Genomic DNA, 144,179 nt, shown 5'->3' on the forward strand with positions numbered 1-144,179 from the left:
TCTGGAAAGGATCTATAGAAGCACCCTTTCCTCTGGAAAGGATCTATAGAAGCACCCTTTCCTCTGGAAAGGATCTATAGAAGCACCCTTTCCTCTGGAAAGGATCTATAGAAGCACCCTTTCCTCTGGAAAGGATCTATAGAAGCACCCTTTCCTCTGGAAAGGATCTATAGAAGCACCCTTTCCTCTGGAAAGGATCTATAGAAGCACCCTTTCCTCTGGAAAGGATCTATAGAAGCACCCTTTCCTCTGGAAAGGGTATATAGAAGCACCCTTTCCTCTGGAAAGGGTATATAGAAGCACCCTTTCCTCTCCTTTCCTCTGGAAAGGGTTTATAGAAGCACCCTTTCCTCTGGAAAGGGTTTATAGAAGCACCCTTTCCTCTGGAAAGGGTTTATAGAAGCACCCTTTCCTCTGGAAAGGGTTTATAGAAGCACCCTTTCCTCTGGAAAGGGTTTATAGAAGCACCCTTTCCTCTGGAAAGGGTTTATAGAAGCACCCTTTCCTCTGGAAAGGGTTTATAGAAGCACCCTTTCCTCTGGAAAGGGTTTATAGAAGCACCCTTTCCTCTGGAATGGGTTTATAGAAGCACCCTTTCCTCTGGAAAGGGTTTATAGAAGCACCCTTTCCTCTGGAAAGGGTTTATAGAAGCACCCTTTCCTCTGGAAAGGGTTTATAGAAGCACCCTTTCCTCTGGAAAGGGTTTATAGAAGCACCCTTTCCTCTGGAAAGGGTTTATAGAAGCACCCTTTCCTCTGGAAAGGGTTTATAGAAGCACCCTTTCCTCTGAAGAGGGTTTATAGAAGCACCCTTTCCTCTGGAAAGGGTTTATAGAAGCACCCTTTCCTCTGGAAAGGGTTTATAGAAGCACCCTTTCCTCTGGAAAGGGTTTTATAGAAGCACCCTTTCCTCTGGAAAGGGTTTTATAGAAGCACCCTTTCCTCTGGAAAGGGTTTTATAGAAGCACCCTTTCCTCTGGAAAGGGTTTTATAGAAGCACCCTTTCCTCTGGAAAGGGTTTTATAGAAGCACCCCTTCCTCTGGAAAGGGTTTTATAGAAGCACCCTTTCCTCTGGAAAGGGTTTATAGAAGCACCCTTTCCTCTGGAAAGGGTTTATAGAAGCACCCTTTCCCCTGGAAAGGGTTTATAGAAGCACCCTTTCCTCTGGAAAGGGTTTTATAGAAGCACCCTTTCCTCTGGAAAGGGTCTATAGAAGCACCCTTTCTTCTGGAAAGGCTCTATAGAAGCATCCTTTATCTCTGGAAACGGTCTAAAGAAGCACCCTTTCCTCTGGAAATGGTCTATAGAAGCACCCTTTCCTCTGGAAATGGTCTATAGAAGCACCCTTTCCTCTGGAAATGGTCTATAGAAGCACCCTTTCCTCTGGAAATGGTCTATAGAAGCACCCTTTCCTCTGGAGAGGGTCTATAGAAGCACCCTTTCCTCTGGAGAGGGTCTATAGAAGCACCCTTTCCTCTCGAAATGGTCTATAGGAGCACCCTTTCTTCTTGAAAGGGTCTATAAAAGCACCCTTTCCTCTGGAAACGATCTATAGAAGAATCCTGTATCTGCGGAAACGGTCCAAAGAAGAACCCTTTCCTCTTGGAACGATCTATAGGATCACCATTTCCTCTGGAAAGGGTCTATAGAAGCACCCTTTCTTCTGGAAAGGGTCTATAGAAGCACCCTTTCTTCTGGAAAGGGTCTATAGAAGCACCCTTTCTTCTGGAAAGGGTCTATAGAAGCACCCTTTCCTCTGGAAAGGGTCTAATAAAGCACCTTTTGCTCTGGGAAGGGACTATAGAAGCACCCTTTCCTCTGGAATGGGTCTATGGAAGCACCTTTTGCTCTGGGAAGGGACTATAGAAGCACCCTTTCCTCGGGAAAGGTTCTATAGAAGCACCCATTCCTCTGGAAAGGGTCTAATAAGGCACCATTTCCTCTGGAAAGGGTCTATAGAAGCACCCTTTCTTCTGCAAAGTGTCTATACAAGCACCCTTTCTTTTGAAAGGGTCTATAGAAGCACCCTTTCTTCTGGAAAGGGTCTATAGAAGCACCCTTTATCTCTGGAAACGGTCTAAAGAAGCGTCATTTCCTCTGTAAAAGGGTCTAAAAAGGCGTCATTTCCTCTGTAAAAGGGTCTAAAGAAGCACCCTTTCCTCTGTAAAAGGGTCTATAGAAGCACCCTTTCCTCTCGAAATGGTCTATAGGAGCACCCTTTCCTCTTGAAAGGGTCTATAAAAGCACCCTTTCCTCTGGAAACGATCTATAGAAGAATCCTGTATCTGCGGAAACGGTCCAAAGAAGAACCCTTTCCTCTTGGAACGATCTATAGGATCACCATTTCCTCTGGAAAGGGTCTATAGAAGCAACCTTTCCTCTGGAAAGTCTATAGGAGCACGCTTTCCTCTGGAAAGGGTCTATAGAAGCACCCTTTCCTCTTGAAAGGGTCTATAAAAGCACCCTTTCCTCTGGAAACGATCTATAGAAGAATCCTGTATCTGCGGAAACGGTCCAAAGAAGAACCCTTTCCTCTTGGAACGATCTATAGGATCACCATTTCCTCTGGAAAGGGTCTATAGAAGCACCATTTCCTCTGGAAAGGGTCTATAAAAGCACCATTTCCTCTGGAAAGGGTCTATAGAAGCAACCTTTCCTCTGGAAAGGGTCTATAGAAGCACCCTTTCCTCTGGAAAGGCACCCTTTCCTCTCGAAACGATCTATAAAAGCATCCTTTCCTCTGGAAAGGGTCTAAAGAAGCAACAATTCCTCTGGAAAGGGTCTATACAAGCATCTTTCCTCTGGAGTGTTTGACAGGAACAATGGGGGTGGTTAGTTGAGAACTTTAATGAGATACTCTACACCTGGCACATCCAACTGTTTCAGCATTCCTATGGAGATTCCATCAAGGCCAAACAATTAGGATGACTTCACATTCCTGGTGACATTCGCCACATCATCCATTGTAAATTGTGGTGGTTCATCCTCGGTATGGAGAAATCTACTGCGACGTAGGACTCTTCTCGTTGCCCTCTCATTCAAATTGTCATTCCGTTTATGCTCACCGACCAACCTGTTAACTTCTAGTGTCAAATCCTCGAATGGGAGTTGGCTCGACGAAGCTCATCACACTCATTTGCTATTTCCGTTGCCTTAGCTGGGAAGTTTGGATATTCGCCCAGAAAGTAAATGGCGAGCGGCTAAAGCAGTATTGATGTCTCGAAACGTCCACTCCGCTACCCGAACATAAGAAGGGTTGGGCAGATATCTGAAGCGGCGATTAGTTAACTCACCGAAACTGGGTCAATTAGCTTTCCCTCTTTCCCATGATTGAAGAAAATGCGACATTCAGAGGTGATAAAATCGGACGGTCTGCTGATGGAGACTATTATGGAAAGAGAAACGACGAATTGCTGTGTGACGTCATTTGTTCGACCAGTTAACACGATGATTATGTCTGGCGAACTGTGACACTCTCCGCTAATTTTGGTAGGGGCGTCCTCATTGACCGTGCAAAACGTAGAGCAAACGTGGACCTATCGTGGCAATTTTTTGTGGACAACTTTTTTGGTCATTGAGAACCTCAAATGGCAAATTTCAGTTAATTTGATCAAAAAATGTAGCTAAAATACATTAAATGGGGAGGTACCGTTATACTGGGCCTATACAAAAACGTGGACCTATCCTGGCAATTTTTGTGGAGAAGTTTTTTGGTTATTGGGAACCTCAGATGTCAAATTTCAAGTAATTCGGTCAAAAAAATTAGCGAAAATAATTTAGATCGGGAGGTACCGTTATATGGGGCCTATAACAAAACGTGGACCTATCTTGGCAATTTTTAGTGGAGAAGTTTTTTTGGTTATTGAGAACTTCAAATGTCAAATGTCAGCTAATTTGTCCAAAAAATGTAACTAAAATACATTAAATCGGGAGGTAGAGTTATATGGGGCTTATATAAAACGCCGCCATTTTTGGTGCAAAAGTTTTTTGACCTTTTGTAATTCCAAGCGCCAAATTGGAGCCAATTTGGGTGGAACATGTAGTTAAAATCCTCAAAATATCTTAAAACGGGAAGTACCGTTATATGGGGACCATACCAAAACGTGGAACAATCTTCGAACCTGACCTGCCTATGGAAAAAAGACACTCGGGTGCAACATTTTAGCGTTCTACAGATGGACGGACATGACTAGATCGTCTTAGAATTTTATCCTGATCAAGAATATATGTGTACACTGAGGTGGCAGGCAGCAGCAGATAAGATTTCATGAAAATGGTATGTTCCATTCTTATGGAGACAATCTACACTTGATTTTTGGACATAATATTTTTGCTTTTCGGAGCGCATTGATTTGCGACGTTAGAGAAGGCAATTAAGAAGAAGCATCATAGCCAGAGAATGAATGATCAACGCGGCTCCATACGTTGTTGCTAATGTTCCTTATATTTCCCAGGATGCCTAAGCTACGAATCCATTAAAAATCATTTATTTTTATTCTTTATTTAATATTTATTTCGTTTTTCATTTCAACCAAAAACTCAGAATTTTACATCGCTAAAGGCTATAATTAAAACGTTATCTTCTTTCTCAATTCCTTGCTTAGGTAAGGAGTTTGTTTTTAGTTTTAGGTTCAGTTTATAATGAATAAGTCTTGTGAAATGCATTTCTTCTTTTTAAAAGCTAATAAGGATTTGACTTCGGTGACATCTTGTAGGCATGTGTATAGGTTTGTAGTGGGTATGTGTGTGTGTTTATATTTGAAACTCATTATTGTTGATTATAAGGAATTCTAAGTTATAAACTACATCATGTAACAGACTTTAATTTCAAAAAAATTGGAAATTTCGACATTAACCAGAATCGTTTAAAAACTGTAATAAAAATAATTAAATTAATTTCACAAAAACTAAACTACCAAAAGTTACAAAATAATTTAAAAAAATGTTTAAAATTAATAAGGAAACTTTTTAGAAAGGATTTGAAAATATTTTCATTCAAATGAAAATTAGAAAATTTTAATTTTTTAGAAATAAAGTTGTTCAAGGCTGTTGGGGCGTGGTTGTTTAATCCAAACCATCATCAACAAAATCGGGCTTCTTGGGAGCAGCCTTGGGCTCTTCGGCTGTTGGTGGTGTTGGTTGGGGAGTAGCATCCTCAGCTGCATCGTCAGCACCAGGGAAGCCACCAGTACCCGGGAAACCAGGAACACCACCAGGGAAGCTACCCTTAAAGGTTTCAATGAGTTTAGCAATTTTAGGATTCGATTTGTATTTTTCAATATTGGCTGGATTCTTGATGATATCCTGGAAGGCAGCCATTATTTCGGGATCATTCATGCCGGCCAACAAATCACCCATATTCATGCCGCCCATACCACCACCCATGCCAGGGAAACCACCACCGGCACCAGGGAAGCCACCTGGAAAACCACCTGGGAAACCACCCGGAAAACCTCCAGCTCCGCCTGCACCACTTTGTTGTTTCTGTTGTTCTTGCCTGGCTTTTTGACGTCTTGCCTCGGCAGCCTTACGCTCACGTTCCGCCTTCTTACGCTGCTGCTTCAAACGATGCTGTTCAATTTTCTTGGCATTTGGTGTTACCTCACGCAACCATTCATCTGCCTCCTCGTCGTAATCAAGTTTACAGGCTTGCCGCAAATCCTTGGCAGCATCTTCCCAATTGCCCAATAAACGATTTGCCCGTCCACGATATTTATAGGCAGCTGCTGAATCACAATTTATCTCCAGGGCTTTATTACAATCACGAATACAGGCATTGGGTTTCTTCAATTTCAAAAAGGCTTGACCACGTTTGGCGTGGAACAAGGCATTACCGGGATTAATTTCAATGGCTTGGGTATACAAATCGATGGCTTCTTGGAATTTTTGTTCACTATAAGCAGCAGCAGCTTGAGAACGTAGCTCACTGGATTTATCAATATCTTCTTCGGAGGGTGTTTTGGTGGAATCACCCATTGGCTGATCAACATCGTTGTCGGGTTCAATAACACCTGGAAAGATAGAAAAAAATGGGGGAGATTAGTAATTTCTTTGGAGTATTTAAAACCTATCTATGAACGTCCAATGAACGAACGGAATTTTGTTATTTCTATATAAAGAACGGTTGGAATAATAGCTTCTCAAATTTCACGGTGAACGAAGACGCTCCTACGAGGAAGAGAGGAGAGGAGGAGCTTCCCAGACATTATCGTCGCACCCGATCTGATGGCAACCCGTCATTTCTTTTGGTTCCAATCATCTTCCTGTCATCGTCTCAGTGAGAGACTCCCCGACTTTATAACCTCTTAACACTGAACTTTTCTGAACCATGGAAAACTGATAGGCAAGAATTCAGAGAATTCGCCAACCACCGCGCTTCAGATTGCTATCCATTTCCTCAGATCCTCGGGTAGTTGGCGGATTTGTGCAAACTTAGTTCATGTTCGAAGATTGGCCATATCAGCCCACTCCCTCCGGTACATCCCTCACAAAAGTTTAAACTTTTTGCTAAAATCGTGCGCACGATAACTCTCGATGGTAATTTTACTTTCAGACATAGATCGGGTTCGAATACGGACTATATCGGTCCACTCCTTCGGGTACATCCCACACAATTTCGGAAAAGTGATGTTTAAGAGCTCCCGGCTGATCTTTTGAAAATCTTTTCAGCAAATTGCCCTTGCGGCCCCTTTACGACGATACAATTTTTTTTTCGGGGGCAAGTTCGTACTTCCTGAGCACCAAGGAACCTTGACGGCACCAACTAAAATGGCAAATCCTCAAGATAACTCTAGCAGGGAATATCGACTACATCGGACCACTCTTTCGGGTACCTCTCACACAAATTTTAGAAAGAGTGCAGTTTATGGACTCGTTCAAAAATATTCTTTCCAAAATCCACGACCTTCAAAAATATAATTTAAAAAATCTACGACCTTCAAAAATATTTTTTTAAATATCCCCGACCTTCAAAAATATTTTTTAAAAAATCTACGACCTTCAAAAATATTTTTTAAAAAATCAACGACCTTCAAAAATATTTTTTAAAAAATCTACGACCTTCAAAAATATTTTTTTAAATATCCCCGACCTTCAAAAATATTTTTTAAAAAATCAACGACCTTCAAAAATATTTTTTAAAAAATCTACGACCTTCAAAAATATTTTTTTAAATATCCCCGACCTTCAAAAATATTTTTTAAAAAATCTACGACCTTCAAAAATATTTTTTTAAATATCCCCGACCTTCAAAAATATTTTTTAAAAAATCAACGACCTTCAAAAATATTTTTTAAAAAATCAACGACCTTCAAAAATATTTTTTAAAAAATCCACGACCTTCAAATATATTTTTTAAGCAATCCACGACCTTCAAAAATATTTTTTAAAAATCCACGACCTTCAAAAATATTTTTTAAAAAGTCCATGACCTTCAAAAATATTTTTTAAAAAATCCACGACCTTCAAAAATATTTTTTAAAACATCCATGACCTTCAGAAATATTTTTTAAAAAATCCACGACATTCAAAAATATTTTTTAAAAAATCCACGACCTTCAAAAATATTTTTTAACAAATCCACGACCTTCAAAACTATTTTTAAAAAAATCCACGACCTTCAAAAATATTTTTTAAAAAATCCCCGACCTTCAAAAATATTTTTTAAAAAATCCACTACCTTCAAAAATATTTTTTAAAAAATCCACGACATTCAAAAATATTTATTAAAAAATCCACGACCTTCATAAATATTTAAAAAAAAATCCACGACATTCAAAAATATTTTTTAAAAAATCCACGACCTTCAAAAATATTTTTTAAAAAATCCACGACATTCAAAAATATTTTTTAAAAAATCCACGACCTTCAAAACTATTTTTTTAAAAAATCCACGACCTTCAAAAATATTTTTTTACAAAATACACGACCTTCAAAGATATTTTTAAAAAAATCCACGACCTTCAAAATTATTTTTTACAAAATCCACGACCTTCAAAACTATTTTTTTTAAAAAATCCACGACCTTCAAAAATATTTTTTAAAAAATCCACGACCTTCAAAAATATTTTTTAAAAAGTCCACGACCTTCAAAAATATTTTTTAAAAAATACACGACCTTCAAAAATATTTTTTAAAAAGTCCATGACCTTCAAAAATATTTTTTAAAAAATCCATGACCTTCAAAAATATTTTTTAAAACATCCATGACCTACAGAAATATTTTTTAAAAAATCCACGACCTTCAAAACAATTTTTTACAAAATCCACGACCTTCAAAAATATATTTTAAAAAATCCACGACCTTCAAAAATTTTTTTTATAAAAGTCCACGACCTTCAAAAATATTTTTTAAAAAATACACGACCTTCAAAGATATTTTTTAAAAAATCCACGAACTTCAAAAATATTTTTTAAAAAATCCACGACCTTCAAAAATATTTTTTTAAAAAATCCACGACATTCAAAAATATTTTTTAAAAAATCCACGACCTTCAAAAATATTTTTTAAAAAATCCACGACCTTCAAAACTATTTTTTTAAAAAATCCACGACCTTCAAAAATATTTTTTAAAAAATCCACGACCTTCATAAATATTTAAAAAAAAAAATCCACAACCTTCAAAAATATTTTTTAAAAAATCCACGACCTTCAAAAATATTTTTTAAAAAATCCACGACATTCAAAAATATTTTTTAAAAAATCCACAACATTCAAAAGTATTTTTTAAAAAATCCACGACCTTCAAAACTATTTTTTCAAAAATATTTTTTAAAAAATCCCCGACCTTCAAAAATATTTTTTAAAAAATTCGCGACCTTCAAAAATATTTTTTAAAAAATCCGCGACATTCAAAAATATTTTTTAAAAAATCCACGACCTTCATAAATATTTAAAAAAAAAATCCACAACCTTCAAAAATATTTTTTAAAAAATCCACGACCTTCAAAAATATTTTTTAAAAAATCCACGACATTCAAAAATATTTTTTAAAAAATCCACAACATTCAAAAGTATTTTTTAAAAAATCCACGACCTTCAAAACTATTTTTTTAAAAAATCCACGACCTTCAAAAATATTTTTTAAAAAGTCCATGGCCCTCAAAAATAGGTTTTTAAAAAATACACGACCTTCAAAGATATTTTTTAAAAAATCCACGACCTTCAAAAGTATTTTTTACAAAATCCACGACCTTCAAAACTATTTTTTAAAAAATCCACGACCTTCAAAAATATTTTTTAAAAAATCCACGACCTACAAAAATATTTTTTAAAAAGTCCACGACCTTCAAAAATATTTTTTAAAAAATACACGACCTTCAAAAATATTTTTTTAAAAAATCCACGACCTTCAAAAATATTTTTTAAAAAATCCACGACATTCAAAAATATTTTTTAAAAAATCCACGACATTCAAAAATATTTTTTAAAAAATACACGACCTTCAAAGATATTTTTTAAAAAATCCACGACCTTCAAAAATATTTTTTAAAAAATCCACGACCTTCAAAACTATTTTTTTAAAAAATCCACGACCTTCAAAAATATTTTTTAAAAAGTCCATGACCTTCAAAAATAGTTTTTTAAAAAATACACGACCTTCAAAGATATTTTTAAAAAAATCCACGACCTTCAAAATTATTTTTTACAAAATCTACGACCTTCAAAGCTATTTTTTTTAAAAAATCCACGACCTTCAAAAATATTTTTTAAAAAATCCACGACATTCAAAAATATTTTTTAAAAAATCCACGACCTTCATAAATATTTAAAAAAAAAAATCCACAACCTTCAAAAATATTTTTTAAAAAATCCACGACCTTCAAAAATATTTTTTAAAAAATACACGACCTTCAAAAATATTTTTTAAAAAATCCACGACCTTCAAAAATATTTTTTAAAAAATCCACGACCTTCAAAACTATTTTTTTAAAAAATCCACGACCTTCAAAAATATTTTTTAAAAAGTCCATGACCTTCAAAAATAGTTTTTTAAAAAATACACGACCTTCAAAGATATTTTTAAAAAAATCCACGACCTTCAAAAGTATTTTTTACAAAATCCACGACCTTCAAAGCTATTTTTTTAAAAAATCCACGACCTTCAAAAATATTTTTTAAAAAATCCACGACATTCAAAAATATTTTTTAAAAAATCCACGACCTTCATAAATATTTAAAAAAAAAAAATCCACAACCTTCAAAAATATTTTTTAAAAAATCCACGACCTTCAAAAATATTTTTTAAAAAATCCACGACATTCAAAAATATTTTTTAAAAAATCCACGACCTTCAAAAATATTTTTTAAAAAATCCACGACCTTCAAAAATATTTTTTAAAAAATCCACGACCTTCAAAAATATTTTTTAAAAAATACACGACCTTCAAAAATATTTTTTAAAAAATCCAAGACATTCAAAAATATTTTTTAAAAAATCCACGACATTCAAAAATATTTTTTAAAAAATCCACGACCTTCAAAACTATTTTTTAAAAAGTCCATGACCTTCAAAAATAGTTTTTTAAAAAAATACACGACCTTCAAAGATATTTTTAAAAAAATCCACGACCTTCAAAATTATTTTTTACAAAATCCACGACCTTCAAAGCTATTTTTTTTAAAAAATCCACGACCTTCAAAAATATTTTTTTAAAAAGTCCATGACCTTCAAAACTATTTTTTTTAAAAAAATCCACGACCTTCAAAAATATTTTTTTTTAAAAAATCCACGACCTCCAAAAATATTTTTTTTAAAAAATCCACGACCTTCAAAACTATTTTTTAAAAAGTCCATGACCTTCAAAAATATTTTTTAAAAAATCCACGACATTCAAAAATATTTTTTAAAAAATCCACGACCTTCAAAACTATTTTTTAAAAAGTCCATGACCTTCAAAAATAGTTTTTTAAAAAAATACACGACCTTCAAAGATATTTTTAAAAAAATCCACGACCTTCAAAATTATTTTTTACAAAATCCACGACCTTCAAAGCTATTTTTTTTAAAAAATCCACGACCTTCAAAAATATTTTTTTAAAAAGTCCATGACCTTCAAAACTATTTTTTTTAAAAAAATCCACGACCTTCAAAAATATTTTTTTTTAAAAAATCCACGACCTCCAAAAATATTTTTTTTAAAAAATCCACGACCTTCAAAACTATTTTTTAAAAAGTCCATGACCTTCAAAAATATTTTTTAAAAAATCCACGACCTTCAAAAATATTTTTTAAAAAATCCACGACATTCAAAAATATTTTTTAAAAAATCCACGACCTTCAAAACTATTTTTTTAAAAAATCCACGACCTTCAAAAATATTTTTTAAAAAATCCACGACCTTCAAACATATTTTTTAAAAAATCCACGACCTTCAAACCTATTTTTTAAAAAATCCACGACCTTCAAACATATTTTTTAAATAATCCAAGACCTTCAAAAATATTTTTTAAAAAATCCACGACCTTCAAAACTATTTTTTTAAAAAATCCACGACCTTCAAAAATATTTTTTTAAAAAATACACGACCTTCAAAGATATTTTTTAAAAAATCCACGACCTTCAAAAGTATTTTTTACAAAATCCACGACCTTCAAAACTATTTTTTTAAAAAATCCACGACCTTCAAAAATATTTTTTAAAAAATCCACGGCCTTCAAAACTAGTATTTCAAAAATCCACGCCCCTCAAAAATAGTATTTTAAAAATCCATGGCTTTCAAAAATATTCTTTAAAAAATCTACGGCCTTTAAAAATATTCTTTAAAAATCCACAGCATTCAAAAATATTCTTTAAAAAAATCCACGGTCCTTAAAAATATTCTTTAAAAAATCTACGGTCTTTAAAAATATTCTTTAAAAATCCACAGCATTCAAAAATAATCTTTAAAAAATCCACGGCCCTTAAAAATATTTTATAAAAAATCCACGGCCCCCAAAAATATTCTTTAAAAAATGCATGGCCTTCAAAAATATTCTTTAAGAAATCCACGGCCTTCAAAAATATTATTTAAAAAAATCCAAGGCCTTCAAAAATATTCTTTTAAAAATTTAAGGCCTTAAAAAATATTCTTTAAAAAATCCGTGGCCTTCAAAAATATTCTTTAACAAATCAACGGCCTTCAAAAATATTCTTTAAAAATCCGCGTCCTTCAAAAATATTATTTAAAAAAATCCACGGCCTTCAAAAATATTCTTTAAAAAATCCACGGCCTTCAAAAATATTCCTTAAAAATCCACGGCCTTCAAAAATATTTTTTTAAAAATTCCACGGCCTTCAAAACTGGTGTATAAAAAATTCACGACCATCAAAAATATTCCTTAAAAAATCCACGGCCTTCAAAAATATTCTTTAAAAAATCCACGGCATTCAAATATATTCTTTAAAAAATCCATGGCCTTCAAAAATATTATTTAAAAAATCCACGGCTTTCAAATTAATAATTTAAAAATACACGGCCTTCAAAAATATTCTTTAAAAAATCCACGGCCTTCAAAAATATTCTTTAAAAAACCACGGCCCTGATTAAAACTTTACAATTTTTTCGGAATACCCCCGAGAAATTGGCCTGAGAAATTGGCCAAAAAATCAAAAAAACCCTATAGACATCCGAAATATTGTGTTTGCTTGTTTTCTTTAGTTCCAAAGCTGAGATATTTTCTTACTTCTTTACAAACTAATTTGCATCTGACCATAAGGCAGTTTCCCTCAAGACTCAGTTCCGATTAAAAACGCATTCCCGTTTTTCATATTTCAAAAATGTTTTTCTTTATTTCGCTTTTAGTTTAAACAAATGTAACAACTTAAAGTTTTCTAAATAATGCTGCGGCGGCTGCTGCTGTCGCCGTTGATGTTGTGGGTCCTGCTCTTCCTCCTCCTCCTCCATGTGCACTGTTACTTGCATGGCTATGTGATAAATTTTGAACCTCATATAAGTTGGGATTGAAATCATGACGCACCAAAGTTTGTGGTTGTTGACATAGCAGGCTTGAATCGATTAGCTGGGCATAACTTAGAGATGCTTGATTAAAGCTAAAAGAGGCTGGGTGTTGATGTGGAACAGCCAAAGAACCATCAGCCGGATGTTGTATTATTGCCACATTTGAAGAATCATCTGAGGAGGAGGGTGGAATGGTGAAAATTGGACGTATATTGGAGGTGTTAAATGTTGAAGATACATCAGGAGGATTCGCAACTGTTTGTAAAGATGTTGCTGCCCCTGCTGCTGTTGTGGAGGACGACGAGGTGTTCGTTGTTGGTGTGGCAGGTTTTGCATACTTTATAAAACTCTCTGCTGGATGATGTCTCGACAAATCCAGTATTTCCCCCTTGGGATCCAGCCACACACCACCCGGCTCATTGCCCGTATAATGTGAAACATTTGGATTTGATTTCATAAAACCACCACCCCGCCTTGGTTCCGGATTGCTTAGGAATGCCAAACGAAAATCTTCATGAAATGAACGATAATAGTAATGATTGGAACAATATTTCTTATTGAGGGCCATACACATCTCCTTGTATTCGTTGTACATACGCTTAATGTTCAGGGAATGGTGGAGATAGCGGGTTTTACTTTTCTTATTTGGCATCCATGCGGGATAGGAGCTAATGTGATCGGTAATGGTTTGTTTGCGTTCGGGACCAATTTTATTCGGTTTCCCGTTATGACCTCGGCGATCGGTCCCTGTATAAAAACCGGTGGTTTTATCGGCAAAATCAATGGCATTGGTGATGAATTGCCGATTGATGGCCAATGTGGCCATCATAAAATGTTTACACACCCTCTTATTTTCACCCTGTAGCCCAGTGGTTCGTAGAAAGAAACGTGTGTGATAGGCCCTTGGTGGACGATTCGATTTACGAAATTCTGGCGTCGTTGTGGTCTCAACATCTTTTGTCTCTATGCGGGCCAATACGAAATCTTTGCGCCGTTTATAGTCCATGGACCAAAAAACATCACAAATTTGTTTGCGCTCCTCTTCGGTAAATTTCGTGTGACATTTGTGTATACAACGTTCGGCACATTTAATGGGTTTGGGGAAATGTTCGGGTTCGGGGTCACCTGGTTTGCGGCGCGTTCGTTTCTTTTTGGGAGTCATGGCTAGCAGCTTCTTTTTCTCCTCCTTGGGGTCGATGGTTATTAAATCTCCCGTTTCGGGATCTAAATATGTTTCTACTGCATCTTCTTTTCCCTTGGCCTTATTCTGCTTATTTTCTGCCACTCCACCATCTACCGTGTTTGTTGTTGTTGCTACGGGTGGTTTCATTTCTGTTTCCATTTCAGGTTCATAACCCTCCAAGGCCTTTTTAATCTTGTAATTTGTAATACACAGCGTGGATTCGAAATATTTCCGACATACTCTAATAAAATTGGGTTCTTTACCCTCCTCATTGGCCTCATTCAGATAGTAACAACAATTGTTGCCACGACTTTTGGCATTTTTCCTCTTTAGGCGGGTAAAACGTTTGGTTTTGGTCCTTTGCCTTATAAATTGTTTCTTCTCTTCGGAACTGAGTGACCAAAACAATTCACACATGGCCTGCCTTTGTTCCTGGCTAAACTTTTGGGTACATTTTTGTTTGCAAATGTCACGACATTGCTCCATGCGTGGTATTTTAGAGGATGTGGAGAAGCTATCTTCTTTGTGATATTTGCGAGGCCTTCCCTTTTTGCGTGTCAACATTATCAATGGTTCATCGTCCTCATCATCATCGACGTTGTCATCGTCTTCATCATCCTCCAGGCAATCTTCATTGGAATCAACATAATCCTCATCAATATCAAAGTCTTTGTCTTCTTCATTATCGTCCTCCTCCTCTTCCTCTTCTTCATATGTGTCATGCAGTTCAACTTCTTCTTCTGGTGGTTCATATTTTGTTTCAATGCCACAACGCAATTCAAAATCATCTTCAATTGTTAACTTATCATCCGTTTTCTCAACTTCCTGCTTCATGAGGTCTTCTTCTGGGACCATATCTTCAGTTTCCATTTTGATTTCTTTATCTACTGCTTCTGCTGCGTTTGTACACAAAGGATCATCTGGTACTTCATCGCCTCCACCCCTCTGCTGGGCTGTTTCAATTGCCTTAGTTTCGACTTTTATCCGAACTTTAGGATTTTTTCTTTCTTTTTTGGATTTCTTCAACCTTTTTGGTGGTGGTGGTTTCTTTTTCCTGTTGGCTTGCTTTCTTGCCGCCACAACCTTCTTTGGCTTAACAATTTTCGGTGGCTTTTCATCGAGATACAAAACATTTGGTTCTAATAATTGCACGTTGTCGGTTTCTGCAAACATATGGCAAGCAAAAAGAGGCACTTATCAAAATTTCGCTGGTATTGATGGTTTCTTAGAGAGACAAAGAGAGTTGTAGACAGAGAGCTATAATTTTATAATGTTGTGTGTTTGTTGTATTCGTGTGATTCTGGTGTTTGTTAGAATTTTATTTTTTTGAGGTAATTAAAAAAATCACGGTATTTAAACATAATAGGAACTTCTAAAAATTGAGCTCCCAGAGTATTTTTTTATCAATACAAATCTTACAATCTTATTAAGATCATAAAATAATCTATCGTTCTTAATTTTCGGATTCTTAAGGCAGAAACACAATTAATGGTTTTCCACTGTGCCTACTTTGTTATACTAAAATGGTATGTCAGAATCCCATTTTGATCAAGCAAGTGAAACTTTGCTCATCATCAACATTATTCCAGACGAATATTGAAAGGGGACATAATTTCGAATTCCCTGGAAAAAATTATCGATGAGTGCTTATTGTGTAAATCAAAATCTACATTAGGCGACATAGAGCGAATACTCACAAGTAAAAAGAGTCGGGAAATAAATTCCCTCGGCCTATGGCTGTACAAAAAAACCAGTAAGGAAAGGATCAAAGTCGGGCGGGGCCGCCTATATAATACCCTACACCACTGTGAATAGGTAAAATATATATGGGAGCTAAATCCAAATGTGAACAGATTACGATATAATTTGGCACATATATTTCTAGACCAAACACCGTCACACATTCCAAATTTCATCAAAATTAGACATACATAGCGTCTTTGGTGCATCAAATACCTTAAATCGGCAGAAAATTTATATGGGAGCTATATCCAAATCTGAACCGATTTTGATATAATTTGGTACACTTATTTCTAGACCAAATTCCGTCACACATTCCAAATTTCATTGAAATTTGACAGATACAGCGTGTTTGGTGCATCAAATACCAAAAATCGGCCAAAAATATATATGGGAGCTATATCCAAATCTGAACCGATTTTGATATAATTTGGGACACTTTTTTCTAGACCAAATTCCGTCACACATTCCAAATTTCTTTGAAATTGGACATATATAATGTCTTTCGTGCACCAAATACCAAAAATCGGCCGAAAATTTATATGGGAGCTATATCCAAATCTGAACCGATTTTGATATAATTTGGTACACTTATTTCTAGACCAAATTCCGTCACACATTCCATATTTCATTGCGATCGGACATATATAACGTGTTTCGTGCACCAAATACCAAAAATCGGCCAAAAATATATATGGCAGCTATATCCAAATCTGAACCGATTCTGATATAATTTGGTACACTTATTTCTAGACCAAATTCCGTCACACATTCCAAATTTCTTTGAAATTGGACATATATAACGTCTTTCGTGCACCAAATACCAAAAATCGGCCAAAAATATATATGGCAGCTATATCCAAATCTGAACCGATTTTGATATAATTTGGTACACTTATTTCTAGACCAAATTCCGTCACACATCCCACATTTCATTGAAATCGGACATATATAACGTGTTTCGTGCACCAAATACCAAAAATTGGCCAAAAATATATATGGCAGCTATATCCAAATCCGAACCGATTTCGATAAAATTTGGCACACTTATTTCTAGACCAAATTCTGTCACACATTCCAAATTTCATTGAGATCGGACATATATAACGTGTTTCGTGCACCAAATACCAAAAATCGGCCAAAAATATGTATGGGAGCTATATCCAAATCTGAACCGATTTTGATATTATTTGGTACACTTATTTGTAGACCAAATTCCGTCACACATTCAAAATTTCATCGAAATTAGACAGATACAGCGTGTTTGGTGCATCTAATACTTCAAATCGGCCGAAAATTTATATGGGAGCTATATCCAAATCTGAACCGATTTCGATATAATTTGGAACATTTTTCTATAGACCTAATTCCGTCACACGTTCCAAATTTCATCAAAATTGGACAGATACAGCGTGTTTGGTGCATCAAATACCTCAAATCGACCGAAAATATATATGGGAGGTATATCCAAATCTGAACCGATTTTCATTTGGCTAAAAAATGATCTTCCCCAATTTTTAGCCAAATCGAACAATAAATGCGACCTGTACGTTGCGAACGGACGGACGGACATGCATAAATCGACTCAGAAAGTGATTCTATGCATATCCCAAGAAGGAACTATGGGTCTATCTCTTTTCCTTAAGCATGTTACATACAAATGCACTAACACGTAATACCCTTACCACAGGGTAAGAAAGTATCAGTCAGCTGTACCGACAGAGATATACCCTCTGTCTCGGACCTAAAGAAAATAAGCAAACACAATACTTATGATGTTCATAGGGGTTGTTTTGAGTTATTGGGCCAATTATGATTTTCCCCTAAAAATTGTACAGTCGTAACTACAACAACAACAAAATATTGCCAAACATTTAAAAACTATCCCAAACGAGTCCTTAAACTGCACTCTTTCCAAACATTGTGTGGGAGCTACTGTAGGAAATAGTACGTGTACAACGTTTGGACCAAATCGGTTTATCTCTTCGAGGGTTATCTTATGTACTACCCCAATTTCATTGGTACCGGGCGGACTTTTTGTGAGATTTTGGTTCATTATCTCATGAAATATACACTTGCCCCCGAAAAAAATGCGCTGTCGTAAGAGGGCAATCAAGAAGAACTTTTTGAAAAAAATCAAAACGATCTGAGGTGAGTTGTTAAACTGCACTTTTCCCAAATGTTGTGTGGGAGATACCAGAAAGACGGGACCTATATTAGGGTGGGGCGATTTGTGTGGAAGCAAAAAAACCTTAATGAGCCCTTCGCGTTTCTGATTCCTGGGATTGAACTGAGCAAAAAAGTCTTCTGGACCATATGTCTACGATGAAAATCGAGCCTCCCGATTTTGACTTTAAGTTTTTTATTGACGTTTTTTGGATATTTTGGCATATAACAGCCAAACCATTGAGATTTTCGATCCAATACAAAGACAAACATTGTAGCCAAGACAGTAATTGAAAACTCTCTAATATATCGCAAAAGCATTGGAACGCTCCTTCAGGCAGTTTTGGCCTTAAGAATGTGCAAACTTTTCGGAAAATGTCGATAAATGACATTGTGCTACAAAATTTGACCCGAAAAATATTCAAGTGTTCTGATGGAAAATTATATCGTGTTGGGATCCACGGACAACGACAATGCCTTTATTTCGTTTGGGTAACTTCGTTTTATTTTTTTATAACGGTAAAAGTAGTGAAAATCTGGGTTTCTTACATTTTCAAATTTAAACGGGCATATCTAATTTTTTCCACAACGGATTTTTTTTGATCCTTCTTCCTTTTAAAGGGGTGAATAATGTCTTTTGAATAAGCTATTATTGTTTTAAATCGGTTAACAAATGGCTAAGTTATAGTGGTTTATGTCTGAAAACCCCCACAAAAAACCTATAAAGGAATTTATCATAATTTTTAAAATAAATATTGAACAAAACAAAAAAACATTATATTTTTGAAAATTATGAGAAATTCCTTTATAGGTTTTTTGTGGGGGTTTTCATACATAAACCACTATAACTTAGCCATTTGTTAACCGATTTAAAACAATAATAGCTTATTCAAAAGACATTATTCACCCCTTTAAAAGGAAGAAGGATCAAAAAAAATCCGTTGTGGAAAAAATTAGATATGCCCGTTTAAATTTGAAAATGTAAGAAACCCAGATTTTCACTACTTTTACCGTTATAAAAAAATAAAACGAAGTGACCCAAACGAAATAAAGGCATTGTCGTTGTCCGTGGATCCCAACACGATATAATTTTCCATCAGAACACTTGAATATTTTTCGGGTCAAATTTTGTAGCACAATGTCATTTATCGACATTTTCCGAAAAGTTTGCACATTCTTAAGGCCAAAACTGCCTGAAGGAGCGTTCCAATGCTTTTGCGATATATTAGAGAGTTTTCAATTACTGTCTTGGCTACAATGTTTGTCTTTGTATTGGATCGAAAATCTCAATGGTTTGGCTGTTATATGCCAAAATATCCAAAAACCGTCAATAAAAAACTTAAAGTCAAAATCGGGAGGCTCGATTTTCATCGTAGACATATGGTCCAGAAGACTTTTTTGCTCAGTTCAACCACAGGAATCAGAAACGCGAAGGGCCCATTAAGGTTTTCAAATCGCCCCAGCCTAACCTATATACTACATATTCCAACCTGATACATGACGAGATGAAATAATACTATGTACAAATTTGGACCTAATCGGTTTCTACCTTCGAGGGTTATCTTAAGTACTACCTACCCAGTATCATTGGTAGCGGGCAGACTTTTCTTTCAGATTTTGGTCCATTGTCTGAGGAAGTATGGACTTGCCCCGAAAAAAGGCTCCTTCGTAAGAGGGCAATCAAGAAGAACTTAAAAAAAATCAAAACGATCCCAGATGAGCTGTTAAACTGCACTTTTTCCAAATTTTGTGTGGGAGATACCAGATGGACGCGACCGATATATTTTATATTCCAACCTGATACATCACGCGAACACAGCCCCCAGTGAGTCGTCGTCAGATTACAAAACTGCCCCGCAGTCCCCCCAACAGCAACCGCACGCGCAGCATTTAACACCAGCCGTTGTTGATCCAATCCCAGAAAATGCATCCTTTTTGCAATTTAATTGCAATAGGCTCTGAGGAAATATCGATGAAATAGTAGACTTTATGAATCGGAAGAAGGTCAAGGTCGCGGCGGTGCAGGAAACCATGCTGAACGACCACAGCTCAGTACGTTGTGATGGTTACAACGTAATAAGGAAGGATCGCACCAGATATGGAGGTGGGGGATTAGCTTTCCTTTTGCACCAGTCTGTTCAATACAGACCTATCTCGCTTGAGCCTGTCTCTAACGACCCGTACATGGAATGTATGGGGGTAGCAGTCAGGTGTGGAACTGACATTAGCCCGCTTTTGGAAGGACATAATCGTCTGGTCCTGGGGGAATTTCATGAGATGTGGCATTCGGCCCTCGGAAACGACCAGAGAGGTATAGCGCTGGCTGAGCAGACTGATAGCTCTACTTTTTCCTCGGTCTCAATGAGAACGCCCCTACCAGAATTAGAGGAGCGTGTCACAGTTCGCCAGACATAACCATCGTGTCACCTGGTCTGACAAATGACGTCACCTGACAACCCGTCATTTCCCTTGGATCAGACCATCTCCCCATAAATGTCTCCATCAGCAGACCACCCGATTTCATCACCTCTGAACGCCGCACATTCGTCAATCATGGGAAAGCTGATTGCCCGAGTTTCAGAAAGTTCACCAATCATCGCCCAATCCTTCTGATGTTCGGGTAGCGGAAAGGACGTTCCAAGACATCATCAATGCTGCAGCCGCTCGCCATATAACTGCTGGTCGAATACGCGAAGTAAGACCAAATTTCCCAGCAGAGGCGACGGGATTAGCAAATGAACGTGATGAGCTGACACTGGAAGTTAACAGGCTTGTCGGCGAACATAAGCGGAACAAGTGTTTAAATCATCTGAAGAGTTGCAACATTGGAGCCGGTATAAGTAAATTGTGGGGAACGGCTAAGTCACTCTCGAACCCCGGAAGGAGGGATGACAGGACCTCAGTCACGTTTGGCGACGTTACGTTGACTGACCCGAAGAGGTGTGCAAGTTACTTCAATCGACAGTTTGTCGAGCATCTCGAGAGTGATAGGGCGAAGAGAGAGTGTTACGTCGCATTAGATCTCTTCCTGCCGTGGATGAACCACCACAATGCGAATGCCATCAGGAACGGGATGATTTCAAAGCGTTGGGCCCTGACGGAATTTCCATGGTAATGTTGAAACAGCTGTATGAGCCGGAAGTGTAGTATCTCACTAAAGCTCTCAACCTGTCGCTAGCCACCCTTATTATTCCCGAAGTCTGGAAAATGGGCAGGGCGGTCCCGCTACTGAAGCCAGGCAAGGATGCCAGCTAGCTAGCGAAGACACTTGAGGCCTTAGTCCTCCCCAGCATTAGAAATAGCTACAAGTTGCCGACCATCAGCATGGATTCCGTAAGCAGCACAACACGCCATCTCCACACATATTTGTCGAGGACTCAACCAGGAGCGGCCGTGTGATAGAACAGTGATGGTGGCGCTTGACTTAACAAAAGCCTTTGATACTGTCAAGCACTCCACGCTGTTCGAGGACATCGAGCAGACAACCCTCCGGCCAAGTCTGAAACGTTGGATAATCAATTATATGTGTGGTCGCCAGTCGTATGTGGAATTCAGGAACAAGAAAACCAAGCCCCGTTGAGTGAAACCGGGAGTTCCCCAAGGAGGGGTGATATCTCCGGAACTGTTTAACCTCTACCTTTCCTGTATTCCGCCCCCTCCAGTCGGCATTGAGATCGTAACGTATGCGGATACGATCCTGGTGTCAGGTACCTTCCCTGATTACATCTGTGAGAGACTGAACTCCTATTTAACCGATCTTACCACCTTTTTCCACGCGAGGAATATGCAGATATCCGCCATTAAATCGACGGCCACTCTGTTCACCACATGGACGGCGCAGTATAGAAGAGAGTTAAATATCAGGGACGATGGTAGCAGAATTCCGTCCACAAACTGCCCCAAAATTCTAGGGGTCACATTCGACACCACTTTCACGTCGTCCTCGCATTCCACAGCTATATTTGATAACCTGAAATGTAGGAACAAGGTCCTGAAGTCCCTAGCCGGCAGCACTTGGGGTGCAGATAAGGAAACCTTGTTGACCACGTATGTATAAGGCGATAGGTCGGTCTGTGGTAAGCGATGCGGCGCTAGTTTGGTCCCCGAATTTATATGACACGCAGTGGGATAAGATTCAAATTTTTCAGAACGCCGCCCTGAGAACAGCAACAGGGTGCCTCCTCAAATCTACAGTGAACCATCTACATGAGGAGGCAAAGATTCTTCCAGTACGACAACATAATGAGATGCTATCTTTGCAGTACTTGCTGTTACCGTGATATTCATCCCAATCACCATCTGCTGGCCACCGATACACCCAAGCATATCAAGAAGGATATTCATGCTCTAGAGACGGCGGTCCAACAATATAGGAGAGAACCTCTAGATCAACAGGCATATCAGGCAGGTTTGAACAGCATTCACACGGACACAGTTGCTAAGACCATAAGCAATTATTGTGTGAATGCAGTCATCGGAGTACATCCCCCATCTATCGCAGCTGAAGAGCGTCAGCTGCCACGACAAACCAGAGTAGTTTTGGCTCAATTACGCTCGGGATATTGCAGTCGCCTAAATTCCTTTTGGGCGGGAATCGATCGCACGGTGCATGACATCTGCCCAGTATGCGGCATGGACACGCACGATACTAAGCACCTATTCAGCTGCTCCGCCAAGCCTACTCATCTGACCCCAGTGAATCTGTGGTTACATCCCATCGAAGTAGCCACCTTCCTGGAACTGGAGATAGACCCAGAGCCAGATTGAACAGAAGAACGAACATACAAACATAATAATAAAACAATGATACAACAACATCAACAACAACATGCGGACATTGCCTGTGGGATATATAATAGCAGTAAAGAAGACCTTAGCAGTGTTTAGAGAAATTTAAAGCGGGATTTGAATTCATCAGCCTAATAATTAAAAACCATCGCTGAATTGTAGAAGGTGATGCTAATTTATTACAATGTATACCTACATAAGTACTGAAATTCTGATAATTTGTCAGGGTTTTTAGGATATACGACATACATCTACATAGTGGTATTTCATACTCGTATCATAAGTGGACAAATGGAAAGGGAGTTGGAACAGTTTCTGTTGAAGGTTTAGCCAACAAAAGTACGATTAGGGAACATCATCCTCCCAAAGTAAACTATCCTCTCATCAGAAGTAATTCTTGGGCCAGACGTTTAAATACTTCATGAAATATTTTTTTATTTTCAGGGGCAGAGGTTAGATCACTGATCTCCTTTATCTTCCTTCCAAGTGTTTTCTTCTTTATAATAAAAGTCGAAGTCCAATACTGGCAAATTCATTAGCATTACATTTTTTGGCTGGTAAAAGTAGCAAAACTAGTGGTTGATGGGAATTCCTGAATTTAAAGGATCCGCATTTTTTTGTGTAAGCATCATTCCTTTCCTTACACAATTATATCACCTAATATACCTAAATACCTAAATATCTTCCAGCAACAAAATAAGATTAATTTTTTTTTTCTTTTTAATTTACACAATTTATTTTTTGAAAATAAACTAAAATTCTTAAAACTAAAGTCGACGAAATATTGAAGCCGAAGTGGAGGCTGCATGGGCCTGCGGTAGATTATTTTCATATAAATTAATATTAAATTCTGTTGGCATTGACGATGACGACGGCGTAGATGCTGTTGGACCAGGCGGAGGAGCTGTAGCTGTTGCTGCAGTTGTTCCAATGGGCTGCACTAACAAATTGGGATTTAAAGCGGGATCAATAAATTGGGAATAACTAAAGGAGGGATTCCAATTAAAAGTTGATTGTGATGGTGGTGGTGGTGCAACAGATGATGGTGCCGCCTGAAGCTGCTGCTGTTGTGATATTCTTAAAGCAGTTTGTGAAGCGTCATCAAGCGTCAACGATGATGCTCTTACCACTGTTGTGCGAGGAAGTTCTCCTGTAGTGGTTTGTTTAGATTGCACAAATTTCAAATACATAAAACTATCACCAGGATTGTGTTTACTTAAATCTAATTTTTCACCACTGGGATGAAACCACGTGCCACCAGGTTCCACACCGGTGTAGTGTGAAACATTGGGATTAGTTTTGAGGAAACCACCACCCTTTGTGGGCCCAGGATTACTGAGAAATGACAACCGGAAATCATCATGAAATGTTTTATAGTAGATATTTGTGGAAACAAATTTCATTTGTTGAGCTTCACACATCTCCTTGTATTGCAGATACATACGCTTAATACTAAGCGTATAATGTAAATAATGGGTTTTACTCTTCTTATACGGCATCCAATAGGGAAATGAGGCAATGTGATCTTTGATAAATTGCATACGTTCTGCATCAATTTTATTGGCTGCTGTATTCAAGCCACGGCGATCAAAGCCGGTATAGTGGCCTGTGGTTTTATCGGCAAAATCTATGGCATTGGAGATGAACATGCGGGATATGGAAAGAGTGTTCATCATAAAATGTTTACACACCCGTATATTTTCACCCTTTGACCGGGAACGCAGGAAGAAACGTGTGTGATAGGCCCTGGGAGGCCGGTTTGATTTACGAAATTCCGGCACCGTTTGCATTTCAATGTCTTTCGTTTCGATACGTGTCAATATGAAATCTTTGCGGCGATTATAGTCCAAAGACCAAAAGACATCACAGATTTGTTTTCGTTCCTCTTCAGTGAAATGTGTGTTGCACTTGAATATGCAACCCTGGGCACATTTTATGGGTTTTGGATGATGTTGTGGTGGTGGATCGCCACGTTTCCGAGAGGTCTTCGATGATGATTTTGTGGATTTGTTGGTGGGCGTTGTGGAGGAATGGGAGGGATTTTTGTCCTGCTTTGCCTTGGGATCAATTGTTATGAGATCTCCTGTCTCAGGATCTAGGAATTGTTGTGGCCCTTCTGCCTCTTTTTGTTGCGAGGTATCTTGCATTTGCTTTTTAATGAGTTTCACATCAAATTCCGGTTCAGGTTCATAACCATCCAAGGCCTTTTTGATGGTGTAGTTTGTGGTGCGCAAAGTGGATTCGAAGTATCTGCGACAAACCCTTATGAGTTTATTGTCTTTTTGATTTATATCAGTGGGGGCGGAAATTTCTTCCCCATCCAAATAATAGGCAAAATGGGGTGCACAATTTTTGGAGGATTTTCTCTTTAGCGGTTTATAACGCCGTACCTTGCCTCTGGTATGCTGACGTATATATTGCTTCTTCTCCTCCTCTGTCAGAGACCAAAAATGCTGGCATATCCGTTGCCTTTGTTCGGTGGTAAATTTTTGGCCACATTTTTGTTTACACGCGTCTCGACATTGTTCAATACGTGGCAACTTTCTTGTGCCCGGTGGTCGTCCTTTACGTTTGGCAATCACAATTAATGGTTCATCATCATCTTCTTCTACGTCCTCTGCAGTAGATGAGGGTGAGGAAGCTTTGTAAGACTCATCCGAATCATCTTGATAATCACCATACGCATCATTATCCTCCTCAACTTCATCTGCATCTTCTTCTTTTTCTTCATTGTAGACCTCATCATTGCTTTCATATTTTATTTGTGTTTCACACAATTCCTCGGCATCGAACGTCGAATATTTCTTTTCCTTCAGGCCCACCATTAGATTCATTTCAATATCATCAACATCTTTATGATCTTCCTCCTCATCTTTAGGATCCTCGTTTGATTTTTCCACGTCAATCTCCATTTTTATGTCTTTATCCATGGTAAAGAGAGGATCATCACATGTTGCCGCCCCACAAGCAGCATCATCATCATCATCTATGTTTCGTGGCTTTTCTTTGATGGTAGCTGCCATTTTGGCCTTTGTCTTTTTCGTTGACATTTTAGTTTTTGCTTTTTTATCCACTTTAAATTTTTTCTTCTTTTTTGTTTTTGTTGTTCTTTGTGGTTTCACAATCTTTGGTGGCTTTTCATCAAGATATAGAACATTGGGTTCAAATAATTTCACATTGGACGTTTCTGCAAACATATGGCAAGCAAAAAGAGGCACTTATCAAAATTTCGGAGATACTTGGAGGCTAGTTTTGTTTGCTAAAAAATAGGCTAATGTGTGTGAATTATCTTAATTTTGTGGGGTAAAGAATTTAATATTATCATCATAACTTGGGTTTTGAAAGTGGCGCCCAACGTGGTAGTGGTTCTTAATCCCAAAATCTCATTCCATATAGAATATATTTTCGAATATTTCATAAATGTGACAATCATTTGAAAATGTTGGAGTGGAATAAGAACTCGGCAGTTCAATTAATTGGCAATAGACTGGCGCCCAATGTGGGTTTCTGGGAATATCTGTTTGCTGACGCCCATAATTCTAAATTGCGTTTCACTTTAAAATTATGTAAACTTAAAACTACGACAAATCCTCGAAATCATTGCCATTTGTCAAAAAATCCACGCCTAGTGTTGGACAAAATATTTTATACAAATCCGCGCTGGATGAAAAAATATTTTTTAAAAATCCACGCTGGAAAAAATATTCTATAAAATCGGAGCTGGATGGAAAAAAATTGAATATTCTATAAAAAAATCCACGCTTAGTGATGGAAAAAATATTCTAAAAAAAAATCCACACTATTATTGATGATCGCCTGCGTTTTTTTGAAAGCAATCCCCTGATCGATCCCTCGTGATCATCGCCAAGTTCAACCAAAACATGTCTGCAGCTAGAATATGGCGGCCCAAACAATATTCATAAAATTAGTTTTTGAAAATACAAAAAAAACTCTTTTTACGTAGGATATGGTGGCCTAGACAAATTCCATAAATAGTTTTTGAAATTGCCCTCTCCCTCCGCAATTATATCACCCTAGATATCGGTTTCTAACTATCTTCCCGCAAAGAATTCGGATACATTTTTTTATTTTAATTCCCAAAATTTATTTTTAAAATAAACTAAAATTCTTAAAACTACAGTCTACGAAATATTGAAGCCGAAGAGGAGGCTGCATGGGCCTGCGGTAGGTTGTGTTCATATAAACTAACATTAAATTCTGTTGCCTCTGGCGATGAAGAGGATGTTGTGATTTCAGGAGCTGTTGCAGTTCTTGCTGCTGCTGCGGCAGTTGTTCCAGTATGTTGCCCCAACAAATTGGGATTTAAAGCAGGATCAAGAAATTGGGCATAACTGAAGGAGGGATTCCAATTAAAAGCTGATACTGCAGGCGGTTGTGGTGGTGCTGCAACAGCAGTTGCCATCGGCTGCAGTCCCTGCTGCTGCTGTTGTGTTATTCTTGACAAATTTCGTGAACCTTCAAGTGCCAAAGATGATGATTTCATCACTGTTGTGGGAGGAGCAAGTCCTCCAGCCGCGGCAAATTCCACATACATCAAACTCTCACCCGGATTGTGTTTACTCAAATCTAACTGTTCCCCATTAGGATGATACCACGCACCACCAGCTTCTTCTCCGGTATAGTGGGAAACATTGAGATTCTTTTTAAGACCGCCACCACCACCCTTTGTACCCTTTGTTGTTGGCCCAGCAGGATTACTAAGAAACAAGAACCGAATAGCACCACCATCAACATCATGAAACGTTTTATAGTAATAATTCACAGAAACAAATTTCTTTTGTTGCCCCTCACATATTTCTCGATATTGCAAATACATCCTCCTTATGCTAAGCGAGCAATGTAAATAGCGGATTTTACTTTTCTTAAATGGCAGCCAATAGGGATAGGATGTAATGTGATCTTTTATAAATTGTATACGTTCCGGATCAACTTTATCGGCTGCTTTGTGAAGTCCCCGACGATCACAACCGGTGTAATGGCCAGTGGTTTTATCGGCAAAATCAATGGCATTGGAAATAAATTTGCGGGTTATTGAGAGGGTATTCTCTAGGAAATGTTTACATACACGCACATTTTCACCCTTTGTGGGGGAACGCAAGAAGAAACGTGTGTGATATGCCCTGGGCGGACGATTGGTTTTACGAAATTCCGGCACCGTTTGCATTTCAATATCTTTCGTTTCGATGCGTGTCAATATGAAATCTTTGCGGCGATTATAATCCAAGGACCAAAAACTATCACAGATTTGTTTGCGGTCCTCTTCGCTGAAGTTGGTGTGACATTTGTAAATACAGCGCTGGGCACAATTGATGGGTTTGGGATGGTGTTCAGGTGGTGGATCATCACGTTTCTTTGGCGTCTTTGATGATTTCGCAGATTTGGTGGTGTCGGTGGTATTTATGCAAGACTTTTGATTTTTCTCCGGCTTTGCCTTGGGATCAATTGTTATGAGATTTCCTGTTTCTGGATCAAGAAATTGTTGTGGTGTTACTTCTTGGATTTGCTTTTTAATCAGTTTCACATCAAATTCCGGTTCAGCTTCATAACCATCCAAGGCCTTTTTGATGGTATAATTTGAGGCGCGCAATGTGGATTCAAAATATTTACGACACACCCGTATTAGTGGCTTTTCTTGTTGATCCATGTCGGCGCCGCATTCATCTACTTCCCCATCCAAATAATAGGCAAAGTGGGGTGCACACGTTTTGGTGGATTTTTTCTTTAACAGTTTATAACGTCTTACCTTGCCTCTGGTATGCTGGCGTATATATTGTTTTCTCCCCTCCTCGGTCAGAGACCAAAAGTGCTGGCATAACCTTTGCCTTTGTTCGTTGGTAAACTTTTGACCACATTTTTGTTTACAGGCATCTTTACATTGTTCCACACGTGGCATCTTTTTTCTTTTTCCCTTTGGTCGCGGCGGCGCTTTACGTTTGGCAATCACAATTAATGGTTCATCATCATTTTCATCTTCGTCCTCTGCACTGGAGGAGGAAGATGCTTTGTAAGACTCCTCAGAATCATCTTGATAATCACCATATGCATCATCATCCTCCTCCTCCGATTCTGCATTTTCTGTTTCTTTTTCTTCGTTGCTTTCATATTTTAGTTGCGTTTCACACAATTCTTTTGCATCGAAGGTGGGATATTTCTTTTCCTCGAAGTCCATTTCAATGTCATTATCATCTTTATAATCTTTTTCGTCTTTGTGCTCCTCATTTGTTTTGTCCACATCAATTTCCATCTTTATGGGTTTATCCATGGTAAAGAGAGGATCACCACCATCATCTGTTGCCGTTTCTTTTGTGGTAGCTGCCATTTTGCTCTTCGACTTTTTCGTTGGCTTTTTATGTTTTGTTTTATCCACTTTAATTTGTTTCTTCTTTTTTGTTTTTGTTGTTCTTTGTGGTTTCACAATTTTTGGTGGCTTTTCATCAAGGTAAAGAACATTCGGTTCAAATAATTTCACATTGGACGTTTCTGCAAACATATGGCAAGCAAAAAGAGGCACTTATCAAAATTTCGGAGAAACTTGGGGGCTAGTTTTGTTTGCTAAAAAAATAGGCTACTGTATGTGAATTATCTTAATTTATGGGGTAAAGAAATATATATCCTTTTTTTTGTAAGTAGCGTCCAACGTGGTCGTTCTTACTCCCCAAAATCTCATTCGATATAGAATATATTACAGAATGTTTCATAATTCTGACAATCATTTAAAAATGTTGGAGTGGAATAAGAGCTCAGTTGCTTCAGTAAAATTATTTCAATATCAGCACTAGACTGGCGCCCAAGGTGGGTTTCTATGAAAATGTGTAATATATAATAATTAAACTTGAAACAATGACATATCCACCGAAGTTCTTGTCACTAGAACAAGTCAAATACTCATCGACCGGCGCCCAACGTAGTTTTATTGGGGACAATTTTGTATTCATTTTAAGTTGAGCCAAAAGTGGGTTATTCAAAATTCATTTCCACAATGGAAACAACTGAAATTAGTTTTACAGACCTTATTTCGGGCCAATTAAAATAGCGCTAAACGTAGCAAAAAAATAATATTTGCTACTTTAAACCGAACATTATTTTGGGGACACCAAAGAGCGAAATGTTAGAAATACAGAAAATCTCAAGACGACCGTTCTATGCCACTGGATTGAGTCAGAGAAATCTTTGACTTCACCTCAAAATGTTATGTGTGTATTCGAATATTTCTTTACTATGGCAACGACAGGGTGGCCCGAAATGCCTGCCTCAAATTTTTCTGTTCCATGCCAAATTAAAGTAAAAACCCGTGCAATGTTTCGTTTGTCATTAGCCAGATTAGCTCACTTGTAAACATGGGTTAAATGTATTTGATCCATGACATATTTTCGAGTATTTTCCGACCAGAGCCACCATCAGGATTACTGGGGTAGCAGTTTTGTATGTTGCTGCCTGCTGCGCCAGAACATCTTTCAGCGTGCCTCTGAGAGAGTTGTCTTATTCATGGTCAACAACAAGATGATACGAAAAGTAGCCTTAAACTGGTTATAATTTCACGAGTCTTAACCTTTTTTTGGAGAAGGTACCTGAAGGACGGTATGAATCAACTTAGATCAAGTTCAAAAAAGATCTATGTGCCAACACAAAAACTTGATTTTAGTTTGGGAGTCACTCTATTCGAAAATTATTCTCCTTATGTCAGGAAGTATAAGGCCTTCAGCCTTATTCTGAACGAAAACTCCTAGTTTCAACTTAAGGGAGGAAGTGAGAAAACTCACGAGGAATTTATGTTCAGGATAACCCAAATTATATCGTGGTAAAATCTAGTTTCAACTTAAGGGAGGAAGTGAGAAAACTCACGAGGAATTTATGTTCAGGATAACCCAAATTATATCGTAGTAAAATCTACCTTCGGAAACAATTTCAAAACGATCATTGAACAGCCTATAAACTGCACTTAAGCAAAAAAGTTGAACTTTTGTGAGGAAGGTACCGGAAGGAGTAGTCTTATATACTTCATCTTGGAAAATCAAGGAATTGCTCAAGGAAAGCATTGAAAAATAGGGTTACCGGCCAAGTCGGACTATAGGAAAGGTTTGGAATTAAACGACTAACATTAAAATAAAATAATTCGAATATACAAATTTCGAATGATTTGTGATATAAATGCTAGTTTCCAAGCTAGCCTTCGTACACCCATTAAAAACACCATTCAATATGCCTGATGATCGGTCTAACCACCCGTGAAGCGTAGCATAGTGGTTGAATGTGTTGGGCTTCGGTGGATTCCTAATTTTTCAATGTACCTCTTAGGTCAAAATAGCTCAACTCGAAAGAGAATTAATTCAAATATCTCTCTCAAAATGACCTTCGCCTTAATACGGCAAAACAAAAAATGATTTTAGCATGAGCCAGGCTGGGATTCGAACCTGGGACTCCAACAACCAAGTGACACGGTTGAGGGCGTCTTAGCGTTCTAAGCCACCATCAACTTGTCAAAGATTCCGATGACAAATATTGATGATCAAAATCTTCTGATACAGAAGGACAAATAAAATAAAGGTGGAAAAAAGCTGCCTTAGTATTTGTAAGAAAGCATTGAAAAATAGGGTTACCAGCCAAATTTCGAATGATTTGTGATATAAATGCTAGTTTCCAAGCTTAGCCTTCATCCACCCACTAAAAACACAATTCAATATACCTGATGATCGGTCTAACCAGCCGTGAAACGTAGCATAGTGGTTGAATGTGTGGGGCTTCGGTGTATTCCTAATTTTCCAATGTACCTCTTAGGTCAAAATAGCTCAACTCGAAAGAGAATTAATTCATATATTCTTGTAATCAGGACCACAAGGACTACCTTCGGTGATAATTTTTAAACAATCCTAAAAAAGAGCTTAAAATCCACATATGCAAACATTTTGGGACTTTTGTGAGAGAGGTACCTGAACGAAGTGTGGACTTGCCCACCTTCGGTAAAAATATCAAAAGAATTCTCGAAGGGCTCTTGAACTCTCACATACGGACAGAGCGAATGTATTTAAGGTCTCTTCAGAATTTTGTGGCCCTTTTTGGACATTTGAACTTGCCGTCACAAATGTGGATTAGGAATGAACTGCACTAAGATACAAATGTTGAACCTTTGTGGGGGAGGTACCTTTAGGGTACCAAATGGTTGCCCCATTCAAGAGATATCGTCCTAGCATTTTAGTGAAATTTTTTTAAATATTGGGGAAAAGTACCTGAAGTTGTGGACCGGTATTGCCCAATGAAACTTAGTTTGAGACGAAGACCAAATGTTGGACCAAATCGGTTGACCCGTTCGAGAGTTATCGTGCGCTACAGCCAGCCAGACAGACAGACGGACGGACATTGCTCAATCGACTCTAAATTGTCTGAAACACATTTCGTCCAAACATACTAAAACCATTATTTCGATGAGGCACATTTTGCCCGTATGAAAGTGTATATACCCTCGTTAGCATAAATGCTGAGGGTATACAAATATTGCGATGTACAAAGTTTGGACCAATCAGTTACTCCAAAGAGGGGACTGAATCTGAGAGAATTTTTCGGAAAAATATCACAGCTGCAGCCGCTCGAACCAAAACAGGCCGTGCATCAGGTTCGAAGGCCTTCGATATCGCCAACCATGCCAAGTTGTTCGAGTATATAGAGAAGTCTACCATCCAGTCTACCTAGGAAGCACAATCTGCAAAGACGGAGGTTCAAATGCCTATATTATCGACTGAATCAACAAAGTTTTCAACAGCTGTATAAAATCTGTCCTTTTATATGGTTGCAGTACCTGGAGTATAACACAGGTCTCTCTTAGGAAGATTCACGCCTTTTAGAACAGATAACTCAAACAAATCCTGCGAATTTTTTTGGCCTAACTGGGTAACTAATGAGCAACTTTACGCGATGGCGAACTGCAATCCAATAGAACATAAAATCCGCAGACGCAAATGGACATGGATTGGCCATATTTTGAGGAAACCTTCTGGTGAAATGTCAAGGCAAGCTCTAGATTGGAACCCACAAGGCCAACGAAATCCTGGCAGGCCTCGAAATACATGGATCCGTGTTGTGCAGAAGTAATGTCTCTCTCGCAATCTTCCCTGGACCAAGCAAAAATTCTATCTAACGATCGATAAAGATGGGGAGAATTCGTAGACGCACTATGTTACTCGTGAACTTTTATATAATTTACAAGTTTGTTTTAAAATCTGTAACATTTTATAAATAAAGGGAAACTGAAACTGAAAATATCCGCCGCTAAATCCTCTGGCACACTATTCACCACTTGGACGGCTTAAATGAAGCTCCCAATGATGATATTGGTCGATTGTGCACTGATTCCGACCACTAACTACCTCAAAATATTGGGGTGTAACGTTCGATAGCATGCTTAAGTCGTCCGCGCAAGCTATGGCCATTTGCGATAAGATCAGAAGTAGGAACAATGTCCTCAAATCGCTGGCCGGCAGCACTTGGTGTGCTAACAAAGAAACCTCGTTGACCTCTTATGAAGCAACAGACCGGTCTGTGGTAAGCTATGCGGCGCCAGTATGTTACGCAAATGTTAGCGCTAGGAAGAATATTTAAATCTGCCAGAATGCCACCCAGTGGACCATCTTCATGAGGAAACGAAGGTTTTACCGGCACATCAACACAACAAGATGTCGATGCAGTACTTGATTGGGTGTTACCGCCGTGAGCATCCCTACCATGAACTAGTGAGCAGGCTTCGCCCACCGAGGCACGTTAGGAGAGATCTTCACGATTTAGAGAGTTGCAAAGCGAAAAACTCCAAATCAAAGAGCCTATCATGCACGCTAATGCAGTTGCGCAGACAGTACAAAGGTACAGATATATCAGGATTAACATGGGTATCTACCTTCCGGTCTAACTCCACGGTGCTCTCAACAGCGCCCCCAACACCGAAATGTGAGTACCAATTTGTTCATACCATTATGGGCGTATTCTCCCCTTTGGTTTGAGGCGGAGCCTATTTAACACTTCTGTATTTCTGTGGTTTAGACACCCGGATGATAATGCAACTCCACATGCGATCCGCGATGCTAGCAATAGGTGCTCCTGACACCCGCGGTACCATAATCTAACCTCCGATCAGGCTCCATAGAATAAAAATTACTACAAGTACGGGACCTCTGTACTCGGGAAAAGAACGCCAGCTACCAAGGCAAGCAAGAGTGATTTTAGCCCCGTTAAGATCCGGACAATGCAATTCTCAACACATGCACAACTAAACACATGCATTTTTATGGCTATATTACACCATATCGCACCTGTCCAACAAAAGGGTAGTAACTCTAAATTTTGAATTTTTCACTTTTCATCAAAAAGCGATACATAATAATCAACTCCACCTACTGTAAAAAACTCCCATTGTTTTGTCTACTCTTTCATCAAAAAATACCGATAAGTCAATTGTCATCTCTTCAGAATAACTACTCTGTATCGACAAAAGAGACATATTTCATGTTGCGCCCACATGTTTCAGGCATTTACATCGCGATTTTTTCAGCAAAAGAGTAGTATTTCGAATTGTTCCCTCTTTATGTTATCAATCGCCGCCCATTTATTCAGTTAAAGGGGCACAAGTCGAAATAATTTCTCTACCTAAACAAACTTTTGTTTCAACAAAATGGTAGTAACTAGAAAAATTGTTAGAAATATGACCAAATACTTAATGAAATAAAAAGAAATCCAGTGCTGTAGTGTAATAAAAAATATATCTTTACGATGGCATAGTTTTTTTGTGTATTATACCTTTAACATTAACATAAATCATTTTTTGTCTCTACTGAAAAGTAGAACATTTTAAGTTACTACCCTTTTGTTGAACAGGTGCGATATGCTTTTTCACATGTATGTATGTCACTTTGGGTGTACTAATATACAGACCAGCTGATGTCTTACATGTGAAAAACATATTGCGTAATATAGCCATTAACTGTCCAGCCAAAAACACTCACCTGTCTCCTGATTCTTTATGTACCCAGCCAGTCCAGGTTGCAGGATTTTTTGAATCTGGACAGTGAGGAGGAACCGGACCAGAAAACTAAACAACAACAAAAGTAACCTTAAACTGGGTTGAAGTTCAAAAGTGTTGAACTTTTGTGGAGAAGGTTCGGGTACAGGAAAGAATGAAGCATAGATCAAGTTCAAAGGCATATTTTAAGCCATATCAGAACATAGATACCCTACTTAGCAAAAATTAAAATGAATGTTATAATGAAGCATTTACTTATAACTGGCGCCCAACGTGGAACTATGAAAACAAATAAGTTGGAATCCAGGTTTTAGAGAATCTTGCTGATCTAATATTTACTGGTGGCCTATTTTTCAAATATAGGCTGTCTTACAAAGTTTTCAGAATAAAGGATTTACTTATAACTGGCGCCCAACGTGGGGCTACGAAAACAAATAAGTTGGAAGCCAGGTTTTAGAGAATCTTGCTGATATAATATTTACTGGTAACCTATTTTTCAAATATAGGCTGTCTTACAAAGTTTTCAGAATTACTTAAAATATCCTCCACTTGCTCTCTTACAAATAAATATATTAAAAACAATTTTCAAAAATATACAGGTGTGTGATGGAAAACGATTCGACTCGTTTTGCCATAAATCGAAATCGTGTAACTCCAATTTCGGTGAATATTTTAATGAAATTGAAAATGGATTTTAAAAATATTATTCAAATAAGGGGCGTTTGCGAAGCAAAACTATATATATCATCAACGGCATTCCGATTATATACCATTTCGATTCTGCAAATCGAGTCGATTCGGTTTTTATCACATACCCGATAATAAATTTAACATTTATTTTGAAAAGCTTAAACTAAACAATTAAAACTAAAGTTTTCTAAATAATGGCCCTATGGACGAGGAAGACGCATGGACCATGTGAGGAATATTTTGATAAAAATTGCACTAAATTCTGGTTGGATGATAGCTGCAGATTGGCCTCCAATTTGTTGAATTTAAAATATGTCATTGTTACTCAGCTTCGAAAACACACAAGATTCATTCAATTGAATACACCGCATAAAGTTCTAAGAGACATATGCTCAGAGTGGCGCCCAACGTGTGGCTCGTTATGTGGGAAATTGGAGGTGGAAGGGATAAATTCAAATGTTTATATTTAAATCATAATGGGAAAAAGGATTTTCTATAAGCTTCACTAGATTTGCAATTTTAGATTTGAAAGTGGCGCCCATGGTGGGGTTAGGTATCACCTATTTTGACTATCACTAGATTTGCAATTTTAGATTTAAAAGTGGCGCCCACGTTTTACTCGTTATGTGAGAAATGGGAGGTTGAAGGGATAAATTCAAATGTTTATACTTGCCATATGGACGAGGAAAACGCATGGGCCGTGTGAGGAATATTTTGAAAAAAAAAAAATTACTAAATTCTGGTTGGATGATAGCTGCAGATTGGCCTCCAATTTGTTGAATTTAACATATGTCATTGTTACTCAGCATCGAAAATACACAAGATTCATTCAATTGAATATACCGCATAAAGTTCTAAGAGACATATGCTCAGAGTGGCGCCCAACGTGTGGCTCGTTATGTGGGAAATTGGAGGTGGAAGGGATAAATTCAAATGTTTATACTTAAATCATAATGGGAAAAATGATTTTTTATAAGCTTCACTAGATATTCCCTTCTGAATTTAAAAGTGGCGCCCAAGGTGGGATTAGGTATCACCTACATGAATAAAATCTATAACAGAGATCGCAAAGACTTTCAGCATTTAAAATCGACGTAACTGTACTTTTGTGCGGGAGATGTACAAACGAGTGGCCCTAAATATTGAAACATTTCGGGGCCCATGTTGTGGTCATGATAACTGAGACAACCCGCTATTTAAATGCAATACTGTCTGAATAGTGGAGGAATATACCAGTATATTTCATCGTGGAACACGATAATAAACTTCCAAAATACAGGCTGTTCTACAAAGTTTTCCAAATTATTACAAATATTATCGGCTTGTTCCCTTACAAATTTATAACAAATTTCAATTCCAAAAAAATGAATTAGTTCAACATTTATTTCGTGAAGTTTAAACAAAACAATTCAACTAAAGTTTCCTAAATAAAGCGCCTGTGGATGAGGAAGTATGGGCCGGTTGAGGAATATTTTCATATGAATCTGCCCTAAATTCTCGATGGATGACAGCTGTAGTAGATTGACCTCCGAGTAGGGGATTTGTTGAATTTAAAATTCCATCCATCCAGGGACCATAACTAACATTTGGATATAAACCAAAAGTTGATGATGATGAAAGATTTGGAGTCACATTCGTGGATTCAGTATTCCAAAAAATTGTTGAGCAATTAGGACGTTCAGAACTTGAAGGGCTTTCCGAAATGGCTAAATGTCCGCTAGTTGTTGCCTCTCCCTCCTTCAATTTCGTTGTTCGTGAAATGTTCATAAAACTCCGGGCAGGATGCTGAAGTTCCAAATCTAACTTTTCTCCTTGGGAATTTAACCAAATGCCACCTGGTTCGATACCGGTATAGTGAGAAATATTAGGATTGTTTTTAAGAAGACCAATACCACGTTTTGGCACTGGATCACATAAAAAGCTTAGACGAAATTCTGTGTGAAAAACTTTTCTATAGGTAGTGGGGCCAACAAATTGCATTTGCCGTTCCTCACACATCTTCTTGTAATCATCGTACATACGTTTCATACTCAGGGTGTGATGTAGACATCGAATTTTACTTTTTTTATTTGGCATCCATGTCGGATAGGATGCAATGTGATCTTTTATAATTTGCATACAATCGTCAGGGACTCTTTTCGGCGGAACATTTAGACCTCTCCGATCACATCCTGTATAACAGCCAGTATTTTTATCGGCAAAATCTATGGCATCTGTAATGAAGGTACGAACTATGGATAGGGTTGCCATCATAAAATGTTTACAGACGCGTATATTTTCATTACTCGTTGGAGACTTTAAAAAGAATCGGGTGTGATAGGCTCTTGGTGGCCTTTGGGTTTTGCGAAATTCTGGTGCCCGTTCTGTTTCAATTTCCCGCTTTTCGATTCGAGCCAAAACAAAATCTTTGCGACGTTTATAGTCGAGAGACCAAAAGGCATCACAGATTTGTTTACGTTCCTCTTCGGTAAATTTCGTGTGACATTTGTATATACAACGTTCGGCACATTTTATGGGTTTGGGATTACGTTGGCGTTTCTCTGCGGTTTTTAAAGTTTTTCTTTTGTATTTGGGTTTATCTTCACCTGGCTTTTGTTTCTCCGCTTTTGGATTTAGTTTAATTAGATTACCCGTTTCTGGATCTAAATATTGTTCAATTTCACAATCGTTTTCCTTGGACTTGTCTGGATTTTCTTGCTGTTCTTCTTCTCCTCTGTTAGTTATAACCAAGGGCTTCCCTAGCATCTCAGCCGTTGGTGGTGTAAAGCCCTCCAAGGCTTTTTTAATTAAGTAATTGTTTAGGCAAAGAGTAGATACGAAATATGTGCGACAGACCCTTGTGATATCAGTTTCTTGCCTGTTTCCCTCCTCTCTAACTTCTTCTCCTTCCTCATCCTCAGCATGATTTTTAATTCCATCCAAATAATAGCAACGATTATTACCAGACATTCTCTTGGTATTACGTTTTAAAATCCGCACATAACGTTTCGTTTTGGTGTGTTTTCGTATAAATTCCACTTTCTCCTCTTTGGTTAGGGACCAAAACTGGCGGCACATTTGTTGCCGCATATCTTCAGTATATTTTTGCGTGCACTTTTGCTTGCAGTTATCACGGCACACCGCCAAGCCAGGACGTTTATCAGCGTCATCTACAATTGAATATTGACGAGGCCTTCCTCTTCGTTTGCTCAACTTGATTAAGGGTTCATTGTCTTCATAATCCTCCAGAGAACTACTGTCCCCGTCCTCATAATCATCGCCATCATATTCTTCTTCATCATCATCATCATCTTTGGGTTCATATTTCACCAGCAATTCTTCGTCACCATCATTAGCTTCTGTGGAAAGAAAATCATAAGCTTTGTCATCCTGCTGCATATGGCTTTTCTCCGGTTCATGAGCACTTCTCAATTCATAATTGCCTTTCACCGAAGTACCCTCTTCATTACAGCTGCCTTCAATTTCCATTTTAATTTCGACTTCCGGTTCTGTATATAGAGGATCTTCATTTTTATTCATGGCTGAAGAGGTGAGGTTTTGACTATTTTTTGTTTCCTTTTTGCTTTGCAATTTCTTTGTAGATCCTCTTGCAGATGATTTCCTGCCCAGGTTGGTTTTCTTAGTTACGCCTCTGGGCTTTTTGGTCTTGGCCTTTTTAACAATTGTTGGCGGGTTTTCCTCCAGATAAAGAACATTGGGTTTTAATAATTGTTGGACATTGGATGTCTCTGCAAACATATGGCAAGCAAAAAAGGCACTTATCAGCATTTCGGAGATATTTGGATGTAAGGGTTTCAGTGCTAAAAATAGATTAATATTGCACAGCTTCAAAAAGACACAAGATTTATTCTATTGAATATACCGCATAAAGTTCTAAGAGACATATGCTTAGAGTGGCGCCCGACGTGTGACTTGTTATGTGGAAAATGGGAGGAGGAAGACATAAATTCAAATTTTTTCATTAAAATATTAATGGGAAAAAGAATTTTCTATAAGCTTCACAAGATATACACTCTTGGATTTAGAAGTGGCGCCCAAGGTGGACATTTGTAGGTTTACGTATCATCTAATTAATAGACTGGCAAATCCAATCCAATTCATGGCTAAAAATAGGTTATTGTTACCCAGCTTCGAAAACACACAAGATTTTTTCAATTGAATATAAGAGACATATGCTCAGAGTGGCGCCCAAGTTGGACATTTGTGAGTTTAGGTATTATCTAATTAATAGACTGGCAAATCCAATAAAATTCATGGCTAAAAATAGGTGTATGTTGCTTAGCATCGAAAACACACAAGATTTTTTCAATTAAATATAAGAGACAAATGCTCAGAGTGGCGCCCAACGTGTGACTCGTTATGTGGGAAATGGGAGGCGGAATATGTAAATTTAAATATTTAGATTTAAATAACAATGGAAACATAACTTTCTATAAGCTTTATGAGATATGCACTTTTGGATTTAAAAGTGGTTCCCAAGGTGGACATTTGTGGGGTTAGGTATCAACTAATTAATAACTTTCAAATCCAATAAAATTCAGGGCTAAAATTTTATAAATTTTTCCCACATTCGGAAACACACAAGATGTATTCAATTGAATATACCGCACAAAGTTCTAAGAGACATATGTTCAGAGTGGCGCCCAACGTGTGACTCGTAATGTGGGAAATGGGGAGGAGAAAGTGATAAATTTAAACATTTACTTTTATTAATTTTCTCGTTTAAAGTTAAGCTTTATGATCGTAATTTTTTTGCAAGTGAAAAAGGAAAGCCGGAGACTCGAACCCACACAACCATCAAATTATGTGACTAGATTCGCTGTTGGTTTGGCAGCTATTCAAATATATCGACTGTGGAGTGGCTTCTCTGTCATAGGACTTAAATTTAACAAGTAAAAAAGTATCAGTCGGCTTTGCCGACAGAGAATTACCCTCAGCCTGTGCAAATTGAAACACGTTTTTCACAAAAAAAAATTATGTATTTAGGGGGTTTCAAAATTTTGGTCGTATGAACCGATAAAAATGTTAATTAAGATTAAAGTTCAAACATTTTGCCGAAAAGGTACTTAAAGGAATGGACCGACATAGACCATGGGGGTGACATAGGGGGTTTTTACACCCTTCGGGCTGTTTTCTCAAGAAGTATGGACTTGCCCCTGAAACAACTTTTACCATCGTAATTGATGCAGCGAATGTAAGTTGCTTCAACAAAAATCAAAGTGATTCAATAGCAGGTCTTAAAGTGAACTTATCCAACATTTTGTGTGGGAGGTACGGGATGGAGTGGACAAATATAGTCCATATTCGAACCTGGGGCCTAATTACGTGATTCGATTCGATCGAGTATTTGCTCGTGAAAAAGATTTCGACACGATAAAAAAGCGGCATGACGAGATTCGATCGAAATCGTTGATCGAATGTTTCGAGAGTAACCGGTAATCGAACTATGAAAACCTATGTGTACTATAGGGAATATTATGAAGGTAGATGTAAAAAAGGTGTTTTTTGAAAGCAAGAACCAAAAAAAAACTAAATTATGAATGAAAAATGTAAATATTTGTGGAATTTGTTGAACAATACATTCAATAATAATTTCGGAATGAAGTTGTGCTATGGAAATAAGAAAATTATTAATTCTTGCAAAATCTTTTTGACATTGTTGTAACGGATTGCTGATACATCTACCTTAATAATCCTCTCTCAAAATAAATGAGAGAGAGTTTGGTGGATGTTTTGCATTAGCCTCTCTGAGAGAATATTTCCTTTGGTAAACAACGGGGGATGAAATGTTTAAAATGTACTTCCCTTATACAATAAAGGCTATTAATATTAAATTTTTTTTCTTTTTCCAGAAATGCTTATTTTTCAACTTATTTTTTAACGACTACAAAAGTAATTTTTGGTTAATGATTGCATGCATTTTAATTCTAAATTTATCACAATTTCTCAAAACGACTGCAAAGGACGTTTCCCAATTTCTCTTGTTATATTGTCTAAAAAATGCTGCCAATTATTTACTAACATCGTTTTTCTTCTATAAAACGACAACAAACAACAATTTTTACATTTTAAACAAAAAGACAATAAGGAAATCTTTCATTTTATTTGTTTACGATAGGTAATTTGGCCTCGAGAAATTACTCGCAAATTTATGCTCAATTTCTCGATAATTTTACTCGATAACGAATGTTGTCATCCCAACTTTGAGTACTCAGGTCGAAACAACTCGATATCGAATCACATAATTAGGCCCCTGATCTATATCTGGTAGATATTATAAGAATATGTAAAGTATGGACCAAATCGGTCACTCCCATCAAGAGTTATCGTGCGCACAATTTTTCCGAAGGAGTGGACCGATATGGCTTATCAACGAACTTAAACTAAGTTTGGAAACAATATTACGAAGGCCAAATTTTGGCCGGAATCGGCATATCCGTTCGAGAATTATCTTGCGCTTCCACCCATAAACATGGTGTCATAGGGTTTATTTTTCAACTTTCAGGTTATTTTTTCAGGAAGTATGGACTTGCCCCTGAGGATACTTGTACCTTCGTATAGGGGACAGTGAATACAAGAAGTTACAACAAAAACCAAGGCGATTCGAGAGCAGGTCCTAAACTGAACTTTCCCGAAATTTTGTGTGGGAGTTTACCGATTGAGTCCATATTGGAACCTCATCTAAGTCTGGTAGAAATTTCATAATGTGCAAAGTATGGACCAAATCGGTTACTCCCTTCAAGAGTTGTCGTACGCACAAATTTTCCGAACATTTTCGAACTTTTGTGGGGGCGGTACCGGAAGGAGTGGACGGATATAATCCATCTTTGAACTTGAACTAAGTTTGGACAAAATATTACGAAAGCCAAATTTTAGACCAAATCGGCAGATCCGTTCGAGAGTTATCTTACGCTCCAACCACAACACACGGTGTCATAGGGTTTTTTGTAACTTTCAGGCTATTTTCTCAGGAAGTATGGACTTGCCCCTAATGAAACTTACAGCGTCGTATAGAGGACAGCGAATACAACTTGCGTAAACAAAAATCAAAGCGATTCGAGACCAGGTCCTAAACTGAACATTTCCGAAATTTTGTGTGGGAGGTACCTGAAGGAGTGGACCGATTGAGTTATCGTGCGCACAAGTTTTGCGACAATTTTTGAGCATTTGTGGGGGAGGTACCTGAAGGAGTGGACCTATATGGCCCATCTTCGAACTTAAATCGAATCTGGACAAAATATCGTCGGTGTCATGCTTAAGTGTTCCATACGCCAATTGCCTGTTTTGAGATAATCGCATTTTAATGTTTTGAGTCACAACTGTGTGGAGCTGACTAAAGCAAATATTTATATTTTTGACTTAAAATATTAGTAATAGTGTATAGAACATATTTGCAAAAATTTAGGGGAATATGTATTGGAATATAAATGTTATAGAGATTTTTTTAAAAAAAGAATTTTTGTCGATTTGTTCCATATCCGCACTTATGACACAAATGTGAAATATTGTAAATCACAGTGACAAAAAATTTTTCCATCTTTGCCTCAATAATTTAAATACTTCTAAATTGAAAATTAAAATTCTGATTTTTGAAATGTGTTTTTAAACTTGTAAGTTTTTAAAATATTAATTTCATAACTGAAAAAAGTTTATGCTTTCCCATCGAGGCGTGGATATCTCGGAAACTAGAGCAGATAGGAGAAAGCCGACTAGAAATTCAGAAAGAGCATACCGGAAAACCCTAGAAACCACCTGTATCTCAAAAAGTGAAAAATGGCGTATGGAACACTTAAGCATGACACCGACGATATGTCGATACCCAAAATTTGAACCGAATCGATTGATCCGTTCGAGAGTTATCGTGCGCACCAGACAGCCAGACGGACGGACATTGCTAGATCTACTCAAATTTGTCTGAAACGGATATCGTACAAACATACTTGGTGTCTAAAACCATTATTTCTATGAGGCACATTTTTGGTCGTATCAAAGTGTAAATACCCTCTTTAGCCTAAAGGCCGAGGGTATAAATATTAATGGGAATACGTTATTTCCTCTCATAGAACTTAAATTTAAATATTAATGGGAATAAGTCTTTTCACGACCTAATAATTCCACTGACAAATCCAATCAACAAATAAATAAAGTTCATAAATAAAATAAATTACAATGACTATCTGCAGCAAAACCCTGGACCTAAAAAAGTGGAGTGATCACACAAAGTCTGCAGCGAAAACCTGGACGTAAATTTACTTTTGTGTGGATGATGTACAATTAGTTGCCCTAAATATTTGAGTCATTTCGGATATATGTTGAGGTAAGTTTCGGGGCTAAAAATAGATTAATATTATCCAGCTTCGAACACACACAAGATTTATTCAATTGACTATATACTGTTCTAAGAGACATATGCTCAGATTGGCACCCAACGTGTGATTCGTTATGTGGGAAATGGTAGGAAGAATGTTTACATTTAAATAATAATGGGAATGAGTTGTTTCTTAATTCGCCATCAGACCATCTGCTTTTTCACATGTATGACATCAGCTGGTCTGTATATTAGTGTACCAAAAGTGACAACATACATGTTAAAAAACAGATGGCCTGATAGCGACTTTATAAAGTTTCACGATATGCATTTTAGAACTCATTAGTGGCGCCCAAGGTGGACATTTGTGGAGTTAGGTAACGCCGACGTGGACCTTATTATTTCACTGATATATCCAATCAACACAGTTTTCATTAATAATATCCATGACAGAAAATCACAAAGACTATTTGCAGCAAAAACTGGACGTGACAGTGGCGCCATTTGTGACAAAATTAGACAAAATTATAAAAAATATAAATAATAATAATAAGAATAAGTGGTTTCTTATAAAATTTATCCAGATATGTAACGGGTGATTTTTTAAGAACTATAGGAAAGTTTTCAAAAAAAAAAAAAAAAAAAAACACATAAAATTCAGAAAAATTCGTGAAATCTTTATTTGAATCGATAGAACGGTCCATATAATTTAATGTTTGAAGATTATTTCATGCAAATGTTGACCGTGACTGCGCCTCAAATGGTCCATCCGCTTAGTCCAATTTTGGCATACTCTTTCCAACATTTCGGCCGGTATCTCGTGAATAAATGCATAAATGTTGTCTTCCAATGCGTCAATTGAAGCGGGTATTTGTGTATAGACATGAGCTTTAACATAGCCCCACAAAAAATAGTCTAAAGGCGTTAAATCGCACGATCTAGGCGGCTGAACACAATTTTTCGATAAAAAAAGTATATCTTCGGCCAACTTTCCAAGAGCCCATTCACCAAAAATTCTACGTTGCGGTAGGTCGTTCGCCTTCAATTCTTGCATTCTTGCAAGCGTTGTTCGTTTGTAAGACGATTTATTGTTGAATTATAGACCAAACTGAAGATGTTTGACAGTGAAACAAAACACGAAACGTACGTCAGCTATTTAAACCAGTGTTGCCAAAAAGATAATAGATAAAAAATCACCCGTTATTTTCAAATTTAAAAGTGGAGCCCAAGATGGACATTTTTAAGGTTAGGTATCACAGACAGTGCACCTATTTTTCCACTGATAAATTCACTCAACACTGTCTATTTGAATAAAAACCACAACAGAGATTGAAGAGGCTATCTGCAGCAAAACATATGCATAACTCTACTTTTATGCGTGAGATGTACGAAAGAGTGACCCTAAATATTTCGATGTTTCGGGGCCCATAGGCCAACATTGACTTCCCCAGACGAAGTCAAGTAAAATTTTTTTTGTGAGTGAGTTGTCCGATATAAGAGTTGTCCTACATACTTCATCTTCGAAAATGATTTAAGTTTGAGAGAAATATTACGATATGCCAAGGTTAAACCAATGTTCTTCACTCATTTCGATATTTATAGTAGCCACCATCCACTCCTTTCGGCCTTTGTTGGTGGAAAAAAATGTCAGTAAATATCCACCCTATCACGCCTATTGGCCTCACGAAAAATGGATTGCTTAACTGGATTTATGTAAAAAATTTGAACTTTTGTGAAGAAAGTACCGGAATTAGTTTCCAGATACAGATCTTCTTTGAACTTTATATAGGGTTGGAAAACATTTACGATGGTCAAATCAAATTTCAGCTGAATCGGATTATAAATGCGACCTGTCTGTTGCGAACATAAAAGTTCTACTTCACACAATTTGGAATTTCACTAAAATTTGGTACCTGAGGAAAAATAAAATAGCTCACTATGTGTAAACTCTACTGTAATTTATTAAAAAGTTTCTTAAATGCAACAATTCGACCAACCTAACACAAAAACAATGAACACAATATCTGTTATACTTTCCAAGAAATAGCTACTTCTTTCTCCAGAAATTTGAAAAAATTGCATATTTTCCAAAAAATTGCCGCCTTCATGAGCAAGCCGCGCCCACACCTCCCAATATTTCGGGCCAATTTTTTTTTTTTTTTTTTTTTTTTTTTTTTTTGTTTCCTTAGTTTCATTATCATAGTAATCATCGAATCGCATATAGAAATTAACAATCTATGATGCCAATAATTTGGAGTTTTGACAAGGAAAATCGATTTATGAACCATTGTGCAGCGAAGATTTATAGCTGTCGCCAAAGCCACATTAATCCTTTTTACTTCTTCATCTTTTCCGATTTACTCCTTTTTACTTGGCTATTATATTTATATATATTTTTTATATTTACAATAAATCCAATGAAGCAAAGGTCTCCAAAAGTGAGAGGATTCCGAAACCCAACCTAACATCAAATTATAACAAAATAACTTTGTATCGTTACAAAGGTGGTTATGGCAACCTGATTCACTTATTAGAACGATTTCCTATATTGTGTATTGTGTATATGGTACTAGAAAACTTCTTATATACAATTAAAAATTATTTATTTTTTAAAAACTTAAACAAAATTTAAGATCTTCTAAATAATGAAGATGTAGAGGACGAATGGGCATGAGGCAAATTATTGCTATCATATATATTTTGATTGAATTCGTGCCGGGTGACAGAAGCAGCGGTGGCGGCTGCGGAAGCAGCAGCTCCAGTTGGAGGTTGGCATATAAAACTTGTATTTAGAGCAGGATCCAAGAGATGGGCATAACTTAGTGATTGATTAAAATTAAATGCTGACAAGAATTGGGGTTGTGTTATCCGTGATGTTGTTGATTCTGCAGGAACTACAAGATTTTGTGTTGCTGCACTATTATTTAGAGAACCAACGCTGGAGTTGGTGTCTGTTAAGACATAGGCATCAGGAAAAGCAGCTGACAAGGTAACGGCAGTTGAAGTTGTTGTGCTTGTCGCCATAGTTTTTTTAGATCTCTTTGCCGGATTAATGTGTGTGGTGGTGGCTCGGTATCCCAAGGCCCTATTCATAGAACTTTCACCTGGATTATTATGTGTTGCATCCATTTTATCACCCCTAACATCTAACCACATACCACCCGGTTCCAGACCGGTATAATGTGATATATTTGGATTATTTGTTAGATTACATCGCCGCTTAGGTTCAGGGTGTATAAGAAAGGATAATTTAAAATCATCATGGAATGCCTTTGAGTAAAAATACATGGACATAATTTCCCGCTGCTGCGCCGTACACACATCCTTGTAATCCAAATACATCCTTTGAATGCTCAATGAATAATGCAGATATTTTGTTTTACTCTTCTTATTTGGTGGTATCCATGTGGGATAGGACCTTATGTGATCTTGTATGAGTTGTTTATCTTCTTCTTTAAGCTTTGTGGTGCCTGCATTATGCGGACGTCGGCTATTAGACCCGGTATAACAGCCAGTATTTTTATCGGCATAATTAATGGCATTGCTTATGAATTTCTGGGATATAGACAATGTTGACGTAATAAAATGTTGGCATACACGTTTATTATCGCCCTGTAGACCGGAGCCCAAATAGAATCGGGTGTGATAGGTTCGAGGAGGTCTATTTGATTTACGAAATTCTGGTGTTGTTACCGCTTCAATTTCTTTTTTCTCAATTCGTGCCAATATGTAATCTTTTCGCCGTTTATAATCCATGGACCAGAAAATATCACAAATTTGCCTGCGCTCCTCTTCGGTAAATTTCGTGTGACATTTGTGTATGCAACGTTCTTGACATTTTATGGGTTTAGGATAACGTTTTGGCAAGGGATCACCGGGTTTACGTCGCACTCGCACCCTTTTGGGTTTTGGTTCATTGGCGGCGGATGCTGGTGTTTCGGGTTTCTTTGCCTTGGCATCAATTGTTATGAGATCTCCGGTTTCAGGATCAAGCAATTGTTGTGGTGTTACTTCTTCAATTTGCTTTTTAATTTGTTGCACAACAAATTCCGGTTCTGGTTTATAACCCTCCAAGGCTTTTTTGATGGTATAACATGAGGTGTGCAATGTGGATTCAAAATATTTACGACAAACCCGTATGAGATTCTTGTCTTTTTGATCGATATTGACGGGTGAAACTTCTTCTCCATCCAAATAATAGGCAAAACAACTTTTGGAGGTTTTTTTCTTTAGGTGTATATAACGTGTTACCTTGGCTCGGATATGCTGACGTAAATATTGCTTTTTCTCTTCCTTTGTAAGAGACCAAAAGTGCTGGCACATCCTTTGCCTTTGTTCGATGGTAAATTTTTGACCACATTTTTGTTTACAGGCATCTCGACAACGTTCCATACGTGGCATCTTTTTGCTTTTCTCCCTTCGACGTCCATTACCTTTGGCAATCACAATTAATGGTTCATCATCATCTTCTTCATCCTCTGTGGTGGAAGAGGAAGCAGCTTTGTAAGAGTCCTCAGAATCATCTTGAAAATCACCATATGCATCATCATCATCCTCCGATTCTACATTTTCTTCGTTGCTTTCATACTTAAGTTGCGTTTCACACAATTCCTTTGCATCGAAACTGTGATATTTCCTTTCCTCCAAGCCCATTAGACTCATTTCAATATCATCATGTTTATAATCTTCCTCGTCTTTATGCTCCTTATGTGATTTGTCCATATCAATTTCCATTTTTATGGGTTTATCCATGGTAAAGAGAGGATCATCACCATCATCTGTTGCCGTTTCTTTCGTGACAGCTGCCATTTTGCTTTTTGACTTTTTCGTTGGCTTCTTATGTTTTGTTTTATCCACTTTAATTTTGTTCGTCTTTTTTGTTTTTGTTGTTCTTTGTGATTTCACAATTTTTGGCGGCTTTTCATCAAGGTAAAGAACATTGGGTTCAGATAATTGCACATTGGACGTTTCTGCAAACATATGGCAAGCAAAAAGAGGCACTTATCAACATTTCGGAGAAACTTGGAGGGGCTAGTTTTGTTTGCTAAAAATAGGCTAATGTCTGTGAATTATCTTAATTTCCTCGGCAGGAATTTAATATTAATAACTTGTATTTCGTAAGTGGCGCCCAAAGTGATCATGTAAAACGTTTTCAATATCAGCACTGGGTAAATGTACACCGTTCCCTAACAGAACGTATTGTTAGCTATAAGGCCTAGTTAGTCGCAATCATCTGCTTATAACTGGCGTCCAACGTGGTGTTAAGCAAGTTGGAAGGCAGATTTTTGTGGATCTTGCACAGCTAATATTTACTCAATATTTATAATTATGTTTTTAGAGGCCGTCGTAACAGGGGTCCGATAAGTTTGAAAAGAAAAAATATTACGAGGTGTTTGACCAAACCGGTTGATACAGTAAGTCCACACTTCCTGAGAAAATAGCCCCAAAGTTGCAAAAAAACCCCTGTGGCACCGTGTGAGGTGGTTGGAGCGCAAGACAACTCTCGAACGGATCTGCCGATTCGGTCCAAAATTTGGCCTTAGTAATATTTTGTCCAAACATAGATAGTTTAAGTTCGAACATAAGCCATATCGGTCCACTCCTTCAGGTACCTCCCCCACAAAAGTCCAAAAATGTTCGGAACAATTGTTCGGACGGTAACTCTTGAAGGGAGTGGCCGAATACGAATACCATACTTTACACATCCTAATATATCTACCAGTTATATATCAGGTTCAAATATGGACTATATTTCTCCACTACATCCGGTACCTCCCACACTAAATTTCGGATAAGTTCACTTTAAGACCTGCAATCGAATCACGTTGATTTTTGTTGAAGCAGCTTGCATTCGCTGCCTCAATTACGATGGTAAAATTTTTTTCAGGGGCAAGTCCATACTTCATGAGAAAATGGCCGGAAAGGTGCAAAAAGCTTTTTCAGGGGCAAGTCCATATTTCTTGGGAAAACAGCCCGAAAGGTGTAAAATTCCCTATGTCACTACATGTGGCGGTCGGAGAACAGATTAACTCTCGAACTGTTCAGCCGATTTGGTCCAACATTTGGTCTTCGTCATATTAAAGGGTGTTTTTTAAGCTAGATAGAACTTTAATGGGCCGATTCCGTACAGCGAGGCGAGTCATGTCGCGTCGTCTATCGTCTCTGCGACAAAATTTAAAAAATGCACTACGTACAGCGATAGAAAATAATCGTCGATAACAAGTTATTTTTATTTTATTTTTATTCTTATTATTTTATTTTATTATTATTTTATTCGTTAGTAAAAATGAACGGCGACAGCTAATTTGTTGTCGCCGGAAAATGAACATTACGTGCGACTTTTGCCACACGTAATGGAAAAATTGCAACTGGCAACGCGACACGACTCGCCTCGCTGTACGGAATCGGCCCATAAATTGTAAAAAGTAACACAAAAAATTAAATTTTGATGAAACTTTTTTTTATTTGTTTCAGTATACTCTGACAAATCATCATGAATAGACTCACGCTTGAACAACGCTACGAAATTATCCAAATTTACTTTGAAAATCAGTCGTCGATTCGCGCAACTTATAGACTTCGTCATTTGTATGGCGTACATAATCGTCCATCTGAACAAGCCATTCGTCGAACTGTGGATAGATTTCGTACCACATACTCTCTAGATGATGCAATAACACCAGCACGTCGAAGGAATGTGCGTACTGAAGACAATATCGCCGCTGTAAACGAAAGTGTGGAAGAAAATCCAAATTTATCGATTCGTCGTCGGTCGCAGGAATTGGGGCTCTGTCCGTCCACTACGTGGAAAATTTTGCGCAAAGATCTCGGCCTACACCCGTATAAGATCCAGCTGGTGCAGGTATTGAAGCCACGAGACCATTATATGCGTCGTTCTTTCGCCGATTGGGCTCTAGAGCAGTTGGCAAATGACCCGTTGTTTTATCGCAAAATTGTGTTCAGCGATGAGGCTCATTTTTGGCTTAACGGGTTTGTTAATAAGCAAAATTGCCGCATATGGAGTGAGACCAATCCACAAGAGACCCTACAGACTCCATTACATCCAGAAAAATGCACCGTATGGTGCGGTTTTCACGCTGGTGGCATCATCGGACCTTATTTCTTCAAAAATGAGCCCGGAGCTCGCGTTACGGTCAATGGAGATCGTTACCGCACCATGATCAATGATTTTTTGTTTGAAAATATGGATGACATTGATCCGGAGGAGATGTGGTTTCAACAGGACGGCGTTACGTGCCATACGGCGAACGCAACCATCGACTTATTGAAATCAAAATTTGGCGATAAGTTGATTTCGAGAAGTAGACCTGTCAATTGGCCTCCAAGGTCGTGCGATTTGACACCTCTCGATTATTTCCTGTGGGGCTACGTGAAGTCACTGGTTTATGCTGATAAACCAGCAACAATTGATGCCTTGGAGGCCAGCATTGTTCGTGTTATTCGTGACATACGGCCAGCAGTGCTCGAAAAAGTGGCCAAAAATTGGACGTCCAGAATGCACTTCGTCAAGAACAGCCGCGATGCCCATATGCCCGAAATCAAATGTTAATGTCACGTATTGATCTTTCGAATAAAAAAAATTTTGATTACAATTTAATTTTTTGTGTTATTTTTTACAATTTCAAGTTCTATCGGGCTTAAAAAAACACCCTTTATATCCAAACTTGGTTTCATGGGGCAATATCGGTCCACAAATTCCGGTACTTCTTCACAATATTTAAAAAAATTTCACTAAAATGCTTGAACGATATCACTTGAATGGGGTAACCAATTTGGTCCAAACTTTGTATCTCCTAATATTTTGTCAAAATTAAGTTTATCTTCTAAAATGGCCCATATCGGTCCTCTCTAGGGTTCCTGCCCTACAAAAGTTCAACATTTGTGTCTTAGTGCAGTTAATTTCTAATCCACATTTTTGTCGGTAAGTTAAAATGTCCATAAAGGGCCACAAAATTCTGAAGAGACCTTAAATACATTCGATCTGTGCGGAGGTAAAAGTTTCGTTCGCTGAAGGCAAAGCCGACTGACACTTTTTTACTTGTTTCTTGTCTACTGCATATTTTTAAGATAAATCTAATACAGCATAGGTCTCCAAATGAGAGAATCCCTAAGCCTAAACTAACACCAAATTACAACAAAATAAATTTGTATCGTTATAAGGGTGGTTATGTAGCAATCTGATCCACGTTTTGGAACGATTTCCTATATCGTGTTTACATCTCAATATCATACAAGAAAACTCTTCTTCTTATCTTATATACAATTAAAAAATAATTTATTTTTTTTAATATTTTAAAAACTAAAATTTAAAGTCTTCTAAATAGAGAAGATGTGGATGATGCATGGGCGTGGGGTAAATTATTGCTATCATATATATTTGGATTGAATTCATGGCGGGTTACAGAAACAGCAGCGGCGGCCGCTGCAGCAGCAGCTGCTGCAGTTGGAGGTTGACATATAAAAGTTGTATTTAAAGCAGGATCCAAGAGATGGGCATAACTAAGTGATTGATTAAAATTAAATGCTGACGAGGATGTGGGGGGTTGTGCTGTCTGTGACGTTGTTGTTGCTGCGGCAGCTATAAGATTTTGTGTTGTGGCTGGAGGGACAGCGCTATTACTTAGAGAACCCATACTTGAGTTGGTGTCTGTTAAAACAGAAGCAGTGGGAATAACAGCAGGCGCAGTAACAGCAGTTGAAGTTGTTGTACACGTCGCAGTTTTCTTAGATCTCTCTGCCGTATTGCTGTGCGTCGTGGTGGCTCGGTATCCTAATGCCCTGTTCATAGAACTTTCGGCTGGATTATTTTGTGTTATATCCATTTTATCGCCCTTAACATCTAACCACATACCACCCGGTTCCAGACCGGTATAATGTGATATATTTGGATTTGTATTTGTCAAACCACCTCGACGTTTAGGTTCAGGGTGGGTAAGGAAGGATAATGTAAAATCTTCATGAAATGCCTTATAATAATAACTAATGGACATTATTTCCCGCTGCTGTGCCATGCACACATCCTTGTAGTCCAAATACATTCTCTTAATATTCAATGAGTAGTGCAGATATTTTGTTTTACTTTTCTTATTTGGCATCCAAGTGGGATAGGAGCTTATGTGATCTTGTATGAGTTTCTTGTCTTCTGGTTTTAACTTTGTTGTGGCTGTGTTGTGACCACCGCGGCGATCTGATCCTGTATAACAGCCAGTATTTTTATCGGCAAAATCAATGGCATTGGTGATGAACATTCGGGATATACACAAAGTTGACATCATAAAATGTTTACACACACGTTTATTCTCACCCTGAAGACCGGAGCCCAAATAGAATCGGGTGTGATAGGCTCGAGGAGGTCTATTTGATTTACGAAATTCTGGTGTTGTTACCGATTCAATTTCTTTGGTCTCAATTCGCGCCAATATGTAATCTTTTCGCCGCTTATAATCCATGGACCAGAAAATATCACAAATTTGCTTTCGCTCCTCTTCGGTAAATTTCGTGTGGCATTTTTGTATACAACGTTGTTGGCATTTTATGGGTTTGGGGTGATGTTCAGGCAAGGGATCACCGGGTTTACGACGCACCCTCTTTCTTTTTGGTTCATTGGCGGATGCTGGTGGCTTTGTTTTCTTTGCCTTGGGATCAATTGTTATAAGATCCCCCGTTTCAGGATCTAAATACTGTTGAATTTCATCTGACTTATCCTCTGATTTCCGGCTGGCTTTTTGCTGCTCCAGTAGTGGCTTAATTACCTCTATCTCCGATTCAGGTTCATAGCCCTCCAAAGCCTTCTTTATGGCATGATCTCTCAGACATAGAGTGGTCTCGAAGAATTTCCGACAAACTCTTACAAAATTCGCAGTATTATTTATATCTGCTGGTGTGCGATTTAGATAGTAACAACAGTTACCACCACGATTGGTCATTCGTTTCCTCTGTAAACGTACACATCGGGCTCGTATGTGTTTGCGTATATATTTCACCCGCTGGTCGTCGTTAAGAGACCAATAGTAATCGCATATGGAACGCCGTTCTTCTGCCGTAAATTTTCTATGGCATTGTTGTTTACATTTCTCACGACATTGTTCCATTTTAGGAGAATAACGATATTTGCCAAAATCTTTACGTGGCCGGCCTCGGTTACGGGTTAGCATTATTAGCGGTTCATCCTCGTAATCTTCATCATCGGAATAGGCATCACCATCATTATTATCGTCATCGCTGCTGTTATCGCTTCCATCACCATCACCGTAGTCATCATCATCGTTATTGTCCTCCTCCTCCTCGTCTTCAACAAATTCTTCTTCAGCTGTTATCTCAACTTTGGGTTCACAGTCATCGGCATCTTCTTGAATGTTGCCTTTGACGGCTTCTTTATAATCTTTATTTTTTATTTTCAAAATTAAATCTTTGAATTTCTCTTCCTCCTCCGCTTCATGATCTTCTTCTTTGTGTGCAATTTCTGTTTCCATTTTAATTTCTTTGTCAATATCTGGTGTACAAAGTGGATCATCATCAGCGCCAATTGCAATTGGAGATTTGGGTTTAGTGTGCTGAACTCCACCACTACCTTCTAAACTTTTTCCATAACCACCAGTTGCTGTTGTTGTTATTGCATTCATACTCTCCCTTTTAATAACAACTCCGTGTTTCAGTTTTTTATTTTTGGTTTTCTTTTTGTTGACTTCTTTCTTCCGGGCCAACTTTTTGGAATGTTTTTCAGCTTTCCTAGGCGCCTTTATGTTCTTAACAATTTTTGGCGGCTTTTCATCAAGATATAGAACATTCGGTTCTAACAATTGCACATTGGGTTCTGCAAACATAATGGCAAGCAAAAAAGGCACTTATCAAAATTCCGGAGTTATGTTTTGGAGGGTGGGGCTAAAAAATGTAAGTGTATCTTTTTTGTTGCTTATAAAATAGATATAAAAAATTGAAACTCCACACTTATTTTTTTGGTATTTATTTCACAATGGTCGAAAGCCCCCAAATAGGGGACTTTTTTCATTAATTTAAGACATTGAATGACACAATTTATTCAGACATGGACATGCCTACAAAAAACATCTTATAGCTATAAACAGGACCACAAGGAATACCTTCCATAAAATTTTCAAAACAATCCTAGAATAGTTATTAAACTGAAATTAATTACAAAATTTAACTTTTGTCGGTGCCGGAAGTAGTTTGTCCAATATTTCGGCTAAATCGGTACTCAATTCGTGAGTTATCGTGCTCATTAGTCAATTTAGTTGGTGCTGGCAGGATTTTTGTCATACACCAATAAACACAAACCGTAAAAATTCAAAAGAAATATAATTAAAAAAATTAAGAAAATATTTAAATTAAAAAAAAAACACTCCTTGGGGTTTCATAAAACTCATATATTAAAAAATGACAGTTTGTGTATACAAGTAAAAAAGTATCAGTCGGATTTGCCGACAGAGATATACCCTCAGCCTGTGTATATTGAAAAAAATTTTCCCCAAAAAACGTATGTATTTAGGGGGTTTTAAAAATGTTGGGCGCATGAACTGACAAAAATGTTGATAAGGATTAAAGATCAAAAGTTTTGCGGAGGAGATACTTAAAGGAATGGATCGACATTGACCATTATGGAAGTGGATCTCCAGCCACTACATATGGTGCCATAGGGGGTTCTTACACCCTTCGGGCTGTTTGCTCAAGAAGTATGGACTTGCCCCTGAAAAAAAAGTTTACCATCGTAATTGAGGCAGCGAATGCAAGCTGCTTCAACAAAAATCAACGTAATTCGATTGCAGGTCTTAAAGTGTACTTATCCGAAATTTAGTGTGGGAGGTACCGGATGTAGTGGACAAATATAGTCCATATTTGAACCTGATATATATCTGGTAGATATATTAGGATGTGTAAAGTATGGACCAATTCGGCCACTCCCTTCAAGAGTTACCGACCGAACAATTGTTCCGAACATTTTTGAACTTTTGTGGGGGAGGTACCTGAAGGAGTGGACCGATATGGCTTATGTTCGAACTTAAACTATGTTTGGACAAAATATTACTAAGGCCAAATTTTGGACCGAATCGGCAGATCCGTTCGAGAGTTTTCTTGCGCTCCAACCACCTCACACGGTGCCACAGGGTTTTTTTTTGCAACTTTGGGGCTATTTTCTCAGGATGTGTGGACTTGCCCCTGATGAAGCTTGTACCGTCGTATAGAGGGCAGTGATTACAAGTTGCTAAAACAAAAATCAAAGCGATTCGAGAGCAGGTCCTAAACTGAACTTATCCCAAATTTTGTGTGGGAGGTACCCAAAGGAATGGACCGGTTGAGTCCATATTGGAAACTCATCTAAGTCTGGTAGACATTTCACGATTTGCAAAGTATGGACCAAATCGGTTGCTCGTTTCAAGAGTTATCGTACGTACAAATTTTTCAAATATTTTCGAACTTTTGTGGGGGAGGTTTACTTAACAACCCCAGCGATAAGCACAAACCTCCAAGGCCTATAATAAAACAACCTACTGTGCACAAACATCTTTATTTCTTTTACTTCCAAAACATCACCATTATTCGAGGAACTCCGGGAAAGACAAAGTCATAGAGGTGTCAGGAACTCTTTTAAATCCGCAACTATTTACAGTCCACAAATCTCTCTGACATTCTATGTACTCACGGCTTTGGTCAGCGTCCTATTCCACTGCCTGTCCCTTGAGCCTTAAGCAGGAGTGGACCGATATAACCCATCTTCGAGCTTAAACTAAGTTTGGACAAAATATTGCGAAATCCAAATTTTGGACAAAATCGGTTCATCATTTCCGAGAGTTATCGTGCGCACCAGCCAGACAGGTGGACGGACATTGCTAAATCGACTCCAAATTGTCTGAAACACATTTCGTCCAAACATACTTGGGGTCTAAAACCATTATTTCGGTGAGGCACATTTTGCCCGTATGAAAGTGTATATACCCTCGTTAGCATAAATGCTGAGGGTATAAAAAGCCAAAGACCCCCGTAGAGTGAAACAGTGGTGATATCTGATTCATCCCGAAGTTCCACACCATTCAGACAGCACAGAGATCGTAATGAATGATCACATGGTTATACGATCTTAGCGTCTACATAGCTGACTTAGTACAGTTCTTACATCTGAGAAATATGAAAATATCCGCCACTAAATCCACTACCACAATCTGTTCACCACCTGGAAGGTTGAAATGAGGCTCCCTCCCCATTAAGATATTGGTTGATGGTGTCCTGATTCCGACCACTAAAATCTTTGGAACGTTGGATAATGAACTATGTATACGGACACCAGTTGTTTGTAAAGTTCACAAATAACAAGTGCAAGATCCGTAGTGTGAAACAGGGAGTTCCCAAGGTGGGGTAATATCTGCGAAACTGTTTGACGTATGTATTTTAGTGAAATTCCATACCCTCCAGACGGCGTGATTGTCGCCGGGTTTTATCGTTGATGACATATGAGGCGCTCCTATAAAATAAATACTATAATCTATAAATAAATACTATAAACTTCTAAACTCCACCTGCTAAAATCGAAATTTTGACTTTGACAGTTCACCATTTTTTTTAAAACAGTTTTTTTTTTTTTAATTCTGTATCACTTGAAGTTAAGATTATTTGGTTCTTCATGCAGAAATATTTGAATATCGACCCATTCAGTTACTGTTGTTACCACAAAATTCTTTTACAAAAAAAGAGTTACGCAGGTACCCATTTACCACAAAACTATGCAATATTTTTCTACTACAAAAATTACAAAAGTAGTATACAATGTGCTCTCTCAGTTAAGAGAAAGATCCACTTAGAAATATTGATAGCATCTATGAAAAAACATCACGAAAAGATGAGTTTCTTGATATACGCATAACCCCTTAAGCTGCAAGGCCTTCAAAAAGTGTGCATCATTGTGATTAGTTCAACAGGAGCTACCTGTGGTAAATATTTCAAAATAATCAATTGGTGGTCATATACTGAATTCAAGTCTTTAAGGTTAAAGAATCTGCGGAAAAAGGAGGGTTTATGCGCCACCTGCCTTTTTTGTACTTTCAATGTCCATACCTTGGGAAGTATGGATGGACTTCCCACAGATAACAAATGTATTTTTGTGTTTAGGACAATAACCTCTATCTGTGGTAAGGTTTTCAAAGAAATCGCAGGGCCGCGCCTGAACCGTACTTAACCCCAAATTTTTCTTATAAATAATAATATTTTCCCTATAGTCTTTTTTAGACTTTCTCCTGTGAACAAAAAGTCGTCTACGCGTAAATTTTCATATAAATTATAAGTTTGTCCCAATATGGAGAGTTACAAATTTAATTGCCGCCTTCATTTAAGGGGGTTGGGAAAACAAATTTATATTTCGTTTGGACTTTTTCATATGGGCTTTTTCATATTTAAATACAAAAATTATACAAAACGATTTCAAAAGTAGAAAAAATCCTATTTCGGACCGTATTCTACAATATTTGTTTCATATGTTTTTATTGCAGAACATTTAAGCTAAGAATTCATAACCAGATTTTCCAATAAGATTTTAGCCCACAACATTTGGGACAATACAATAAATAATACAAGTATCCATATCAACCAAGAGCAGCATAAATCAATAAATGATATAATCGCTTGCATTCAATCTGCAACTTGTTCTTCACACTTATAGACAGAAGGCAATAAAACACATTTGCCATGAACTTTGGTTTTGAATATTTTACAAGAACAAGAAAATATAATTCGTACACATGGTGCGTACAACACAGACAGACGGGGTGGGGTGTATGTGCTGCAACTAGAAGCAGCATAATATGACTGGCTATACTATATAGTAGAACATACTTGCATACTTTGTCGTATGTATACACCACCAACCCAACCCATGTACAAAGTGATTTATGCAAAAATGTCTTAAATAATTTCTATAAAGTGGCCTCAACATTTCTATGACTTCAATAACATAAGTAGTAGAGGTACCTACCTTCCATATCTAATTCAACTTCAGATTCTTCAGACTCTTCTTCTACAACAGGTTCGGCAGCATCATCATCCTGTGTAGGTGGTGGTTGTGTTTTTGTTTCCGTTTTTGCATCACCGCCAAAAGGACATTTTCTATAAAAAAGAAAATTAAAAATCAATTTCCAATTCATTCATTTATTCTACGATCCCAAGCAGACGGAGACAGCCAAGCAAGCTAACAAAGCATGTAAACATACAAACACACTTGCATTTTCGCCGCTTCATTGCTTGCAATCTTCCGCCAGCCATCTAGTTTCTTGTTAGGTTAGTATTTTTTTATGCACTACTTACCCTCCGGCCGGCATTTGATATTCACCCTCTGGAACTTTGCCACCAAACTTCTCAATAAATCTCTTGAGAAAGCCTAATTGGGGCACATTTAATATCAAAGGATTAGCGGATACAAAATCAATAAATTTCTTCAATTTTTCCAAATCTTCAGGATTAATGGCAGCCATTTTTTTCTGTTTTTTCGTTATATACTTGGTATATATATTATAGAAAGTAAATTTTTAATTGTATTTATGGAATTAATTTGCAATTAAATCACTTTTTTCCACACAATTATAATTTTTTTTCGAAGCTTAATTTTTTGTGTGTGTCTGATTCCAGAGTCTTCTTCTGTAGGGATAAGTAAGTTTGATTCCGTCATTCTCGCCATTTTCGCAGCTATGTTTTAATGATTCCCTCATTCTCACCATTATCGCAGACGACTTTTGGCTATGGGGAAAATCGATTTTTCGATTTACCTACCCAGCAAAAAATTTTGGAAGTTGTGCATGTGGACTTAAGCATAGTACACACGGTCCAACAAAACTGACAGTCAACGTACAGTATGCAAAGTTCATATTCGTACACCCCTAAAAAATGAATAAAATCGTTATTAATTCCATACTTGATGTGAAAATATGAAATAATTGATAGGAATTACCATAACAAAGAAAGATTTAAGAATGGCAAAACAAATTTTTAATTTATTCCGTCATTTAGGTATAGATGGCGCCTGTGTGGGTGAAAAGTTCGTATTCGTACACCTATAAGCATAAATAAAAAGTCGGACGAATATTTGAAATACTTAAGAAAAATGTGGTATATATGATTAACTATGGCAATTTATTCCCGAATTTTGGACGAAAATAACTACTAGCAGTCCTTCTGTAACAATATTCGAAGTCTAATATGAAAATAAATGTTGTCAGCGTTTGGAAATGCAAAGAAACGTAATCCGGGCTTAGGTAAAGTAAGCACATTTTTGGTTTTTACTTGGTAAAAATCGCAAGTTTCGTTTTATATTTGATATAAAATATATTGAAGTTTTAGAATAAGGTTTCGAAAATCATTTTATGTCGAAAACTGTGAGAAATTGAGAAGAAAAATGAAACTGTACAAGTTTTCATATTGTCTGCCTACGACTGAAATTCTACGCTTACTATGAACGAGGGTTATGGCTGCCAAAATTGCGAAAATAATGTTTTTTATATCTTGAAAATTATATTTCTTTACCGAAGGATCCATAATGAGTACAAAAATTTCAAAAGAATGAAGTTGTCCCGGAAAGAACGTGGGGGTAACCTTTTGAAGAAATGAGTTATTTTCGGGGAAATTTTCTTCCTCAAAAATGTATTATTCCTCGTAATTTCCGATATGTCTTGACATAAAATGATTTTCGAAACCGTATTCTAAAACTTCAACACATTTATGGTCTGTTCCTTTACTCTTGAAAATGGTAAAACCGGCAAAAGTAGTAAAAGTTGAAAACTGCTCTCATATGAATTGTATTGTGTCTGAAGTAAAGGAACGCTTTTCGAGTCAAAAGTTGTAAAACTTGAAGATTCTTGAACGTAAAGGAACAGAGCTTTAATGTCAAATATAAAACGAAACTTGCTATTTTCACCAAGTAAAAACCAACAATGTGTTTACTTTACCTAAGCCCGGATTACGTTTCTTTGCATTTCCAAACGCTGACAACATTTATTTTCATATTAGACCTCGAATATTGTTACAGAAGGACTGTTAGTAGCTATTTTCGTCCAAAATTCGGGAATAAATTGCAATAGTTAATCATATCTAGCACATTTTTCTTAAGTATTTCAAATATTCGTCCGACTTTTTATTCATGCAAAATTTTTAACAAAATTAACGTTATTTTTACATATTTCTATAACAGAGGCATTCCAAAAGAAGAACAAAACAAAAATTTGCGGTATTTTGCTTTGAAAATCTTAAAAAACTCCAAATAAATAGTGCTTATAGGTGTACGAATACGAACTTTGCCACCCACGCAGGTGCCATCTATACCTAAATGACGGAATAAATTAAAACTTTGTTTTGTTTTTCTTAAATCTTTCTTTGTAATGGTAATTCCTATCAATTATTTCATATTTATACCCTCAGCCTTTAGGCTATGAAGGGTATATACACTTTCATACGGGCAAAATGTGCCTCATCGAAATAATGGTTTTAGACCCCAAGTATGTTTGGACGAAATGTGTTTCAGACAATTTGGAGTCGATTGAGCAATGTCCGTCCGTCTGTCTGTCTGGCTGGCTGGAGCGCACGATAACTCTCGAAGGGATGAACCGATTCGGTTCAAATTTTGGCTTTCGTAATATTTTGTCCAAACTTAGTTTAAGTTCGAAGATGAGCTATATCGGTCCACTCCTTCCGGTACCTCCCCCACAAAAGTTCGAAAATGTTCGGAAAATTTGTACGCACGATAACTCTTGAAGGGTGTAACCGATTTGGTCCATACTTTGCCCATCGTGGAGCGTGTACCAGACTTAGATCAGGTTTTAATATGGACTCAATCGGTCCACTCCGTCGGGTACCTCCCACACAAAATTTTGGAAAAGTTCAGTTTAGGAACATCTCTCGAATCGCTTTGATTTTTGCTTTAGCAACTTGTATTCACTACCCTCCATACGACGGTATAAGTTTCATCAGGGGCAAGTCCATACTTCCTGAGAAAATAGCCTGAAAGTTGCAAAAAAAACCCTATGACACCGTGTGAGGAGGTTGGAGGGCAAAATGACTCTCGAACAGGTCTGCCGATTCGGTCCAAAGTTTGGTCTTAGTAATATTTTGTCCAAACATAGTTTAAGTTCGAAGATAAGCCATATCGGTCCACTCCTTCAGGTACCTCCCCCACAAAAGTTCAAAAATGTTCGGAAAAATTGTGCGTACGATAACTCTTGAAGAGAGTGGCCGAATTGGTCCATACTTTACACATCCTAATATATCTACCAGATATAGATCAGGTTCAAATATGGATTATATTTGTCCACTCCATCCGGTACCTCCCACTCAAAATTTCGGATACATGTTCACTTTAAGACCTGCTTTCGAATCACTTTGATTTTTGTTGAAGCAACTTGCATTGCTGCCTCAATTGCGATGGTAAAAGTTGTTTCAGGGCTTCTTGAGCAAACATCCCTGAAGTTCTAAAAAACCCCTATGGTACCATATGTAGTGGCTGGAGATCCATTCTTTTTAGTATCTCCTCCGCAAAACCTTTGATATTAAATCCTAATAAACATTTTTGTCAGTTCAAACGCCCAAAATTTTTAAAACTCCCTAAATACATGCGTTTTTTGGAAAAAAATTGTTTCAATATACACAGGCTGAGGGTATATCTCTGTCGGCAAAGCCGACTGATACTTTTTTACTTGTTGCACATAAAATGTGGAATTAATAACGATTTTATTAATTTCTTAGGGGTGTACGAATATGAACTTTGCATACTGTACTTTTACGGCAATTTTCTGGCAAATAAAAACTTTTTGTTAGCTAAAAATGATTGAAATACAACATTTAAGGTATAATTTAGTGATTAGGAAAGTAATTATTCAGCTAGACTTTGATATTAACGAAATAGACATCGATGACTGTCAGTTTTGTTGGACCGTGTGTACTATGCTTTATGATTGCACAACATCCTTCGATGCAGTCCACACTGAGTTATGAAAAATACACTCCGTTGTATACAATTTATAAGCAGATCCCTACAAAAAAACTGTTGGTTTATCCCTACCCGCCGCTGGCGAAATCGTTTAATCTAAAAATAAGAGAGAGTGTATACATTTCTAAGAATTTGTTATAAAATAAAGAAATAAAAACTTAACGAACATTTTTGCGGTAATTCACGAGACGGAAATTTTTAATGGAGTTGAGTCCATGTCGACAGCTGAACCAGTGATGGAAAGGCAACATAAAACTATTTAGAATGATGAAGCAAAATCAGATTCGCTTTAATTAATTGGAGAACGGAGAAAGTAAACTCAAATGTGATTGAATTTAATGGAAACTTTAATTGTGTTTATATAATAAAGTTCTTTGTATTCTTGTTTTACACAAATAATGGATGCATTTTATTTATTCTGGGATATTTCGCAATGGATTGTATTTTTATTGTGATTAAAATGCAATCCTAAATTCAATCCAAAACACTACATTAAAAGCTGTGATTTGGATCGAAAATGGAGTGCATCCTAGCTGTGTGCTGTGGAAGCAAACTGCAAACCCAGCAAAAAGTTTGCATCCGCGGATGCAGTTGAATCACTACAAGTGTACGGTACATTTGCCGTTGGAGTACATATTTTCCTATGAATTTTACAAGAGAGCGCGCAGCTAGGATGCACTCCATTTTGCTTTCACAGCACACAGCCAGGATGCACTCCATTTCCATTAAGATGCAGTGCTTTGGATTGAATTTATATGCGTTCTTCGGATTGCATTTTTAATCAGTCTAAAGATGCAAATAAATAAAATACATTTATTATTTGTGTAAAACAATAACACAAAGAACTTTATTATATAAACACAAATAAAAAAGTTTCCATTAAATTCAATCACATTTGAGCTTTCCTCCGTTCTCGATTTAATCCAAGCTCATCTGATTTTCTTTCATCATCCTTTTTTATGTTGCCTTCCCATCACTAGCTCAGCCTTCATGGATCAACCAACTGTTTTTTTCTGTAGAGATCTCTACAGCAACTGCTTATAAAATGTATCGGACGGAGTGCATTTTTCATAACTCTGTACATCGAAAGATGTTGTGAAATCATAACTCCAATTGCACAACTTCCAAATTTGTTTGCTGGGATTCTTCGAAATGTATACCATGGTACAAATACACAGGTAGCCGCATCGGCAATTGTTGGCAACATTAGATGTCAAAATTTGACATAAATTCAATGCAATTGACACATTATGTTACAATCAGCTGCCATGATAATGCTACCTGTATTATTGTACCATGATGTATACACTCTTGCATGGTATAAGTAAAGAGGTAGATTTAAATGAAAAAAATCTATAGAACCCTTGTTTTTCCTGAATTCCTAAAACTTCAAAATTAAGCAACAAGTGGGTTTGTTTACAACACCAATTTTGAGCTTTTATAAAAATCGCGAAAAATGAATGAAGGACCAATGTTTCTCCGCATAATCAAGTTGTGGGTATGTTAAAATGCTTGTTTCAATGATAACCTGACGAATTATTTTCATACAAATGTTCCAAAAATAATTTTAAAAATCATTGAATTCGATTGTTTTTAAAATTGTTTGACATATTATTCAAACACCACACACACATACACAGTTTGTGTATATTCCCAGCAAACCAATCGTACCGACATCGTAACGAAATCGGAACAAAATTCGGACGATACATCCGAAATCTGATCCGAAATCGTAACGATATCTTAACGAAAGTTGTATGAAGTGGTTGACATAATTTCGGAACGAAATGTCGGAGCGACATCGGATCGATTTCGGTCCGATTTCGTAACGAAATCTGAAGAAAATCCTTGGGAAATTCGGAAAGGAAATTTCTTTCCGACATTCATTCCGAAATCGGAACGAAATCTGTACAAAATCTGAACTATTTCCTGTGCGAAAAATCGTTTAGAAATCGTAACGAAATCTGAACGACTTTGATTCCGAAATTGTTCAGACTTGTCGGACATCAGACATTTGGTTTGCTGGGTTGTTTTGAAGTTTTAGGAATACTCGAATGAAAAAAATTTAAATTGACATAAAGCTTTGGCTAACCTTTCTTATTAAACCATGCACTCTTGTTTATCTTTTGAAGAAATGTGTAGGGATCAACTAACCGATACAGCAACTGTTTATAAAATGTATCGAACGGAGTGCATTTTTCATAACTCTGTTGGACTATATCGAAAGCTGTTGTGAAATCATAACTCCAATTGTACAACTTCCAAAATTTTTTGTTGGGAACTTTTTGCTGGGTTTTTATTTTTATTATTGTATTATTATGAATTGAAATCGTTCGATCTTGTCATCAAGTATGACTGAAAATAGGTCTGTACGATAACCCAAAAGTTTGTGCAAATTTGCACAAACTTTTACAAAATGCTGTTCGATAACAAACTTGCAAAGTAGAAGAGATAGAATTTGGAGACAATTGTGAGAGAACATTGGAGAGTTTTGGAGACTTTTGCTTACAAGTTTTTACAAGGAAAATTTTTTTTGTAAGAATTTGCAAGTTTGATCAGCTGATTTAAATTCAAATGTTTTGTGGCGGACTTCTTGGCAAAAACAAACTTTTGGCTATTAAAATAAATATGTAGATACAAAAAGGGAAACAAATATTAAACAAATTATGCAAAACGCTAATGTAAGCAAAATAATAGGCCGTTTACATATAACCGGGTTAACCCAGTGGGTCTGGGTTTGAAATGTCATTTCCATTGTGTATACTTCAAATAAACCCTCATAAAGAAGGTTAACCCTGCAAAAAACTATAATATAAACGCCGTATAACTTATTTTGTAGTTTCTGGTGACTATTTTTTTTATATTAAAGGTATCAAATCTCAGCAAAAAGCAGTGCATCCATGGAGTAGGAGAAACACAATCACCCTTATTACGGTTGGCGTAGTCGTAGACGTTCAAGTGACGTAGACGTTGTCGTAGGCGTAGTCGTAAGTTACATTTTTTATGTGATGAAAAATGATATACAACGACAATTTTTGACTTTTACAGCATGGTATATCCTTACAAAATCGAAAGAAATACATTCGTAATTCCCAGAACGGATTTCTCGTTTTAAATATAACATTTATTTTTTTTTTCATACGACAAATTGGTATTACGTATGGCGTAATACGACAAATGGGTATTACGTATGGCGTTGAAACACGAGGAAAGAGTCGTGTCCGATTTTGTAAACGACAACATATAAAAATAGAAACAAATCAATTTCAAAAGATTTTTTGGCAATGATTATTAAAACATATTGGAAAATAACTATAATAAATACAAACTTTACTACATGGTACAATAATTCATAGGTAGGCCAGGTATGAGAATCGCCAAAAAAGTACAACCCTGTCGCTATGGCTTAAAACGTCAAAATTGTTTTGATGAATGATAACAGATGAGTAAACAAAGAAGAAGAAGAACGAAATGTTGAAATGAAAACAAAACAGAGTTGAATTTTTTGTTCAATAATAAATATCAACTCTGCTTGTCAATTCGGTTTTGGCAGATTAAGCCATAACAAAAAAAAAATTGTAATCAGCTGTTAGCTGTGGCCTACCTAAGAATTATTGTACCATGCTTTACTACTTTTATTCATTTGCATAACATAAATTTCGTGTTTTTATCGGATGACAAACTTTCTATTGAAAATCTGTTAGAGTCCTCATATAGCGATTCATGCAATGCGAAATTCTTAGTTTTTGTTCAGGAGATGATTTCGAACGAATTGTTTTACAATTAAAAAAATATATATTTTTTTAATTTTGTATGAGAAAAAAATTTTCGTTGTCGTAAATGTTACGTGGTACCAAAAATATCCCTACGACAACGACTACGCCATCGACCACAAAAACGTCTACGCCGAACACTTATTTTGATTGTAAAAACTGTAGGATTAGTTGTTCTTCTGAATTAATAGTTTAAAAATGATCTACTAATAATTCTATTAACTTTTGTTAACAAAAGAATTCTTTAAAAATTAAAATTTTTGCTTTTTTGTTCAAATACATAATAATACCAATTAGACGTTACGACACGTCAGTTTGCAATTTTGGATACGACAACGCCAACCGTAATAAGGGTGATTGTAGACTACGTGGCCATCTAACGATATCAATAAATATGTTTGCCAAACATCGCAATGCGTTACAGTATGTTTTATATTTGTGCATTGGAAAGGGAATTATAGTTGTAAGCCACACTAAGGACCTCGTCACATAAGAGGCAGAAATGATTTCAGCCGGGTGGAACTCAGTTCCGGATCGTTGACGCAAGTCAACGGGGTTATGGACTTGACCACGGAAATCATAATATGGCTGCAAACAGGACCACAGCGAACTCTGCAGCCACTACATTGGGGTTTTTACACCTTTCGGGCTGTTTTCTCAAGAAGTATAGACTTGCCCTTGAAATACTTTTACTGTCGTAATAGAGGCAGCGAATGCAAGATGCTTCAACAAAAATCAGTGATTCGAGAGTAGGTCTTAAAGTGAACTTTTCCAAAATTGTGTGCGGGAGGTACCTGAAGGATTGGACAAATATTGTCCATTCCTGGAGAACACACGAGGTCTATTTTCCTCTTATTGCTCATATTTTTGTAATTTTAAATGGAAAATAAAAAAATGCTAGACACCTTCAATTGTTAAATTTAATCTTTTTCGCCAACTTCTTCTAAGAAGAAGAAACAAGAAGAATCTTCTTGTTTATTAAATCAGCTGACTTCTTGCAAGTTTTTACAAATTGCTGTTCGATAACAATCTGCAAATTTTTTGCTTCGAGAGAGAAAAAATGGTGGAGAGAGGTTACTGAGAACTTGCTGAGTATTTGCAAGCACTTTTCACTTGCGAGGTTATCGTACAGACCTAATGTAACAATTCTGCAGTTGCAAGATTTGCATAAATGCATGATAAGGTGATAGTTGATTCAAATTGACAAATTAACAACTACTAATACACAAATAATTGGAGGTAAGATTTATTAATTGATAGTTTGTTATTATATACTATTATGTATACTATTTTGTTTAGGACAAGGGCAATATATTGTTTGTGGTGGTGGACTTCAAAGTAGGCAAAATGAGGGTAGAAGAAGCAACACCGCCACAACAAGGCCAATATGAGCCAAATGGACGGCCCCGACAAGTCCAATATGGGCCGCTACAAAAAAGCCAATATGGACAATATGAGCCACCACAACAACAAACAAGAAGCCAGGCAAAAAACAAATATATGCTCTGTTCAAGAACCTGCAAGAAGCTAGTATCTTTTACTACGATAAGATTTTTTCCTTTATGTTATCGGAAAAAATAGTAAAAATTATTAGATTCTTGCAGTACTGGAACAGAGCAATAATAACAGGACAAACAAACTTCGTAATTACCATAATAATAAATTAATACAGCAACAACATGAGTTGTTACCAACAACAAATGCGGCAACTGCAGCTCAACAAATGTCGGTACAGCAACAACAGCTTTGTTCCTTTACTTTTTTAATGGTAAAAGTGGTAAACGGAGAAAAGTGTCAAAATTGCTCAAAATTGTTCCCTCATGAACATTTTTACCAGAAAAATAAAGGAACGGAAAATGGTAGATCTGGTAGCAATGTCAAAAAGAAACATAAAAAAATAAATTTTCGTCTTTTATTTCACAGTTTTTAATTTAGTTTTGTCAGCGTTCGACTTTTTCTTCTGTTTGTCGTCCATTTTTGTCTTCATTGTGAAATAATCGTCAAACAAAAGTCGAAAAATGAGTTCTGCCATTTTTTACCTGCAGAAATTTGTCTAGTTGGTTGGTTAGTACCAACAACAACTGCGGCAACTGGAGCTCAACAAATGTCGGTACAGCAAACAACATCTACATCTAGTACCAACAACTGCAGCTCAACAAATTTCGGTACAGCAACAACATGAGTTGGTAACAACAACAACTGCAGTTCAACAAATGTCGGTACAGCAACAACATCTACAGCTAGTACCAACAACAACTGCGACAACTGCAGCTCAACAAAAGTCGGTACAGCAACAACATGAGTTGGTACAACAAGGTTACTTTGTCAGAACCCCAAACTGCCGTCCAGCGACTTGAAAGTCGTCTTTCTATTCCTGATCTTGTCGGAATTAGAATTCTGAGAATTCCGTTTTTGTTTCTGCTACAATACTTACATATATAATATTTTTACTGGTGTAAATCACCTTCTGCATGACTTTTTTACAGGAGGAAATTGTTACTGTTGATGTGGGGTTTAATTCGGCTTCATTTAATGTTGCTGTCGTTCAAAATTGTTTTGGTTGCTGCTGTTTTAAAATCAATGTCTTTAGCAAAGGGACTAATTTTTGGTTAATACTTTTGGTGTTGTTGCCTGTAGATTCCGTTGCACCATAGCATCTGTAACGGCGGGACAGTTAAAATTCTGTGGTGTCAACGTGGATTTTATAAGGGTGCCTTACCAGCTAGCGGATTTACTGAAATGTTCAACGACTCTTTTTTTCCAAAACAAAGAATTTTTTTTATGAAAATTATATTTTTGAGACTTTTAAGCATTTTTCAACAAATAACTTGTTTCTGTAAAACTAATAGTTTTTCTGCAATCGGGCCTTCTTTTACAAGTGCCGAAAGCTTTGGAGTGTATTATAGGTGTATCCATGGTACAATAATTCATAGGTAGGCCAGGTATGCGAATCGCCAAAAAAATACAACCCTGTCGCTATGGCTTAAAACGTCAAAATTGTTTTGATGAATGATAACGGATGAGTATACAAAGAAGAAGAAGAACGAAATGTTGAAATGAAAACAAAACAGAGTTGAATTTTTTGATCAATAATAAATATCAACTCTGCATGTCAACACGGTTTTGACAGATTAAGCCATAACAAAAAAAATTGTAATCAGCTGTTAGCTGTGGCCTACCTATTTAGGATTAAACCATGGTACAATAATTCATAGGTAGGCCAGGTATGAGAATCGCCAAAAAAATACAACCCTGTCGCTATGGCTTAAAACGTCAAAATTGTTTTGATGAATGATAACGGATGAGTATACAAAGAAGAAGAAGAACGAAATGTTGAAATGAAAACAAAACAGAGTTGAATTTTTTGATCAATAATAAATATCAACTCTGCATGTCAACACGGTTTTGACAGATTAAGCCATAACAAAAAAAATTGTAATCAGCTGTTAGCTGTGGCCTACCTATTTAGGATTAAACTTTTATCGCATATTTAAATTTTTTTTATCAAAAGTCGAAAATTACAAAAAAGTCGATTTTTTTTGAATAGCTTGGGGTTTAGGCCAATTGTGTTGAAATTCATAGGTCGCAAAAAACACCACAAAAATATTCGAAAAAAACATAGTTTTACGTCAATTTTTTGGGTTAAAAAATTTGTAGCTAAAGTTATAAATAAATGAATGATATCAAACATCCATAGCTTCCTACGATGAATGCCTTGATTAATAGGATCCGCATCGCAGACACTGGCTACAACGGTAACACCAATGCTTTCCGCAGCATGGTAAATATTTGATAGCATATCATTTATAAGAGTCTTTTTATAACAGGCATGCGCCTCGGTGCTAATAAAAATCCATTTGCCTTTCAGGCCCATTAGCAAAAACCCGTATTGCAAAGTAATTGCTCCGTTATTGACCTTCAGACCATCAAAAGACAAGACTCACTTTTTTGTTCATCATTTTTATTAGCGAAAAATGTCGCCAGCTTCGTTGTTGTGCATGCTGCGAAACCTTTTTCGGACCTTAGGTACCACTGCCCTCATTGAGAGCAATGCTTTAACCGTTATTATCCGTTTCTCTTATGGACTGTATGGATCAACGGCGTTTCCTTTTGCGATTTCGCAAAAGTTATCTTGAGTTTCTGCCCACCAATTCATTTCTTCTTTATTTGGCTAATTGAATTGAAATCCTTCGATCTTGTCATCAAGTATGACTGAAAATGCAACAATTCTGCAGTTGCAAGATTTGCATAAATGCATTAGAATTTTGGCAGACAGTGCATTATTAAATTAAAAAAAGAAGTATGGAATGTCCTTGTAATCCGGTAAAAAATAGCCGAGCAATTGTTGGAGGAAAAAAAAGGCCCGCAAACTAGCCGAGCATGACCGTGATACATATATGTATATTAAGGATATGTATATTAAGGAAAAAACTTGCTGCCATTGAATGTAAGGCTCGAGATCAGCCGGAGCTGGTAGCTCCTAGCCGTAAAAAGAAACTTCTTGATGCTGGTGAAGAATTACAATTGGAGAATGAAGAATTATCACTCCTTGTTGCTGGTGAAGACTTACCATTACCCCTTCTTGCTGATGAAGACTTATGGGCCAAAAGCATACGGTCCGTTGTGCGACGCGTTGCGCGTAGAAAACAACAACCACATGAAAAATGTGTAAGTGATGCCAAGTTTGTTCTTAAAGTTTTCATGTGGTTGTTGTAGCGCGACGCTCAACGCGCCGTATGTGCCGAGCCCTTTACACTTGGGGGGAATGAAGTAAAATTCCTTGTTGCTGGTGAAGTCTTACCATTACCCCTTCTTACTGATGAAGACTTACAATTGAGGGAAATGATTAAGACTTACAATTGGGGGGAAATGAAGAAGTACAATTTCAAGCAGAATCATGTGAGGAGGAGACCCCAGGTAAGAAACATTTTTCATTCCATCGTTATACCATTGAAAAAATTGAAATACTCAAAGCCCCTATAGAAATAGAAGGTCGGGCATTCAGGTTTCTTTGTATTTTAAAATTATAAATCTCATCCTCATTTCAACTCTGATTTGTGTGTGTTTTCCTCCTGTTCCTCTTATTCTGTTCGTCAGTTAGTACCGTAAATAGGAGAATAAATGACGAGCTGTTGCCTTTATTGTCCATTATTATGAAATTCTTCGTATTTTTGTAAATTTTTCTATAAAAAAAATTCAAAGAAAAAATATAAAAGACTGCTTTGTTGTTTTTGATGAAACCACACAGCTTGTTGACATTTCCATAGGCGGACATCCAGCTACAGTGAATCACAGTCAAAAGTATCTACTTCAGTTTCTTTCATTAAAACTGCGATTGCTAAGAATTGGTTAATGATAGCGATTTCATTCCTTTTTATATTTTTACATTAGTGTCTTAGTCCCAATTTACATTAGGCGAGTTTACTTGCGGCAATTGTCAGTTTGTAGGTGAGAGAGGGTGCTGAGAGGCAGAGTTACCATATGCCTCACCTCTCTCTCCTACAAAATGACAATTGCCGCAAGTAAACTCGCCCAATGTAAATTGGGAATTAACTTAAATATAATAAAATAAAATTAACCCAGATAAAGCCACTGGTCGTTTAAACGCCACAAAAAATGGTTGAAAAATTTGACGTAAAACTATGTTTTTTTCGAATATTTTTGTGGGGTTTTTGCATTTTGTTATAGTATTGTCTGTTATCTTGCTTTTCACGCTTATAAGGCTTCATTTGACCTACGCATTTCCACACAATTTGCCTAAAACCCAAGCTATTCAAAAAATCGACTTTTTTGTAATTTTCGACTTTTGATGAAAAATTTTAATATGCGATAATAATTTAATCATAAATGTTAGAATTATATAAAGTCAGGGATTTGTTAGGAATATAGTAAGAGTATTTTCTCAACCAAAAACCAAGGGATTGGCATGTAAGGATACACCAATATTACCCTCCAAAGTTTTTGGCACTTTTAAAAGAACGCCCGATTGCAGGAAAACTTTTCGTTTTAGAGAAAAAAATATTTTTTTAAAAAATAAAAAATGCTTAGAAAGTCTCAAAAATATACAGTTAGTCAACCATGTTATTGCAAACGATAAATTTTTAAAAATTTAGATATTTAATTAGGAATTACTACAGGTAGTTCTTTCAATAATGTTGGGCTTTTTGTAAATATCTGTTGATTTACTTGTTAATGACAACATCAAGCCAATAGATGCAGAAATCGGTCGAAAATAACAAAAACAACGGGCAAAATGGATAGGTACCTGGTTTTTGTGATGTCATCTAAATAATTGCAAAATAAATGAATGTGCAATAAAATCGTGGGATTTTCCCCGCGATTTTTCCAATTAAGGATTTTTATGACTTTTATGGTATGTGGAAATGTAGATCCATAATTTTTGATCATAAATACATTTTTGTGTGTGTAACATAGAGAGTATATTCAGAAAAAGAGAAAGTCAGGTTTTGGAAAATATGCTACATTTGGTCAATTCTAATTATAATAATGGTAAATCCGAAAGAGAAATCCTTAAAGTCACCTCTCGTAAGCTGAGAAGTGTATACAACATCATTTACCACACCGAGAAATAAGCCAGGCTCAAACTGAAGGCGTTACAAGGCAGACCAAAAATAGTAACCATGCGAATTGACAGGAGACTGATTATAGAAATTGACGAAAGATCCCAAAGCAGCACGAGAAAAGTGATTTTTTTTTATTAAAAATGATTTTGGAGTGTGTCACATGGAAAAGTCGGAAAAGTGCTACATAATAAGAAGCACTCATCACGAGTGACTAGGTAAAAACCATTGCCCTCCCAGTACAATATATAGAAATTATTCAGACTTGTTACAGACAACTTTTTACACCATCTTTAGTACCGGCAAGTCGTTATATTTTCTGATGAGACTAAAATTATGCTGTACTATCACGATGGGTCTCAAAAAGTATTGCGAAAACCCTTTACAGCCATGGAAAACAAAAATTTAATACATACCGTAAAGTTCTGAAAAGTGTTATTTATGGTATGGGGTTCTATACCAAGCAGTGACGTTGGTAACATCCAGATTTTGAGGAATCATTGACAGAACAAGTTTATTTAGATGTTTCAAAACATGATTTAACCAAAAGCGTCAAGAAATTTACGCCTGTTGGCCCTGAAAATTCAAAAAAATTGCAATATAAGTACTACCAAGACAACGCCTTTAAGCATAAATCTAATTTATGTAGGACTTGGTTGTTATACAACCGTACCAAAGTCATTTACACCCCGCGTTCCAATGTCTAGATATTAGCCCCATCGACAATTCATGGGTACACCTGAAGGAAAAAGTCGGGAATAGGCCGCCTACTAACCTGGGGCACTAAATAAAGTGCAATAAAGAAGAATGGCAAAAAACACCATTGGAATATGACATTTCGTAACTTATTTATTAAATTCAGATACGTTTACAAGCTGTTTTTGATGCCAAAGGTGGGCATACGAAATATTAGAACCAACTTTTCGAAAAATACCGTAAAAGACTGAAAAGTTGTGAATTTTGCAATTCTTTAGTTGACAGTGCAAATAATGAGTTATTTTCATTTTTGTTAATTTTAAGAAAATGTTTAGTGAAATTTAGCTGTTTTTATTTTATTACATTAATAAACATCTGTAAGAATTATAATGTTAACAAAAATATCAAAAATTATATTTATTTATATCAATAAAATGATGTTTTATTTCAAATTTTGTAATAATTTTCGTTTTGCAATAATTAAGTTGACTAACTGTACATAATTTTCATAAAAAATTTTAAGTTTTCTAGCAAAAAAAATTCTCGGCGCTAAGTGGGTTAACGAAATTCAGGTAAATTTAGATAAAAAAAAATAAAAATGGTTAAACAACATCGATTTTTACCTCACAGTGAAAAGTATCCACTCTAAAAGTTTCATGAAACAAAAAGAATTTTTTAGGGTTTCAGCTTTTGGTATGACATTCTTTGTTATCCTTTACAGCTTATAGCCTTTTTGGCAAAAATTTAACTAAATTTTCACTATATATATTTTGCAAGTGTACGTTTTGTGAGTCCATCTGCGACATTCCTTTGAGATTTGTTACAACCCGTTCGTTGATTGTTTCATAACTTTCCATTCGAAATGTATCAGTAAATAAGTAGTAAGGATCCATTAATTCTTCTGGGTTAGAGTTGTAATCGTGTACACTCTAAACTTTTTGAACAAGATGCGACACAAATGTGCGCAACATTTTTGTTCAAACACTATTTTTAAGCATAATGTGTGCTGAAATTGTGAACATACATATGTGTCTAAAATGAATGAATATGCAACAATAAATGTCTAAATTTTATGCGTAAAAATCGTATTTCAAAAAAAGTGTTTAAAAATGCGCACATGTGTGTCGCATCTTGTTGCAAAAAGTTTAGAGTGTACATAATCGCATCTAATATGCTGTTTATATTAGAGTTTTTTGCAGGGTTAACCTTCTTTATAAGGATTTGTTAGAAATATAAGCAATGGAATTGACATTTAAAACCCAGTCGGTTTGTTAAATCCGGTTATATATAAACGGGGTGTAAGCTGCAGTCTGTTTATGTTATACCTCCACTTAAAAAAATTGTAACTAAAGTTATAAAAGAATGATATCAAACATCCATAGATTCCTACGATGAAGTACATACATTGTGCTCGTAATACAGTGGTACCATGGCTTGATGAATAGGATCCGCGTCGCAGAAGCTGGCTACAACGGTAACACCAATGCTTTCCGCAGCATGGTAAATATTTGATAGCATATCATTTATAAAAGTCTTTTCGTAACGGGCATGCGCCTCGGTGCCAATAAAAATGGTCCATTTGCCTTTCAGGACCGTCAGCAAAACCCCGTATTGCAAAGTAATTGCTCCGTTATTGACCTTCAGAGCATCAAAAGACAAGACTCATTTTTTTGTTCATCATTTTTATTAGCTAAAAATGTCGCCAGCTTCGTTGTTGTGGATGCTGAAAAACCCATGTCGCACCTTGGGTACCACTGCTGGACAATTTCAATGTCGGGTGTCTGTGTACCTAACAATTCTTTGTCATTAATATACGCCCTCTTTGAGAGCAATGCTTTAACAGTTATTAACCGTTTCAATGCTTTAACCGTTTCTCCTCTGGACTGTATGGGTGAACGGTTTCGCAAAAGTTATCTTGAGTTTCTGCCCACCAATTCATTTCTTCTTTATTTGGCGACCAACTAACATACATACATATACAAAAATAGTATTAAAAGAATGTATTACAATAATTTTATAATTATTAACTATTAAACTAAATGTTGTTAGTGAAGTTGCCTGTATGTTAAGAAGATCAGTAGTGGGATTCTGTAACTCATTTTTGCTGTTATCGATAATTGTCGGTAAAATTAAAATGCTTATAATTTCGATAATTAACGAAATTTTTCGGTAAGTTAACGATGAATAAAAAGTAGTAGCTAGCCTCTACCGACACAAACAGTGATGCCAACATTTCTTTATGTTTTTAGTCACAATTTTGCGATTTAATTTTACCGATTTTTGTCGGTAACAGCAAAAATGAGTTACAGAAATCCGCTACAGCTGTAGTTTTATGGATTGTTTTTGTTATGTTTAAGAATAGATTTAGGGAAACAAATACCCAGCAAACAGTGTGTATCCGTGGATGCAGTTTAATCAGTACAAGTGCCCTTGGAGTACTTCTTTTTCTATGAAATCACTTATGAATTTTACAAGAGAGCGCGCAGCTATGATTGCTTCCACGGCACACCTAGGATGCAGTCCATTTTTAGTTCCGAATAACGGCATTTAATGCAGTGTTTTGGATTGAATTTAAATGCAGTCTAAAGATGCTATAAAAATGCAAGCCATTTCAAAATATCCCAAAATAAATAAAATACATTTCCTATTTGTGTAAAAGAAGAATATCAACTTTATTACATTAACACAAATTATAAAAATTCTCCATTAAATTTAATCGTGACTGAATTTACTTCCTCTGCTCTTCATTTTATTACACGGCAATTGATTTTGCTTTATCATCTAAAAATGGCTATATATTTTCCTCCTACTCCAGTTCAGATTTTCAAAACAACTCAAACTCCACACCAAAAATAATTTGCGTGAAGTACAGCAATGTTCGCAAACTTACCCAGCAAAAATTTTTGGCAGTTGTGCATGTGGAGTTATTTCACTACATCCTTCGATGCAGTCCACACAGAGTTATGAAAAATGCACTCCGTTGGGTACAATTTATAAACAGTTGCTTTAGAGAACCCTACAAAAAACAGTTGGTTGATCCCTACCCGCCGCTGGCTAAATCATTTATTCCAAAAATAAAAGAGTGTGTACATTTCTAAGAATTTGTTATAAAATTAAGAAATAAAAACTTAAGTTGCGGTAATTTATGAGTTGATAATTTTTAATGGATTGGAGTTAGAATCCATGTCGAAAGCTGAACTAGTGATGGAATGCAACATAAAAAACCTTTATGATGTTAAAGCAAAATCAGATGCGCGTGGATTAAATGGAGAACGGAGGAAGTAAGCTCAAATGTGATTGAATTTAATGGAAACTTTTTTAAATTGTGTTTATATAATAAAGTTCTTTGTATTCTTGTTTTACACAAATAATAGATGCATTTTATTTATTCTGGGATATTTCGCAATGGATTGTATTTTTATTGCATCTTTAGACTGATTAAAATGCAATCCTAAATTCAATCCAAAGCATTGCATCAAAAGTCGTGATTTGAATCAAAAATGGTGTGCATCCTAGCTGTGTGCTGTGGAAGCAAAATGGAGTGCATCCTAGCTGAATTGAATTCATAGGAAAAGATGTACTCCAACGGCAAATGTACTGTACACTTCGACTGAATAAACTGCAAACTTTTTGCTGGGAAGCTATAACAAAATTGGCGGGGCGTTTCTACCCCTGTTTCCGAAGATACAGTACATTATTTCTACAATTTATGAGAATGAATGACGTTATTTAATGCCATGTTTATACAAGGGGCTGGATTCTTGTTCTATGAAATGAAAAATATTTCCTTTATAATTTTTTTCATTTGACAGTTTTTTTTTTCATTTGAAAGTTTTCATTTCACATTTTCATAGAAACAGAATTGAGCCCCAGTACTTTAATTACGTTGTTCGCTCTCACAATTACGTATACGAATTAACAACATAGCCCATATTTTTATATTTTTTGTTTGTTGATTTTAAAGGAAGTTTCAAACAAAAGACATGCAAAATTTGTTGATATGAACTGGAAAAATAATTTCCTTTCCTTCAAGCATCTATTTTATGTTATATTCTATTCATTTCATTCATGTTTTCTACTTTTTATTTAAATTGTGCTGTTGTTTTTTCAAATTTTCTATTTTCAAAATTAACGAGGGAGAGACCGAATTCATTTTTGTTTCTAAATTTGCGGTTGCTTTATTTTTGTCATTCATCATGCAACCACAAAATATTTTGTGGTTGTTGGACGGTTGGACAGATATCGATAATTGCGAAAAATCGACATTCAAAACTGACAATAGGTGTGTACGATAACTTTCCCAGCAATAATTACTCAGTCAGTTCCAGCAACCTCTCTCAGTGAATTTTACTCTCTCAATCAAGAAAAATTGCAGAAAGTTATCGAATAGCATTTTGCAAAAACTTGCAAGAAAGTCAGCGGTTTCCGAAAATGTATAACATTTGTTTTTGTTTCTTTTGATATTTTAAACCATACGGAACAAAAACATAATTTTTTACCGTTACTATAGGCGCGAAACGTTTCGTATAATTGTAAATTTCTGAGTCAATTGATGCCCAAGGATTGTATCCGACAATATTACAAGGCAATTCAAGGCCATCTATATGTAATTTGCTCCAAGAATTCCGCGGAATCTATTCACATCCTGAGAAATCTGAGGGAAAACGTGCATTTATCGACGCTCAGGAAGTTATATTACGCACAAAAACAACTTCAAAGCTTTTTAGGGTCTCAAGATTTGCCATCTGATACGAATTTTGTGCTTTTTATAAAGTACAATACCTAAAAACGCAAAAAATTAAGCAAGGGTCAGCTTTAACGAGGTATATAAGAAATTTGACCCTAAATAACGGCATTTGACCCCCAAAAAATATTTTCTTTTCTCTAGAATATATCTCAGACACCCAGAGACATTTGCCAAAACTAAAAAAAATTATAAATTTTGCTACTAATTCCATAAATTTTACGATAATACTCGTATTTCCTTGGGGTGTATGTATACTTTTCTGTGTTGTGAAATTTGAATTTCTTTAATTGTATTAAATATACGTATTAGATTAAAATAAATTTGAGTAATTATGGTTATTTTGTCACCAAGGAGCCACACAGTGCATATGTTGCTGTAAAAAACCCAAAGAGTTAGCCAAAACTGCATTTTTGTAGGGTGTATGTATACTTTTCTGTGTCACTGTATATACGTAAAAAATAAGAAAAGATTAATTTCATTTGGCATTCCAGCGCAAAAGGAGGAAAGAACAAAATACAAAATGGTAAGTTTGTTTGAAAATTATTTTATTTATTCAAAAGCCAAATAATTTTTAATTTAATTTCTTTTTCAAGGCAAAGCATTATAGACGCATCGCCAAGGACGTGGACGCGAAGGAAGCGGAACAAAGAAAATGGTTATTTTTATAACTAATGAAGACGGCTCCGTGACCACCACCACGACAACCACAACCAACGCCACCAGAAATTCCAATTTCCGAGGAAGAGGTTCCAATTTCCGTGGAAGAGGACGACGGTATGGAAATGGAGACGCCAAAGAGGCCCCGTCCAAAACAATAATAACGATGTTGCCTCTTCCTCGAAGCAGGTGGGTGGTTCCGAAAAACCTTGTTGCTCCAAGGACGTGCCTGTCAACAATGTGCCTGCAACCGTGAAAAATATGCCTGCAACTGTCGACAATATGGCTACAACCGTCGACAATATGCCTGCACCGTCGACAATATGCCTGCAACCGTCAACAATATGCCTGCAGTCAATGGCAATGATTCCGAGGATGCAGACATAGACATGGAGGATAAGAACAACAATTTTATAATTTTTAAAATTGTCATTAATTATGTTTTTTATGTTTTCATTCATTTTAATTCATTTAAAATAAAAATATTATTAATTTTTAATTTTTTTATAGTTTGTATTTCTTTATTTTTAAACAAATTCTTAGAATTTTAGACTCTTCTTCTTGTGTACAAAAAAGACTGCGACATCTTTTGTAGGGATCAAAAAGTTTGCATGCTGTGATCTTTAAGCGAGTGCTTCTAAAATGTATCGAAGGAAGTACATTGTCATAACTCCGTGTGAACTGCGCAAAAAGATGTATTGAAATCATAACTCTGCATTGCACTACTTCCAAACCTTTTTGCTGGGTATGTTAGAATTAAGTCATGGCCCAATTATAGGTCCTCCAGCAAGCGAATTCAAAGAAAAACAAAGATTTGAGGCGAAAAAATCGAAAATTATCGAATTTGAACTGCTAAAAAACAACACAACAACATTAAGTTTATTTATTTTCTTTTATTGAGATACATCTACCTGTTTCTATACAGTTTGACATTTCTATACCTCACAGCGAATTCAAATGGCAAGTATGAAATAATCTGATTTTGCCGGGGGACCTGTAATTGAGCCATGAATTAAGTACCGTTATATTTTGTATATAAGGACGATGAAATGGGAAATAAAATCAGAAGTCATACAGTGCCTAAACTAGCTTTACATGCTGTTTATATTATAGCTTTTTACCGGGTTAACCTTCTTTATGAGGATTTATTTGACACATACGCAATGGAAGTGACATTTGAAACCCATTGGGTTTTTTAAATCCGGTCATACATATATAAACGTACTATTACAACTTCGAAGTAAAGTAAACCAATGGTAGAATAATAAAGGTAATTTCGTGCTAACAGCTGATTACATTTTTTTCAAAATTCGAATTTGAAGTACGTTCATTGTCAAAGAGTATTTGACAAAAACACTTATGTATGTATGTGTGTACATCTACAACCCAATAGAAAATATAGTCTTCGATGACATTTTCGTCGACGATTCGTTAACGAATATTCCGAAATTGTCATGTACGACAACTTGCATGACCATGTCTTGCATTGTGTCTTGGCAACAAACCGAAAAATTCTCAAAAGTGTGCTTTGAAACAATTGTACACATATTTATCCAAATATAAAATTTTTGATTTGTAATAAATGAAAAATTATAATGTCATAAAATTCGGAAACCGCGTTACTGATTGAACAATTTTATTTATACAAACTGCATTATGTAAAAACGGTAAGCTAGAATAAATAGATTAAAATGCTTTAAAATTAATTGTAGTTATTCTTTGAATAGGTCCATGTAGGTTGAAGTCATGGAGAATATTGAAAATTCCAGCGACTGTAAAATACAACGTCTGTGGTATAAGGTAAGAATATAGAAAATTTAGTGGATATTCACAACATACATTTAAATCGTTTCTTTTTGCAGAATCCAAAAATAAAGAGAGGTCAGGTGGGGTAAGACGTGTATGGCGTGGTAAAGCTGGAAGAAAATATTGGATTGCGGAACATACGGGAGCTAAGTATTATTAATTAATAAACTAATTTATTTTGTAAAAATAATATATTTTATAATTAAATAAAAATTTGACACACGACAACATAAACGAAAATGTCTTTAGTTGGGTCATCGATGACCAGTAGCAAGACAGGATATGTGGAGCAGTCGTCGACGAAATATGGGGATTTTAGTCATCTAGATCGTCGTCGACGACAACTTCGCTTACCCTGTCACCCAAGTTGTCGTGCATGAATACTGGGACACTTGTGTGAAAATGTCGTCAACGATCCCAAAGGGCTGTCGGCAATGAGTCCTCAACGAATTGAAAGTGTCGTGCACGAGTCATCAATGTTGTCTTGAAGACACTTTCTACTGGGAAGTACTGTGTATGTACAAATGTCAGTGAATATAAAATTTTCATTTGAAAAAAAAAAATATATTGTTTAAAAAATTTGCTTTCATTCCGGACAACAAATAATGAAAATATAAAAAATGGGTGTATTGATGTAGACGTACCCTACCGCTGCTCCCTGCGTTGGACATTGATCAAGCTTTGCAAGAATCCCATAACTACTGATGGTATCTACAAACCTGTAATAAATTGTTGAAACTGTTTTGTGTATCCCGGCTGAGTCATTTAATGATAAAAGCCACCACCAAAAACAATGCCCTTGCAGAAAAGGATGTGTATACTAAGGTGACAGTCGCTGGACGAAACACGCGGTCAATTCGGTATCGATGAACCCGCCGTCGGGGGAGTGCAACGCGATGGGAAAATATTCAAACGCCTGGCAGAAAACTGCAACATGTTGCCTCCTCATGTCTTCTGTGAACATGAGGATGCAACGTTACAATTAAGAACCCCTAGATCAGCAAGCCTATCAGTCAGGTCAGAATAACATTCACACAGATGCAGTCGCAGATGCCATAACAGCTATCGTGTGAATGCCGTCATCGGAGAACATCCCCATCTATCTAAATGCCTATAGGACAAGGATCAATAACGCCGTGCAAAACATCTGCGCAGCATGCGGCACAGGCCCTCACGACACACTGCACTTGCTCAACTGCCGTGCCAAACATTCTCAACTAACCCCAGTAGCCTTTTGGCTACAACCAATCGAAGCAGCCATCCAACAGCAGAACTAGAGATAGACCCAGATTAAGCAGAAAAAGAACTTACATACAGTGAATCACAGTCAAAAGTATCCTCTTCAATTTCTTTCATTAAAACTGCGATTGCTAAGAGTTAATTAGTCCCGGGCCACACTAGAGTAATTTCATTGAAATTTCGACATGAAATTATGCGTCTATAGATCGAGTTCCATAGAAGAGTAAAATCATAAAATTGCTGTAGTGGGGAATTCAACCTAAGAACACCTAATTTCATGAAATTTTTTAATGAAATTCACTCTAGTGTGGACCGGGACTTAATGATAGCGATTTCATTCTTTTTTATATTTTTACATTAGGTTCTTAACTTAAGTATAATAAAATAAAATTGACGAAATTCGGGTAAAATTGGATAAAAAGATAAACATTTTTAAACATCGATATCTACCTCACAGTGAAAAGTATCCACTCTAAAAGTTTTATGAAACAAAAAGGATTTCTTAGGGTTTTAGCACTTGTTATGACATCCTTTGTTATCCTTTATAGCTTTTAGCGCTTTTGGCAAAGATTTAACTAAACTTTCGGTGCAAGATATCTGCATTTTCCCCATTCTCCTTGCATTCAGGGTTCCTATACTTTAGATGTTATGACTTCTTATATTTGTCTCCAAAATACTCCATAAATTGCCCATAGGATTCAAATCCGTGGATCGTGGAGGTGTTTGAATCACTTTTGGACAGTTATATGACATCCATTCTCGAAAAATATGTGATTTGTGCTTGAGGTCATATATTGATAAAATTAAAATGTTGTCCCAAATTCCATTTTTTCAGCGCCTTAATTTCAAATTATCCTTTCAGAATGTTGAAATAATACATCTTGTCCTTAATTCCTTCGATTAAGACACGATTTCCCACACCGGATGCACTCATACAACGCCATACCACAACAGAGTCGCCCCTCTGTGCTTTACTGTTGAAATTGTGTGTTTAGAGGCCAAGGCGGTATTTGCCCTATGACATACCTTAATTGGACCATATTACAAAACAGGCTGCCAATGAAAGCAATGAAGACAACTTTAACTTGTTTGGTCATATGGACCAATTAAGGTATGTATGTTATAGTGCAAATATCGCCTTGATCCCTAAACACACAATTTCAACAGTAAAGCACAGAGGAGACATTCCCGAGCACAAATCACATATTTTTCCAAAATGGATGCTATGTAACTGTCCAAAAGTGATGCAAACACCTCCCCGATCCCCGGATTTGAATCCTATAGATAATTTATGGAGTATTTTGGAGACAAATATAAAAAATCGTAACATCTAAAGTATAGGAACCCTGAAATATGCCTTGCATGAAGAATGGGGAAAAATTCCGATATCTTGCCCCGAAAACTTGGTTAAATCTTTCCCAAAAAGGCTAAAAGCTGTAAAGGATAACAAAGGATGTCATACCAAGGGCTGAAACCCTAAAAAATCCTTTTTGTTTCATGAAACTTTTAGAGTGCATACTTTTCACTGTGAGGTAGAAATCGATGTTGTTTAACCATTTTTATTTTTTATCTAAATTTACCTGAATTTCGTTAATTTTATTTTATTATATTTAAGTTAAGACACTAATGTAAAAAGTATAAAAAGGAATGAAATCGCTATCGTTAAACAATTTTTAGCAATCGCAGTTTTAATGAAAGAAACTGAAGTGGATACTTTTGACTGTGATTCACTGTACGTTACAACCCGTTCGTTGAAATTTTTTTCATAACTTTCCATTCGAAAGTTATCAAAGTAGTAAGGATCCATTAATTCTTCTGGGTTAGATCTGTAATCGTGTACGTAATCTCATCTTAGCTGCAGTCTGTTATATGTTATACATACATATGTATTTCCACATAACCCACTTAGCGCCGAGAATATTTTTGCGAGAAAACTTAAATTTTTTATGAATATTATATTTTTGAGCCTTTTTAATCATTTTTTAACAAATAAATTGTTTCTCTAAAACTTATAGTTTTCCTGCAATCGGGCGTTCTTTTACAAGTGCCAAAAACTTTGGAGTGTATTATAGGTGTATCCTTATATGGCAGTCCCTTGATTTTTGATTGAGAAAATACTCGTTCTATATTCCTAACAACTCCCTGACTTTATATGATTCTAACATTTAGGATTAAACTTTTATCGCATATTTAAATTTTTCATCAAAAGTCGATAATTATAAAAAAGTAAATTTTTGTAAATACACAGTCTTACATAAGTATACGTACGCCCCATAAAACTCGGATTTTAGAAAAAGTAATGATATTTATGAAACTCCAAGTACACAGGTTTATTTCGTCTCACTAATAAACAATATTTAATACAACAAAAGTATATTCCATAATATAAATAACGGTAAATTTTACAAAAACCAAAAAATTATACTTACAAAAGTATACATACGCCCCAAGGAAATATGAGTATTATCGTACAATTTATGGAATTAACAGCAAAATTTATACATTTTATTGTTTTGGCGAATGTGTCTGGGTGTCCGAGATATATTTTAGAGAAAAAAAATTAATTTTGGGGTGTTAAATGCCGTTATTTAATGCCAAACTTCTTGTATAGCTCGTAAAAGCGGACCCTTGCCGATTTCTTTCCGTTTTAGGTATTTGAGTACACAAAATCCACAGTATTAGTGTCAGATTATTGATTTTGATATCCTTGAAAGCTTTTTAGTTGCCCTTGTGCATAACACCCTTCCTGGGTGTCGATAAATTCACATTTTTCCTGGGATATCTCAGGAAGTTAATAGATTCCTCGGAATTTTTGGCTCAAATTACCTACAGAAGACCTTGAATTGTGTTTTAATATGGTGTTATATAATCCTTGGACACCAATTGTATTAGAAATGTACAATTATCCGATACTTTCCGACCCTATATTGACGGTAATGGTCATAATACGAAAACTACGTTGTTCACAGTGTAAATTTCATGCTTTTTGGTAGTGATTATATTTTGATGGTTGGGAGCAGGTTTTTAACAGAATATTTCACATTTCTGATTCAATTGGTGTCCAAGGATTATATAACGCCATATTAAAACGCAATTCAAGCTCCTCTGTATGTAATTTGAGCCAAGAATTCCGAGGAATCTATTAACTTCCTGAGATATCCCAGGAAAAATGTGAATTTATCGACACCCAGGAAGGTGTATTATGCACAAGGTCAACTAAAAAGCTTTCTAGGATCTCAAAATCTATAATCTGACACTAATATTGTGGCTTTTGTATACTCAAATACCTAAAACGGAAAGAAATCAGCAAGGGTCCGCTTTAACGAGCTATACAAGAAGTTTGGCATTAAATAACGGCACTTAACACCCAAAAATTATTTTTATACCCTCCACCATAGGATGGGGGTATATTAAGTTTGTCACTACGTTTGTAACTACTCGAAATAATCATAGTAGACCCCACAAAGTATATATATTCTTGATCAGCGTGCAATTCTACATCGATATAGCAATGTCCGTCCGTCTGTCCGTCTGTGGAAATCACTCTAGCGTCCGAACGGATTGACGTAGGTTGATGAAACTTTGGGAAAATATATTATATGTACGTAGGACTTTTGGTATTGAAAGCGGGCTATGTAGGTCCACGCTTTCGTATAGCCCCCATACAAAATGACGCGTGACGCGTCGTCGTTTTAAGGAATTTTTGAGATATTTGTCTCATTTTACCACCGAATTGGTTGTAATTTGGTACTTTGTGTCTCCAGAGGTCAAAAAACATTCCTACCAAAGTTGGGTTATATAGGTCCACGTTTTGGTATAGCCCCCATATAAGGCCCCATATAAAGTACGCGTCATTTTAATATACTTTGAATGTATTAGACCCATTTGACCACAGAATTGGTTGTAATTTGGTATTTTGGGTCTCCAGAGGCCAAAAAACATTCCTACCAAGGTTGGGTTATATAGGTCCAAGTTTTGGTATAGCCCCCATATAAGGCACCATATAAAGTACGCGTCATTTTAATATATTTTCAATGTATCAGACCCATTTGACCAAAGAATCGGTTGTAACTTTGTATTTGTGTTTCCAGAGGCTAAGAAACATTTCTACCATACAATATTTATATAGGTCCACGTGATATAGCCCCCATAATACGATATCTCCCGATTTTCGATATTTTGAAGGTTTTAGCCTCATTATCACACCGAGATGGCTGAAATTTGGTATTTAGTCTTCTTTAGTCTTATAAAACTTTCCCCCAGAGGTTTGTAGGTATAGGTCCACGCCATCATATAGCCCCCATAGAACGGTACCTTCCGAATTTCGGTTTTTTGAAGGTTGTGGTCACATTACTCCACCGAAATGGCTGAAATTTGTGGTGGAGGGTATAAAAAGTTGGGCCCGGCCGAACTTAACGCTTTTCTTACTTGTTTTCTCTAAAATATATCTCGGACACCCAGACACATTCACCAAAACAATAAAATGTATAAATTTTGCTGTTAATTCCATAAATTGTACGATAATACTCATATTTCCTTGGGGCGTATGTATACTTTTGTAAGTATCATTTTTTGGTTTTTGTAAAATTAACCGTTATTTATATTATGGAATATACTTTTGTTGTATTAAATATTGTTTATTAGTGAGACGAAATAAACCTGTGTACTTGGAATTTCATAAATATCATTACATTTTCTAAAACCCGAGATTTATGGGGCGTACGTATACTTATGTAAGACTGTGTAGCTTGGGTTTTAGGCCAATTGCGTTGAAATTCATAGGTCGAATGAAGTTTTTTAAGCATGAAATTACAGATAACAGATAATACTATAACAAACTGCAAAAAACCCCACAAAAATATTCCAAAAAACCAGAGTTTTACGTAAATTTGTGCAACCATTTTAAGGCGTTTAAACGACCAGTGTGTTTGGGTTAACAAATTTGTAGCTAAAGTTATAAATAAATGAATGATATCAAACATCCATAGCTTCCTACGATGAATGGCTCCCCATCGTAGACGCTGGCTACAACGGTAACAACAATGTTTCCGCAGCATGGTAAATATTTGATAGCATATCATTTGTAAGAGTCTTTTCATAACGGGCATGCGCCTCGGTGCCAATAAAAATGGTCCATTTGCCTTTCAGGCTCGTCAGCAAAACCCCGTATTGCAAAGTAATTGCTTCGTTATTGACTTTCAGAACATCAAGGGACAAGACGCACTTGTTTGTTCATCATTTTTATTAGCGAAAAATGTCGTCAGCTTCGTTGTTGTGGATGCTGAGAAATCCATTTCGCACCATTTCAATGTCGAGTGTCTGTGTACCTAACAATTCTTTGTCATTAATATACGCCCTCTTTGAGAGCAATGCTTTAAACGTTATTATTCGTTTCTCTTCTGTATGGATCAAAGGCGTTTCCTTTTGCGATTTCGCAAAAATTATCTTGAGTTTCTGCCCACCAATTCATTTCTTCTTTATTTGGTGACCAACTAACATATTCAAAAATAATATTACAATAATTTTATAATTATTAACTATTAAACTAAATGTTTTTGGTGAAGTTGCCTGTATGTTAAGTAGATCAGCTGTAATTTTGAGGATTGTTTGTTATGTTTAAGGATAGATTAAGGAAAACAAATACACAGCAAGAAGTGTGCATCCGTGGATGCAGTTTAATCAGTACAGGTGCCCTTGGAGTACATCTTTTTCTATGAATTCACTTATGCATTTTACAAGAGAGCGCACAGCGGCACACACCTAGGATGCAGTCCATTTTCGTTCCAAATAACGGCATTTGATGAAGTGCTTTGGATTGAATTTAAATGCAGTCTAAAGATGCCATTGTAGTATATCCCAAAATAAATAAAATACATTTCCTATTTGTGGAAAACAAGAATATCAACTTTATTACATTAACACATATTAACTTTATTACATTAACACAAATTATAAAAATTCTGCATTAAATTTAATCGTGACTGAGTTTACTTCCTCTGCTCTTCATTTTATTACACCGCAATTGATTTTGCTTCAGATTTACAAAATAACTCCAACTCCACACCAATAATAATTTGCGCCTCGTGAATTACAGCAATGTTCGCAACCTTAAGGCCTGGGTACATAAGCTGCCTTGCCTGATTGCCTTGCTTTCCTGCTTCATTTTTGACATAATAAAAATAAAAGAATAGGCGGAGAAAATTTCGAACTGGGTTGCCCTTTTTTATTCTTTTATCAGAAGTAAGCAAGGTAAGCAGGCAAGGCAGCTTATGTACTCAGCCCTTTAGTTCGTATTTCTCTATTTTTTAACATATTCTTAGAATTTTAGACAAACAATTTCACCACAACCACCTCTGAATAATCCACCGCAACGACTAACTTCAGAACCACCTCTGAATAATCCACCACCAAATCCAATACCACAACCACCTCTGGAGAATCCACCACCACAAACTCAGAGTTTTACCACTTCACCACTACCGGACATTGAAAACGTCATTGATGACGAAAAAAGTATTGTGGAAACTTTGTCCTTGTTCACACTAGATGGTTTCATTGAAACAATTTCATGAAATCCAGGGTTCCTAGGTCGATTTACATACTAGAGTAAAATCATGAAGTTGCTGTAGTGAGGAAATCGATTTAAGAATCCCTAAAAGTTTCAATGAAACCACTGTAGTGTGACCAACGTCTACACGGAAATTATTTAAATCTAATTCCGTAACAATTGGTGTCAGGAAGTGAGATTACGATAATCCTACAATGAAGTTTAAGGATCTACGAGTGGAAGACTTGAAGAAGGAGCTCAATAAATTGGAGTTGTCATCTACAATGCTGAACTACAGAAACGCCTGTTGGAAGAGTTCGAGCGCCGTGGAATGGACATCGACGCATATGAGTTCGACAGTAAAGATGAAGTCGAGTTATTGGAAAGGGGCGAGACCAGCGGTGAGGAAATTTCGTCGGTAGCTGCCAGGTGTTAGGATTTTAAAGTAATGATGGCTATGATGATGGAGAAATTAGGCGCTATGAAATAAAATTCCCGAAGGAGTGAAGAAAATTCCAGAAGACTTATGATGGTAATAAAGGCTGACTTTTCCAGAAATCTGAAGGAGTTAGAGGAGAACTCTGGAAAAATTAACGAGAGACTCAAGAACATCACGCTGGTGATTGAAAAGAGAGTAGAAAACGCGTACGTACAAGTTAAAGAGATGGATAAGTCTGTTAATGAGAAATTTATAGCTCAAGATGAGAAAATTCTGTTCAAATTGTAGTTTTTTTTAAATCCAAAAACATTTTTTTTCCAACACCTCTTCTGATTTTTTTAAACAGTCTGGCTTAATATTTAATAATATTTTAAAACAAAAAAATATTGAATTTCCACATGTTGAAATAAGCAAATAGGGAAAAAGGAGCTTCGTAGGATACTAGCGGAAAATTAAACTTCACACAAAGTGATGTAAAATATCATAACATTATTGCACAGTGGATGCCGTTATTAGAGGGTAGACTTAGATTAGATAGACAGTCTAAATCATTTATGCAGTGATCATTTTACTATTAATGATTATTGCCGGGGAAATAGGGTCTTCAGTTCCTCGCAACCAAGCCGGAACTTACCCCCATTGCCAGATAGACCTGCAATTGTTTCCGTACAAATTTTACAAAATGAAAATGAGGACTTAGTTGTACCTTATGTACAATCAAACCCCCACAATATTATGATGAGGAAGCTATGTTGGAAAACATTCCCCAAGATCATGTTGATAACGTGAATGTTCCCCAACATGATGCGGAAGCTATCTTGGAAAACATTCCCTAAGATCATGTTGATAACGTGAATGTTCCCCAATATGATGCGGGAGCAGCCTTCGAAAACATTGAAGATAGACATATTTTCGCTGGGCTTATTAGTGGTCGATACGTAGAACCTTACTCTGAAAGACAATTAAGAGTACTTACTAAAGTCTAGAAAAATGCTCCCATTCCCGCAGCATGGATTCTTGTTCTATGAAAATTTGAAATGAAAAATATTTTCTTTATAATTTTTTTCATTTGACAGTTTTCTCCTTTATAAGTTTTAATTTCACATTTTCATAGAAACAGAATTGAGCCCCAGGCCTTAAAGACCTACGTACTAGAGTGGTTTTGAAAAATCGATGATGGATTTTTTATGCGGCACCCTCCTAAATGTTTGTCATGTTAAAAATTAAGATTGCCAAAGTTTGAGCTCAATCAGAATATGTTAACACGTGCCACTGGGACCTCAAAGTTTGCAAGGGCCCTTTATATAGCCAAAATTAAAATCTGACCCGATTTTCAAAATTTTTTGTAGGATTTCTTGTTTAGCCACTACAAAGAACTGGTAAACTGTTTGCATGGTATACATTCCACGTAAAAATTCATGCATAAAGCCCTGCGTACATATGCTGCTCTGCCTGATTGCCTTGCTTTCCTGCTTCATTTTTGACATAATAAAAATAAAAGAATAAAGAAGGCCGAGGAAATTTCGAACTGGGTTGCCCTTTTCTATTTTATTCTTTTATCAGAAGTAAGCAAGGTAAGCAGGCAAGGCAGCTTATGTACGCAGGCCTTTAGATCTGACTATGAGTTTCGTTTAATCAAAATAGGAACTTATTCCTCACTCTATAATCAGTAAGTTGTAAATTCACTTGTACACTCCACTAGACCTAGATATCTTGAAACAAAAAACTTTGTAAGAGGCATGATAGATTTAGTAGAGTTAATACAATATGAGGAATATTATTTCTTAGAACAGAAAATGTTAAAATTACAAAGATTTATAGTATTTTTACGCAATATTGAGGCAAATGCAGCTAGGCCTTGGATAAAAACAAATGGTGATATTGCGCTAAAAAAAATAACTACACATCATAATGTCGAAGAGTTAATTTATAACATTAGACACAAAAGCTGTGTTCCAGAACTAAAAAGTTTTTACAATTTTTACGACTTTTACACATTTTACTCGAAAAAGCGTTCCCGTACACAAAAAAGTTGTAAAATGTTCACTTCTCTTTAAACAAAAATGGCGCTGAATGACGCTCTCTTTAAAAACTTTTTACACGACAAATTTGGTCGAGTAAAAAAATAGTAACATGGTTGCCGGCGTCTGATTGGCTGATACGCCGACTTTGACATTTCTTCCAGTTTTTTTGACGTATTTTCCATTTTTTCGTTCCCGAACTATTTCAAAAAACTTGAGTGTGATAACAAATTTTTTGCAGTTCTCTCTTTTACGAGTTTTACCATTAAAAAGTACGGGAACGAAGCTAAACACAATTTCACGCCAAACTGATACACAAGCATAGTATAGATCAGATGCTGTCATAAAGTACACACGTAGTTTAGATAGACAACTCCTGTGGTCTCATATATTTGATACCACATTGCCATCTCACAGGTTTTTAGAAAATTAATTTTGCATAAGTTTTTAATTTCACAGATATTTTTGGAAAATGACAAGCGAAGCTATTCAATTACTTAAAGAAAAGAAAGGTTTCATAAAACTTTTAGAGTGGATACTTTTCACTGTGAGTTTTTGTCTACCTGAATTTTGTTAATTTTATTTTATAATATTTAAGTTAAGACACTAATGTAACAATATAAAAAAGAATGAAATCGCTATCATTAACCAATTCTTAGCAATCGCAGTTTTAATGAAAGAAACTGAAGTTGATACTTTTGACTGTGATTCACTTTACATTGAATTCTTCCGTTGTGGGGAATCTTATTTTTATCGAAGGAAATATTCATAGGATATATTATTTAAACGTTCTGAAGGATAATTTGAAATGTAGCTCTGAAAAAATGGGATTTGGGACAACATTTTAATTGTTATCAAAATATGACCTCAAGCACAAATCACACATTTTTCGAGATAGGATGCCATATAACTGTCCAAAAGTGATTCAAACACCTCCACGATCCACGGATTTGAATCCTATGGGTAATTTATGGAGTATTTTGAGACGTATATATGAAGCCATAATATCTAAAGTATAGGAACCCTGAAAAATGTCTTTCAAGGAGAATGGAGAAAAATGCAGATATCTTACACCGAGAATTTAGTTAAATCTTTGCCAAAAGAGCTAAAAGCTATAAAGGATAACAAAGGATGCCATACCAAAAGCTAAAACCCACAGAAATCGTTTTTGTTTCATAAAACTGTTAGAGTGGATACATTTCACTGTGAGGTAGAAATCGATGTTGTTTAGCAATTTTTATCTTTTTATTTAAATTTACCCGAATTTCGTCAATTTTATTATATTATATTTAAGTTAAGACCATAATGTAAAAATATATAAAAAGAATGAAATCGCTAACTCTTAGCAATCGCATTTTTAATGAAAGAAATTGAAGTGGATACTTTTGACTGTGATTTACTGTACATACAGTGAGTGTCAAAATATTCGGTTTTAAATTTCACCAATAATAACACCTCAGTATTTTAGAAGCCCGTACCGAATATTCAAAAAACCAAATACTTAAAAAAATGTTGGTCCTGTGGCAATTAAAAAATATAGGTAACATGGATCCGTGGCAACCCTATAAGCGAGAATAACAAAGAAAATGTTGTTAACCCTGTTTTCTATGCGTCAAAAATATTCGGTTTTTGTAACTTTTGTTAAATATTTTGACAAAAAACCGGTCAGTATCGAACTTTTTCTGCAATATTAGTATAAATTTCTATAATTGCGAACAGAATCTTTGTTCCTGTGTGCAAAAATATCAGATTTCATAGCAAATTATCAAAATTTAGGGCTAAGGAAAAACGCTATCCTAGAAAAGAGAAAACTGTTTATATTTTATTATAAAAACGGCAGAAATGAAGGGAATTTTTGCTTATTTTTGAATAATTAGTCGAACATAGTTGAAATAATGTGCAAAAGTCACGAAAATACAGAAATAATAGATTTCGTGAAACACATAAGCCAACCAAACCAAGGACTGGGAGGGAAGGTAGAGGAATCTCCTGAAAAATTACAGCTAAACCACCCTTAATTTTCTTCAAATTAGTCACCGAGCCCTAAATGACTTTCAGAAGATAGAAAATATGCACTTACATTCCAAAAAAATCGTAAGGATAAAGCCTTTCGTGGCCTTGCAACACATCACAAACCATCGGCTTATTTAGGTAACCAAAAATCTAGTTCAAGTTTCGCCTTGATGTGCCTTCAAAACTTGATGTACATCAGACACTTGGTGAAATGGAGTTAGTTTTGAATGCCTAAGCAGGAAAAACAGTATACCACCAAGTTTCCGACCTTTCTGTATACTCCAACAAAAAAAGTACGAAGGAGCTTCTAGGAGGCATGTGCTTATCAATGACTTATGATGTGTTACAAGGCCATGAAAGGCTTTATCATTACGATTTTTGTGGAAAGTAAGTGCATATTTTCTATCTCCTGAAAGTCATTTAGGGCTCGTTGACTAATTGCAAGAAAATTAAGGGTGGCTTAGCCGTAATTTTTCAGGAGATTCCTCTACCTTCCCTCCCAGTCCTTGGTTTGGCTGGCTTATGTGCTTCACGAAATCGATTATTTCTGTATTTTCGTAACTTTTGCACATTATTTCAACTATATTCGACTAATTATTCAAAAATAAGCAAAAATTCCCTTTATTTCTGCCGTTTTTATAATAAAATACAAACAGTTTTCTCTTTTCTAGGATAGCGTTTTTCCTTAGACCTAAATTTTGATAATTTGCTATGAAATCTGATATTTTTGCACACAGGAACAAAGATTCTGTTCGCAATTATTGAAATTTATACTAATATTGCAGAAAAAGTTCGATATTGACCGGTTTTTGTCAAAATATTTAACAAAAGTTACAAAAACCGAATATTTTTGACGCATAGAAAACAGGGTTAACAACTTCTTCTTTGTTATTCTCGCTTATAGGGTTGCCACGGATCCATGTTACCTACATTTTTTAATTGCCACAGGACCAACATTTTTTTAAGTATTTGGTTTTTTGAATATTCGGTATGGGCTTCTAAAATACTGAGGTGTTATTATTGGTGAAATTTAAAACCGAATATTTTTGACACTCACTGTAGTTTACTTTTTGTTTTTAATACACATTTATTAAGTGAATTTTTATGAAATTCGCCACTATAAAGCCTTAAGGGCGCTGGGACATTATGTAAATATTGTAATCTAATACATCTGAACAAAACTGAAATAAAAAAAGCAGCCTTCGAAAACACTGAATATAGACATATTTTCGCTGGGCTTATTAGTGGTCGATACGTAGAACCTTACTCTAAAAGACAATAAAGAGTACTTACTACTTACTTACTAAAGTGTAGAACAATGTATGCACCTTTGAGGGTAGACGAAAATGCTCCCATTCCCGCAGCATAATTTCTAGAAGCGCAGCTATCCAGAATAGATGTAGGTTTTGATGAACAAACAACCATTATTTTCAGGGATTTGTTCAATGAAATGCTATGTGTACTAACACTCGATGGAATGGAAGTACAATTATTTGAAGATGTAAAGCGTACAGCATACATTTTCGAAATACAAGGCCTTCTTTCTGATTGGGAACTTATATTAGGCGTTAGAGTTTTAATGATACAGCTGACGCGATAAATATCCAAAATACTACGCATGAAGTATTAAATATCGCCAATAGCATAAACTCTACAATTGTGGTCAACATTTTAGATTACGCGACACCACATATGAAATTGCTGCGTAGGACATTAAACCAATCGTTTAATGAAATGGTGCAAGGGCATATAATACCCATTGCAGTTGATTTGATGCATATACTATGCACAATGACTGTAACCTTCGCTAACAACACAATGATTTTCAATAATATTAGCATATCTATGGAATGTATAAGACTTCCACGTAAAATTCCATACATAAGATCTGACTATGAGTTTCGTTTATTCAAAATAGAAACTTATTCCTCACTCTATAATCAGGAAGTTGTAAATTCACTTGTACACTCCACTAGACCTAGATATCTTGAAACAAAAAACTTTGTAAGTGGCATTATAGATTTAGTAGAGTTAATACAATTGCTCTGTTCCAGAACCTACAAGAAGCTACTACTTTTTACTACGATAACATTTTTTCCTTTATGTTATCGAAAAAAATAGTAAAAATTAGTAGATTCTTGCAGTACTGGAACAGACTAAATATGAGGAATATTATTTCTTATAACAGAAAATGTTAAAATTACAAAGATTCATAGTATTTTTAAGCAATATTGAGGCAAATGCAGCTAGGCCTTGGATAAATATCCTTCTCATATGGGAAACATATGGTGATATTCCGCTAAAAAAATTAACTACACATCATAATGTCGAAGCGTTAATTTATAACATTCGACACAAACACAATTTCACGCCAACTGATACACAAGCATTATATTTGAAGTATAGATCAGATGCTGTCATAAAGTACACACGTAGTTTAGATAGACAACTACTGTGGTCTCATATATTTGATACCACATTGCCATCTCACAGGTTTTTAGAAAATTAATTTTGCATAAGTTTTTAATTTAACAGATATTTTTGGAAAATGACAAGCGATGCTATTCAATTACTTAAAGAAAGGTTTCATAAAACTTTCAGAGTGGATACTTTTCACTGTGAGGTGGAAATCGATGTTTAACAATTTTTATTTATTGTCTAAACTTACCTGAATTTTGTTAATTTTATTTTATAATATTTAAGTTAAGACACTAATGTAACAATATAAAAAAGAATGAAATCGCCATCATTAATTAACTCTTAGAAATCGCAGTTTTAATGCAAGAAACTGAAGTGGATACTTTTGACTGTGATTCACTTTACATTGAATGCTTCCGGTGTGGGGAATCTTGTTTTTATCGAAGGAAATAAGGATAAGATATATTATTTATACGTTCTGAAGGATAATTTGAAATGTAGCTCTGAAAAAAGGGGTTTGGGACAACATTTTAATTTTATCAAAATATGACCCCAAGCACAAATCACACATTTTTTGAGATAGGATGCCATATTACTGTCCAAACGTGATTCAAACACCTTCACGATCCACGGATTTGAATCCTATGGGTAATTTATGGAGTATTTTGGAGACGAATATATGAAGTCATAACATCTCTAAAGTATAGGAACCCTGAAAAATGTCTTGCAAGGAGAATGGAGAAAAATGCAGATATCTTGCACCGAAAATTTATTTAAATCTTTGCCAAAAGGGCTAAAAGCTATAAAGGATAACAAAGGATGTCATACCAAAAGCTAAAACCCACAGAAATCCTTTTTGTTTCATAAAACTGTTAGAGTGGATACATTTCACTGTGAGGTAGAAATCGATGTTGTTTAGCAATTTTTATCTTTTTATTTAAATTTACCCGAATTTCGTCAATTTTATTATATTATATTTAAGTTAAGACCATAATGTAAAAATATATAAAAAGAATGAAATCGCTAACTCTTAGCAATCGCATTTTTAATGAAAGAAATTGAAGTGGATACTTTTGACTGTGATTTACTGTACATACAGTGAGTGTCAAAATATTCGGTTTTAAATTTCACCAATAATAACACCTCAGTATTTTAGAAGCCCGTACCGAATATTCAAAAAACCAAATACTTAAAAAAATGTTGGTCCTGTGGCAATTAAAAAATATAGGTAACATGGATCCGTGGCAACCCTATAAGCGAGAATAACAAAGAAAATGTTGTTAACCCTGTTTTCTATGCGTCAAAAATATTCGGTTTTTGTAACTTTTGTTAAATATTTTGACAAAAAACCGGTCAGTATCGAACTTTTTCTGCAATATTAGTATAAATTTCTATAATTGCGAACAGAATCTTTGTTCCTGTGTGCAAAAATATCAGATTTCATAGCAAATTATCAAAATTTAGGGCTAAGGAAAAACGCTATCCTAGAAAAGAGAAAACTGTTTATATTTTATTATAAAAACGGCAGAAATGAAGGGAATTTTTGCTTATTTTTGAATAATTAGTCGAACATAGTTGAAATAATGTGCAAAAGTCACGAAAATACAGAAATAATAGATTTCGTGAAACACATAAGCCAACCAAACCAAGGACTGGGAGGGAAGGTAGAGGAATCTCCTGAAAAATTACAGCTAAACCACCCTTAATTTTCTTCAAATTAGTCACCGAGCCCTAAATGACTTTCAGAAGATAGAAAATATGCACTTACATTCCAAAAAAATCGTAAGGATAAAGCCTTTCATGGCCTTGTAACAGATCACACACCATCGGCTTACTTACATAACCAATAATGTTGTATAAATTTCGCCTTGATGTGCCTTCAAAACTTCATGTACATAAGAAAATTGGTGAAAAGGAGTTAGTTTTGAATGTCTAAGCAGGAAAATCAGTATACCACCAAGTTTCCGGCCTTTCTGTATACTCCAACAAAAAAAGTACGAAGGAGCTTCTAGGAGGCATGTGCTTATCAATGACTTATGATGTGTTACAAGGCCATGAAAGGCTTTATCATTACGATTTTTGTGGAAAGTAAGTGCATATTTTCTATCTCCTGAAAGTCATTTAGGGCTCGTTGACTAATTGCAAGAAAATTAAGGGTGGCTTAGCCGTAATTTTTCAGGAGATTCCTCTACCTTCCCTCCCAGTCCTTGGTTTGGCTGGCTTATGTGCTTCACGAAATCGATTATTTCTGTATTTTCGTAACTTTTGCACATTATTTCAACTATATTCGACTAATTATTCAAAAATAAGCAAAAATTCCCTTTATTTCTGCCGTTTTTATAATAAAATACAAACAGTTTTCTCTTTTCTAGGATAGCGTTTTTCCTTAGACCTAAATTTTGATAATTTGCTATGAAATCTGATATTTTTGCACACAGGAACAAAGATTCTGTTCGCAATTATTGAAATTTATACTAATATTGCAGAAAAAGTTCGATATTGACCGGTTTTTGTCAAAATATTTAACAAAAGTTACAAAAACCGAATATTTTTGACGCATAGAAAACAGGGTTAACAACTTCTTCTTTGTTATTCTCGCTTATAGGGTTGCCACGGATCCATGTTACCTACATTTTTTAATTGCCACAGGACCAACATTTTTTTAAGTATTTGGTTTTTTGAATATTCGGTATGGGCTTCTAAAATACTGAGGTGTTATTATTGGTGAAATTTAAAACCGAATATTTTTGACACTCACTGTAGTTTACTTTTTGTTTTTAATACACATTTATTAAGTGAATTTTTATGAAATTCGCCACTATAAAGCCTTAAGGGCGCTGGGACATTATGTAAATATTGTAATCTAATACATCTGAACAAAACTGAAATAAAAAAAGCAGCCTTCGAAAACACTGAATATAGACATATTTTCGCTGGGCTTATTAGTGGTCGATACGTAGAACCTTACTCTAAAAGACAATAAAGAGTACTTACTACTTACTTACTAAAGTGTAGAACAATGTATGCACCTTTGAGGGTAGACGAAAATGCTCCCATTCCCGCAGCATAATTTCTAGAAGCGCAGCTATCCAGAATAGATGTAGGTTTTGATGAACAAACAACCATTATTTTCAGGGATTTGTTCAATGAAATGCTATGTGTACTAACACTCGATGGAATGGAAGTACAATTATTTGAAGATGTAAAGCGTACAGCATACATTTTCGAAATACAAGGCCTTCTTTCTGATTGGGAACTTATATTAGGCGTTAGAGTTTTAATGATACAGCTGACGCGATAAATATCCAAAATACTACGCATGAAGTATTAAATATCGCCAATAGCATAAACTCTACAATTGTGGTCAACATTTTAGATTACGCGACACCACATATGAAATTGCTGCGTAGGACATTAAACCAATCGTTTAATGAAATGGTGCAAGGGCATATAATACCCATTGCAGTTGATTTGATGCATATACTATGCACAATGACTGTAACCTTCGCTAACAACACAATGATTTTCAATAATATTAGCATATCTATGGAATGTATAAGACTTCCACGTAAAATTCCATACATAAGATCTGACTATGAGTTTCGTTTATTCAAAATAGAAACTTATTCCTCACTCTATAATCAGGAAGTTGTAAATTCACTTGTACACTCCACTAGACCTAGATATCTTGAAACAAAAAACTTTGTAAGTGGCATTATAGATTTAGTAGAGTTAATACAATTGCTCTGTTCCAGAACCTACAAGAAGCTACTACTTTTTACTACGACAACATTTTTTCCTTTATGTTATCGAAAAAAATAGTAAAAATTAGTAGATTCTTGCAGTACTGGAACAGACTAAATATGAGGAATATTATTTCTTATAACAGAAAATGTTAAAATTACAAAGATTCATAGTATTTTTAAGCAATATTGAGGCAAATGCAGCTAGGCCTTGGATAAATATCCTTCTCATATGGGAAACATATGGTGATATTCCGCTAAAAAAAATAACTACACATCATAATGTCGAAGCGTTAATTTATAACATTCGACACAAACACAATTTCACGCCAACTGATACACAAGCATTATATTTGAAGTATAGATCAGATTTGCAGAAGTTTTTAATTTCACAGATATTTTTGGAAAATGACAAGCGAAGCTATTCAATTACTTAAAGAAAGAAAGGATAATGACAATGTGGACAATGGCAAAGGAACCACGACAACCTCAACCACAAATAGAGGAAGAGGCAACTGCAATTATAGACGTAGAGGACGTGGCCAACCTCCTAAAAATGCAGAGTATAAATCAGATGAATGGCGAGGATAATGCGAACGTTCAAATGGAAATGAACAATGGTGAGGATAATGCGAAAGTTCAAATTAACAATGGTGAGGATGATGCGAACGTTCAAGATAATTTGGATATTTTTCATCTGCTGGAACTCCCCTTTTATAATTTTTAAAGAGTTTTTGTTGAATTTTCCATTATAAATTGTTGTTCATTTCATTCAATATAATTTTTTCCATTATAAAAATTTTTTCCATTTAATTAGAAATTAAAAATGTTTGTTTTAATGTTGTTAAAAAATAATACAGTCGTATAATAAAAAATATTTAATAAATACTAATTAATAATAGTAAAAAATATTTATTAAACAATAATACATAATAAATAATAATACATAATAAATAATAATACATAATAAATAATAATACATAATAAATAATAATACATAATTAATAAATAATAAATAATTAGTAAATATAAATAACCGTTGCTGGCCCTTGAAACAGTTTTATGTTACCTTGCATCGCTAATTAGTCGGGATCTGCAAGTGACTATAAATAAAAAATCTTCACATTTGTTTGTGTCGATATGCAATTTTAACATACCGCCAAAAAGCTGATGACTTCCTATAATTTATATCCACCTTCTTATAATAGGTATTTCCATTGATTTGTAACATACATATTTAACCCACTTAGCGCCGAGAATTTTTTTTGCGAGAAAACTTAAAATTTTTTATGAAAACTAGCTGGTTTTAATGTGTCATTATCCAACCGATATGGCTACAATTCGGTATTTTAGTCTCCCTTTGAGGTATCAAATATTTCGGGAGATAATTGTCGGTAAAGGTCCACGTTTTGATGTATCCCCCATAAACCCTACCTCCCGATTTTTGGAGATTTGGTTGTTTTAAGATAATTTATGGTGAAGGATATAAAAGTTCGGTCCGGTCGAACTTAACGCCGTTTTTACTTCTCGTTAACAGAGAGATGTTTCATGGAACACGTTATTTTGCACTCCTAAACATGAAAACATCAGTGATTTATAAAAAATGATGAAAACATAAGTGATTCATAAAAAATGTAGAGTTGGGCAATCTAGTTCCCGGAGCGGATCGATCTTTTTAGTTCCTTTTCCCAAAAGGAACTAGTTCCTTAATATAGTTCAAAATAGTTCCGAGAGCGATATAGTTCAATGAATCTTTCTCTTTCATCGTTCTTTCTGTTTCCTTCGTTCCAAATAGTTCTGAGAGCGATATAGTTCCATGAATCTTTCTCTTTCACCGTTCTGTCTGTGTCCTTCGTTTAAAAATAGTTCCGAGAGCGAAATATATCGTACCTTTTGTTTTCATTGTTTGTTGGAATTGACATAATAATAATAAATGAATTTCAGCAATGTTAGGTGTATGTCATTCATGTTTATTTGCCAATGTAAAATAAGAAAAATTAACGCAACGAAAAAGGATCGACGTAGGTGAGGTGATACATTAAAGGAATGAGGTGAACAAAAGGAACTATATGAACTAAAGGAACTATATAAAAGAAAGAGCTGGATATAGTTCCAATAGTTCCTCATTCGGAATAGTTCCTTGGAACTAGTTCGTTCCGGAACTACACAACTCTAAAAAAATGACTTCAAATTGCTATTGGGTTTATCTAGACTTTGCTGTATTAAAAAACGTGGTCTTGATCGAGTTATTCCAAGCACTGAAGTTAATGTTCATGCCATGCTTCGGCCGCTTTAGTGAGCAATGCACATTTTTAGACGTTCTAGTTATTTATGTTTCAATCGATTTTTGGAATTTCGGTCAAGCGACATTTAACATTATCGGGGTTGTACTGTATTCCAAAATGTGGGGTTGATCGCGCTTTCCTAATTATTGAAGCCAGTGTTTATAGATATTACCTATAATTATAAATTTTTGAAAAATTCGGCTGGCCGCGATATTTCACTTCCATCAAGACAGTTATTACCATAGTATTGCAAATAAATATTTAAACAATAGCTTGGTTTTTTGGCCAATTGCGTGGAAATACGTAGGTCAAATGAAGCGTTATCAGCGTGAACTTACAGATAACAGACAATACTATAACCAAATGTAAAAAACCCCACAAAAATATTCGAAAAAACAGAGTTTTACGTCAATTTTTGCAACCATTTTTTGTGGCGTTTAAACGACCAGTGGCTTCATCTGGGTTAAGAAAGTGGGAGTGGTCGGATCTTACGGTTTGTAAACTTTACATATGTATACAGCACAAAAATAGGACGCAGGGTATAACCCGCACATCCGAAATTTAACAAAATTTATAGCCTTTAGGAATCCAAGGGCCATCCCTGTACATCATCTGAAAATTACATGGAAATCGGTTTAGAAGCTTTGAAGATATAACATATTTAAAAAAGTGGGCGTGGTCGGCCACTATTGTCTATCGAATTAATTTTCAAACCCCGCTCCGCCGAAATTCCACAAGATATATAGTTTATTTTCACCAGGCACCAGGGTTGATATATGCAGCTTATTTTCACCAGAATTATCGCGGTATTCTTTATATACATTCCCTGAAATTTGTACGAAAATCGGCTTAAAAGTTTCAGAGATATAACATTTTAAAAAAATTGAGCGTTGTCAGGTTTTAAGGACCCAAAATGAGTCCCTAGGGTCGGAGACACAACCACAATTGCCTCGCAAATTATCTTTCTCAAAATAGCGTTCTTAAAAAAAAATGCATTGGGGAGGTACTCGGCGGAGCGCGGTGGTTAAGAGGGTAAAGGCCTGCGTACATAAGCTGCTTTGCCTGATTGCCTTGCTTTGCTGCTTCAATAAAAAAATAAAAGAACAAAGAAGACCGACCCAATTTCCAACTGATGGCAACCCAGTTCGAAATTTCGTCTTTATTCTATTATTTTTATTACGTCAGAAATGAAGCAGGTAAGCAAGGCAATCAGGCAAAGCAGCTTATGTACGCAGGCCTTAATAGTTCGGAAGAATTTATTCAATCGTTCATTTCAGTTTAGCTCAAATAGCGTTTTTTATTAAATCAGACATAGAGGAGGTTCTCCGCCCCTCCGAAATTCAACAAAATTTATATTATGTTTTAACCACGGGTCCTCCCTGTGCATTCTCTGAAATTTTCAAGCGGAACATACAAACATACTAAAGGCCTGCGTACATAAGCTTCCTTGCCTGATTGCCTTGCTTTCCTGCTTCATTTCTGACATAATAAAAATAAAAGAATAAAGGAGGCCGAACTGGGTTGCCCTTTTCTTTTTTATTCTTTTATCAGAAGCAAGCAAGGTAAGCAGGCAAGGCAGCTTATGTACTCACCCCTTAACATACACACTTTGTCTTTTATATATTAGATAACAAACATTGGTTATCGGTGGTTAATGCAGCATTAGATGCGATACGTTTAATGGTAAGTACATAATACAAGTGCAGTTTATAATGTGACTGACCCCCAACTGTGCGTGTGTGTGTAAATAATTGATATGCGCCTTGTTGTTTTGGCGCCTGGAAATTCATAGCACAAATGAATGTTGGGTATTTATCAGTATTGGCTTTTAAAAATAGATTTTGTAATAATGGTGTGCTTCTTTTTTCTGGTTACATATGTACATATGTAGCTGAATCCTCGGAAAATGATGTTAGTGAACAACATCTCTTTCAACAATTATTGAGTCAACTATTGCAAATGACATTCCGTAAGGATATAGTGCCTCTAACAATACATGTTTGTTCGGAGATACAGAAAATGCAAGCTAATCATCCACGCGTTGTTATAACCGCTATCAATACCTTGGCTTCGGAGGGTATTGTATTGAAAATGCAGAGGAATATCCAAAATTACTGGATACATTTACCAAGCTGTTTATATCAGCACGTTCTATTGTGCCACCGGCTATTCTAAATCGATGTATCGATAAAGTTTTCTCTTTGGATGCCCATGATAAGGGACGTAATAAATGGCGCTCCCTAACGGTGATGATGTCAACAATATTCACCATCAAAGATGATGAAGATTTTGATGCCTTTGAAACAAAATTAATCATTTGGCGCAATGTCTCTCAAGGCCTTGTCAAGCATTTGAAGGAGAATGCATTGGGTGTACGAGTTAAAGAAAATGCCTTGTTGTTGGAAACGTTGGATACTGTGGCCAGTTCAGGTGTTTGTGGGATTTGCTGGCTCCAAATCAACAAATGCTTTTGATACCGCTTTTTGTTCGTTGTGGCGACAACTTATTAATGCTGAACAGAATGCACCCGAAAGACATTCTTTCATCACCAAAGTACAGGATGTTCTTAAAGAATTACTAAAGAAACGTCACGAAGAAAATGCCTTTGAAGAACTACACAGTCTTACATAAGTATACGTACGCCCCATAAATCTCGGGTTTTAGAAAAAGTAATGATATTTATGAAATTCCAAGTACACAGGTTTATTTCGTCTCACTAATAAACAATATTTAATACAACAAAAGTATATTCCATAATATAAATAACGGTAAATTTTATAAAAACCAAAAAATGATACTTACAAAAGTATACATACGCCCCAAGGAAATATGAGTATTATCGTACAATTTATGGAATTAGCACCAAAATTTATACATTTTATTGTTTTGGCGAATGTGTCTGGGTGTCCGAGATATATTTTAGAGAAAAAAAAAATATAATTTGTGGGTGTTAAGTGCCGTTATTTAATGCCAAACTTCTTGTACAGCTCGTTAAAGCGGACCCTTGCTGATTTCTTTCCGTTTTAGGTATTTGAGTATACAAAAGCCACAATATTAGTGTCAGATTATAGATTTTGAGATCCTAGAAAGCTTTTTAGTTGACCTTGTGCATAACACACCTTCCTGGGTGTCGATAAATTCACATTTTTCCTAGGATATCTCAGGAAGTTAATAGTTTCCTCGGAGTTCTTGGCTCAAATTACATACAGAAGACCTTCAATTGTGTTTTAATATGTTGTTATATAATCCTTGGACACCAATTGAATCAGAAATGTGAAATATTCTTTTAAAAACCTGCTCCCAAAGCATCAAAATATAATCACTACCAAAAAGCATGAAATTTACACTGTGAACAACGTAGTTTTCGTATTATAACCATTACCGTCAATATAGGGTCGGAAAGTATCGGATAATTGTACATTTCTGATTCAATTGGTGTCCAAGGATTATATAACGCCATATTAAAACACAATTCAAGGTCTTCTGTATGTAATTTGAGCCAAGAATTCCGAGGAATCTATTAACTTCCTGAGATATCCTAGGAAAAATGTGAATTTATCGACACCCAGGAAGGTGTGTTATGCACAAGGTCAACTAAAAAGCTTTCTAGGATCTCAAAATCTATAATCTGACACTAATATTGTGGCTTTTGTATACTCAAATACCTAAAACGGAAAGAAATCAGCAAACGTCCGCTTTAACGAGCTGTACAAGAAGTTTGGCATTAAATAACGGCACTTAACACCCACAAATTATATTTTTTTTTTCTCTAAAATATATCTCGGACCCCCAGACACATTCGCCAAAACAATAAAATGTATAAATTTTGGTGCTAATTCCATAAATTGTACGATAATACTCATATTTCCTTGGGGCGTATGTATACTTTTGTAAGTATCATTTTTTGGTTTTTATAAAATTTACCGTTATTTATATTATGGAATATACTTTTGTTGTATTAAATATTGTTTATTAGTCAGACGAAATAAACCTGTGTACTTGGAATTTCATAAATATCATTACTTTTTCTAAAACCCGAGATTTATGGGGCGAGATTTAACGAGCTGTACAAGAAGTTTGGCATTAAATAACGGCACTTAACACCCACAAATTATATTTTTTTTTTCTCTAAAATATATCTCGGACACCCAGACACATTCGCCAAAACAATAAAATGTATAAATTTTGGTGCTAATTCCATAAATTGTACGATAATACTCATATTTCCTTGGGGCGTATGTATACTTTTGTAAGTATCATTTTTTGGTTTTTATAAAATTTACCGTTATTTATATTATGGAATATACTTTTGTTGTATTAAATATTGTTTATTAGTCAGACGAAATAAACCTGTGTACTTGGAATTTCATAAATATCATTACTTTTTCTAAAACCCGAGATTTATGGGGCGTACGTATACTTATGTAAGACTGTGTATTTGATGCTTATGTCGCAGCTGCTACGAATGTACTAAAGACATCAAGAATTTTTCACTTTAATGCAGGACATATTAAAACAACAATTGCCCAAAAAACCTTTGGAGGCTTGTGTGAATACGTTACGCAACACATTGACCGGATTCAAAGCAAACGAAGCAAATGCCCATTTCGAACATATTAAGGCCACCCTTTCGGCTGTGGTAAATTTGAATGCCAAGGGTACCTCTTGCGTTTTGGAAAATAAATTTCTCGATGAATGGAAGAGAGCTGTCATGGATAAATTGCGCACCTCGCTAAGCAAGGAACTATTCCAACAAATGAAGGATGTTGTGAAGGGAAACAGTGATGTCTTTATTGTTGTATCTTCTGTGTGGAGCTATAATCCGGATAAATTAACTGAAAGACAGAAGGAGAAACTTGGCCTTGGTTGTTGAAAAAACAGATACTGAAAAGGCGGTGCTGAGCACGCCGGTTAGTAAAAAATCGTCTTTGAGGAATCAAGGTAAAATTCAGGGAACACCTAAAGAATCGGAAGACAAAGACGAACCCAAGGAAAAGGTGGCCAATACCGAGGATAGTATCATAAAAAGGGTAAGTATAAAGAAACTAAAACATACATGTGAACATATTGTTACGAATGCAACTGATAGGTTCAAGTTAATTTTACGTAGTTACTTTATTTAAGCAACAACAACTACCATGTAGAACTCTCTTAATCATTCGAGTTGTTACTTACCTTTTAATAATGTGCTTTTGTTTGTTTCGCCATAATCATGTAATTATCGTTTAGTTCCTACTTCTTGTATTTCGTGTATTTGTTTTTTTTTTGTTGTAATTACGTCATTACCCAGCAAGCCAATCGTACCGACATCGTAACGAAATCGGAACGAAATTCGGACGATACGCCCGATATCTGATCCGAAATCGTAACGATATCTTAACGAATGTTGTATGAAGTGGTTGACATAATTTCGGAACGAAATGTCGGAGCGACATCGGATCGATTTCGGTCCGATTTCGTAACGAAATCTGAAGAAAATCCTTGGGAAATTCGAAAAGGAAATTTCTTTCCGACATTTGTTCCGAAATCGGTACAAAATCTGAACTATTTCCGCTCCGAAAAATCGTTTAGAAATCGAAACGAAATCTGAACGACGTTGCTTCCGAAAATGTTCAGACTTGTCGGACATCCGACATTTGGTTTGCTGGGTACTGTGCTTGTCCACTTGTATGTATGTGAGTATGGTTGTTCGCTTAGGGGTAGTTTACACTATATGTGAATGTCATATGACACGAAATAAATGGGCCGATTCCGTACAGCGAGGCGAGTCATGTCGCGTCGTCTATCGTCTCTGCGACAAAATTTAAAAAATGCACTACGTACAGCGATAGAAAATAATCGTCGATAACAAGTTATTTTTATTTTATTTTTATTCGTTAGTAAAAATGAACGGCGACAGCTAATTTGTTGTCGCCGGAAAATGAACATTACGGCGAAAAATTTGACGTCGTCGTGCGACTTTTGCCATACGTAATGGAAAAATTGCAACTGGCAACGCGACACGACTCGCCTCGCTGTACGGAATCGGCCCAAAAAACATTCCATATCTACCCAAGCAGGCAATGTGGAGATGTAATTTTATTACATTTTTGCTGGTGTGGACCATGGCACAATTACCAAGGTAGTGGCGTCGTAAAATTTTGAATATGTTATGTCAAAACTTTCTTTATGTTGTTGGGGAAATTACAACAAAAATTATTTTTTTATAAAGGGATTTGACTTTTCATATTCGATCAGCTGGCGTGATACCACTACCTGGTAGTTCTGCCATGGTGTGGACGCACAAAGTAAATGGCGTAAGGAAAATCCCCAATATTGCACATATTAGCGACTATATAATGATGAAAAATTTCATGTCATATGATATTTACATATAGTGTAAACTACCCCTTAGTGCGAATGTGCGTCTGTGTGTTCGCTGCACAGATTCGAGGTGTTGCCAGATTTTCTGGATAATTCAAGACCAAGGAGATTTTGGATATAAATAGCGTTAGGAACGGCAACATTGAGTTAGTTGTGAATTTTATACCGAAGTGTAAACATCGACTAGTAAAGAAGTAAAGTAAAGCTGTGTACTAGCTATAACAGTCAGCTCCGAATAATGCTTGGTTTACATTTAAGAAATCCACTCGATTTCAACTGTCAAATCCATAGGTTAAACGTCAAATGAAATCCAGATGAGATTTCATTTGACGTTTGAGCTATGGAAGTGACAGTTGAAATCGAGTGGATTTCGTATATGTAAACTTAGCATAAGTGTAATAAATTAAATAAAGCATTGTAGAAACATAATCTGAAACGAACCCTGTTTTATTTGGTACAAATCGTCTACACGGAGATTAGTTAAATCTAATTCCATAACAATTGGTGTCAGAAGTGGGATTACGATCATCCTACAATGAAGTTTAAGGATCTACGAGTGGAAGACTTGAAGAAGGAGCTAAGTAAGTTGGAGTTGTGTTCTACTGACAACAAGGCCGAACTACAAAAACGCTTGTTGGAAGAGTTCGAGCGCCGTGGAATGAACATGGACGCATATGAGTTCGACAGTAAGGAGGAAGTCGAGTTATCGGCAAAGGGCGAATCCTGCGTTGAGGAAGTTTCGTCGGTAGCTGACAGTGGAGACGATTTGAAATCAATGCTGGCTATGATGATGGTGGAAATTAGGAAAATATAAGGAAGCTCCATGGAAATGAATAAGAAAATGGAAGAAAATTGTAGAATGGTTGAAGAAAATTCCAGTAAAATGTTAGACGAGATGTCTAGAAAGAATGAAAAAAACTTCTATACTTATGATGGAAATGAAAGCAGAAAATTCTAGGATGTTTGAAGAAAATTCAAGAAACTTAAAAGAAGAGTTGGAAGAGAAATCTAGAAAAATTAACGAGAAACTCGAGAACATCACGATAGTGATTGAAAAGAGAGTAGAAAACGTGGAGGTGCAAATTAAAGAGTTGGATAAAAAGATTCTGTCTGTTGACGAGAAATTTCTGGCCCATGACGAGAAATTTGTGAACCTGGAGAAGAAAATGTCGGAACTGGAAATCAAAGGTGGCCCAGTGAGAGCTACTCATAACACGTTAAAAATTAAGCCTCCAGTGTTCGACGGCTCTACCTCTTTCAATGTGTTCAAATTACAGTTCGATACAGTGGCTGCTAGAGATTCTTGGAACGACAACGAAAAGGCGGTATCACTCCTTATGGCATTGAAGGGTGATGCTGCTGACGTATTACAGAGTATTCCTGTCGCTTCTAGAAACAGTTATGGGGATATAAGGGGAAGAATACAGAAGCCAAATGAGACCTTACAGGACTTCGCAACGGAGGTAGAACGTTTGGTGCTAATGACGTATCCAGGAGAAAACCATCCATTGTTGGACCGTATGAAAATCGAAACATTTGTGAATGGTATACGTGACCCCGAGATCAAAGGTGCAACGTATGCGTCACCAAAATCGACATTTGCTGAAACCGTGTCGTACGCCCTTACACAAGAGACGGCAAGAATAATCACCAATCCCCAGACTCACAAGGTCCGCAAACTGGATACCGAGTTCGATGAACCCAAATCTCTTACTAACGAGATCGTGGCAGCATTGAAGCAGGCAATAAAAGAAAGTTATACGGCAGCACCAACTAAGACCAAGGGTAGGTGTCACAATTGCGACAAAATGGGTCATTTTGCGCGTGAATGTAGAGCGAAGGCCAAGCGATCGAGCTCATTGTCACCACGCCCGTCAAGAGAAAATAAAAGAGAGGCTCAACGTTCCATCATCAAAGCATCAAAGTCCATCATCAGATCAGATCTGGCCAAGGGAAAGATAACGTCACTAAATGGAGTCAGACTGCACACAGCAACAGGTGAGCCTGCGGCAGTACATGGAAAGATAACGGTGAGACTAACTATTGTCAATAAATCGGTCGATTACGAGTTTATAGTGGCTGATATCGTAGACGAAGTTATAATAGGCGCAGATTTTATGATTGCCTTTGGTCTTAATCTGGATATGAAAGAACGTGTGATGACATGGTCCAATGTGGAAATTCCATTAAATATGGGCTACGAGGAAAACACACCTATTAGACGTCTGACTACGGAACGTCCAGAGATTATACCGCCTTGTGCCGAAACATTGATATGGGTACCAATGGATGGAGATTGTGGAGTCGGGAAATTGTGGGTGGTGGAACCAGCAGAAAACAAAAATAGTAACATCTTAATAGCGAATGCCCTGGTGAAAAGCAACGATGATGGATTGATTCCAGTTAGAGTTTTGAACCTGTCAGACAAACAAGAACAAATTTGTCAATTTTCCGATGTTGGACAATGTACACCAGCTGAAGCTGTAATCAATTTGGAAAATAACACCGAAAAATCGGCAGCCATGGAAAAGAAGCACCTCGATTGTTACATCAAAGAGTGGACACACAACTTATCACCTTCCGAGAAGAACAAGGCCAAGCAGCTGTTATGGAAACATGCCTCTACCTTTGCGTCTACAAAAGGGCATCAAGGAAGAACATCGGTGGTGAAATAAACACGGCAGACGCAAGACCAATAAAACAAGCCCCAAGAAGCGTTCCACTGGCAAAAAGGGACGAAGTGCAGAAGTTGATAAGCGAAATGGAGGAGAGTGGTGTGATCGAACCATCGTCGAGTCCCTGGTGTTCCCCAGTAGTTCTGGTCAAGAAGAAAGATGGAAGTACCTGATTTTGTGTGGATTACAGAAAACTAAATGATGTCACCAAGAAAGATAGCTACCCGCTCCCAAGAATCGATGACACACTAGACACCTTAGCCGGGACGTCATGGTTATCTACCCTCGATCTGCAGAGTGGTTACTGGCAGGTAGAGATAGCCGAAAAAGATAAGGAAAAGACAGCGTTTGGCATTAACGGCGGTCTCTGGCAATTTAATGTCATGACACCTTTGAAAGGCTGATGGAGCGGGTGCTGAAAGGGTTGCAGTGGAAGTCGTGCCTTATATACTTGGATGACATCATAGTCATGGGACAGACCTTCGAAGAACACCTCACGAATTTAAGGAATGTACAGCAGCAGCTATCGTCTTCGGGTCTAAAACTTAACCCGAAGAAGTGTAACCTCCTCCAGCGAGAGGTGAAGTTCCTGGGGCACCATGTGACGACGGAGGGCATATCGACGGATAGCGAGAAGATTGAAGCCGTCAGAGATTGGCCGCAGCCTCGAAACCTCCATGAGCTGCGAAGCTTTCTGGGTCTCTGCACCTATTACCGTCGGTTTGTCCCCAATTTTGCCAACATTGCCGCAACCTTACACCGACTGACTCAAAAAGGGCAAAAATTTCTATGGAGCAACGACCAGGAAGAGGCATTCCAAAAACTCAAAGACATGCTCTGCAAAGCCCCTCTTTTGGCGTACCCTTTACCCGGTGGTAAGTTTGTGTTGGACACTGACGCCAGTGCATACGGGATCGGTGGTGTCCTTTCCCAGGAAATAGACGGATAAGAAAAAGTCATCGGGTACTACAGCCGAACATTGTCAAAGCCTGAGAGGAATTACTGTGTTACGAGGAGAGAGCTGCTGGCAGTTGTGGAGAGCATCAAACACTATCACAAATACCTGTATGGACAGCACTTCCTGCTAAGAACCGATCATTCCGCTCTGAAATGGCTGCTCCAGTTTAAGAACCCGGAAGGTCAATTGGCCCGTTGGATCGAGAGGCTTCAGAGTTATGACCTATGTATCGAGCACAGAAAAGGTGGAAAACACGGTAATGCTGATGCCCTGTCTCGTCGGCCATGCAAAATTGAATGCAGACATTGCTCGAAGGCTGAAGGCGAAGCAAGTATCATCGATGTCCGGCTACTGCAGGTTGAGTCCGGCGAGGATTGGTCGGCGGAACAAAGAAAAGATCGCACCCTAGGCAATATAATTTCTGCCATGGAAATGGGCGAACGCCCTAGTCGCAAAGAAATAGCGCCCGAAAGCCCCCTTTTAAAATCTTATTGGGCCCAGTGGAACAGTCTACTTCTAATAGATGGGTCCCTACATCGTAAGTGGGAGAGCGACGATGGAAAAACTCACCGTAACTTGATTGTCGTACCAGACTCCAAAATAAAAGATGTCTTGTCAGAGTTTCACGATGGGCCAAGTGGAGGACACCTTGGTGTAACAAAGACTGCTGAAAAGAAAAAGCAGAGGTTCTACTGGGTCGGCTGTCAGAAATCCATTGCAGACTGGATTGCCAATTGTGAGAGGCGTATAAGAGCTAAAGGTCCAACCCGGAAGAGTCGAGGCCACATGCAACAGTATAATTCAGGAGCTCCATTTGAAAGTGACTCTGGGAACCGGAATGTCTTAGTGGTCATGGATTACTTCAGCAAATGGCCAGAGGTTTATGCCATTCCCCACCAGGAAGCCAAGACAATAGTGGATGTGTTCAGCAAGAATTGGATTTGTCGCTATGGTGTCCCATCCGAGGTTCATTCCGATCAAGGAAGAAATTTTGAGTCAGCGATCTTCAAAGAAATGTGTGACACCTACGGAATCAAGAAAACGAGGACAACGCCCCTGCATCCACAATCAGATGGCATGGTGGAAAGATTTAAGAGCAAGAGCATCTACGAAAGGTGGTAGATAGCGGCCAAAGAGACTGGGATGAGCATATTCCAAAATTCCTACTAGCCTATAGGTCGGCCATTCATGACTCCACATCTCGAACCCCAGCCAGAATTTTGATCGGGAATGAATTAAAGCTACCTGGTGACTTGATCTTCGGTGCCACACCAAACCCCGAAACTGATAACGATGAAAACAGTCAAAACTCTTTCAGTGAAGTCCACGATGCAGTACGCCATCGGATAAAAATGGTCAGCAACCGCATGAAGGCGAGGTACGATCGAGCGGCAAATACTGATGGGTTCCAAGAAGGGCAACTGGTACTATTGTTCAACCCACAACGGAAAATAGGACTATGCCCCAAATTACAAACGCACTGGGAAGGCCCCTACAAGGTAGTCACGAAAATAAATGACGTCGTCTATCGCATACAGAAGAGCCCTAAGACATCTACAAAATATTGTTGTGTTGATGTACCGGGTGAAGATAATCAATCCACTGGTGTCATGAGGAGGCACTCTGTTGTAGTTCTCAAGGCGACATTCTGAAATGTTTGAATATTTCTTCACTGCGTAGCGCTAACATTTGTATACCACGATGGCGCCGCATAGCTTGCCATAGACCGGCCTATTGCTCTGTAAGAGGTCAACAAGGTTTCTTTGTCAGCTCCACAGGGACTTTAGGACTTTGTTCCTAATTTTGATCTTGTCGCAAATAGCTGTGGGTATTTGTGAGGACGACTTAAGCATGTTTTGGAACGTTACACCAAATATCTTGGGGTAGTTAGTGTCGGAATCAAGGAAGCTGACTTTCTTCTCTTGCGGCCTTACTGAGAACTACATTTAACGGCATCAGGTAATGCAAATATTCTTTAACGGCTGACTTCAGTATAGTCAGTTGCTAGGGGTTTTTAAATCGAGTTCCATACTAGAGTAGTTTTATGAAATTGCATTAGAGGGGAAATCGATTTAAGAACCCCCAGTTTCATGCACGAATACAAAGCAACTGACAATACGGAAGTCGGCCAATCATTTGGTTGGAAGTGATCGGGATTATTCTATTGCCGAATTTCAGTTTTTTATGGAGGCAGTTCATGTGGTAAACAGTGTTTTCGCAGATTTAGTTGTGCCTATTTACTATTTTTCGCAGGAAACTGGGGCTGTGTTTTAAACGAATCAAAAAGTAGTCCATGGGCTGGATTCTTGTTCTATGAAAATTTGAAATGAAAAATATTTCCTTTATATTTTTTTTCATTTGACAGTTTTTCCCTTTATAAAAGTTTTCATTTCACATTTGCATAGAAACAGAATTGACCCCCAGAACTGGGCAGCAAGAAAGAATCAAGCGATCTGGTTCAAACGTTGTACATTGTTGTATTTCCTTAAAACTTGCATCAACTTCGAAGATAGACTACATCGGTGCTTCAGACAAGAGAGCTGCACCAAATTAGCTATATAGTTATTTGGGAAATCATATATCGCAACAACAGGACCCCATTTATCCACGGTCTCAAACTGCTTCGAAATTTGCTCACTATTGGAAATTTTTATCATTCAGATGGAGGTACTAAAGTAGATCTGTCCGCTAGTTTTTAAAGCCTTATAGCCCGTTTAGACTATACCCTTATACGATGATTAAGGGCATTATCTCGATTTAAGTGCTTAATCCACCCAAATCCACCCTGATTAACCATACAAAATTAAAACAACAGGCCTATATCAATAATGCCAATTCTTTCAAAAATGGTTGAATATATTATGAAAGATCAAATGCTTGGCTTCATTAATCAGAATTCGTTGTTACATGAGAGTCAACATGGATTTAGGAGTAATCGTAGCACGACATCACTTCTTGTTGGTTTGACTGACAATATAAGGAATACAGTTAGTGCTGGAGGGTGTTGTGTTTTACTGTCACTGGATTTGGAAAAGGCCTTTGACAAACTAAATCATGCCAAATTGGTTAGCAAACTGCATAGTTTGTATAACTTTTCGTCCTCGGCTTGCAAGTTAATTTTTTCTTATTTGTTCAATAGACGTCAGTACGTCTGTTGTAAAAATAATGTTTCTCGTATGCTTCCAGTGAGTAGTGGTGTTCCTCAGGGGTCTGTTCTTGGCCCGCTGTTGTTTGTGATGTATGTCAATGATTTGTTGAGTTGTATTAATAGTAGGAATTGTATGTCGTTTGCTTTTGCTGATGATGTGCAAATTTTGTTTAAAGGAGAATTTGTGTTTTTGGATGTTTTGCAGTCGTCGATTGATTTTACTGTGAATATGCTGGTTACTTGGTTGTCTTGCAATGGACTCTCCATCAATACTCAGAAAACTAAAGTTATGTTCTTCGGAAACATGCAAGAGGATTTAATAAGTGTTTCCATCTATAGTACTCCTATAAATGTTGTAAGCTCTATGAAATGTCTTGGTTTGTTTCTTGATAGTGGTTTGGTGTTTGATGTGCATGTGAATTCTTTGGTGTCCAAGGTGAACTTTATTCTAAGAAAGTTGTACTGTTTGGACTTAGCTCTGCCTAAGAGCATTAGAATTCAGTTGGTCCATGCACTGATTATGCCTCACTTTTTGTATTGTGTTGAGATTTTTGGGGGTAGTCCGGGATGTGCTTTGCGTAAGTTGAAACTTTTGTTCCATAGTGTTATGCGATATGTGTTCTGTGTTAAACGTCGTGATCATATATCTCCTTATGTGAAAGAGTTTCTTGGGTGCACGTTTGAAAATTTTTTGAGTTTGCGGTCTATGTTATTCTTCTATAAGGTTTTTATGTTGAAGACCCCTTTATGTGTGTTGAGTCTGTTCACGTTTTCTCATTCTGAGAGGAACAAACAGATAATTGTTCCGCAGTTGAATCCTTTTTTGGAAAAATCGTTTTATGTTAGAATTTCGCGTGTTTATAACAATCTGCCACCATGTCTCAAGACATTTAATTCCTCCTTAAAATGTTACAAGAATAAATTATGTGCTCATTTTAATCGTAATCAAATACAGCGTTCACAAATGTTGCCTTAGTTTGTAATGATATATTGTTGCATAGCTGATTCTATTAATGATTATTTTGTTATATATTTTCATTTCTTAATTTACATGCTTTTGCTTTTATTTATGTTTAATTCTATTCATGATATGCTAAGAAATATTGTTAGATATAAGTATCTGAGAGTAGTTATTGTATAGCTGTTTTTGGAACCGCTCATGGCCCTATGGGCTAGGTTACTGTGTTTGTCAAATAAAAATTAAATTAAAACTTTGATTTGTTTTAAATCAAAAGTTAAATCGAAATATTTTGATATACAACACTGCTTTTTGCTCCTAAAAATGCAACTATTGCAGTCTGTACCAAAATTGGCAACTATGTTCATGTGTCGTTTATTTACTAGGGTTATGACTTTATGACCTTTTTCTCAAAAATGATTTCCTGTAGCGAGAGTGAATGAACTTTTGCCTATTAATGCCAATTCTTTTTTTCCAAAAAGCTCATCTATAAAAACTTTAAAAGCTTTTTGTGAGTATGCTTTTTTCTATCGAATCACCTTGTAATTAAGATTTTATCTAATCTTATGCAAAAGCTCATCCAAATATGACACAGGGATATGAGGTTGTAAAAAAGTCATAACCCTATTATTTACATTTTTCAAATAACTGTAAACACAAACATAGAAAATATATTAAATAAAAATAAAATGGATGTAGCTTTAATTTAATATAAATTGTAAAGAACATATTTTTTAACTTCTTATAGTCTTCTTATAGTTTAAAGTCAAACTCAAACGAGATCAGAACGTGAAATGTGGTGATCAGAAAGAAAAATAAATGTAATTTTTGTAAAATTGTTATTTTTGCTAATATACTTATGTAGAAATTTCTCGATATTGTTTCTTTTTTAAAGTCAACTCCCTGATGATGATCATAGATTATGATCGAAATATCGGAAGAATAAAAAATCAAAAATAAAAAACAAACTTTGTTTTTATTTTCACCTGACCTCGAGCCAAAATAAACTATAAGAAGATGAAAAGTCCAAAGGTCAACAATAATTGTCAAAATAATCATATTTTTTAACAATTTGTCAGATTATTTTTTGCAGTATTCCATTCCATTTTTAATTTTCAATGCAAATTCGCGTATGTATACGTAAACAAAGATCAGCTGACTGACATCTTATATCATTTTAGACTAGTCTAAACAACTAGGATTTGAAAGTTGGATTTAGAAATCGTGTCGATTTAAAATGACTAGTCTAAACGGGCTATTATTAAATAGATATCCAACCTAAACCGAAAATAAAAAGTAGTCAATTTAAGTTTCAATGTTGGAGATTTATTTTAACACTTAAATGCTGACCGCCATACCACGTCTACGTATAAAACATACAATTATTTCTAAATATGTTTTGCACTCCACCTCCAGCAGCTTCAATGCAACGAAGTTAAATTTAAATTTGTTCTTGCTTTAAACTTATCATACCATCCGCGGCTAGCTTCAAAACTTTCGAAACTTGCATCGGCACCACATTTTGATGTTGGGTAATTCTTTCTAAGTTTATTAAAAATTTCCACAGCTTTCTTTTGAATGTGTTGCGTCCTCAACCTTCTTCTCATTCGTTGTTGTTTTTCTATCCACTCGCAAAGAAGTGATTCCATTTTTAACAATATCGAATTTCGAATTTTAGTGACTTGTGTGGTGGATTGTTTGGGGCTGACAGTTTTAACATAACCTTCAATTTTAAGGACATCCCGATTACAAATTGTACTAACTGAAGATTGTGAAATTTTCATACTTCTGGCAATTTCTACAGGCTTTTCGCCAGACTTAAAACGTTTTATTATGCTTAGCTTTTGTTCTAAAGTAATTTTTTTACGCTTTTTTGGTTCAATCGTCAAATCTTCCATAGCATCTGGGTGGGAAGAAGTACCACTATTCAAAGATGATTCTGCACTCAGCGGCGCAAAGTCCATTTGTTGTCCATCTGTTGTAGAAGGTTTATGCGCACTATTGGCATGCTTTTGCAAATTCCTCTCAGTACTATAGGCCTTGTTGCAGATATCACATATATATTTCTTCGTTTCGTTGTGAACTTTCGTGTGACGTATTGCAAATTTAAGCGAATAAAAGCTACGTTCACATACTTTACATTCATATTTATTATCGCCATAAATATCTAAGACGGTTTCTAGTCTTTCATCGTAGATGTTATTTTCTCTATTTATTTTATTTTCTCTTACTTCTACATTGGAAAGGTTTTCACCGCCGTCATCTATTTCAAATGATTGATTTTCCTGAGATATATCTTCATAGTTTATTGATTGTTCAATTAATTCGGTTTCTGTTGCTTCGAAGTCTAAACAAGGCTCAGATTTTATTATCAATTCCTCATCGGCTGTTTCGTGGACCTCCTGAAATAAATTAATTTAATGGGGAGTTACTAGTTACGTTAAAAATCTAAGATCTTCTATTCCATAAAAGATTTCAACTGAGATCCTTTACACCATAAGATACCTCAACTAAGGTCCGAAATTCCATGGGAGACCTCAACTGAGGTCTTTTATTCTATACGAGACCTCAACTGAGGTCTTGTATTCAGTGGGATACATCAACTGAGGTTTTCTATTCTATGGGAGACCTCAACTGAGGTTTTCTACTCTATAGGAGACCTTAACTGAGGTTTTCTGCTCTATAGGAGACCTTAACTGAGTCTTTTTTTCATGGAAACCCCAGCGGAGGTCTTCTATCCCACGGGAGACCTTAATTAAAGTATCTTATTCTATGGGAGACCTCAATTGAGGTCTTCTATTCCATGGGAGACCTTAACCGAGGTCTTCTATTCTATGGGAGATCTCAACTGAGGTTTTCTACTCTATAGGAGACCTCAACTGAGGTCTTCTATTCTATAGAAGACCTCAACTGAGGTCTTCTGTTCTATAAGAGAACTCAACTGAGGTATTCTATTTTATAGAAAACCATAACTGAGGTCTTCTATTCTATAGAAGATCAGAACTAAGGTCTTCCTTTCTATAGGAGATCTCAACTGAGGTCTTCTATTCTATAGAAGATCTGAACTAAGGTCTTTCTTTCTATAGGAGATCTCAACTGAGGTCTTCTATTATATAGAAGACGTCAATTGGAATCTTCCGTTCTATAGGGGACCTTAACTGAGGTCTTTTCTTCCATGGGGACCTAAACTGAGGTCTTCTGTTCTATAGGGGACCTCAACTGATGTCTTCTATACTAATAAATCCTTACCACCAACTGTAATAAATCCTTACCATCAATTCACGGTCATCAACTCCTTCCTTGTTGCCATCTTCACTATTTCGTGTATCCACAATTGAAATGTCCACAATTTTATCTTCTTGATCACCACCACCAGTGTCTCTTAGCATTCCATATAAAATTTCTGTATTCTCCAGTGTCAATTTACGAAAGTCGCCATAATCCAATAACTTGTTCAAACATAAATGACACAATAGTTTTGGAAACATCTATGGTTGTTATCCACTCAAACAATTGACATAACTTTGGTTCCAATAAATTGTCGTAAATTCCTTCATTTGTATTTTTGAGAGGTTCTAAACATGCTCGGCATAGATTCTCTATGTTTCTAGGATTTTTTAAACTCATTTTTATATTGGCTACTACTTTATTTAATTTAAAAAATCAACAAACAATTTTTGTTTACTTCTTTCTATTAACGGAGGAAACAGATGATGACTGCCAAACAGCTGTTTGTCAGTGTTGGCATTTTGTTCTTTGAGGAAAAAGTACAAACGTGCTGTTTTTTCTGTTTTATTTTATCTTATAGTACGTTTACATTTACGAAATCCACTCGATTTCAACTGTCAATTCCTTTCTTAACCCTGCGTTTACACATGACAGGACAGTTGAGTACATGTATTGATTGTCAAAACCCCAAAACTTGCCTGTGTGACGTAGGCGTCCAGACAACTGCAAAAACAGTTCTAAAATTAGCTGTTTCTTTTTACGTGATAATTTGTAATAATTACTACGAAATGTTACTAAATGCTGTCTTTTTACACAAAAGTTCAGTAAAAGAGAGCGAAATGACAGAACAATTTTGACGGTTGTTTGCTGAGAAATTGCCAAAAGTTGCTGAAAGAATTTTTCCCAGCAACATTTAGCAAGTTCGATCAGCTGTTTTTTAATCATCTGCTAATGGTCAGCTGCTCAATGTTGTATCTGATTTTTGTGGAAAATACTATAAATATTACGATTCATGTTTATTTATTGATTATTTTATTAATATATTCATTATTTAGTATTTATTTAGCTTAAAATTGAAGAACTTTTTCATTGCTTTGTATTTATTTTTTCGTTCATGCATTGGAGCCAATGTTTTTGTTTTGGTTATCAACTGGTATCTTGCTAAAGTTTACTAAATGCTGTCTTTTTACTTTTTCTCTATTTTCGTAGCAAAGAGCAAAATCTCTCTTACTCTCTGAAAAGAAGCTACTGAATAATTATTACTGAAAAAGTAAAAAGACACAACTATTATGAATGAAAATCGTCGATTTCTTTTTGTTTTCCGTTCACATATGTATTTTGTTTTTGTTCATATTCTTTTATTTTCAACACATTTCAATTATCGTTTCATTTCTTTTTTACAAAAAAGTCAAAAATTTGTTAAGCCTGCTGTCTCTGAAAAAATGATGGACAGCTGGGAGACAAACGACAAATGTATGTATGTGTTAGTAAATCACAGTTGTATTTGCAGACAGTCTGTCTTGTGTAAACGCCTAGTAAACGTCAAATGAAATCCAATGGATTTCAGTAGTAGTTGTTGTAGTAGTAGCATAGAAACCTAACCATAGCTTTAATACTGGGTTGGCAGTAGAGATGGTCGCGTGCCTAAAAAATTAGGCACGAACATGCACAAATTCAACTATACGGTACAGAAATTACTGTTTTATTTTACCTTACTCATACCATGTTCTCACGAGATGGTGTTGATGTTCGTTTGTTGCTCATTATATCACATTCGGATATAACTCAATAAGGTAGATGCAAGGCGGATTGAACAGTTAACCCAATGTGAATTTAGGAAGGCGATACAAAGGACGAATTCAGTCCTTACTCTTCATTTGCTCAGCTGCTACTCCCAGGACCACATTCAAGCGATAGTTGTTTATAGCATACTCTGCTCTTCGCCCTAAAACACCCAGATTGCTCGACAAATTGTCGATTAAAATATCTCGCGCACCTCTTCGGATCAGTCAGTATAACGTCGCCAAACATGACTGAAGTAATATCTTCCTTCTTTCCAGGTTTCGAGAGTGACTTAACCCACAACTTACTTATTCCGACTCTAATGTTGCAGCTCTTCATGTTAACTTCCTGTGTCAATTTCCTAACTTTTTTCTCAGTGGGGGAGATGGTCTGACCCAAGAAAAACGACGGGTCTCAAAGGGACGTCGATGGTTAACTCTCCGCTAATTCTTGTAGGGAAGTCCGTGCAAAACGTTGAGCTATCAATCTACTCAGCCAACATTATGCCCTCCGGTCATTTCTGAAGCCTGAATGTCACAACTCATGATGAGTACAAAAGTACCCCAATAACAGTCGGTTATTACCCTCTAAAAGGTGGATAATCCTGGGCCTATAACCTGGAGTATAGCTATTTGCATTCGTTAAGCAACTCTACCTCGACAATTCTACATCTGACAGTTACCCCTATATATTCCATGTACGGGTCATTAGAGCCAAGCCAAACCGTTGTGACCATTGCAAAGTTGAAAGCTACAGGTGACTGATGTTACGACTCATTAAGGCTACGATTTCGCTGATATTGTTGTGCAGACTGTTTTCGGGGCGATTTTCATGCACTTTCGGGGTGCTGAACAACAACATGTGGTATTAGAAGCTGCGTTTAATGTTGTTGGGGAGACTACTCCGGGGGTGTTTCGTATTCCGACGACGACGAAGACTATTTTATTAGGGGTCGATCATCGATAACAATTATCGTTGAGTGGCGTTGCCAGTTGACAAAGTTGATTCACGTATGGCAACTCTCAACTGAAGTTGCGAATCTCAGTTGACGAAGCGGCTGTTTTTCAGCAACCACCAATTTCCAGTTGCAGTGAACATTTTCGAAGAAACAAGAAGTAAAATAGAAGGAAAAATAAACATTTTGTTAACAATTATTGATTCTTTGCATCATTAATTAATTATTATAATTATAATGTATCAATATGGTGAAAATAACGACAAAGCAGCAGTTCGAAATATTAATTGATAAACTGAGTGAAAATCCAAAATTAGCCCGAGGAGTTCCGGAGTTTTGGTGAAACTAAAGCCACAGCGGATGAAGCGTGGAGGTCCATTTCGGACAATTTAAACAGCCATGAACCTCCAACACGAACACCTGAAGAGTGGCAGAGTCTGGATTCACTTTAAAGCAAAGTTGAAAAAGAAAATGCCTCAAAATAAAATAAACTTCAACGACACTGGTGGTGGTCCATCACAATAAGTGAATTTATCGCCTTTGGAGCGGACAACAGCAAATCTTTTGCAAATACATTTGGTGACAAATACAGTAGGTTCAGTTTAAGTACAAATGACGAACATCCTCCATCTATACAACCGACTACACCAGGGAATTTCGTTTTTGAATAAAAATGGTTTTTATTTTGCCTTTTTTCCTCCTCTGTCAACTTCGAAACGATCTAATTTTGGCACAATTTGTCCTCTATCAAGTGGACAACTTCCTTCAATACTCTCGACAATGTAGATTGAGCCATGCAATTGTTGAAATCATTGCCATGGGACTTTTGGAAACTTCCGTCCTCCAAGAATCGCAACGCTGCGCACACTTTTAAAAGTGGGGGTATTGCTGTTGATCTGTAACTTACTTTGAAGTCATCCTTTAACGTTTCCACAACGTAAACTACGGCATCCTTTGGCAATCGAAAATAAGCCTTAAACCTGAAATAATTTACTGATTATACAGATCTTTCCATATGATCATCAGCTTACAGTGCAGATGGCAATTCCAATGGATTCGACTTGTTCCTCAAATTTCTTCTGATAGATGCAATGTCCTGTACATTTTCTTCATCATCAAAAAATAATTCCACCGAACTTATCATTTTTTGGGACAGCAAATAAAACTTGATGGGCAGGTTATATTTCAATCTTGGGTTGTTTTCCAAATTTGCTCGAAAACTCAGCCAAAATATTAAAATATTGTCCAGAATACACAAAAGAGTTATCCAAAGCGCAATTATTTTTAAAATGTTTTTTTTTTTGGCGAATAGAGGTCACAAGTTTGAAAAAATACTGATCGATAACATGTTTATCGACCACCCAGTTGAGTTGACATTAATGGTACAACATTTCGTCTCAGTTGCGCAGACAACTGACAACGCAACTTAAGTTTAGTGGCAATACAAGATAGACCCATTATTTATTTTGATTTTCATCAGTCTTAAAAACTATTCACGAATTTCCATCATTAACCCTTTTTATTCAATATATCATTAACCCTTTTTATTATTATATATGTATGTACACATAAAATTAATAAATTATTTAAATTATTTCTACCTTAACGTAACACAATATGTTCAACGACTATCCAACGATGACGATAGCGGATCAACCACATTGGTAACCTTAATCTCTGATTTGCTGCTAACTTCTCCTCCACCCTCAGGACACGTAAGATAATGATTTTGTAAATCTTCATTAAAATGGAATCCTTTGCTGCAATTTACACAAATGTGAGGTTTATCGCTCCTATGGCGTTTCTCGTGATCGAGAAGATTTTTCAAAGTGATAAAAGGTCGTGAACAATACGAACAAATGTGTTTACACAACGACTTATCGTGAGTCTTCATGTGCGATTTGAGACTTTCCGGTTGTGCAAAACGTTTTTCACAAATTTCACACGAAAATGGTTTCTCTCCTCTGTGCAGGCGTTCGTGGCAAACTTTACTGTTGCGGGTACTAAATTTCTTGCTGCAATAATCACATGTGAAACGACGTTCTCCTTCGTGTACCACTCTAACGTGGCGGGATATGGCATTTCGATGATTAAACACCTGTGGACAACGTGGACAGGGGAATTTTTCCATATCGGGAAAGTGAACACGCATATGGGTCTTCAGTTCAGTACGTGTCACCTTGGCAACACCACACAATTTACAAACATGATCCTTGATTTGTTTGTGACGCTTTATGTGTTCCACAATGGCTTTACGTGAACTAAAGGGACGTTGACATATGTCGCAATTATACTTGTTGTTCGAAGCTGCTTTTTTTAAACTATCCTCTACCTCTTCAATTTTTCCATTTTTATTTGTCTTATGCTGCGATTTCTTGTGCGCATACCATTGATTATAGGACACAAATGCTTTCGGGCACATGACACATTTGAATGGTTCCTTTTCGCCCATATGTACGCCCCTTATGTGGGCATCCAAATAGAATTGTTTATAGAATTTCTTTTTGCATATTTCGCAAAAGAATTTGTTCTTGACATCAACACTGCTGCCACCAATTGAGTTGTGTGAACTGCCATCGTTAGAGAAGCTATCGTCGGGTGTTCCATTTATTAATAATTTACTGTCATTGCCATCAAGATAGTCGTCATCATCGGAATATTCGTCATTATATTCTTTCCCGTTATTTGTTTCAAAAGATGACTGTTCCTGAAAACTATCTTCGTTTACCATGGAATGTTGATTGAATTCAGTTTCTGTAGCCTCAAAAAATGGTTCCGATTTGATGTTCATGGCCATATTGGCCAATTCGGGAAGCAACTGTCAAGGGAAAAGACAAGCAAACGTTAATAATAATTTAATTGGATTTATGTTTATTATTGATATGGAATTTCCAGCAGATTGTAGCTCTTGTGCCAGACTATGAAAATTTTCATGAAAATGTTTTGAGCTTATGGGTAAGAAGGGAGAAAGGGAGCTCCTTCACCTCCTCTCTCTCCTAAAAGCTAAAACATTTTCATGTGTTATTTTCAGTGTCTGGCACAAGAGTAGGTCTCGTTGCTTTGAGAATTTGCCATGTACTTAACATGTTCCATAACAATAACCACTTACCAACTGATCATCATCATTCTCCTCCAAATTTTTGTAGCTCTTTGCAAAGTCCTCCTTGTTTTGTTGTAACTCTGCTTGTCGTATGTTATCTTCTGGAAATTGTTCAACTTTTATCCATCTCTCCCTCTCGCTGTGATTACTCTCCACTTCATTTTGTACGGTTAACTTAATTGGAACAATTTCACTTTCCGTTAAAATTTCCTTCTTAACACGAATCTCCGTCGTCGCCACATCATCCTCATCTAGGCCTATTGTTTCTTCTTGTTCGGCAGCATTCTTCTTAAGCAATTCATATAAAGTTTCGGTACTTCTCATAGTCAACTTGCGGAAAGCATCATAATCCAATAGCCTGTTTAAACACAATTGACATAGGAGTTTTGGGAATTTTGATAACTCTCTTGTGACATCCATTGTAGTAACGCAAATAAACAATTGGCACAGATTTGGTATCAATAAATTATTGCCTACTTTTTGTTCATCATTGTTGAGTGTTTTAAGGCAGGCTCGACACAGCTCCTGGAGATTTTGTCGATGTCTTATTGCATCCATATTTAGTTATTTTTTGCTGTTTTTTATGTATTTTTTAATAATTCTAATTTTTCTGTAAATGTCAACAAACACAACAAACTGTCAGAAGAATATTTATTTTGACATTTTCTTAGTGTTAGGAAACTCTTTTTTCACAAGAGTGTCAGTGTTGGCAATTGTGTTCAAATAACTGTATTTTGTGTTATAGTACGTTTACATTTACGAAATCCACTCGATTTCAACTGTCAATTCCATTACTTATGCTTGATTTACAGTTACGAAATCCACTCGATTTCATCTGTCAATTCCTTTGTGTATACGTCAAATGAAAACTCATCTGAAATAGATTGGATTTCATTTGACGTTTGAGCAATGGAATTGACAGTTGAAATCAAGTGGATATGGTAAATGTAAACATAATATTAAACGTCAAATAAAATCCAATAGATTTCAGATGACTTTTCATTTGACGTATACGCAAAGGCATTGACAGTTGAAATCCACTCTATTTCTTAAATGTAAACGTACAGTTATACCATGTTCTCATGAGAAGTTTTTCATAGTCCCGGTCCACACTAGAGTAAATTTCATTAAAAAATTTCATGAAATTAGGTGTTCTTAGGCCGAATTCCCCATTACAACAATTTCATGATTTTACTCTACTATGGAACTCAATCTAGAGACTCATAATTGCATGTTAAAATTTCAGTGAAATTATTCCAGTGTGGCCCGGGACATAAGTACGTTTACTTACAACCGGATTTAATAAATCCACTGGATTTCAAACGTCAAGAAATCCAATAAATTCTCATAAAGAAGGCATGACACAATCATACAGATGCAGGATGTACTGTGAGCTGTCAAAAAAGGCTGACTTCCGAAACGTCATTTGCTTTGTATTCGTGCATAAAAATAGGGGTTCTTAGGCCATATTTATATTATATCCTTTTGCAGGGCTAACCTTATTTTTGAGGATTTATCTTGAATTTATTATATGTATTTATTGAGTTGTTAAGTATTGAAAGTTTTATTTTAGAATGAAGAAATAATTTTCATACCAAAGACAATATTATAAAACAAAATACAAGGCATTCTACGATTTAAAATAAATATTGAACTGAGTGCAAAACCTACCAGTTTAAAGTGCCTCAATACCCTCTCTCACTCTATCAAATTTAATTTAAATCTAAACATTTTAAAATTTATATTTCCTAATATTTTGGTACAAATGTCAGCAATTTGATCAGATGTTTTAATATACCTAACATCAATAGTTCCTTGAGCCAAATGATCTCTAATGAAATGATGTCTGATATCAATATGTTTCGATCTTTTACATTCTGTATTCTTTGCCATAAATATACACCCTTGATTGTCTTCATACAAAGGTACAGTATATTTCTCTTCAACAATATACATATCTTCCAAAATCCCTTTTATCCATATTGCTTCTGCTGTAGCAGCACTTAACGCTATGTACTCTGCTTCGGAAGAGGAAGTTGCAACTGTAGCTTGCTTTTTGCTTGACCACGAAATTGTATTTCCAAAAATTTGGAAGACAAATCCGCTTACTGACTTTCTGTCTATAAGATCGGAAGCCCAATCAGCGTCAGCATATCCGATTAATGATTCACAACCTTGATTTCGTTTTATAACCAATTTCAATTGCTTTGTACCCTTAATATATCTTAAAATTCTCTTCAACATTTTCCAATGGATTTCTGTTGGAGTTTCTTGAAAACGAGTCATATATCCGATGTGGAAACAAATATCAGGTCTAGTACACAACATTACACACATAAGGCTTCCCAAAAGTTGTCGGTATGGCTGCGTTGTTGGCTCTGATTTTGGAATTTCCTTTAATTTTTCCATCGGAGTTACAACCGAATTGCAATCCATAATTTGAAATTTTTCCAAGATTCTATTTATATTACTTTCCTGTGATAATTCCATAACTCCGTCCTTTTTATTATAATCTACTTTAATGCCCAAAAAGTATTTCAGATGTCCACTATCCGACATGCTGAACTCCTCGCATAGTTCATTTTTCAGAATTTCAATCTCAACTTCGTCGCAACATGCAATTAATAAATCATCAACATATAAAAGTATGTATGTTGTCTTTGAATTTTCATGTTTGACATACAGACAGTAATCATGCTTCGATCGCACAAATCCAATTTTTACAAGGAATGTATTTATTTTCTCATTCCAGCAACGTGGACTTTGTTTTAAACCATATATAGACTTATTAAGACGGAAAATCTCATTCTTGTTAAGAGCAATACCATCTGGGGCTTCCATGAATATTTGTTCTTTTAATTCTCCATGTAGGAAAGCGGTTTTGACATCCATTTGGTGGAAAAAGTACCCGCGTTGAACTCCAACTGCTAAAATTATTCTCATAGTTGTAAGTTTAGCTACTGGTGCAAAGGTTTCTTCATAATCTATGCCATGTTTTTGTAAAAACCCTTTAGCCACTAATCTCGCCTTGTATCTTGAAACATCTCCATTTTCATCCTTCTTAACACGAAATACCCACTTTGATTTCAGAGGTTTTATATTTTCAGGTCTTTTAACTATGGTCCAAACATTGTTGTCGTTCATTGATTGTACTTCTTCATCTATAGCTTTAAGCCATTTATTTCTGTCTTCTCTTGTTAAAATATCTGCATATGTTCCTGGGTCTTCACCGTTGATATCAACAATATCTGCATTGTAGCTTGTAAAATAATCTTTGAAAACTTTCGGTATAAGACCGCGAGCACTTCCCCTTAAAGCTGGTGAATCATTTTCTTGTGTGTTGAACACATTTTCTTGATCAATGTCTGCTGATGTTTCTTGTACACTATCTGTGTTAAGCCCGTCATCGTTTGTCTCTTCCTCATTCGTAATCGTTTCGTTACTGTCGCTGGTTGAAACATCCACATTCGCAGTTATAACATTTTCTTCATCCCTCACTTGTTCATTGCTGCGAATTGGTATATCACATCGACTTTCCAAGATATTTTCTGCACCCCTCTCTTGTTCATTGCTATATATTGGTACTATATTATATTGACTTTTCAAAGTATCATTTTTAAACGGAAATACTGTTTCATTAAACTTAACATCACGTGCTGTCACTACTTTTCTGGTTGACATATTCCAGATTCTATAGCCGTTGTTTGTGTAGCCGATCATAATTCCTTCCATGCTCTTTGGATCTAACTTCTTCCTCTTTTGGTCCGGTATCCAAACATGGTCTTTACAACCAAAAATTCTCAACTTCTTAATATCTGGTTTATTTCCATACCACAGTTCGGCTGGCGTAAGTGAACTATCAACACTTCTGGTTGGGCTCCGATTTAACAAGTATACTGCAGCCAAGGCTGCTTCTCCCCACATTTCTTTTGGAGCATTTGATCCAATCAACATTGTTCGAACCTTCTCAACTATAGTTCTGTTAAACCGCTCAGCTACACCATTTTGTTGCGGACTATATGCTATAGTTTCCTCAAGTTGTATTCCTTTCATTTTATAGTATTTCAATTGTTCCTTTGAGCGATATTCTGTACCCTGATCGCAGCGCAAAATAGATATTTTAGTTGAAAATTTTGCACTTACAAAAGCTTCGTATTCCTTAAACTTATCGAATACTTCGGACATGTTTTTAATTAAATAGATAACACCAAAATGTGTAAAATCATCAATGAATGATACATAATATTTGTAACCATCGTGAGTTTTTGGAGAAATAGGCCCACATACATCGCTGTGTATTCTTTCTAAGGCACGAGAACTGCGGATGTGCACACCATTGAAGGGTTCTCGACTCTGTTTACCTTTCAAGCGTACCTCACACATTCCGAAATATCGTACATTTCCCATACCAGTCACCATTTCACTTCGACTCATTGACTCAAGGCTTTTTTGATTTATATGGCCTAATCTACAATGCCAAAGCCTTCCCTCATCATCAGAACACAAATAAGAACAGTTTATACATTTAATGAAGTTCAAAAACATTACCTCTAGGTTCGGCTATGGCTAATTCTTTACCATTGTTTAAAATTGCTGCATTATTTTTCTTGAAAACTACCTCTAACCCTGCTTGTGTTATCTTGCTAACAGATAGCAAATTTTCTCTCAAATTTGGTACATAAAGAACATTTTTAAGAATAATACGTTGACCAGTAGATGTGTGTCCATGTATATCACCCATTTCATTTGCAGTCAGCAGCTCACCATCTTTGGCAATACTTATTGTTAAAGGTATCTTCATCGTTCTCAGGTCATGAAAAAGACTTCGATTGTTTGAAATATGATCGCTTGATCCTGAATCCAAAATAAAATTCATGTTGGTAGCGTTACTCCTATTTTCATTTACCATAAAGCACACTAATTCATCTTCACTTTGATCATCAGAACTATGAACCTTGGCTTTTTGATGGTTCATTGATAAATTTGCTTCTTTTTTAAACCGGCAATTCATTTTCATATGCCCCATTTTTCCGCAATTGTGGCATTTTCCGTTGAATTTTAATTTATTACTCTTGCGAGCAATAAATACTGCTCCTGATTTTTCAACATCATAATCTCCAATTCGATCACCCCTTTTTCTCTCTTCAGCTAGTAAACGTTGTTTTACTACCGATAATGTTAACTCGTCCTCTTTCATATTTTCCAAAGCTGTTATTAGGGGGTCATAACTTTCCGGCAGACTTACAAACAGTTGTGATACCAAATCGCGCTCATCTAATTTTGCTCCAGCTGACTTTAATTGGCGTACCAGACTGTCGAATTCCAAGAAATGATCCATCATTTTTGTATCTTCTGATAACTTCAATTTTGCTAGCTGCTTCCTTAATATTGTCTGATTTCTAGAAGATCTCACCGTAAACACGTTCTTTAAATCATCCCACATTTGCTTTGCAGAAGTTTTATCTCTTACATAATCCAAATAATCGTCATGGATACAACTGACTAAAATACATTTAGCTTTCTTATCCATTTCACGATGTTTTATTTTTTCCGCATTAGGAGCATCGTCTCTCAAGTTCGATTCAATTACTTCCAACACATCAACTGAATCCAAATACATCTTTACACGAAAACTCCAGTTTTCATAATTTGTTCCATTAAATTGAACTATTCCATGAGGAACTTCCTTTCTTTGGTCGCCCATAACCTCTTGAATTTATTATATGTATTTATTGAGTTGTTAAGTATTGAAAGTTTTATTTTAGAATGAAGAAATAATTTTCATACCAAAGACAATATTATAAAACAAAATACAAGGCATTCTACGATTTAAAATAAATATTGAACTGAGTGCAAAACCTACCAGTTTAAAGTGCCTCAATAATTTATTTGAAATATAAGCAATTGAATTGACATTTAAAACCCAGTGTGTTTGTTAAATCCGGTTATATATAAACGTACTGTTACTTTTTTTGAGTGGTAAAAGTAGCAAAACTAGTGGTTGATGGGTACCCATAACCCATAAAGTCGGTTATGGGTACTTTACACGATGCGTTTTTCACATATGATATATAAATAAATAAATACATAAATAAATAAAATAATTATGAGTTGTTACTTTGCATATACATTTTGTATGGTAGAAGTGACAAGTCATATGTAAAAAACATACCGTGTAAAGTACCCATTATATATAAACGTACTATTAGGTCGAGTTCTCCACCATGGTACAATAATACAGGTAGCATTATCATGCCAGCTGATGGTAACATAATGTGTCAAGTGCATTGAATTGATGTCAAATTTTGACACCTTATGTTACCAACAATTGCTGATGCGGCTACCTGTGTATTTGTACCATGTTCTCCACTACTGCAATTTCATATTAGCACTGTTCCTTTACGTTCAAGAATCTGCAAGTTTTACAACTTTTTACTCGAAAAGCGTTCCTTTACTTCAGACACAATACAATTCATATGGGAACAGTTTTCAACTTTTACTACTTTTGCGGGTTTTACCATTTTCAGAAGTAAAGGAACAGACCAATTATTTATTTATTTAACATTATGTTTGGTTTACATTCGGCGTCTTTTGTCCCGGTCCACACTAGAGTGATTTCATTAAAAAAAATTGCATGAAATTATGCGTCCCTAGATCGACTTCCATAGTAGAGTAAAATCATAAAATTGCTGTAGTGGGGAATTCGATTTAAGAACGCCTAATTTCATGAAATTTTTTAATGAAATTCACGCTAGTGTGGACCGGGACTTTCGTGATTTCGAAGCTCTGAAACTTTCATACGAAACTTTCCCATTATTTTGGCGTTCTTTCTTACAGTAATTTCATAAAATTACTTTTGTATGGAACTCGATCTATAAACGCCAAAATAATGGGAAAGTTTCGTATGAAAGTTTTAGCGTGTAACATACGAGAAGGCGTTTCGTGATTTCGCATACAAAAATGAAATCATCTTATTTCGTGATTTCAGCGAAATCAACATCGAAATCACAGTGGTAATGTTAGAAAAAAGAACAAAATATCTAAAATTGCTTCCCCATACAAATTTCTTAAAAAATACGGGAACGAAAAAATGACGGAAATTGCAAAAACTGCAGCAAATCAACGTATCAGCTATCGCATGGTTTAATAATAAAGGTTAGCCAAAGCTTTATGGCAATTTAAATTTTTTCATTCGAGTATGCCTAAAACTTCAAAACAATATAAACAAACTGTGTATGTGTGTGTGGTGTTTGAATAATATGCCAAACAATTTTAAAAACAATCGAATTCAATGATTTTTAAAATTTTTTTTAGACCATTTGTATGGAAGAAATTGGTGAGATTTGCATTGAAACAATCAGTTTATCATATTCACAGCTCGATTATGTGGAGAAAACTTAACTCTTCATTCATTTTTCGCGTTTTTTATAAAATGCTCAAAAAATGCATTGTAAACAAACCCACTTGTTGCTTTTATTTTGAAGTTTTAGGAATTCAAGAAAAACAAGGGTTCTATAGATTTTTTTCATTTAAATCTACCTCTTTACTTATACCATGAGCTATCGTATTTAGATGATAATGAACATGTTGCTAGTTTCTACTATGTCAAAATTGTATGGCAGAAAACAGGAGAATAGGGTGTTATTCGGCGCTATTTTTGTTTAAAGAGAAGTGTAAGTCTTGCTAGACTTCGGAGTACGGGAACGGGTTCTATACACAATTAATACGATATATAGATAGTTTTACGATAATTTTCGAAATAAAATTGTAAAGTTCTATATTGTCATATATTTTTGATGACTAATTCAATTTGCAACAACTTGTTTTGAAAATTCATGTTCGATCAGCTGCGCATATGCATCTACCTTGATTGTTGTGATATGTTTGAAAGCAACAAAAAATAAGTGTAAACACCGGGATGTATTTCAGGATTTCGTGAAATCTACTAGTTACACAAAAACTCTAGTATGGAACTCGATCTAAGAATCCCTAGTTTCATGCACGAATACAAAACAACTGACGTTTCGGAAGTCAGCCAAAGTTGTTGTAAACACAACACATTAGGTGTGTTATGCTTGGTTTACATTTACGAAATCCACTCCACTTCAACTGTCAATTTCTTTGCGTATACGTCAAATGAAAACTCATCCGAAATCCATTGGATTTCATTTGACGTTTAAGCAATGGAATTTTGAAATCGAGTGGATTTCGTAAATGTAAACAAAGCATTAAGTTACTAAGTAGGCCTGTTCAATAACTTCGCAAGTAAAAAGTATTTGCAAATTCTTGCAAGTACTTGCAGGTACTGCTCAGTTCTCTTTTATTAAACAAGTTTGTTATCGAACAGCATTTTGAAATAGTTTGTACAAATTTGTACAATTTTTTTTGTTATCGTACAGACCTAATAATTTGTACACATTTGTTCTTGTGCATTGTACTGTAGAGCAACCGAACAACATCAAATAGAACTTGTACAAATTGTTGTGTAAACGAACGCACCTATTGTTGGCTTGATTGTTGTTGTAACAGTTTGGCTGACTTCCGCAACGGCAGCTGCTTTGTTGTCATAAAACAAATCTCATGAAATTAGGGATGGATCTCACTGTAATACTATGTTTACATTTACGAAATCCACTTGATTTCAACTGTCAATTCCATTGCTCAAACGTCAAATGAAATTCAATCGATTTCAGATGAGTTTTCATTTGACGTATACACAATGGAATTGACAGATGAAATCGAGTGGATTTCGTAAATGTAAACATAGTATAACACCCGAGCAAATACTGCAACGAAAGCATGGCAGAACTACCGTTGGTCTGTTCCTTTACTTTTAAAAATGGTATCAGTGGCAATAAATGGTAAAAGTGGTGAATTGTTCTCATATAAATTGTATATATTCTAAAGTAAAGGAACGCTTTGCAGGTTAAAAATTGTAAGAAATGGTAACCTCAGGCACGTAAAGGAACAGAGCACATATAGTAGAGTTGGGCAATATAGTTCCTGGAGCGGATCGATCTTTCTAGTTCCTTTTGCCAAAAGGAACTAGTTCCTTAATATAGTTCCATAGTTCCAAATAGTTCCGAGAGCGATATAGTTCAATGCATCTTTCTCGTTCCATGTTCTTTTTATTTCCTTCATTCCAAATAGTTCCGGGACCGTTATAGTTCAATGCATCTTTCTCGTTCCTCGTTCTTTTTATTTCCTTAATTCCAAATAGTTCCGAGAATGAAGTAGTTTAACGCATCTTTCTCTTTCTTTTTGTTTTCATTTTTTGGTGGATGAATTGACACAAAAATAAATAAATTGCAGCAATGTAACGAGGATGTAATTTACATTTATTTAACAATGTGGCCGCATCTGAATGATGAAGGAACCAAACGTGAAAGATCGAAGAAAGAAAATGAATTATATAAATGAAAGGAATTATATGCACGGCTGGAACTATATGAACTAAAGGAACTATATAAATGAAAGAGCCGGATATAGTTCCAATAGTTCCTTGGAACTAGTTCGTTCCGGAACTACACAACTCTACCATGTAGTGGTATCACACCAGCTGATCGAATATGAAAAGTCAAATCCCTTTATAAAAAAAATTATTTTTGTTGTAATTTCCCCAACAACATAAAGAAAGTTTTGACATAACATATTCAAAATTTTACGATGCCACTACCTGGGTAATTGTGCCATGAACGAAAGCACGTCATTAGCTTTGTTCCTTTACTTTTTTAATGGCGAGGGTGGTAAAAGAGAAAAGTGTCAAAATTGCTCTCTCATGAACATTTTTACCAGAAAAGTAAAGGAACGGAAAAATGGTAGGTCTGGCAGCAATGTCGAAAAGAAACATAAAAAATCAACTTTCGTCTTTTATTTCACAGTTTTTAATTTAGTTTTATCAGCGTTCGACTTTTTCTTCTGTTTTGCGTCCATTTTCTTTTTCATTGTGAAATAATCGTCAAACAAAAGTCAAAATCAGTTCTGCCATTTTTCACCTGCAGAAATTTTGCTGGTAGCCTGTGGTAGAAGAAAAAGCTATTTTCGCCCTCTCCACTCTCTTAAAAATTGCTTCCAGTTTCAGGGATGCCAACTGTTCCGAGGCAAAAATCGCCACAACCACATACCGACCATAGGTCTGTAGCGATTTTTACCTTAAAGCAGTTGACATTCCTGCTTAAACAGTGGTTTTTGTACGTCAAAAATCACCACAAGTAGCGGGATAACCACCAACTTGGCACCCCTGTGCAGTTTTGCCACTTTTCGGGGTTAAGGAACGCTTTGCAGCATGGTAGAACAAATACAAGGTAAAGTTAATACTACAACAAATACAACTCGAACAACAACCACAAAGGAATTTGTTTTTGTTTGTAAACCTTAGTGTCAACTTAAATGTAAACAACACAAGGAAATGTCTATAAATTATTGGAATTTAAAAAACTAATAATTTTTCACATTTGATTGAATATTTTGGAAAACATGAATGAAAACTCGTTAGATTTTCAATTTGAATGTTTCCATATCATTCCACTAAATGCATAATTTCTCGCAGAAAGTAGAATACTTGCAAAAATGTTTCGGGTCGCTGGTAATTCATTGAAAAAAGAGAAGATGTTTCAATCATTTGCTTTTGAAAACAAAAAAGCACATGTTTATTAGGGCTTTATTCTTTTCAAGTTTAACAAAATACCACACATATTAACAAATATTGTACCGCCTCTATAAGCGGTGTTTTAGTGTGCGGTATGTTTTTCGGACCTGGAGGAGGTTACATGTCAATGATATGAAGCCGTCTTTATGGGAAATAGTTTTTTTTTTGATGAATAAATTTGTTCTTGAAAAATATATATCCCTAATATACATCGAACATAGAAATAAATACATAAAATGTCGAATGGAATTTGACACTAACACTACAACCCAGTTCAGTCAGCTGGGTATTGCTGCTACCTTTTCTTGTTCTACCATGGCTTTGCAGGTTAAAAATGGTAACCTCAGGTGAGTAAAGGAACACAGCTATTGTGTTGCTATACTAGAAGAATCTTCACCTGCTCATGTAAATGGTCCATGGAATATACGAGAATATAGTCTGTTGCCGTTCTCAGGGCGGCATTCTGACAAGTTTGAATCTTTTCCATTTTCCACTTACACTCGCGGACCAAACTGGAGCCGCATACTATGGCGTTATATCTGGTCAACAAGGTTTCTTTATCTGCACCCCAAGTGCTGCCAGCTAGGGACTACAGGGCCTTGCTCCTACATTTCAGTTTGTCGCAGATAGCTGCAGCATGAACTGACGACAAGAGCGTACTGTCGAATGTGACCCCTAGAATTTTGGGGTAGTTTGTGGCCGAAATTCTTCTGCCATCGGCCATGTCATTTTTAACTCTGTTCTCACCTCTGACACCATGTGATGAACAGAGTTGTCGTACATTTTTTTGGCGGATGTCAGCATATTCCTCGCATGGAAATAGGTGGTAAAATCGGTCAAATAGGCGTTCAGTCTTTTACAAATGTCACAAGGGAAGGTGGGAAGGGATGGCGCCAGGATCGTACAATCTTTGGCATACCTTACGATCTCGATGTCGTCTGGAGGTACAGGTTGAACAGTTCCGATGATATCACCCCACCTTGGGGAACTCTCTCTTTTACTCAACGGGGTTTGGACGTCTTGTTCCTGAATTCCATATACGACTGGCGTCCATACATATAACTGATTATCCAACGTTTTAGACTTGGCCGGAGGGTTGTCTGCTCAATGTCCTCAAACAGCGTGGAGTGCTTGACTGTATCAAAGGCTTTTGATAAGTTAAGCGTCACCATTACTGTTCCATCACAAGGCTTATCCTGGTTGAGTCTTCGACAAATATGTGTGGAGATGGTATGTTGCGCTGTTGTCGTGCTGTGCTGCTTACGGAATCCATGCTGATGATCGGTAACTGGATAGCTATTTCTGACGCTGGGTAGGACAAAAGTACTAAGGGTTTTTGCTACGGGCGACAAAAGCGAAATCGGCATTTACGATTCACTTTTGCTCGCATCCTAGCTTGGCTTCAGTAGCGGGACCACCCTGCCCATTTTTCAGACTTCGGGAACAATAAGGTTGGGTAGCGATAGGTTGAGAACTTTAGTGAGATACTCCACTCCCGGCTCATCCAGCTGATTCAACATTACCAAGGAGATTCCATCAGGGCGTTCCTGATGGCATTGCCAACATCATCCATTGTAAATTGTGGTGGTTCATCCTCAGCAGGAAGAGATCTAATGCGACTTAGTACTCTTCTCTTCGTTATGTCACTTCAGGGATGATCGACAAATTTTCGAGTGAAATAACTTGCGCACTTCTTTGGATCAGTCAACGTAACATCGCCAAACGTGACTGAGGTCCTATCTTCCTTCATTCCATGGTACGGGAGTGACTAAACTGTTGACTACAAGTCACGTATTCCGGCTCCAATGTTGCAACTTGTTTGGTTTAGGCTCACCGACCAATCTGTTAACTTCCAGTGTCAGTTGGCTGACTCACATGTTTATGTAGACTGCAATGTGTATGTTGCTGCTTGCTGCGCCAGACCATCTCCCGGTGTGTCTCCAACTTCGTCTTCGAATACATCATCGTCGCTCCCTCAGAATCCCCAACAACAACAACAAAAAAACGCAGCATCTTACAGAAGTTTTTGTTCAGCACCCCAGAAACATATCATTCCTGCAATCCATTTGTAACGGTCTCCGCAACAAAGTCAGCGAAATTTAAGATCTTATTAGTCGTTACAACGTTTTGCGGAAGGATCGTACAAGAAGCTTCCTTATATACCAGTCTGTAAAGAACAGACCTATCTCGCTTGAGCTTGAGTCCAGTGACACATATATGAAATGTATGGGGGTAGCAGTCAGGTGTGGAACTGCCGAAGACTTGCGCACATACCGACTATGAATAGCTGAGCCTTGTGTTATATGCCCGACATTAGTTCGCTATTGGAGGGCAATTGCCGTCTGGTGCTAGGGGACTTCAATTCTCTTCATGAGCTTTGGCACACCATCCAAGGCAATGACCAGAGTGGTACAGCACTCCATCCTAGGCAATGACCACAGTGGTACAGAACAGGCTGCGCAAATTGCTTGATCCACATTTGCACGGTGAACGAAGACACTCCTATGAGGATAAGAGCAGATTGCCAGAGCTCGCCAGACATCACTATTTTGACATCCGGCCTGATAAATGACGTGTCCTGGCAACCCGTTATTTCCCTTGGCTCGGATCATCTTCGGATCATATCCGTAAATAGACCACCCGAATTCATAAACTCTGAATGTCGTACTTAACCATGGGATAGCTGATTAGCAAGAGTTCAGGAAATTAACCAACAAACACTTCAGAGTGCTGCCCATTCCCTCAGATCTTCGGGTAGCTGAGAGAACTTTCCAGAACATCATTACTGTTGCTCCCGCTCGCTACATACCTGCTGGTTGAATACCCGAAATCAGACGACATTTCTCAGTGGAGACGTCGGGACTAGCCAATGAGCGTGATGACTTTCGTTGTACGAACCCTGAAGACTCAAGAGTTGGAGAATTTACGCTTGAAGTCGCCATGCTAGTGGGTGAACATAAGCGGAAAAAGCGGCAAAACTACCGAAAGCAATGCAACATTGGTACAGAATTAAGTAAATTGTGCAGAACGGTTAAATTACTCTCGCAATCACAGCAGATAGCCACACCATATTCCACTCAACTAGCCCAATTGCTTAATCAAAGCACTCCTCATCCCGATAACATATCAGCGCAATGGCAAAGTATTGCCCACTCCATGCAAACAGCCGCACAATCCATACTTGGATACCAGAGACCTCCACCAAGGAACCCATGGTATGATCGGGAGTGTCGTGTTGCTACCGAAGAGAAAAATGCGGCATATAGGGCTACTTTACAGTCCGTAGCAACGTGTAGCGCACGAGAGAGATATCCGGAGAAAAGGAGAGAGGAGAAACGTCTTTTCCGCAGGAAAAAGAGGGAGTGCGAAAAATCTAGATGTACAGGAACCAGAATGAAGTCCGAAAATTCTACCAAAGGGTCAAGCATCTAACTAATGGCTTTGGTAACTGATACAGATAGTGTGCTCAGGATATGGAAAGAACATTTTTCAAAACTGTAGGTATCCAAAAGCAGCGAAGACGACTACGATACCACAGATCCAATCCCAGAAGATGGTATTGAATGTATACCTCCCGGCCAAGATGAGGTAAAGAGAGCAATAAACCGGCTGAAGAATAATAAGGCAGCAGGAGCTGATGGCCTACCAGCCGAGCTGTTTAAAACCCTAGGGGACACGCTGATAAGGTCCTGTGCCCCGTCCATAAGAAATGAGATACGACTTTATACTCAAACTATAGGGGCATAAGTCTTCTCCCTATCGCCTACAAGATAGTGTCATGGGTATTGTGTGAACGACTAAAGCCCATGGTCAACGAAATAATTGGACCATACCAATCCGGATTTAGACCTGGCAAGTTCACAACTGATCAGATATTTACCCTGCGGCAAATCCTGGAGAAGGCCCAAGAGATGCAGATCGACACCTACCACCTTTTTGTCGATTATAAAACAGCTTTCGACAGCCCGCTGCGTTCACAGGTATTCCAAGCCATGTCTGAATTTGGTATCCCCGCAAAGCTCACCCGGTTTTGTAAAATGACTTTAACTGACACGAGGTCCACAGTTAAAATAGGAAAGAACCTCTCCGAAGAATTTTCAACCAAAAGAGGTTTCAGACAAGGAGACCGCCTTTCGTGTGATATCTTCAACATCCTGCTGGAAAAGGTTATACGAGAGGCAAACGTCAAAAGAAGTGGCACAATCTACACCAATAGCCACATGTTACTTGCTTATGCTGATGATATAAACATCATGAGGCGATCAGTAAAAGAAGTAACCGATAACTTTATGAAGGTCGAAGGAGAATCTGCTAAAGTGGGTCTGACGGTAAACGGCGAGAAGACCAAATTGATGGTGTCGACGCGCAATGCGTCCATTGAGGTCGGACCAACTGTTAAAATTGGTTCCTATAATTTTGAGGTAGTAAAATACTTCGTATACCTCGGCAACTCCGTAAACACAACAAACGACATCAGTTGTGAAATAAAAAGAAGAATTGTGTTGGCCAACAGATGCTACTTTGGTTTAAGTAAGCACTTTAAAAACAAAGCCACATCTCGTCAAACAAAAATAACGCTCTACAAAACACTGCTACTACCTGTGCTGATGTATGGCTCCGGAGCCTGGGTACTTGCGCAAGCAGACATGGCAGTGCTTGGTGTGTTTGAGAGAAAAATTATTCGAAAGATCTACGGACCAATCCGAGTTGACGGTGAATATCGACGTTGCATGAACCACGAGCTGTATCTGCTATACAACGACATCAATATAGTTAAACGTATCGAGATGCAGCGATTGCGTTGGCTGGGCCATATCATAAGAATGAGCGATGATGACCCCGCTAAAAAGGTGTATAAACACGGACCGCTTGACGGTGCACGCAGAATTGGCAGATCAAGGAATAGATGGCGCAAACAAGTGGATGATGAGATGAAAAGGCGCGGTATTCCAGAAAGCGAAGCAACAAATAGAGAGAATTGGAGATCTTTTCTTAGTTCGGCCTATAGAACAAATATTCTGTAATGGGCCAGCTAAGTAAGTAAGTACATTTGTATGTACATGGGCTACGAAGATTATATCCATAATAAAACTATGCGTAATTATACACTAGTTTTAGAGAAGTTTCAGATGACAAAAGTAATCAACAAAAGTCATAATATTATGCTGGACGAATATAAGACGTAAATTTGGTAGCCAGGGAAGCTGCTTCCGGTCTTGAAATGGTCGCGAACCATAATATGTGCTTAATATGAACTTGTTTACCTTATATGTCAGGTTATTATCTAGTAAAAGTCCATTATAATTGACTTAAACCTACAAAGTTATAAGTTTTTGTTATTACTCAGTAATCCGGACAATTCGATAATCCGAACACAGCCGAAACATATGGTGTAAAAAACACGTTTTAATGTTAGATGCATATTGAAAAATTATGGAAAATATTATTTTTGGTTCACTGACTCGAGATCTAAAAATATATTACAAATCTTTTATGATTGATGATACTTATTACGAATCATGTTTATCAATTTTCAAACAGTGCCATAAAATATTTGCTGTTTCACTTTTTTTTTCGTTTAAACACCAAAAAAATAATTCACTTTAAATTAGCTGAAGAGAAAAATTTTGTAAAACAAATTTTCCATTTTTATGGCCACTAAACAAAAATTTCTACAAAATATCCATCATTCGACCCATCACACATTCCACCATGTTGGTAGTCATGACCGCCAGCATTAACAACATTTTATAGCAGCTATTTATTCCCTCCTTCCTCTCTTCATCAAAGGCTCTTGTAAGGCCGACCAGCAAACAGCAGCAGTACCTTCTTGGTTGGTTGCACATCTAATCCAATAAAATGCAAAAAACAAACATTGGTGCAAAAGAAGTGCATCATCTCACCCACCATACATGCCCCCCACTATCATCCGCACCACACATCACATTTGTCTTCGTCTTAAGTTTACGCTTTAGTCTAGCTTCAATTTGTTGTTGTTGTTGCTGCTGCTTAGCTCTGACATGCTCTGATTATTACAATTAGTTTAATAAAAATCAAATAAAAGATTTTACAAAAGAAATGAAAAACTTTTGTAGAGATTGTTGGTTGGTTGGATGGATGAATGTACATAGCTCCAGCTCCCAAAAAAAAAAAAAAAACATTAACTGATCACTTATCACTCCAACGCTTTTCAGTGCGTGCTTCCATATAGACAAAAACAAAAAAAGAAGAGTTGTAAAGCTGTACTAAGTTATTCATATTGACTGTACCTTTAATGCTAGTCGGTGAGCATTGACAGTGGTGCGAAATCGGTATTCAAGCTTAAAACTAAAAGGAAAGCTGTAAACCCCTCAGAAGGCAATGGAAAACCACTAAAGTAGCATATCTTAAAACTTTTATAATATGAACAGCACAGCGCAAAATACATGGCCCCTCAAGGCCAAGAGAGGGTGCTAAGAATCCCTTGAGGCAACTGCGCTTCATATAGATCAATTATCATCGCTGTAGTGCAGCTGCGGAACATCTTTTAGATCTCACGAAGTCTGAACAATGCCAATGTTCTAGTCCAGGGGCTCAATTCTGTTTCTATGAAAATATGAAATGAAAAAAATTATAAAAGAAAATTATGTCAAATGAAAAATATTATAAAGAAACTATTTTTCATTTTAAATGTTCATAGAACAAGAATCTATAAGTTATAACATACATTTACTTCAATTTTTATTGGAGGGGATCTTCCATAGCGCTCACATAAAGCCATCACCTTCTCATCGAACTTCGTGCCCTATAAAAGAAGCCCGTGACATATCAGGATTTAGGAACAATCTAAAAACGGCAAGAACGTGAGATTGGATAACAGGTACAATATGAGCATATCGAAAAGACACAGGAAAACATACACAGACGAGTGAGGTAAGCTGCACTTTGATCTAGGTTGGATAAGATTCTGTCTCGCATCATGCAGATCAATTTGCATCACTAAAAAACGGCGGTCGCTGAACAACTGCTAGTTCTCACGAAGTCTGAAGTTGACATCGTTCTAGTTCAGGAACCTTATTTCTACAAAAATAGAATTGCTCTGGCTCATATAAAGCCACCATCTTCTCATTTATCTACATGCCCTACAAGCCCCACCCACCAGGCAAAGATGTTGAGAGGCGCTTGATCATGTTAAGATGTGACAATGCTCACCATTATCAGCTTAACAAATGCCAGAGGTGAGTCCGTATTAGGGATAGGTAAGTCGACTTTCGGTTAATCGACTTTTTGCAGTCAAAAATCTAAAAATCGTAGTCGACTTTTGTCTGGAGTTCCCTCCATAATCGATTATCTTGTGATCGATTTTCGAGTTTGCCCATATATGGTTGATTTGTCGGTTTTACGCGTTTGGCGGTTTTTCAGTTTCAAAAGAAAACTCTAAAATCGACGAATAGTCGATTATAATCGTATTCCTGCGCTCATGAAAAAGTCGAAAGTCGAGTTGTAAGACAACTGAAAGAATCGCAAGACCGAAAAATCACATTTTTAGTTTTAGACCAAAGTCGAAAAATCGATTATTGCTTTCCATTACCTATCCCTAGTCCGTATTCGAGTTTATAAGGGGCCATGCTCTTAGTCCGTGTTTAGACACACGGGAAAGTAAATTCAGTTTTTAGGCAATAGGGGGTAGGAAAGAGTATTGAGGAGCTCTTTCCCCTCCGCTCTCTCCCAAAAACTCAATTTACTTTCCCGAGAAATTTGTGTGTCTAAACACAGACTTAGAATATACAATAAGGAAAATTAAAATACTTTTCTAAATAGTATCGGAGGGAAGTTGTCGACAAATATGAATCCGTCATTAGTGACTGGAAAGTATCCAATGTGTGTTGCTGAATCCCAATCCCCTGATCTCGTAGTGTAGGAAATGGCATCTAATATTCTGTTTATATTAGAGCTTTTGCAGGGTTAACCTTCTTTATGAGGATTTGTTTGAAATATAAGCAATGGAATTGACATTTAAAACCCAGTCGGTTTGTTAAATCTGCTTATGTATAAACGGGGTATAATACCCCGTTTATATATAACCGGATTTAACAAACCGACTGCGTTTTAAATGTCAATTCCATTGCTTATATTTCAAACAAATCCTCATAAAGAAGGTTAACCCTGCAAAAAGCTCTAATATAAACAGCGTATAAGAGTCGTAAGAAATCAATAATTATATATCACCGCAAATGGACACATAACAGACAGAGAGGCCTGGAGCTGGATTCTTGTTCTCTGAAAATTTGAAGTGAAAATTTTTTTCTTTGTAATTTTTTCATTTGACATTTATTTCCTTTATATTTTTTTCATTTCACATTTTCATAGAACAAGAATTGATACCCTGGACCGGCCACACTCCACCTCAAGACAGTATAGAGTTTTATATGGATGGCTCTGATAGAAACTAGAAGAGGTGCAGACATATACAGCGATAACACCAACAGGCGACTTTCTTATATATTGAACCTACATTTTAGTGATCTCAAAACCAAAACTTTTGCAATTAAAAAGGCTTACTTACTTAGCTGGACCATTACAGAACATT

The 144,179-nt window shown here is 36.4% G+C and overlaps 3 protein-coding genes and 1 long non-coding RNA gene across 9 annotated transcripts; 1 reads left to right on the forward strand and 3 right to left on the reverse strand.

Annotated features, from left to right (window-relative positions):
- Nucleotides 1–4,485: 4,485 nt before the first annotated feature.
- LOC141399191 (hsc70-interacting protein 1-like) lies at nucleotides 4,486–59,522 on the reverse strand. Of its 6 annotated transcripts, none has more exons than XM_073977426.1 (3): nucleotides 59,164–59,522; nucleotides 58,835–58,965; nucleotides 4,486–6,011 (listed from the first exon to the last, which is right to left on the reverse strand). In XM_073977426.1, the coding sequence occupies exons 1-3, from the start codon at nucleotides 59,328–59,330 to the stop codon at nucleotides 5,065–5,067; spliced, it is 1,245 nt and encodes a 414-aa protein (XP_073833527.1). In that variant the 5' UTR covers nucleotides 59,331–59,522; the 3' UTR covers nucleotides 4,486–5,064. The 6 variants fall into 6 exon arrangements, with proteins under 6 accessions (XP_073833527.1, XP_073833522.1, XP_073833523.1 ...); XM_073977421.1 differs by lacking the exon at nucleotides 4,486–6,011 and adding an exon at nucleotides 12,742–15,285; XM_073977422.1 differs by lacking the exon at nucleotides 4,486–6,011 and adding an exon at nucleotides 26,897–29,317.
- Nucleotides 59,523–117,201: 57,679 nt separating this feature from the next.
- On the reverse strand, nucleotides 117,202–119,637 carry LOC141399197 (uncharacterized). Its single transcript, XM_073977456.1, has 2 exons — nucleotides 119,170–119,637; nucleotides 117,202–118,299 (listed from the first exon to the last, which is right to left on the reverse strand). The coding sequence occupies exons 1-2, from the start codon at nucleotides 119,383–119,385 to the stop codon at nucleotides 117,319–117,321; spliced, it is 1,197 nt and encodes a 398-aa protein (XP_073833557.1). The 5' UTR covers nucleotides 119,386–119,637; the 3' UTR covers nucleotides 117,202–117,318.
- Nucleotides 119,638–120,709: 1,072 nt separating this feature from the next.
- Nucleotides 120,710–122,061, forward strand: LOC141397270 (uncharacterized). Its single transcript, XR_012411345.1, has 2 exons — nucleotides 120,710–121,133; nucleotides 121,186–122,061. It is a non-coding gene; the product is annotated as an uncharacterized lncRNA (long non-coding RNA).
- Nucleotides 122,062–123,378: 1,317 nt separating this feature from the next.
- LOC141397269 (uncharacterized) lies at nucleotides 123,379–125,644 on the reverse strand. The gene is made up of 2 exons (XM_073973373.1): nucleotides 124,972–125,644; nucleotides 123,379–124,680 (listed from the first exon to the last, which is right to left on the reverse strand). Exons 1-2 carry the CDS (start codon nucleotides 125,518–125,520, stop codon nucleotides 123,484–123,486), a joined length of 1,746 nt encoding a protein of 581 aa, XP_073829474.1. The 5' UTR covers nucleotides 125,521–125,644; the 3' UTR covers nucleotides 123,379–123,483.
- Between the last annotated feature and the right edge of the window lie 18,535 nt (nucleotides 125,645–144,179).

The sequence above is a fragment of the Musca autumnalis genome, unplaced genomic scaffold, assembly GCF_047663935.1.
Source record: "Musca autumnalis isolate F117 unplaced genomic scaffold, ASM4766393v1 scaffold_3, whole genome shotgun sequence".
NCBI lineage: Eukaryota > Metazoa > Arthropoda > Insecta > Diptera > Muscidae > Musca > Musca autumnalis.

What these genes read in the sequence shown, in the direction of transcription:
- LOC141399191 (XM_073977420.1), bottom strand. Translation starts at nt 59,330, where the DNA reads ATGGCTGCCATTAATCCTGAAGATTTGGAAAAATTGAAGAAATTTATT. An exon ending in TATCAAATGCCGGCCGGAGG is followed by an intron (nt 58,966 to 59,163) that starts GTAAGTAGTGCA and finishes TCTTTTTTATAG; the next exon opens with AAAATGTCCTTTTGGCGGTG. An exon ending in AGTTGAATTAGATATGGAAG is followed by an intron (nt 54,671 to 58,834) that starts GTAGGTACCTCT and finishes TTATGTTTGCAG; the next exon opens with AACCCAATGTGCAATTGTTA.
- LOC141399197 (XM_073977456.1), bottom strand. Translation starts at nt 119,385, where the DNA reads ATGTTTCCAAAACTATTGTGTCATTTATGTTTGAACAAGTTATTGGAT. An exon ending in TTGATGACCGTGAATTGATG is followed by an intron (nt 118,300 to 119,169) that starts GTAAGGATTTAT and finishes AATTTATTTCAG; the next exon opens with GAGGTCCACGAAACAGCCGA.
- LOC141397269 (XM_073973373.1), bottom strand. Translation starts at nt 125,520, where the DNA reads ATGGATGCAATAAGACATCGACAAAATCTCCAGGAGCTGTGTCGAGCC. An exon ending in AGAATGATGATGATCAGTTG is followed by an intron (nt 124,681 to 124,971) that starts GTAAGTGGTTAT and finishes TTCCCTTGACAG; the next exon opens with TTGCTTCCCGAATTGGCCAA.